Below are 133,054 nucleotides of genomic sequence, written 5' to 3'. Positions count from 1 at the left end.
ACTAATGTCTATAGCCCACTAAATGATGGTAACCCAACCTATATGACTGGAGATCCCAAGATTTAGGTTCAATGGGTAAAAACAAGTCATGAAGTGGTAGAACATGCTATGAGAAAAAGAATTTAGAAAGCATGATCCTGCAGCGAAAGAAGGATGAGGTAATAGTAACTCTTAATGAGATCTATACTCTATGTTGAGTGGGGTACACAGCTACAGGAGTACCCTTGATAGACTCACCTATACGAATGTGGAACTTAGGCCGGTCCTATGGAATTTCGAGGCAGAATTCCTAGAGCATTCGTTAAAACCGGGATACACGTGCAGGGCCTTAAAACGCACGGGCTTTTAGAATACACCTATGAAAAGGTTTGTGTGTGGATTCTATGTCTGAGATAGAGTTCAATGCTGTAAGCAACTCTTGTTAAATCAGAATACCTTCCACTATGCAAAGGTTCAAGTTGTAAACAACACCTTTGTATATTAGCAAATCTTATGGAAACGTTTTACGTTATTTCTCGAAACCATTTTGAAGTCAAGTGGGGGATTGTTGGAACACTAGTTAAAGTCTAGTGAAAAAATTGGAAAGAAAGAAAACACTATGAGAAACTAGTGTGTGGGTATGTGACTTAAAAATGTCCCACATTGGAGAGTCACCCCAACTAGTAAGTGTTTATATAAGGGTGGGGTGACCTCCAAGGGTGTGCCCTTGGGGTACCCATTTTTGTGAACGGGTGAACGCTTACAAAATACATATATCACACGCGCGACGACGACGCCGCCGTCCGTCCGACCGGCCGGGCCGGGCTTGGTCGTGGGTCGCCGCCGTCCGTCCGACCGGCCGGGCCGGGCTTGGTCGTGGGTCGTGGGTTGGAAAATTGATATATATATTTTTTGTCACTTGAAAATGTTAAATTAATTAATTAATTTTTCATTATACGAAAGCGTTCGCGTAACAAATTAATGTGTTACATTTCGACCCGATCCAAACCAGTATCCAGAAATTTCCGGATATTTCCAATTAAAGAAAACGCGTTTGCTTTGCTTAAGGATTAAGCAAACTTAATCCCCAAGTCACGCGTAAAACGCGTTTGCTTAAGGATTAAGCAAACTTAATCCCCAAGTAATTCTCGCGAACTCTGCCTATAAAAGGAGAGCTCCCCCCACTCATTCTTCACACCAAAAATCTCACAGTTGATGCTTCCTGTGCGATTTTCTCTCTTCTCCCTTCGATTTTAAATCGTTCTTCTTCTTCTACTCCTTTCTGTCCCATCGGTTTCGAATAGAGCGGTTACGTACCGTATCGAGTGGCTTCGATCAAACGATTGAACCATAGTTTTGAGGTGTAATTCTCGAGCGACTATATACTGTGCAGTATATACTCGTAACAGTGATCTGGGCTGTTTTATCCTGGAGACGGCGTGGTTGTTAGTCTACCTTGCACAAACTAGGGTAGTGCCGCGAAACGTCTTAAAGAAAGCGACCTGGTCGTGACTCACCCAGTAATTTCGTTCGGTATAATTTTTAAATCGAATATCAACAATGAACCAATCTGTTCCAGTATGGGCCGGCGCCAACCACAGATATGTTCCATGCTTCTCACGTTATGGGTCAATGGGGCCATGGCATGAACGCGCACGAGACCGAAGGTGAACAACCAAACCGGATAGATTTGATCTTGAAGGTGTAGCTCGGTAATATAGGTGAGAACATCGAAAAAGTATTAATAAGGAAGTTAGAGTTCGATCTCCGCTGCTAGTAAATTTCTAACCAATATTTAACCACTTACATTTGTCTAAACTAAAAACATATAAATTTGAGTGGAACTCAGTAAGTTTAACAAGCTGAAAAATATTCCAAACATAGTATATCACAATACCAATGTGGTACCAACATCTAAAGTAGAAAAAAATAGCCTAAGAACATTATTGGTTATGTTACAACATCAATTTATTTATGGTGGTAGTAACTAGCCTGCTACAATCTAAAGTGTGCATAAGAAGATTAAGTTATATTCCATTACAAAAACAAAATGCCTTAAAATTAAGCCATATAATTTATTAGTTACAAACAGATAAAAAGAATTATTATATCATTGACTTAACAAACACTATCATTGACTAGGCATATATCCCTTTGGCACTGACATTGTCACTATATCTATTATGTAATTTGTTTGTTATAGACACTTGACACGACACTGACACCAACATATTGAGCGTAATTGAATGTGTTAGGCACTGACATCTAAAGTAGAAAAAATCCAACAGTAATAAATAGCCTAAGAACACACCAAATATGCTAAATGATTTAACAAACTCTAATATTCTGAAGAAGCCTTATGAGCTTCAGTTGTAAGACCAAATCCAAATGGAAACAAAGGATCATAATGAGAATCACCAACATTCATTGGCAACTGATCAACAGTCTTAAACCATGTCCTTGGAAGTTTACCGGTAAATCCATAATTGCCAAACAAAACATCAGTAACACCGGAACCTTCACTACCAGGAAGCCAAGCAGCAACGAGTCCGTCAATTTTCTCAAGATATGGCTGTATAACAACAGGTCTTCCTGTGACTAACACAACGACACATTTCACTCCGCTGCATACATTGTTTATTGTTTCTGTTCCGTTACCGGAAATTGTTAAGTTCAAGCTGTCACCATTTGTTTCAGCATATGGTGTCTCTCCAACTACTACAATTGCATACGAAAAATCATTGGATTTTAAATAATCTAATGAAGGATTCTCCTTGTAGACTACCTTGGTTTCTTTGTTGACTGTGTTTTTTATAGCACTCAGAATTGTGGTACCTGCATCAGTTAAACAATGTTAGGAAAATTGCATTCGCCTCCTTAATGTGAAGCACAAATACCAGATTTGACAGTGACACATTTTGGACACGAGACACGCCTTCAATCTGAAGACGATTGAAGACACACCTCTCTAATAAAGGGGAGGTGTGTATGTAATTAATGTATTTTACTAAATAGAGGGATTTGTATTTAAACCAAACAGGATACTAGCGAGAACTTTCGTTTATGATTCAACTGCATTAAGTTGTTCAAACCGGGACAAAACCGTGATCAAACCACCAACATGACTAAACCGTGTAGTAATAATCGGTTCAAGGTTCAACCAGTTGAAGTGTTTGGACGGTTTGATTTCGAAAACTAAGATTTCAACATACTTTAAGAAGATGAGTTCAGTATTTTTGGTGCAAGAGTGTCAAACAATTAGGGAAAAGATGTTGAGAAGGAATTTATAGTATACCACTAGTAATGTTATTGCCACTAACTCCTTGCCATTGAATGGTCCATCCACCACATTGATATCCTAGATTATCAGCATGACTTCCAGCAACAAGTATTTTTGAAGCCTTTTTAGGAAGAGGAAGTATTGGTCTATCAACATTTCCACCATTCTTTAAGAGCACCAATGATTTCCTCACTGCTTCCCTAGCCAATTCTCTATGCTCCTGTCAAATTACGCACCAAACATTTTAAACGATCTTACAATTACAACTGATTGACAGTGTAAAAAGTCTTGTATACAAATAAAACCTAAATTATAATGTGAATATAGTTTATCATTATCGTATAAATTTTGCATGGATTAAAATCATATTTAACTCTGAGATGATCGACTAACCTGGCTCCCGAGCTGATCGGCATGGCTGTAATCAGCCAATGGATTTTCAAATAGGCCCATAACAAACTTGACTCTCAAAATTCTTTTCACTGCATCATCAATTCTACTCATAGGTATGACATTCTTTTTCACTAGTAAGGTTAAGCCATCAATGAATTCTGTGTAGTTATGGGGAATCATTATCTGCATCATTACGAGGGTATGTATTAAAGATCGTATTTTTTATGAATAAAATCAAATAAGACTAATCAACACCACCAGGATTTAGTGCAAGTGCTTGGTTCGCAGAGCGTGCAAGTATTGTAAACCCTAAAATACCGAGTTCAATTCCTAATAATAATAATAAAAAATACATGGTTATTCAGAAGACTAGTAAAAATCGCAGTTTACCATGTCAATACCGGCATTCACACCGGCTTCAATTGAAAATGTGTAGTTAGCATGAGGAGGGGAAGTTATCCTGTCAATTCCCTCCCAATCTGATATGACAAAACCCTGCATGAAAACATAGAATTTTAAGCATATACTCATACGATGATCGATAAACAAGCAATTTTACGCTTAAATTAATGTACAATTATTTGTGCAATAATATATAGTCACCTATTTTACAGTCATCCTATAATTTATTGTCACGTCTTTTACACAAATAATGTATACAAATTAAATTCTTGATATAATCGTCGTAACCATGAAATCAAAGGCATATGAGGTAAAGTATTACCCTGAAACGGAGCGTGTTCTTGAGAAAGCCGGTGACTAAATCGCGATTAGCATGCATCTTTTCTCCATTCCAGCTTGAGTATGAGACCATGACGGTTAAGACACCCTTAATGATTGAGTTATAGTAAGCTGGCATGTGAATGCTAAACAATTCATGTTTGGTTGCAACTGTGTTATCCTCATTGATTCCTTTTGTTGTTCCACCATCACCAACAAAGTGCTTAGCACAAGCTGCAACTTTCTTGCTGTGCAAGGAAATGACAACAAAATCAAACACCAACACTTAGACAAATTTTATCATTATTCATGTCATAGGAAAGGTAAAACATCAGTTTTAAGTTCAAGATATGAATAAAATGATTTTGTAAGAAAGATCCAAAGTTGAATTTATAATCAAAATAAGTTCTGACAGTCAATAAAAGCAATTGATGTAGGCAAGAAAAACATAATAGTGCAACATAGAAAAGAATTGTGTACAAAATATCCGAAATTAACAATTAACAGCAGTACTTTTCTTGTTTCGGTTCAGAAAGGAAACCAAACTGGTAATGGTTCATCCCGAATCGAATTGGTAAAAAAGTTTGGGCGACCAACAATGTGGTTTCAAACCGAACGAGAGCTACCTTTACAAAAAATCGAACTATACTTTTTTGAACCGAACTGTATCAAATTGTTATTATTAACTGATAATTAATACTATTGATTAAAAACCAATTATTATGACTGTTTAAAAAACTGCAACAACATCATGAATTCTTACTTTCCAGCAACATATGGAACACCATTTGACCAATTTGCAGGGAGATCACCTTGAAGTCCTGGAATGATCTCAGTCATAGCTTGAACTACTTTATGATCTTCACTATAACTTTCATAACATCTACCCCATCTTGGATCTCTACACACCTATACAAACACTTATTGTCAAATATTTGCCGAAGCGGTGCAACATTGCTAATGCGTAGCAAAATTTGAACAAATTGCTATTGTTGTGCAACACACTATTTAATACAAAGTGTTGTCACATAGTAGCGTAGCGCTATAGCATTGTAGCGTAGCGAAATTTGAACAAATTGTTATTTATTGCGATTCACAAATAGGTGAGGTATAATCTTGATTATCTAAATTACCGCGATGCAAGGCGCAAAGACATATGGAATTCCAGTTGCTCTGGATTCAAGGGCAGTTGCTTCACCAATCCTCTTCACTAGTTGAGGGTCCCTGCAAGTTGGGATGTAAAAAATGCATCATCAATACAAAGAGTTATAGTGAAAAAAAAACATTTTCTTTGTGTAATTAAATTTCATTTATTCAACCTATTAATCAGTTCAATCCTCAAATGTATCTTTACTTATTTGGTTAATTCTTGAATGTGTCTTTTGTTAGTCGATTTGATCCATAAAATTATTAACAAAAGACACACTTAATTTCAATATATTCAAAAACTATAATGACAACGCCTCACACTTTCATACCAAAACTATTGCTTTCTCGTTTACAATAAAGTATAACGAAAAAGAACATAGAGAGTAAAAGACAACCAAATTTTTTGTCTTAATTGTATGTTTGGTCCTTGATGACACTTTGTCTTTCCTCTTTTATTAGTCATTTTTTATGTATTTTTTTATGTGAAATTCATTAAAATCATGTGAGCAGAAAGCTAAAAAAGGACAGAATTCAGGAATTACAGGAAGTAACAATCGGGCGCTGAATTCAAGCAAATCATTGCACCGATTTTGAGCCACAAAGAGCCATTTTGGTTCGACCAAAATCGGGCACCGATTTCAGCAGGAGCGGGCATATGGATTTTTAATTTTGACAATTCCGGGCACAAAATTTTATGGTCTTAATTATTTATTACTTCGATAAATTTGGTACACTTCCCAAATATCTATCAGCCCTTAAGTTTATTTTGGGTTTCAAGTTGTTTCCTTATGTTTTAAAAGTTTTAAGTTGGTCTTTTATGTTTTAAAAGTTTTAAGTTGGTCCAAAACGTCACATGATATTGAGTTTAATAAAACAAAAAAAAATTATAAAAATGTTTTAAAACTCATTTTGTAAATAAGTTAAACTCCAACACCAATATTCTCAACCCAAATCTCTAAACGATCAAGTGCCGGATGAGACTAACTTATTTCAATGTGAGTAACATCTGTGACAAACTTAAAACTTTTAAAACATAAAAGACCAACTTAAAACTTTTAAAACAAAATGGACAAACTGAAAACCAAAAATTAACTTAAGGGATCAAACATGCAATCAAGCAAATTTTTTTTATTTTTTTTACAAACATTAGTCCAAACACAAAATTTCATGTCAATTTGCCTAAAACAATTAAAATATGAATACTTTAATAAATTAAATATATTTGATTTGATAACATCACAATCTTCCCTCAAAAAAACATCACTCAAAATCTCAAAGGTAAGATATTGCATTATATTATAGGTCTCAACCACTTGTAATTTTTATTTATTTTTAATTTTTTTATTTTGGTTGCGTATCTTCCCTAAAACCATGAAAGCACGTTTGACAAAGTTTTGGCTGCACATATTCTGTTTTTTATTTATTTTTATAACTAGTAGACAATAATAAAATCATACTATTTTTTGCATCCTTAAAAAAAAAAAACTATTTCTTTCATAATATTTAACACACGAGAGAAGACCTTTGGATTTGAATACAATAAATCATCGATGATCAAGAACCGAAAAACTAATTCTTTTTCACACAAAAATATAAGCATACCTTGTAGCTCCTAGACCAACATTGTGAGGAAAAATAGTAGCTTTATAGACATTATTATTTCCATGAACAGCATCAATTCCATAGATCATTGGAATTCCAAGCCTAGTTGATAAAGCACCCTTTTGAAATTCATTGATCATATCAACCCATTCCTTTGCAGTAGCCTCTGGTTTAGGAACACTTCCTCCACCACTTAGAACACTCCCTATAAAAAATTTAAAAATTAAAAATTAAAAACAACCCTAATACAAACTATTTGGCATCTTAAATCAAGTAGTTACTTAGCCATCTGACCTAAATCGATTGTCAGAATCGTTTAATATTGATCTAATGAATCTGCAATCTCAACTGTTCAATCTCAAATTATCCGTTTCTGAGATTTTGGTGGCCTAGGGCGAACCTACAATTTGGGTCCTAACCTAATGGGTTTTGCTAGAAGCCACCCAAGAAGGTGTCTTTTAGCAATCCACACCTCAATGTGTGATTTCCACTTTTTAGTTATAACTTTGCTAAAAGATACCTTCATAAAAGGTGTCTTCTAGCAAAACCTTATATATATATATATATATATATATATATATATATATATAAACATCAAGAGAATTGCTCTTCTCCCATTTATCAAAAAGCCAAATGTGAGTTAACCCACGTAGGTGTATTTTCAACGTGAGTTAGGCATTTTCCAGCGTGAGTTAACTCAAGTAGCACGGGTATGAGCAAAAACAAATGAGAGAAGAGCAATTATCAAACATCAAACTTGATACAAAAAACTACGAAACTTTTTTTAGGGCCTAATAGACCACTAAAAAAAATCCGGGGGCCGAAATTTCGTACTTATTTATTTTGGGCCTAGAGCGGTCGCCCTCTTCGCCCTACCTCGGATACGGCCCTGCAAATTAATGGCCGAGATGGATTACAACATGACACTGCGTGATATTATTACTGCAACGAATCCATGTGCAACCTCAATTGAAATTACATTGTAGGGAGAGAGAAAGAAAAAACTTAGGTGAATTTTTTTATGTGCATTTGGCAGGTCATATATGCACTAACAAATATTTTTGAAAATCTAGTTTAAAAGACAAAAAAATTTAGGAATTAAATCTTACCAATGAAGTACTTGTTCATTACTTCGGCAGAAGCAACATTGCGTTCAATCTGAACCATCTGACCAATTTTCTCTTCCAAAGTCATCCTGTCAATAAGATCCTTGATTCGAGTATTCAATGGCTGCTTTGAATCTTTGTATCTCAAATGCTCAGCTTCTCCCATTGCTACCCAACAATGGAAGAGCACTAGCCCCATCAAAGAGATTGCACCTTTGACCATTTCTACCAAAGACATAAACATGCATGTTCAATAACAAAACCATTCATAAAATAGTGCTAGACCCATTTCAATTTTAGTAATGAAGTTTATTTGCAACCAATAAACAAAAACTTCAACCCTCAACGGTCGGCTTTATTGTATATCCGATTTTCCTATAAAGTCGGATGGATGCAGGCTGTTAGATGAAAAGTTTATTAATCTAACGGCCTGTAATACCATGAAGCCGACCACTGCTGATTCATTTCAACAATCACCAACTCAAATAAATATTAAATTGATAATTTACAAGTATAAAATGTAACAAAAAAACTTGCAAGCATACCAATTTACAAGTTTATGTCAAACAAACTTTTATGTGGCACTTCAATGTTACAGAATAAAGGAGAGACAAAATATGTACTTTTCAAAGAATAATAAAAAGGCAAAGTTTGGAAGTGGAAGAATAAGAATGTGAATATTTGTAAAGTAGTTGTAAGAGCGTGACATATAAATAGACAAAAAAAAAAAAATAGTCAACGATGCAGGCTGTTATGGTTTGAAGACACGTATGTTCCATCCTTATCTCAATTAAACAATTAACAATAACAACGTTACTTTTAATTTTGGTTTTGTTTATGATTGTTCAAATTTGATCAAATCTAGTATGGATAGTTTTAAAATACATATTCAGTTGTAGTAATGATTACGTTTCTTTTAAGAGATAAGTTTCAATTCAACTAGATAATATTGGAATTTGTCCAAGTGATTGGGCACAATGGTGAATGAACTCTACAAAAGTAAGAATCGTTTGGGAGAACCGAGTTTAATTTGTGGAATAAATTTTGACCACACATTACATACTTCTCGTCCAATCTTCGAATTATTATGGCTTTTTTCCTCTATGAAATGGAGGATTAGAAAAAAAAGTTAATAATGGAATTGGATCATTTGCTATTGATCGAGGACTACACTCTACTTATTTTGTGAGTAAGCAAAGAGAAACTTAAAAGGGTTAATAGGTTTTACCCCCTGTAATATAGGTCATTTCTGGTTTTATATGTAATTTTTTTTTATTTACCCCCTTTATAGGTCATAAAAAAACCAATTTTATTTTTTTTTTTTGCAGAAATTTTCGTTTTTTTATGACCTATAAAGGGGGGTAAATCAATTTTTTTATAAGGGTAAATCAATTTTTTTTTACAGGGTGTAAAACCAGAAATGATCTATATTACAGGGGTAAAACCTTAACCCAACTTAAAATTAATAATGAAGAGATGATGAGAGAGGAAAATGATGAGAGAGATAGACATAAAGAGCAGCATATGATTTGTGAAAGGATAAACTATTACTCCATGAATGAAAGAATAAAGCTTGCAACGTGTATAGCTATGAAGAAAAAGAAGCATTTGATAAATTAAAGTTTATTATTCACCAATCTAAGATCACAATGAGTAACTACAACTATTTATAGAACTCTATTAACCGTCTTATCTTGATCATAGTCACTAATTTAAATGTAGTTAATGTATACAACTAGCTAACTAACTGTGATAGTTAAGTTTGTTACAAACAAGTTGGTTACTTGCTATTCAAGTAACTGCCTACACCTGTCAACTAGCTATACTTTAACATCCCTTCTCAAGATGGAATAGATGTTAATTGTTCCAAGCTTATTCTGCAATATATTGAATGGACCTAGATGCAAAGGCTTTGTCAAATTATCAGCATAGCAACCTTTTCTTTTGAGAACAATGGTAGCAAGTGAATTACTCCTGCCTGCACTTTGTCCCTTACTACATGGCAGTCAATTTCAACGTGTTTGGTTCTTTCATGGAACACAGGATTTGCTGCTATATATAGTTCAATTTTGTTATCACATTTAGCTTGTACCAAAGCTATATACTCGGCTTACGGTGAAGATTTGATATTATTGATTGCTTTTTTACTTTTCCAGCTTATGAGAGATGTGCCAAGAAAAAAAGCAAAAACTGTTTTACCAGGATTATTCTTGAGAAATTTGAGAACATGTAAGCCAGCTAGCATATGGTTTGGACGAGTTAAGTATAGAAGTCTACCAATGAGTCTTTTGTATGCAGTTGGTTCAGATAGAAGTTCTCCAGAAGTTTTGTGTAATTGAAGTTGTGATTGCATATGAGTAGAACAAGGTTAGTGCTTAGAAGCGCGCTAGCCCATTGTCTTGAAGTAAATCTAGAATATATTTTCTTTGACACAGTAATACCAGTATGTGATCTTGCAACTTCAAAACTGAAAAAATATTTGAGAACTCCTAGGTCTTTGATGTTGAATTTCTTATCTAGCATGGTCTTAAATCTTAATATGTTGAATTTCATCAGCATTTGTCCCTCCTAAGACCAAATCATCTGCATATACCAAGATCTAAGTGAATCCAATGGGAGTTTTTTTAGTGAAGAGAGAGTAATCAAATTTTGATTGTGTATGCCATGAAGAAATTAATATCTCAGTGAGTGTGGTGTTCCACTATTTACTTTCCTCCTAAGATTTATTTCTTAAAACAAAAACTGTAATATCTTTTGGCATTATATTTTTAAAAATAAATATTGACTTTCAAAGTCTATTTCTGAAATTCACAAAATGTAAGTTCGAGAAGGTTAACACCGGATAAGAAGGTTAGAGTTCGATATTTGCTGCTAAGAAATTTCTCTTCTCCCCAAAAATTTAACCACTAACATTTTTTTGTTACATTAACCACTAATATTTGTCTAAACAAAAAACATATAAATTTGATTGGAACTCAATAAGTTTAACAATTGAAGCTGAAAAGATATTCAAACACATAGAAAAAGTACATATCACAATATCAATGTGGTACTAACATCTAAAGTAGAAAATACAATAGTAATAAATAGCCTAAGAACACACCAAAAATGGTAAATTATCTAAATTTAACAAATTCTAATATTCTGGAGTATCCTTATGTGATTCAGTTGTAAGACCAAATCCAAATGGAAACAAAGGATCATAATGAGAATCACCAACATTCATTGGTAACTGATCAACAGTCTTAAACCATGTCCTTGGAAGTTTACCAGTAAATCCATAATCGCCAAACAAAACATCAGTAACACCGGAACCTTCACTACCAGGAAGCCAAGCAGCAACGAGTCCGTCAATTTTCTCAAGATATGGTTGTATAACAACAGGTCTACCAGTGACTAACACAACAACACATTTCACTCCGCCGCAAGCATTGTTTATTGTTTCTGTTCCGTTACCAGAAATTGTTAAGTTCAAGCTGTCGCCATTTGTTTCAGCATATGGTGTCTCTCCAACTACCACAACTGCATATGAAAAATCATTGGATTTTACATAGTCTAATGAAGGATTCTCCTCGTAGACTACCTTGGTTTCTTTGTCGACTGCGTGTTTTATAGCACTTAGAATTGTGGTACCTGTATCAGTTCATCGATGTTAAAAATATATGTTAGGAATATATTGCATTTACTGAAGCACATACATGTACACCAAACACGACATTGAATTTAGAAAATGGAAATGATTGAATGTAACTATATGTGTCGGTCAGTGTTAGACAGTGACACATTTTGGACACCAGACACGCCTTCAATCTAAAATGGATATGAGTACAATTGTTGCATGAATATTTGGTGCAAGATAGTATCAAACAATAGTGGGAGAAAAGTGAAGGATATTATAGTATACCACTAGTAATGTTGTTGCCACTAAGTCCTTGCCATTGAATGGTCCATCCGCCACATTGATAGCCTAGATTATCTGCATGACTTCCAGCAACAAGTATTTTTAGAGCCTTTTTAGGAAGAGGAAGAATTGGCTTATCAGCATTTTCACCATTCTTTAATAGTACCAATGATTTCCTCACAGCTTCCCTAGCCAATTCTCTATGCTCCTGTCAAATTATGTTGCCAATTTAGTTTCTCATTATGGATTTATGGTATAAGTTTTTAGGACTAAAATCATATTTAAATCCAAGCTCATCGACAAACCTGGCTCCCGAGTTGATCGGCAAGGCTGTAATCGGCCAATGGATTTTCAAATAGGCCCATAACAAACTTGACTCTCAAAATTCTTTTCACTGCATCATCAATTCTACTCATAGGTATGGCATTCTTTTTTACTAGTGAGGTTAGGCCATCGATGAATTCTGTGTAGTTATAGGGAATCATTATCTGCAGCATCACAAGAACATGTATTAAAGATCATACGTTCTATTTATAAAATCAAATAAATCTAATCAACACTGCTGGAGTCTAGTGCAAGTGGTTTGTGCGCAGTATGTGTGAATGTTGTAAATTTCAGGGTACCGGATTGGATTCCTAATCATAAAAAAAAACAAGATAATCAACAGACTTGCAAGAATCATAGTTTACCATGTCAATACCGGCATTCACTCCGGCTTCAATTGAATACGTGTAATTGGCATGAGGAGGGGAAGTTATTCGGTCAATTCCCTCCCAATCTGATATGACAAAACCCTGCAAGAAAACATATAATTTTAAGCTTATACTAATACGATGATTGATAAACAAACAATTTTCAGCCTATGTTAATAAACAAATTTAATTTCTATGCAATATTGTGTAAGATTATTTTGCACAATCATCGACTAATATATTGTCACCTCTTTTACAAAGTCAGTAAACACAAATTAAATTCTTGATATACAATCATTTGTAGTTATGAAATCAAAGGCTTGTGAGGTAAAGTGTTACCCTGAAACGGAGTGTGTTCTTGAGAAAACTGGTGATTAAATCACGATTAGCGTGCATTTTTTCTCCATTCCAGCTTGAGTAAGAAACCATGATCGTTGACACACCTTTAATAATTGAGTTATAGTAAGCTGGCATGTGAATGCTAAGCAATTCATGTCTGGTTGCAACTGTGTTATTCTCATTGATTCCTTTAGTCGTTCCACCATCACCGACAAAATGCTTAGCACAAGCTGCAACTTTCTTGCTGTGCAAGGAAATGACAACAAAATCAAACACCAACATTAAGACAGTGCATCAAACCTATGAAAACATGCATATATGAAACTGCAACAGAATCAATGAATTCTTACCTTCCACCAACATATGGAACACCCTTTGACCAATTTGCAGGTAGGTCACCTTGCAATCCTGGAATTAACTCAGTCATAGATTGGACTATTTTATGATCTTCACTATAACTTTCATAACATCTACCCCATCTTGGATCTCTACACACCTATATATACAAACATATTATATGTTACAAAGTAGAACGGTGTTGTTAAACGCTATAAAGAAATCGCCATTGTTCTCTAATACGCTATTTAATACAAAGTGTTTTTAAATAGCGACCCTATAGCATTGTAGCATTGCGGAATTTGAGCAAACTTTTGTTTTTCGCGATTTACAAATAGGTTAGGTATAATTTTGTTCATCTTAATTACCGCGATGCAAGGTGCGAAGACATATGGAATTCCAGTTGCTCTAGCTTCAAGAGCAGTTGCATCACCAATCTTCTTCACTAGTTGAGGGTCCCTGCAAGTTTACAATAAAGTCTCAAACATCATAGGAAAAAGACAACCTAAGATAATTTACCTAAAACAATTAAAATACAAAATGTCATGTTCATTTTACTATAGGTTTAAACATTCTAAACACAAAATGTCATGTTCATTTACCTAAATCAACTAAAATATCAATACTTCAATAAATTAAATATATTTGATAACATCACTCAAAATCTTAATGGTAAGATCTTGCATTACACTATAGGTCTCCACCATTTGTAATTGTTTATTTATTTTATAATTTTTAATTTGGACTGTCTACCTTCTCTATAAAACATGAAATCACGTTTTGACAAAGTTTTGGACCTTTGATTGCACTATGCAACTTGCACATATTCTTTTTTTATTTTTTTCACACCATTTTCTCATAATATTTCAACACACAAGACAAGACCTTGAGTACAAGAAATCATCAATAATCAAGAATTTAAAAACTAAAATTTTAACACAAAAATATAACATTTACCTTGTAGCTCCTAGACCAACATTGTGAGGAAAAATAGTAGCTTTATAGACATTATTATTTCCATGAACAGCATCAATTCCATATATCATTGGAATTCCAAGCCTAGTTGATAAAGCACCCTTTTGAAAATCATTGATCATATCAACCCAATCCTTTGCAGTAGCCTCTGGTTTTGGAACACTTCCTCCACCACTTAGAATACTACCTATAAAAACAAACAAACCAAACAAAGTATAAATATATTTCTAATTCACACCCTTTTAACTAAAATTGTTGGCTAGCGCGGCTAGCGCAGGCGCTAGCCAACAATTTTAAAAACTTGTCTATGTTAAAAGGCAGAATTTCAAAAGAAAAGCTTACCAATATAATACTTTTTCATCACATCAGCAGAAGCAACGCTGCGTTCAATCTGAACCATCTGACCGATTTTCTCTTCCAAAGTCATCCTGTCAACAAGATCCTTGATTCGAGTATTCAATGGCTGCTTTGGATCTTTGTATCTCAAATGATCAGCTTCTGCCATAGCTAACACCAAGCAGTGCAAGAGCACAAGACCCACCAAAAAGACTGTACTTTTTGCCATTTCTACCTCTCAAAACAACTTCAAAATAAGATCACAACAAAATTCAGATTTAGTTTCAAATTTTTGACACTTAAGTCTCAAATTATGGTATAAATACAATCAATCATAAACATGTTCTAAAGAAGACAAAACAATGTTCTAGAGAAGACAAGGGAAAGAGACATAAACATGCATGTCCATTAACAATGTTCTAGAGAAGACAATGGAAAGAGACATAAACAACTAAACCAATGTTTGGTAATTTAAAAACATCATAGAATACAAAACCATTCATAAAATAGTTCTAGACCCATTTCAATTTTGGTCATGAAATTTATCAATAAACAAAAACATTGATCATCAGTCGTCGGCTTTATTGTATATCCGACTTTAACTATCAAGCTGGCTGGAAGCAAGCCGTTAGATTAAAAGTTTATTAGTCTAACGGCCTGTAATACCATAAAGCCGGCAACTGATGATTAATTTCAACAACACAAATCAATATAAAATCGAAAATTAAAAAGAATAAAATGTAACAAAAAAAATGGTGCATACCAATTTACTAGTTTGAGTTTGTACAAAACAAACTTTTTTTGTGGCTCTACAATGTTGAGAAATAGACAAGGTATGGAAGTGGAAGAATGTGAATATTAGCATGAGTGTGACATAGAGTCTACGATGCAAGCTGTTATGGTTTGAAAACGCGGGGTTTATGGTCCAGTCTTATCTCAATTAAATAAGACCAACGTTACGAATCCCCTCAAAAAATAAAAAATAAAATATAAAAACGTTACTTTTAATTTTGGATTTGTATATCCCTCAAAAAAAAAAAAATTGGATTTGTATATGATTTTCAAAATTATTGAAATTTGAATAAGTGTGGATGGTTTTAAAATATTTTTTCAATTATTGTGATGATTACGTTAATTTGTTCTTTTGAATAGAAGTTTTTTTGTTGTGAATCGAATTCAAGTTCTTTCAAACAATTTGTCGTAGGGAAACTCATTAATCACTTGAGCTAAATCATTTGGTAGAGGAAATGAGTTTCTATTCAAATGGATAATCCTTTTATTTTGTGAGTAAAGAAAGAGAAAATGAAAATTAACAATGACGAGATGAGGATGAGAGAGAAGAAAATGACGAGATAGACACATAAAGTCAAGTCGATTATTCAAATTCGATAATATTGTAGGAAATAGCGGATAAACTTCCTTGTTTGGAAAAGGAGGTTCTACCCTCTCAATCAAATAGTTATTTAGGACATGTTTAAATTGAAGGTGAGAAAAACACAAGAAGATGGTTTGAATTGTGTTGGTTTTTTTTGGTTTCTCTGAGTAATGCAGCGGATAATAACAGAACACAGAGATGAGAGAGAGGGAGAGAGAGGTAATTTATACTGGTTCCTCACACAACACATGAGTAGTCCAGTCCCCTTGCACTTCCAAGGGATTTCACTATAATCTCACCAGATTACAATTTCTCAAGGACTCTTCCAAGAGACTTTCAAATGCTCGAGCACGCTTAGAAGAGACTTCTAATGCTCAAGGTAACTACCAAGAGACTTCCAATGCTCAAAAACAACTCCAAGAGACATCTAATGCTGATGGACAACTCCAAGAGACTTCCAATGCTCAAGGACAACTCCAAGAGACTTCTATTGCTAAATGATAACTGAAAGAGATTTCTATTTGTTTACAAATACACAAATATTTTCTTACGCTAGATATACACTTAGTAGTGTTAACTGAACAATGTTAAACAGACTCTTGAGACTTTAGGATTTCTAAGATACAAACTTTGATAAGGAAATCCTAAGTGTTTTTACGCTAATGATTTTGAAAGAGTAATGAAACAGTAAAATAGCAGAGTCTACTCTTGTTAATCTTCTTAAGATCTTCAGCTCCTTTTATAGGCAGGGGTTTGAGAGACGTTGAAGAAGAGTGTCAGCGCATTAAGAGTCGTTGAGAAGGTTCAAATCAAGGACGTTGGATCATTGCCTGATGTGGATAATTTCGTTGAATAGTAATTTGAAATTCCTTTGCTAAAACTGGAAGTATTTGTTCATTCTCTTTGTCCTTAAAGTTCTTTGTCTGTTTCTACACGTGGTCAAAAGAAGACAAAGCTGTACTTAGATCCTTGATAGAGACAACTGTAGAAGATGACAAATCTGACGTGGAGTTTGGGTCCCTCAGGATCTGCAGAGTCTAGGGGTCTTCCAAGTCTGATGGGGTCTTATGAGTCTGATGAGGTCTTCTGAGTGTGATGATCTTCACTGAGTCTGATGAAGTTAATCTTCAGCTTCTGAGAGACATCCTTTTCTTCTGATCCAAGATATTGACTTCTAGTTGACCCTTCTTCAGATCTTCTACCACAGTCTTTTAAATTTCTCTAGTGCTTCTGATGCTCTAATACATGTTCAATACTTTGATGGATATATTCTATGATCCTGCACATTTGAACAAATATTAGCATATCTTATTGATCTTCAATACTTTTTTATCATCGAAACCTTAAAAGAATTGTACAAACCAATTTTGTTCCAACATAAATTCCAATCAAGCTATATCCATCTAATAGATCTTTTTTTTAATGTCAAATATATATTTTATAAATAAAAAGGAGAAATCTCATGTAAGAGTACTACCACATAGAAATTAAAGTACAAGAAGTACTCATGTCAAGCAATAATAAAAACACATAGAACCCCTCCCACAAAAAAACAAGAGCGAAAACTAAAACACCAACTGAAAACCAACCACACTCCCATCAAGATCACTCAACCACAACCGAACAAGAGTAATTTTAAGAACAAAACCCCTCAATCAACCAACCCAATACAATTCCACCATAAAAGTCCCTAACGGTGCCAACACATAATGAATTCATGATCCCATTCGTAGAAGAAACAAGTGTGACCAAAATGTTTTCCTAAAAATCACTTTCAAGAGATGAATTTAACAATATCCACCAACAGAAGCACATACGTCTCCTTCCCCAAAAATATGTGATCGTTTCAGGATCTCTACAAGGACCACACAATAGGTTGCCATATTAATAAGAAACCAAACCTCTCCTTTTTTCCGTCATCTGATTCGAACATAAAACTAAGGAGACTCGCTAAATTTGAAGGTAAAATAAACTTCCACCCCAACCACCTTAACACATGATACCACATCTGGCCTAAAAAGGACATCTAACAAAAAGGTGACTAACCGACTCAACATGCTCATCACAAAAAAACATAAGAAAATACCACCGGAATCAACTATATTTCTCCTACAATAGAGATTTTGTCGAGTCAGAATCCTATTCTGAAGCAGCTGCCAAGAGAAAACAATCACCTTGAGAGGAGACGGAGATTCCCACACCCTTGAAAGAAGTTGCACAATTTCTTCTAACCTCTCATCCACCACACTAGCTCTCATATGAAGGAAATTATAAGTTGATCTCACTGAATAAATGCCCAATGAATCATTGCTCTAAACCCAAAAGTTTACACCTTTATAGAAGGTCGTTCTCTATAAAGCTTGAAGAAAATTTCCTAAAATCACAAGTTCCCATTCAAAAAGATCCCTCCTCCACTTAAGATCCCAGACCCATTGAGATACCTCTCTCACGGTCATATCAATCACTTTAGCTTCTTTCTGAATAGAAACTTGAAACAACATGGGAAACAAATTATCAAAGTAATAGCTCCCAACCAGGGATCTTTCTAAAAATTTGTAAATCGACCATCTTTAACCCTCTTGAAGATACTATCAGAAAACCAATCATTAGACTTAAACTGACTTGGTCCCAATAAGGATATCTCCTTCCACTAGTTTGAGACACCTCTTAAACCCACCATCCTCCTTCCATAATGATCCCACTAAGACCTTTTCAAATATCTAGCTCTAATAATATCTTTACACCTAGCCACCTTTCTTGTGATCAACCTTTAACGCCGCTTCCCCAAAAAAGGCAAAGATTCTTAGATCTTTGATAGTCAACCCTCCTTCATTCTTAGGCTTACCAACATCTAACCATCAGACCCATAGGATCTTTCTCGCCCTTTTAGACTCTCCCAACAAAAAACGACTTTGAATCCTCATAATCCGTCTCCAGACACCATTTGACATTTTCATAAAGGAAAAGAAACATATTGGAATAGAGTTAAGTACCGAGTTTAAAAACATCACCCTCCCACCCAGACTAACAAACCTATTACTCCACGAGTTCAGACGAGTTACCAGAGTATCCAACAAAGATTGTCAAGTAGACAATCTCCTATAATTAGCAGCAATTGGAAGACCCAAATACCTAAAGGAACTAACACTACAATGGAGAAAATTCGCAGCCAGATCTAGGAAAGACGCATCAACATTAATTCGAATGATACAACTCTTAGCAAAGTTAACTTGAAGACTTGAGAGAAGCTCGAAACACCTTAAGATAATTATTGATAATATTAGTAATTTTTTATTTTAAAATAATGAATAGATTGCATAACTGCCCGTATTGGAACCATGAGAATGAATTTTAGCTGTTCAACGTGTTCATTCTTGTGAACAAAAAAAAATGAACTATGCTCATTGTATTCTTTCTAAAAGAATATTAGGTAGATTATTTGGAAGAAAAAAAAGTATTAGGTAGAACATATATATTTCTTTTTTAATAGGTAGAATATATTTTGTATATAATAGGCAGATTATTGGTTTACATGAATGGATTATGTAACACTCAAGATCATTTGAGTGAGATAATAAAAAATACTTTTATATAACCATAACTATAGGTTTAACTTCAATAATAAAAATGCAATAATGTTAAATCTCACAGTAGATGAAAAATAAATAGACCCTCTCTTCCCTAAAAAAAATAAAAATAAATAGACCCTCTCAAAAATAAAAAGAAATAGATTGTCAAATTGAAGAATTTTTAATAAAACAAATTAGCGTTTCCTAAAAATAATAATTAAATTAGCTGTGAATTGAATTTGATATTAAATATTTTCTAATTTCACCGACGAGTTGCTTCAAGCTTTGGGATTTGCCATCCACTTTTGTCAACAAAAAATAGATATGCTGACCACTAACACAAAATATAGTTAGTTGAACACAAAAACAAGTATGAGGATATTTGCCAACATTTTTCTTAGTAAAGCAAACTGGAATTATAATTTGGATATGATGCAATAGTAACAAAATTACAAGTAAGTCAATTTAAGGTAGAGAAGACACACCGAGTGATGATTTAAGAGTTATTATTTTCTGTGTGAATTTGATATCTTCTACGTACAATTGTATATATTAATTTTTTAAATTGGATATTATAACACTGAGTTTACATTTTTGCATTCACAATATTAGATTCGGATCCAAAACTCTTAGTTAAGCTGGAAGAGACCCTCGCCATCTCATTCAAGTGTTATCCGAAACTACAATAGATAAAGTACAAACTCAAACGTAAAAATGAGTGGGTGCGGGTAATACTTTAGTACCCACTCTGCCCGACATTGAAATAATACATAATAAATAAATTTGTATCTATTAAATCAATTTTACCTTATTTTGTATCTATTAAATCAATTTAACACATTGAAATATACATAATAAATAAATATCTATTAAACCAATTTTACCTTATTTTTAATATATTAATTAATTTACATACACTATAACAATATAAAATCTTTTTTTATCTTTTTGTCACATCTTCAAATAAAAATGAAATGGTTTTGGGAAAATCAGTATAACTTGATAATATTGTGAGCATGAAACAATGTAAGGAGGCAGACGAGGCTTTGACAAAGAATACACACAGTTTGCAAAGATTTAGATAATACATTGAACCTCATGAGTAGAGAGGCAGTAAGAATATTTTTACAAATTTTTATATATAAAAAAATATTTTTACTATTTAATGATACTGAAAGTCATTTCATTGTTGCAAAGGTTAATCTTTCTATGGAAGAGACTAGTATCAACCAATATGTTTGATCTTCCTTTCCATATCTTATTTTTTTGGTTACATTATCTTTTTATTTATATTATATATGCATTATTTGTAGATTTATTTTATTTATGTTTGAAATGAATTTAAAATGAAATACAGTTATTTTATGATAACTTTTTATATATTTTTTTTTATATTTTTATTGAACAAAAACAATAGAATAAAAATACAAAATAATCGTACAAATATCATTTCTTTTTTTTTAAAAAGGTTGTATGAGATCAAACACAATTTAAAACCTTCGTAGGAGATTATTATGAATATATTTATTATGAATATATTAACAGCCATAAGCTGGACAAAACTCTTAAAAATAAAATAAAAATAAGCTGGACAAAACAGAATACATGCATCTTAGGAAGTCGTCTTTGGAGGCTCCCAATCCCATGCTCCACATCAATTAAAAAAAAAGTTATTTTAACGATTTAATTTTTTTTTTCCTTAAAAATAATACAAATACATTAAAAGGATTAAGATCCATTGTAGGCTAAATCAGAAACAAGAGTAGAGCCCACGAAAGGGCTCTTAACAATTTAATTTCTAATATATATATTTTTTTTGTAAATAATGTTCTAAATAAGATATCTTTCATCCATTTAAGTAGATCCATAAGACTCCTACTAATTCCATTCCATTATCTGAATATAAAAAATATAAAGAAACATTTAGATGACAAGATGGTTTAAATAAATGACAAATTTGCGCAGAATCTATTGAAGTTGAATGAGGACTTGGTGCCTAGTAAAAGATAGAGACTTCAATATTGGAGTTTACAGCTATTAAAGTTATTATAGTTTTTTTTTTCTTTAAAAAAAAAGTTATTATAGTTTTTGAAATTTATCAAAATTATAAAAAAAGAAAAAATCAATGTTTCTTTTATAGGCAGTTTGAACTTTGATGATGAAATATGATTTTTTTTTACAAACACTTAATTTTTGTTAATAATTTTAATATGTCTAAAAACTATATTTAAACTCCTAAAAAAACTATATTTACAATACTCACATGTTTAACCTCTCAAAGGCCCCTCAGGTATAATCTCTTCCCTTGAATCTATTTTTAATGCATTTTTTTGGGGGGGTTGTGAGGATATTAGGAAAATAACTTGGGTAAAATGGGAGACTGTTTGTTTGCAAAAGGAGGAGGGAGGTTTGGGGGTGCGGAGGTTGAGGGAGTTTAATCTTGCTCTCTTGGGTAAGTGGTGGTGGAGGATTTTGCAGGAACGTGAGAGTCTTTGGTATCAGGTGTTGTGTGCCCGTTATGGAGATGAGGGGGGGCGGCTTAGCTGCATTTGGAGGGGAGGTGGTTCGGTGTGGTGGCAGAATATTTTGAATATTAGGGATGGTGTGGGGGAGGTTGATACAGGGTGTGGTTAACTGATAATATTAGGCGTCATGTGGGGGATGGTGAGAGCACTTTGTTTTGGTTTGACCCATGGCTTGAAGGGAAACCATTGTGTGAGTTGTATGCGAGATTGTTTGAGTTAGCGGAGAATAAATTAGATACGGTGGCTGTTATGTGTGCGAGAGGGTGGGGGGTCAATGGTGAGGCTTGGAAGTGGCGTCGGAGGTTGTTTGCATGGGAGGAGGAGTTGTTGGGGGAGTGCATTATTCGCCTATCTAACTTCTCTTTGCAGGTTGACCGCGTCGATAAATGGATTTGGAAGTTACATGCTACTAATTGTTATACTGTTAGTTCTGCTTATTGTTTTTTAACAGAATTGGAACATGATAGGCACCAACAGCTTAATAATAATAATAATAATAATTTCTTGTGGCTGAAAGCGGTGCCTCTAAAAGTGTTGATTTTCGCTTGGCGTCTCTTCCTTGATCGGATTCCGACAAGAGATAAACTCTTCCAACGGAGGGTCATACTAATATCTGATCAAGGTTGTGTTGGTAACTGCGGTTCTAATGAGGTCAGGGAGCACCTGTTTATTACGTGCAGCTTTTTTGGTGATTTGTGGAAGCTTGTCGCCGGTTGGCTTGGTATATCAACAGTTTTTCATTGTCAGTTTTTCAACCATCTGCATCAGTTTGGTGGCCTTCGGGGTTTTTCAAAGAAGACAACGGAGTCCATGCACATCATCTGGGTATCAGTTGTCTGGACAATTTGGAAAGAAAGAAACAATAGAATTTTTCAAAGCAAAGAGGACAATTTGCTTGCGTTAGGTGAAAGGGTAAAGCTTCAGTCATTTTGGTGGTTGAAATCAAAATACACTAATTTTGATTTTGATTATCAAGTGTGGCGGCGGAGTCCTTTAACCTGCTTGAACTCTGTTTTTTTAGCCTTTTGATTTTTGTTCTCCTTTTTTCTGTTTTGTTTCTTTGCGCCTTAATGGCGTTGTACAGGATCTGAATTTTGTTTGTGGCTAGGCGTTTTGGCACACCTTGTGCGAAAGCGTTTAGCGGTGTTTCATATATTTATATACCATCTTGGCTTTTTCAAAAAAAAAAAAAACCTCTCAAAAAAAAAAAATTCACATGTTTAAGCATCAAAATAAATGTTTACGTGATGTTTATGCAAGGCCATTTAAAATTTTAAGCAAAGCTTCCTAACCCTAGCTATAAAATAATGTAAATGAGGCTCCTTGTTTGGTACGTAATGAGCTATGGATGTAGTGATGAGGCATTTTATTTAGTCAATTGTCACAAAATTTCAATATTTTCTGCCCGATTTAACTGTTAGTTTTCTGTCTGAATGATTTGGCACAATTGACAATATCTATATCCTTTGACGGAATACCTTTATACAGGTTTGAATCCAGACTTCATAGTTGTATATGTAAATTTAAGTGGTGCATGAGAAAAAACCATGTGACACTTTTTTTTTTTTGAAGAATCCATGTGACACTTGATATGTGGACTTGTGTTAGACATGTGCACCAGAGTTAATAATGATAACTAAAATTGGTAATAAAAAAAATGTGAGTAAGGAATGAAAAATAAATAAAACAATCTTTTGCTGGACTAAATTTGACATTTGAGGAAACAAAATACGAACGTTGATATTTTTATAGAGACCAAAATATATTTAACCAGTATTGATAATTAACATGTAAAAGTAACTTCGGTAAAAAATATTAAAAAAACATAAATATGGATAGTTGTATTAATTAATAATAATAAATTATCAACGTAACTAATAATAATAATGAATAGAAAATTGATATCTAAACTTTCAAATTTAATAAAAATCATAATTATGCAGTGTAAAAATATAATTTAGGGCCTAGCACAATTTTCTTGGCCTATATGGTAGCCTACAATATAATATGGACACAAATTGTCACAAAATCTTGGTCACTCTAGAGAAAGACATGGAACATAAGGTATACATGAAGTGCATACCCCATTTACATTTTTGCATGATGCATGAACTTCCTCTCCTATAGAAGATGTTATGTTAATCCCTTCAAGTATAATGTTTGTGCAAGTTATGGCTTCATCACAATGTAATTGGATTGGATGTTTAGCAATAGATGTTCCTCTTATGTTGCGAAAAGTTACATCACTTACTTTCACTGCATACACACTATCATATGGGTTATATTCTTGATCAATAATCACAGGATTATCAGCTTCAATGAGTATAATATCCTCAAATGTGACTTTCCTTGCATAACCATTTCCTCCCTGATTTAAATAACACATAAAACATCAAAGTGTCTTTTAGTCACAATTTGAGTGATAGGAATAGCAAATTTCACATGCTAATAAGGTATCTTAAATTTGTTTTTTTTTCCTTCAATTAAATTATACAAAGTTTTGGGGGTCTTTCTCAATAAGCCCCTCAAATTACTCAATCGATTGGATTGTAACTTCAAATTGACATTTTTTGTGAGTAAACTCTGATCGGATTGTAACCCATCATGATCGGACTGTAAACCATGATTGGTCTTGAACGATAATTAACAACTGGTGGATGTGTGTTAGGTGCCTGTGATGTGAGCAATTGCTAAGTGTCTAAAGAGAAGTCTCCAAAGAAGACCTATGTAGTAGCCAGCAATATAATATGGGCCAAAATATGAGTAAACCCTAATCGGAACATAACTCCCGGTGAGTATTTTTCTGAAAATGTGAGCAATTTGAGGGGTTTATAGACATGCTTTTATTGACTCTACATTTCAATTTTTCTCCAATAGTGACATTTTCTAAAAGTTACCCACCTTATTACCTCTTTATCTCTTAAAACATTCATCTCATGATTTCCTAAAACTCGATTTAATCAATTTTTTAAAATTTCATTTTAGACCTAAATGAAGATTATGTTGGCTGCACTAATTGGAAGCATAGATAAATGTATGTTCAATGGACTACAAATATAACTTCCATTAGAACTAATATTGTGTTATTTTCATGTACTAGTAAATGCCAAACCAAGTAGAGTAGAAGTATATCTTACTATCCATGTCTTGATTCTTGCTCCATTTGTTGTTCCATTGAAAGTGCAGTTTCGCACATATATATTTTCCACTGATTCATGAACTCCATTTCTTCCTAGGCTCCCCACGCTATAATCACCAACGTATCACATAGAATTTCATTATTGATCAAAACAGTAAATTCATTAATTAAAGTTAAAAGCAAAAAATTATCTTTAACTAACCTTATGCCATGGCCAGGTCCACAAAAAATGCCATTCATGTAAATGGAAGTGGAACCGTGATTGATGGCAATGCAATCATCACCTTAGATAAATAACAATTAAACAAAGGATGTTAGCTTAATTTATCATGATCCAGTACAAAAAAAAAAAAAAAGCTTAATTTATCATGGTCCAGTTTGTTTCGAATGCTAGAATTAAAAAATGGGAGCTGGGGATAATGCACAATTTGTGCAGGGGCCGGGGTTCGAACCCCGGACACCCCACTTATTCATCTTTAAGGTGAATTTCTCTAGCCACTAGGCTACTTGACCAAAAAAAAAAAAATGGGAGCAACTTTCTCTATCGTATATATTTCTAAAAATTATACATATTTTCAAAAGTGTATATATATTTTTTTGAAAATGTATAAAATGTGCATTATTTTTTTTTTTTTTTTGGATATAAGGTGATCTTAGGGCTGGAAAAAGTTTGGTTCCAACCATTAAGCATGTCACATCGCGTTCTGCGATATTGTTTTGCTTTGAGTGAAAATCCTTCACTGTTTTGTCCTTTATAAAAAGGTATATCGCTGAGTTGAAGAGTGTGAGTGTTTATATATAAACTGCTATTGACATAAGCAATGTTGGACTGTAAAGTGTATCGGAATAGTTGTCCCCTAGTCAAAACTAAAGGAGAGTGAGTTCATGGGTCTGTTCTCCGGTGGAGTCGCCAGTGAACAAATTTGAGTGTAACAATTTGATTTCTATTTTCATAAGAGACTCTTTGTGAGAGTTACCAGTTTCTATCTTGGAATTTTCAACGATGATATTTGATGATTCTGCAATATCAATCCCATCCGTGTTTGGACTTTCATTTGGTGCAATAATATGTAGTTCAGATATGCGTGAGCCATGACATGCATTCAAACTTATATGATTTCTAGGACTGTTGATATGAGTCAATTCCCTTAGAATCAGATTTTCACAAGCATGAAAATGCAGAGCCTGCACAAATGATCACCAATCATATACATATAAATGTTCTAATATAAGATTTCAATAGAAATCTAGAAATGGATATACTAAAGCCTCTTTACTTTTTGTGTTTTACGTTTCCATTTCTATTGATAAAATAAATATTGAAGAAGACGTTATGAAAGTTTTTTAAAATGAATTTAAAAAAATAGATTGAATATTTTTCAAAAATTTCAAAATATTAATGAAAGTTTTTGAGAATGAATTTAAAAAATTGATTGAATATTTTTTTTAAATTTCAAAATATATTAATTGTAGTATTTTTTAAAATACATTCTTAATTTCTAGTCAATTTTCATATTCTTTCCTATGACACTTAAAAACTAATTTGACGTATATACATTGTTAGTGTAAATGTGTTTTATTTAACTAATTTAATTTATGGGTCATGTTAATTTGTGCACTAAGGACACATGTTCAGGAACCTAAATAAACAACTTTGCATTGGAAAACATGATAATATAACTTTTAAGAAGATGACTGCACGACTTCTAGATACGTATATTTTTATAATGAGTTCCTGAGCATGTGCCTTTAAGGGCACAAGTTAACATTTTGCTTAGTTTATATACATTGTTAGTGTGAATGTGTTTTATATAGGTAATCAATCATAGTTGTGAGATCGTTCAATATATAAGTTTGACGTTAATCATAGATATTTTTAAAATCATTCATTTGATTGATTGTGATTTGTTGCTAGTTTCAAACCATAACCAAATATTAATCTAGAAACCTACATACAGTAAAAATTTGAAAAATGTTGATCAGAAGTAATTAATTTACTGTTTAAAAACTTACAGTTGGATTTTCTTTTTCACACTTGATATTGGAATGGCAGTCCCACCATTGAGCACCTTTGCCATCAATTATTCCTCCTCCATAAACATCAAGACCACTTATCTCTATAAAACGGATCCATGAGCCTTTATAATTGTCATTTGGCCATTTCCATGCTTCAATATTTGTTGGTGCTATGATAGTTCCTTCAAGCTACCAAGTTCAACAATGCATATAAATTATTATAAATTGGAACAAAAAAATAATAATGTATTCTCTCTGATTAAAAAGGTTAGGCTAGGTTTAAAATGAGGCCTTTGAGAGACTAATAATAGGCCAGGCTTAGGCTTTAGTTTTTTCCACTAGACCTGGTCGATTTAAGCAAAGTCCGACTCGGACCGACCTATTCTCACCCCTAAAGTTGTAGTTGTAGAGACCGCGAAATCTAACGCTCCCTATTATAGTTTGCCAATGTGATCAATCCCATGACTTCAACTACGCAATGAGTTAACAATACATATTATCAAATAGATAGATAGAGTGTAATTTACCTTCACATAAATGTTTGAAGAGTTGCAAGGACCCTGAAACCACACAGGTTGTAACATGAATGTTTTTCCTTTGGGTATGAGAAGTGTTGAGCTTTCATGCATTGCACTACATGTGTCTTTCCATGCATCCACAAAGGCCTTTATAAGTTTCCATTGGTTAGTAAATTTATCAACAGCAACAAGAGAAACTTTACACATTAAGTAGTGTTAGTAAGTTTCTAAGTGTACGTAGTTTGAGTTGTGTTATTTGATATAAAATTTTTACATCAATTCAAATGATTAACATGACTTAAATATATGGTAATTCTTGGAACAAGAGTTAAAATAGTTGAAAAATATTTTAGGTAAACTCGTACCAGTTCTCGAGTCAAGTTTACAAGTCGAGTTTACTTAGGTAAAACGAGTTGAGGTAAACTCTCAAGTTGTAAAACCTTATTTGAAATGAGTTCTGAAGGTCGCTCTTTTTTAATGCGTTTTAAAACACTGTTCAAAATTGTGCAAATAGACTATAAACCACAACGTCCCTTGGAAAAATAGTCCAACTACAACTATATTAGAGTTTTATTGCACCGTAGAACCCGTCTTAGAGGTACACCTTCAAATATCGTGCTAGACCACTCTAATATGCTATTAAGACCATTCAAATGTGGTACTATGATGACTCTACTATTGCACTATGATGACTCTAGTATGATATTACGACCACTTTAACATGATACTTGGATAACTCTTAAATTGAAGGGACAATGACACTATGACCACTCTAAGTATCGAAGAAACAATGGTATTATGACTACTCTAGATTTTTTTTTTGGTTACATTATGACTACTCTAGATACGAAGGAACAAAATTTCCCCAAACGAACAATATTTCTCCATAAAAAGAATCTGAAGGGACAAAATTACCGAAAGGGCAGGAAGAATGATGAAAAAATGGTTAAAAAATACGTCGAGCAGAAGTAGGGGGAAGAGAAAAAACTTGATAAATTGCTTAGTTTTGGCATGCTTTAAGACAAGAACACTCTACTATTCAACCTGGGACTCTAGAGGTTTTTTCCTTTCAATTCATACCCTCTATGTTTCACGGTAATTACATTCACTGGATAATTAAAAAATATAAAGTGTCCCCGTGAGCATAGCTCAGTTAACAGGGACATGCATTATTATATGGAGGGGTTGGGGTTAAAACCCCGGACACCCCACTTATTTACCTTGAAAAAGGTGAATTCTAGTCACTAAGCTACATGAGAAAAAAATAAAAATAAAAAAGTATCACGACTCATTAAACATTAATTGAACATAATAAATCAAAATTTATAATATCAATAAAACATTTATTAATTTTTTCCTCCATTACCCTTATTTATTAATTCATCTACCCTTATTTTTTGTATTTTGAAATTGGTCTCCAAAATTTTTGAAATTCATAAATATATCCCATCAAAGTTTTAGAATGACGAATTTTATTATTCCATCGAAACAAAATTAAAATTAGAAATTAAAAAAACTCAATGGAAGCAACTGAATTGTCTAAAATTTCGAATTAAATCCTTCAAATACACTCTTAAAGACTTAAGGATATAATAAAATTTTTTTTAAGGAAGGGATATAATATGTTGAGTTCTATATCTTTCTTATAACAAATAGTATAAGAACTAAATTTCTATGTTTAAAAAATGGTAGACATCAATGAAGTAAAAAACATTTTAATCTTATCATATTAATTTGTATTGAAAATTGGTATAAGTAAATCATTTTCTTAAAGAAAAATATACACATTTCAAAGAGACACGTAATATAAGATCATAGAGTAACCAAAAAGCATACCCGTGTTTCATCATTTTTCCCATTCCCAACAGCACCATAGTCAAGAACATTGAAGCTGGGTCTTATATGCTTTAGTCTAACACATTGACAAGGTGAAGTAATAACAACAAACATTACAAGAACAAAAAATTGAAATTTCATCTTTATTAGGATTAAACAACATAAAAGATAGACAAATGTAATAGAGGATATAATGTGTTATGTGTGAGTGGAGAAAGGGTAACCATATAAACGATAGCCTAATTTGTCACTCATGGGGCAAAATTGTTAGCGGTTCAATTGGACAGAATCTTCGGTTTAAATTATCTTAGCAAGGAATATATATGAAGTGCAAAAAACAATCAAATCAATAAAAATCATAGAGATAGAAAGCTACTAATAAAATTTAAAAATATTAACCGGTGATAAAATTCATATAAAGATAGAAAGGTACTGATAAAATTTAAAAATATTAACCAATGTGGTACAAATAAAAGTTTGAAGCTGAAATAAATATTCATTTTTCCTGTTCAACTTCAAATAAGATTATTTATAACATAAGAAACCTAGAAAAGTGAAATTAGATAAAAATTCCAAATTATAAATGTGAAATTAAGATGGGATTCGCTAGAACACACCCACTAGTTTTTATGTGGGAGTGTTTTAGCAAGCTACACCTTACGATGTATTTAACTACTTTTTAGTTATAACTTGCTAAAACACACCTTCTAAAAAATAAGTGGGTGTATCCTAGCAAATGCCTATAGGAGTTGCTAACATACACCCACTTATTTTTTAGAAGTTGTGTTTTTTTTTTTTTTTTGAAGGAAGAAGGTGTGTTTTAGCAACATTCACCTTAAGGTGTATTTAACAACTTTTAAGTTATATCTTTGCTAAAACACACCTTAATAAAAACTAGTAGGTGTATCCTAGCAAACCCCAATTAAGATATGGGAACCGATACATATTTTCTTTAGATTTGAAAAATAATCAAATGTGGTTAAATTCAGGTTCCACGTGACTTTGAGTTTTGGTGATATTGTTGACTTTGTATCTATCTATCTCATAACTAATCATTCTCTCTAATTAAAATAATTTATTTTAATCATTTATCTATCATTCTCTCATCAAAATATCCTAAAGTCATCATAACTCAAAATGACACAAGTATTTTCGGTTAAATTTTATATTAAAATGTCTATGTAGCAGTAGTAAAATAGAAAAACCACTGTCACAGAGTTGCCTTTTATAATAACTGGAGAGGTATATTATAAAACATCTCATATTCGATTATTCATTTTATAAAAAAGTTGCTTCTAGAAGTTGCAAAAGGAACTCATAAAATATTACCAAGTTAGTAAGTGTGTGTGTGTGTGTATATATATATATATATATATTCATCAGGAGCAATTTTCTATAACAAAAGAAACCCGCAAAAACCTGGAATAGGTAATATTGAACATTTTTTACTTTCAAGCAAATACATTTTATGGATTACTACAGGTAATGATGTTTTTTCATATGCTTGAAAAGTTACTTAAAAGAAATGAAATCTTTATTAGAGAGTATGTTTTAATTTGTTTTAAAGAGAGAAAATATAGGAGGAGGTTGAAGCAAAAGACATAAAAGAATATAATTTTGATGATGACTCAAACAATTAAGAAGAGGTAAGATTGTATTTTTGGTACACTTTCATAATCAGAGAATAGAGGGAGATTGAAACAAAAGACACAAAAACATTTTATTGCCCCCTTTTATATAAACAGAAACTCAAACCATAAATCATTTCAGTCATACAGTCAAAGTCTCTGTCTATCAAATGATACTCACTTCTCAGAGTTCTCTCTATTCTCCATCACCATAGCCATGATCTATTGTTGTCATTTCTTTGCAGGAAAATGCATTGCAACATTGCGCCTGAGGCAGAAAAATACTTTTATTTTATTAAAAAAATTATCAATTGCGGGGATGAGGCTGGGATACCCGAACCTGTCGGAGACGGGGATGAGATTTGATTTCTTATCCCCGTTGGGTATGGGTTGGATAGCGGGTAAGTATATGGTAGTAGGGTATGGGGATGGGGAAGATAAAATCTATCCCCACCCGCCTCATTGTCATGCCTAATTGTATATTCTAAATAATAGTGGGAGTAATTATAATATACTAATTATAATTTGATATAAGAATCTTGCACGATATACATATTCATTGTTTATAAATTCATATAAAAATAAAAAAATGCTAAAAAAATTACAAATATTTTTCAATGATATATAAAAATCACTGGGTTTATTAACGTCCCCGTTATCATTATTGTGATTTTATTATTTATAACAGTTTCACATATTTTTAGTCTACCACTTTATATTATTTAATAACAACTATTTCAATGTTTTTATTATTATCTTCATCTTTATCAATAATTTTTTTCTTATTTCTCAATGTAAATAATATTGTAAAAGCGTTTTGACGCATAAATCGCGATTTAAGGATCAGCCCGTGCTTAGCACAGGTCTGTTGCTAGTTTATCAATTAAAAATCATCGTAAAAAGGAATTATAGCACCAAAAAGCAAACCGACACCGGAGAGAAGAGATCAGAGACCATCGACGGCGAGGATGAAGTCTTGGTAGTGTGCTTTGCAGAGTTCTTCGATCTCGGATTCTTTGGGGCGAGTGAAGTACTGCTTGAGGTGGTGTTGGAGAGTTTCCGGTTTGCCGGAATCGAAAGCTTCGCGGATGAAGGGACTTAAGTCTTCGTTGTTGGATATGGCGGTGGAGAGAAGAAGCTGGTCGAGTTTGTTACCGGAGTCAGTGTCGTTTGCCTGAGAGATTTTCCGGCACGGAGGTTTCAACGGGAAAGAAAGAGGCTCTTTCTTATAATTACAGCCTGAAAGAAATACGGCTTTTATTGGTAGATGAAATTAGGTTTGAATTCTGCTCTTCCCCCAGCACATTTTGCTCGCGACCTGCAGCCATGTCAAAAATGCCCTTGTGTTAGTTAACTAACGTAAGTGTTAAACACTGCGATACTTAACTAACGTTGCGTGAGTTAACTAGCGCATCGTTAGTTAACTCACGCTATGTGTTGTCTTAAACAAGGCAGAACACCTCATTTCCTCATTTATCATATAAAATCTCAAAAATCTCAAAAACCTCTCTCAAATCACCCAAAACCAAAATTCCTTCAAGTTCAAATCAAACAACACTCCAATAACAAGTAAGTTTTCATAATCAAACATCGTTAAACTTTTATGTTTATATGTTATATTTTTTCTCTTAAATTAGAAATTTTTTAGATTTAGGGTTTGTCTAAATTTTTGTTTTTTTGGCAAGAAATCATACAATGTTTACATGAAAATGACTTATGTTGCATAAATGTTTAGATGTTTGCATGTTTATGTTGTAGTTTTGAGATTTTTTTCGAGATTTTTTTTTTTTTTTAGATTTAGAGTTTGTTTAAATTTGATTTTGCTTGCAAGAAATGATACAATGTTACATGTAAATGACTTATGTTGCTTAATTGTGGTTAGATGTTTGCATGTTAATGTTGTAGTTATGAGTTTTAGGGTTTATGTCAAATTTACACTTCAAGTGTTTGATGAAATGTTTGAATGAGTTTTTCAGTGTTTGTTTTCAATTTCTTATTGTGTAGATTTGAAACAATGGTCGGGTGGATCGACGTTCATGCACATTTCAACGGCGGAGAACCTCATAGGTTGAAGGTTTGGTGCCTTGGTGTAACGTTAAGAGGTCTCAAGGATGACAACGTTTTTCCCCAATTCTAAAAACTTCAAAACCTATTTTTTTTATTGAATCCGAAATCCAAAAATCCCCAAAATTTCTTCAAGCTTTGGTGTTCAGGTTGAATCCTCTATGTTTAATGGTGATGTGAGACTACTTGAATGTTGATGACCCATAATTTGAGCTTAGGTTAATTAAGTATTAAGTATTTGATAGTCATAATTTGTTTGTTTGAGTTGTTTAACATGCCACTGTATTGTACTAGGTGTGTGTAATGTTATAATAAAAAGAGGTTGAAGATGAATGAATCCAACCTTTCTGTCAAAATATTTTCGTCAAATTAGTCCTTAAATTATTTGTCTATGTATCAAATCGATCCCTGCATTATATAAAAATATCATCAAATAAGTTTGTAACGCCCATACTAAACGTATCTAGAAAGTTTAGCATGTGCATTAACTTGATACTGGATACATTAAAATTTACAACTTTAAATACATTCGAAGGAATATCTTACACAACAATACGCGTTCATACAACAAGAGTATAACATAACTTGTCTAAAACATAGTAAATGCATCCTTGAAATCCATATCATTCTGCCGCATGTACGAACAAGCACATTCTAAAATATACATTCGGCTACTAGCTTGCCATATCAACATGTTTATCTGAAACAAATAAGGATTGGGATGAGACATAATGTCTCAGTGAGTTCCACTTAATCCTAGGCTATAGGTAACCTCGGGGGAAGCCTACGGTCACCACGTGTCTACAATAGAACCTGACGGTTGATTATACATGTGTGGTCATGCTTGCCTAGACGGTCGTGCAAACTAGATCCGTCATAGGTTCATCTTAACTTGGCATAGGTCTTACTTACATCATACGTGTCATGGCGGTTAAAGGGAACCTAAGACCGCTAACTCAAGATACGCTAAACGCATCAAGACTTTACATGCTTATTCATGACACAATCCTAAACCGGACGATTAGGGGAACCTAAGATCATCATCGGTAAAACATTCATAACTTGCTCTATCTTATAAACTTGTACGTGTCTAACATCATATCATAATCATACATATTTATAATCATTCATACATAGATGTTAGCATTGAACAAACATATTATCTAAGTTCATTTTACGGAGAGCCCCGGGTGGAGTAACCCCAAGTACAATCCCATACATGACCGATGAAGACATAGCTAAGGCACATCAGACTCCCTAAGTGACGTGCGGGCCCCCCTTGCGGAGCTTATCCTGTTCTCTCGACACCTACGTCTTACATACTCATTTACCACGGATCCTTAAACGATCATATTTGTGGTAAACTACACATATATTATGGTCTTGGTCATACATACATAAAAGGTTAAACCTATACATACTTGTTCGTTTACCACGGGTCCGTGATTTACCCGTTTAGCGGTAAACTTCCTACATAGACATACTCGTTCATAGTGAAGGGATTAGCTTATCTATTCATGGATTAACATGCTTTCATGGTCATTCTTATTCATGTGCAAAGAGAGTACCCTAATCACTTTGAGTCTTAAAATACACGGGACTCATGCTTGGCATTCTAGTTCTCGACCAACTATGTCGAGGCTCTACATTCATTCCCTTCCTTAAAGATTAGTTTGCTACCCGACTTATATCATATCATTCTCTCGTATGCCATGCTTTACAAAATATGTTAAATACTTGCTTCATTCTCAAGAAAACCTTTTAAAAGATTATCAAATAAGACATTGGTTTGAGGAGTTTACTTCCATAAAAAGACAGCACAGAGAAAACCGATCTGAAAAACACCAAAACTGCCTGAAACGAGCCAGCAACATGTTTTGGCACTGTTAGCTCGCCTAGCCGAGTTGGAGGCGAGTGTGAGGCGAGTAAACCATGGCTTCTGTGGTTTTTACTCGCCATGGCGAGTACTAGCTCGCCCCGACGAGTTATGACTGCCCAGAACTTGCAAAAATGGTATTTTTCACTCAAAAACCTCAAAACTAAGTAACCCAAAGTATATTATGACTCTATTGATCATAAGATACCTGAAAAACATTCATACAACAAGTATATACATGTTTAGCAAGCATGGCATAAAAAGGGCAACTAATCACAACACTAAAACCCTAGTTTTTCATATTTAGGGTAGGAAAACAATCTATAGAACTCACCTAACATGATTCTTGTGATTGCTCCAAGTTCCAAGCTCAAGCAATCCAAACCCTAGCTCTTGATTCACCCATGATCCTTAGCTTTTCCTATCAAACCAAGCTTCCTAGCATCATCTTCACTTCACATCTTTCCCACCCTAACCTCATGAAGGAGAGAAGAATTGAAGCTTAAACATAAATCCAAAGTCAATAGTTGCTTCTTGCTCAAAAGATCATCAAACTTCATGCTTGATTACCACTTGAAAAGATTGTGGAAGTTTGAGGGAAGAAGATTGAGGAGAAGGGGTGATGGAGTAGAGAGAAGGAAGATAGAATTCTTTTCTCAAAACCTAGAGAGAGAAAGAATATGAATTATGAAGATATTTTGGCCTAAAATCTCTTAAATACCCCTTTTGTGTGAAAGTACCATTATGCCCTTCACCATAATCGTGTTTAACTGACACTGATACCTAACTCGTATTTGTCTGTTGTCGTTGATAAACATTCTCTGTCATACTTACTTTCCATGAACATTAGTCTTCTGACACGTTTGATTAGTAATATTCCGATACTGACAAGCGGGATATTACAAAGTCCTTCATTTTTTTAAACATATGTCATTGTGATCCTTGATGCAAGAACATAGTAAAAAATATAAAGAGACACAATTTGATTCTTGAAAATACCATCAAATAAACCATAATTAAGTCATTGCACTACAAGTGCGGGAATATTACATATGCAAAAAGCAATCCAACTACGGGCATAATTGAAACAAGTCCAAAAGCATAATTTAAGCAGACATCATTGCATCACTTCTTTGGAAATCCCGGGGTTGGGATAAACTCCATGAGTTGGGGTTGAGTAGAACCGAATTGGCCATAATTTGGATATGGTACTCTAATAACTCCATGAACAGTTGGATTTTGTGGAGCAGGACCCCTCATTGGTGTTTGCTTAGGCCTCTCTGTTGAAATAACTGGTACTTTCATGCCATACCTCCTTGTACACACTTCCCTGCAATAAAATCAATCAAACTAGTCTCTAAATTTCTAAAATTTTCAATCGAATCAGTCCCTAAAATATTACAATTACTATCAAATCGACCCTGAAATTTTTTGTGTTCCCATCAAATTGGTCCTTATACATGTGGCTGACTGGATGACACATGTACAACACAGCACAACATGCAGGATGACACCTCAACATCACTAACGGTGATATTAGATAGGGATGAATTTGATGGGTGTCTCTTAAATTCAGGGGCGAATTAGATATTTCAACAAACTGGAGGACGAATTTGGTTGATCATCGTAAATTCAAGGACGAACTTAGGTATTTACTCTTTTGTTTCATTGACAAGTCTTTCAAAATCAAATTGTACTTTAACTTATTGAGGTTACAAGATTCCAATGTATATGTAAACGCAAAAGTACAAATATAATTTGATATAATTTGAGATGTTCAGAAATTTCATTATGAATTAGGATATATATATGTTCAAAGTCATCAAGATACAGTATGTATACGTGTGTCAATATCAAACTTTATTTATGATATACACACATACATTCACGTATACATCCACTTACACATACATTCACTTAGAATAATAAAAAAAAATTGTACCAAAAAAAATGAATAATTTTTTTTTTATTGTTACATTATTATTATTATTAAAAGAAAACACAATAAAGCATATAAGAACTCTTCGTGTTGAGAAAAAAATAGCTCCATACTAAAAATATCTTTATTGAAGAGGTATTGAAGATCACACTATGTGAAACTTGTGGGGTCCTCCTTTCCTAATACAAGAGCAAAAGATGAGACAAGAGAATGATTGGCTAAAAGAAAAGGTTAGTGAACTTCTTTCATTGATTATTATATTTTAATTTAAATAAAATGTTGATTATAAATTCTTTCAATTTTTGGTTAAAATTAATATTTTAAAAACCGAACCGAACCAGCTTGTTCAATTGGTGAACCAAAAATTTGAAAAGTTTGTTCATTGTGTTAAACCACAATTAATTCAATCAATTCATACTTTTAGCAATTTTTGTATTATGCATTTATTTATTTTTCATTTTATTCAATTATGCTTGAACCAATTGAGCTATGACTTGAAGGTCTATCCGGTTTAACTTGTTTTCCGAATTTTAAAACATTGGATAAAAAGGTTAAATTAATGCAAGATCAATATTTTTCAAAATAAATATTATTTATGAATCAATTTTCAAATTTTCAGATTGAGAAGGTGTCCACCCTTGTAGCAAGGTACGAAGAGAAGGAGATATCACAACATGAGTTTAAACAAACTTAATATGGTATAAATTCATTTTCAAAATTCCACTAAACAGAGCAATTGGTGGAAATTCTATTGTGAAAGTTTAGGATGCACTTAAGAAATAAAACAATACTGAGTAGTTTTCTTGTAATAGTTTTGTAAATTCACAAATAAATAATATTTAATTAAAAAAATTTGATTCATAAATTGATCGTACCTTCTACAATGGTGGACATCTTCTCAATATGAAAATGTGAAGTTTGATTCATAAATAAATAATATTTAATTAAAAAATTGATCTTGACACTAGTCCTTTTATACAATGTTTTAAAAACCAATCAACATGTTAAACCAAAGAGACCTTTAAATCATAGTTTAATCGAATCAAACACAATTTAATTAGATAGAAAATAAATATATGAACTAATTGAATCAATTGTGATCTAAATCAACCATAATACAATATACATATGGTCAAACCAACCAACAAACGAATCCATTTTTGATTCACTAAGTGAACTGAAATAATGAGTCCGGTTTTTAAATTAAGATCGACAACATTAAATAGAATTGAATTGTTTAACCATCATTCTGAATTCATTAAATGATTTGAAGATTAATATATTTTGCAATATAACTTATAATGATCGACATTAGAAATTCTAAAGTAAAAGTACATTGAACCTATATGAAGTGTTATGATATGGATAAATATTACATTTCTGGTATTCATGCAAATGTTAAGAGTACATTTCACGTGTTATTAAGTAATGACAAATAAAAAAAAACTTGCATTCTTCATTGGTGAAATTTTTTCCTACCATTTATGCATAATTTTGTTCTTTGTCTCTTATTTTTTTCCCATCAAAACTCCTTTTGTTTTTTTTTTTCATTTATTTTTTTGCAGTTCAGTCAACTAGTACTAATTGTTATCTGAAACAACAGCTGAGAAACATGGCACAAAGTGCAAGAGAGGCTGCCGAAGCGTGCAAGAGAGGCTGCCGAAGCATATTACAACACAAGACCTCATTTTAGATCAAAAATCTCGAAGGGATATACTGCGGTGATGATTTTATTTTGTTGTTTTTGTTTAAATTAAATATTAAGTTATTGATCTCTCGTCCATTTACTAGTATCTCCATTTTGTAAGACCTCATAAATAACTTAATATTTAATTATATTTAAACAAAAACAACAAAATAAAACCATCACTGCAGTATCTTCCTTAGAGAATTTTGATCCAAAATGAGGTCTTGTTGTGTAATATGCTTCGGCAGCCTGTCTTAGACTTTGTGTCATGTTTCTCAGCTGTTGTTTCAGATAACAATTAGTACTAGTTGGCTGAATTGCAAAAAAATAAATGAAAAAAAAAAAACAAAAGGACTTTTGATGGGAAAAAAAGTAAGAGACAAAGAACAAAATTATGCATAAATGGTAGGAAAAAAATTTCACAAATGAAGAATGCAAGCTTTTTTTTTTATTTGTCATTGCTTAATAACAAATGAAATGTACTCTAAACATTTGCATGAATACAAGAAATGTAATATTTACCCATATCATAAAATTTCATATGGGTTCAATGTACTTTTACTTTAGAAATTCTAATGTCGATTATTATAAGTTATATTGCAAAATATATTAATCTTCAAATCATTTAATGAATTCAGAATGCCGGTTAAACAATTCAATTCTATTTGATGGTGTGGATCTTTGCAAATAGTTCAACGTCTATGCAAATCGATATTGTGTTTCCTAGGTCTATGAACAAAGATGGGCATTGATCTAAAATATTAGTGAGGCTAAATATTTTAAACATATAACTAAATAATACTAAACTTCATAAAAAGTTATACCAAATATATTTGTAGTAACCAAAATTACATAGAAAAAATTTACTCAAAATGATACAAAATTACATCAGCAAGAATGGTCCAAATCACACTTCATCAAATTTTTAAAAATCGTTTTAAAAAACTTTTTTATTTTAAATTGAATTGAAAGTTAATTTACTAAACCACACTTCACTGCCGCATTTAGATTGATTCATAACATGTCAAGGGTTTAAAGTGAATTACTTTCTGTTGGAAAAATTAGACATAGAAATATTAAAATCAAACAAATATGACTCTTCATCAAATTAAATATAGAATAGAAAACTTATCGATTATTGACTGAAGCGTGTAATGCACTGAGCTAAAGAGTATTTCGTCATCTCAGATAAGTTACTTGATGTGATAGGTCTCATAGCTAGTACTCTCCAGAATACAACAGTCACTTCTTAATAACACCGCACATGAATTAACAAGATCTCATGAACCACTTATGGATACTTAAGGGAACTTAATTTTGTTATTGTTATTAGAGATGAAAAAAAAATGAAAAGTAGATATGAAAGCAACCTATGTGCATCTTCTCTTCTTCAAAACGGCGAATAAATTCCTATTTATTTGGAAAACACATAACAATTAATTCCTATTTATTTGGAAAAATTGAAACCGACGAATGGGAAGTAAAAATATAGAGGGTTAATCTGAAACGGTTTAAAGCCATAAATATAGTAGTCAATGAAAAACGTTTTAGGCAGCATAAGTAGCCGTAGATTATACCAAGTCAAAAACTTATTAATTAGATAAATAAATAATAATAATTAGAGAAATGATATTTGACAATCATTTTTTGACAACTTTTGTGACAACTTTCTCTCTCATAATCACATTATGTTTTTACTTTCGCTCTTCATTGCTTCAAGAGCAAATTAACTACTGTCATGGTATCAAAATAATTAAACATGATAGTAACAATAAAACTATTCGGTTAAAACTATTAATGAAAAATTAAACAATAGTTCTTCAAAAATCAAAACAGATTTTTCATCCACAACAAATATTTCTTAAAATAAATCACAAACAAATTTTGTGGCATTAGACAAAAGATATTTCCATAAAACTTCAACTCACGCTCTTTGTTTCAATCACACACAAAACAAAGCTCCACATGGCATGTGAGGGTTAAAGATTAGAATGTGTACCTTGTCCCTTGCGGATGATTTCAAGGGATAAAAGTTTAAAACTTACAATGAAGTCGATCACACCATGCTCTTTTAGTTTCTTTAGCAGCCAAACTAAGTTAATATATCAATGCATTCAAATTCTCTAATTTCTATCTCCTCTGAACCATCCTTTTTTGGGTAGATTAAATGTGTCCCATACGGGAAGAATGCATTCTCTAGGCTTCAACTAAAAGGACTAATTAAACTGATCCTTTCATACCATAATTGAAAAACAAATATCAGAATATTCTACCTTCACATTTGATTGCAAATTAATAAAGAATTAAGCAAGATAAATTTTGTTCAGATTATGAGTCATGGTATATGTATTCGTAGATAATGTATATTTGAATTTTTGCAATGATGGCATGAGAGAATCAAACAAAATTTCTACAACGTACCTACGTCCTGTAATATAAAGAATTTCTCATCAACAAGGTTTATTCTAATTCTATTATATAATAATAATTCCAGACCAAATTTCACAGAAAGTTATAACGCAATAATAGAAACATGTATATAACAGTTCTAAAAGCTACCCCAATTTCTACTTTATTACAACAATACTCTTAAGACCATTGAAAAAATTATACATAGAATTATTATAAAATAATAAACAACAAGAAATATTAGAATCAAACAAATATGACTCTTCATCAAATTAAATAGAAAATAGAAAACTTATCGATTATTTACTGAGGCGTGCAATGCACTAAGCTTGAGAGTATTTCGCCACCTCGGATAAGCTACCCGATGCAATAGGTCTCATAGCTAGTACTCTCCAAGATACAACAGTCACTTCTTGATAACACCGCACTTGAACTAGCAAGGTCTCAAGAACCACTTATGGATACTCAAGGAAACTTAATTTTGTTGTTGTTATTAGAGATGAAGAAAAAAATGAAAAGTAGATATCAAAGCAACCTATGTGCATATTCTCTTCTTCACACATATCCCCACCCACGTATATATATTCTCCAAATACACATGACAATTAATTCCTATTTATTTGGAAAAATTGAAACCGAATAATGGGAAGTAAAAATATAGAGGGTTAAGCTTAAACGGTTTAAAGCCATAAAAATAGGAGGTAACCCTTTGAAGGAGGACTCCAGCTAACGTTGCAGCTCTGCTCACTATGATTGTCTGTTGGAGCTTTCAGTGAGGGATGTTGATTCAGAGCTCTGAGCTCTTCAACGATGTTAGACGCTCTGGAGATGGTTTCAATCACATGTATGCGTTTATTTTGAAAGATTAGGAGATTTCTGGCTTGCCAAATCTGGTAGATAATAACCATTATGTGGCATAAATTCTCTTTCTCCATAGATAGCAGGATCTGAGTTAGCCAATCCTCGAAACTTAAGTTGAGATTGTCCATGTTTAGAGTGAACTTGGACGCGAACCAGACTTGTTTCGCCCAGGTACAATGCATAAATGTGTGGGAGATGTCCTCTATGGATTCTGCACATCTAGGGCAAAAGGGGTCACTGAGAATGCCCCTGTTAAAGAGGTTGTATTTAACAGGAATACCGTTGTGGAGAATGCACCATATAAGGTTTGTGTACTTGGGGAGGGATCTTTAGTTTCCATAACCAGTCCCAAGGTTTGCTATCCTGAATCAGAGAACTAATAGGATCATTAGTATGACATTGATTCCAAGATAGAGTAGTGTAGTATCCAGACCGCACCAAGTAATTACCATCATTTGTTCCCATCCAAACTAATTCATCTTCCTGTCCATGTTTAGAGAGAGGTATTTGGAGAATTTGATCAGCTTCAAATGGGAGAATAGCTCCTTGATAAGATCATGCTTCCAATTTAAAGTATTCTGGTCAATCAGGTCTTGAACAAGATTATAAGGAGTTGCTTGAGGATTAGGTGTCCAAATTTTGAATCCATTCTAGGTAGGTAACCATTGATCATTCCAGATGTTTATTTTGTTGCCACTTCCTACCAACCAGACACTTCCTTTAGTAATCAGGTGTCTAGCCTTTAGAATACTTCTCCATGTGAAACTAGTGTTAGGTTGTTGCTTAGATCTAGAAAGGAACACTTTGGATGGTACTTTGCTTTATACATTCTGGCCAACAAGGAATTTTCATTGGTTATAAGTCTCCAACTTTGCTTAGTCAGCAGGGCCTCATTGAAATGGCTAAGATCTCTGAATCCTAATCCACCTTGTTTTTTATTTTTACAGAGTTTGTTCCATTTGATCCAGTGGATTTTACTTTTGTCCATAGAGCTACCCCACCAAAAATTACAAGTCATTTTTTCAATGTAATTGCAGAAAGTCTTAAGGAGGTGAAAGCAACTCATTATGTATGTTGGGATGGCCTGAGCTACAGCTTGAATAAGGGTGCTCCTACCAACAAAGGATATGTGCTTTTCCTTCCAACCCTTCAACTTTTTCCATATTCTTTCTTGTATATAATCAAAAATTTGTCTTTTTGATCTGCCAATGTTGGTTGGCATACCCAAATACTTAGAAAAGACTGTTACAACTTGCATAGGAAGGCAGCTAATCACCTCAGTTTTTGCTTGATTATCCACTTTTTGCTGAAAAGAAGTTCAGACTTATCCAAATTGACAAGCTGGCCTAATGTCTCCAGGTATGTGGATATGGTCTGTTTTAATATTGTGGCTTCTGTTTTATTTGCTCTGTAAAAAATTAAACTATCATCAACAAAAAATAAATGACTTATTTCAGGAGCTCTTGGGGCAATTTTGATTCCATGAATCTTGTTGTCCAATTGAGCTCTTGAAATAAGGTTAGAGAAAACATTGGCACAAATAATAAAGAGGTAAGGTGATAGGGGATCTCCCAGTCTAATTCCTCTGTGAGGTCTGAAGCTAGTTGTAGGCTTCCCATTGATAAGAATACTATAGGAGACAGTAGTGACACATCTCATGATAAGAGAAACAAGATGAGTAGGGAACCCCATGCTGGTCAACGTAGATTTAATGAAAGTCCACTCCAGTCTGTCATAGGCTTTGGCCATATCAGTTTTCCATTCTTCCTGTTTGTATGCTTGAGGTAGTGAAAAATGTCAAAGGCAATGAGGGTGTTATCTGTAATAAGTCTTCCTAGTATGAAGGCACTTTGGTTATCAGTAATGATGTTAGGAAGAAGGGGTTTAATTCTGTTGGCTATAGTTTTAGTGATGAGCTTAAGAATGACATTACAGAGGGATATAGGCCTATAATCTTTAGGAGAGGTAGGGGTTTTGTTTTTAGGAGTAAGGGATATGTTAGTGTGGTTGTACTGGCTGAGATCATCCCCATTATTAAGGATGTTAAGACAAATGGTAGTGATGTCAGTTCCAATAATGGCCTAATAATGTTGGTAGAATTTGACAGGGAGACCATGAGAGCCAGGAGCTGCTAGACTTTTCATGTTGTGGACAGTATTTAGGATATCCTCAGAAGTGAAAGGAGCATTAAGAGATATTTTCATATCCTCGGTGAGTTGGTTTTGGACAATTTGGGTAGCAGCCTCTACATTCACCAGGTTCTGGCTAGCAAACAGATGCTTAAAATAATCCACAAAAACCTCTTCTATCATATGAGGGTCATAATGAGTGTGCCCTTCATTGTCTTGAATTCTAGTAATATTATTCCTTTTTCTGCGCTGATTGGCTTTCATATGGAAAAACTTTGTGTTTCTGTCTCCATTTTGAAGCCAAAGTGCTCTAGACCTTTGTTGCCACCAAGCTTCCTCTTGGGTTAATAGCTCATCAAGCTCTTTTTCTTTTTCTTTGTTTTGAATCATGACGCCTTGTTGCTCACTTCTGCTATTGAGCTCATGAAGGGCCTCCTGAGTGGTACCAATTTTCTTGTGGATGTTGCCAAAAGTCTCTTTGCCCCATTTAGATAGGTTATCTAAAGTAAGAGAGAGACGTTGGGCTATAGGAATCTGAACATTAGCCCAGGACTGTTTAACAATGCTATTATGTTCTTCATTCCTAAGCCAAACTTATTCAAATCTCTGCATCTTGTGAAATTTTGTCCTGCAATGGTTAACATTAGAGAATTCAAGTAACAAGGGATTATGGTCAGAGCCAAATTTGACAAGATGAGTGTTAGAGTAATTAGGGAATAGGGATAGCCACTCTTGAGAAGCCATAAATTTGTCAAGCCTACACTTAATATGAGAATCCTCATGATTATTAGCCCAAGTAAAGATGTCACCATTAAACCCCAAATCAGTCAAGTTGCACACTTTAATAGTGTCTCTGAAAAGTTGAGTAATATTCCTATCAGGAGGTTACCACCTAATTTTTCCTTGTTATTAAGAACCATATTAAAATCTCCAAATATGAGCCAATTGGGATTCAAATTATTAGAGGAGAAGTTAGATATAGTGTCACAAGTAAGAAACTTGTTATGTTGCTGAGGATAGCCATATATGCCAGTGCATCTCCTACAGGTATTATCAATAGAAGAAGTAATAACAATGTCAATATAGAAAAAATTATGCATTTTTATTTCCACATTAAACATAGGGTTCCAAAGAAAAATAAGACCACCAGATTTGCCTCCACCAGTGGTGGAGCAATCAACAATAAAGGACTCATACTGATCACCTAAGTAATTCAAAAAGGAACATTTATTTTTTAATTTCTTAGTTTCCATAAGGAAGATAAAATCAGGATGGTAGGTGGCAATAAGCTTTCTGAAAGCTCTAACTGTCAAGGGGTTACCAATCCCTTGACAATTCCAATAGAGGAGCCTCATAATTGCTTGCTGGCTTGCTTAGCAGGTCATGCCATTTCAGTGTGAGTTGGAGATGTATCCTCAGTCCTTTGCCTTTTTGATGATGTGCTGCTGGAGCCTTGGTCATATGAATTTACTATGGCCATCTTCATTGGGACTCCCTGGATAGCCTTTGACATAGGCTGAATTCTGCTACTTTTTTGAAAACTTGTTTGTTGGTGACTCTTAGCAGATTCCGTAGGAGTAGGCTGGTGTATTTTCATATCTTCCAATTGTTGGAGTAGTGATTCAGGTGCAGGTGGGCTGTTATATCCAAAATCATTAGCATGAGATGGATTGCTATAATATTTTTTGTCCTTAGCCTCTAGGACCCTTCTTCCATATTGTGAAGATCTGATCCATGGTCTAAGTGGTATAACATTTCCTGTTTCCAGAGGTGGATTTTGACACAAATTCTCAGCATGACCAATGAGCCCACAATTATAGCATATCTGAGGTAGCTTTTCATATCTGTAGTCTATCTATGTTGTCCCATCAATAGGATTTCCCACATGAATACCAGTCTGGATTGGGTTGTGTACATTGATGGCCACTCTGATTTTCAAGATCATGTTCTTTCCACGGTATTCATAAAATTCCACTGCTTCCACATTGCCCAGAAGAGCACCAAGGCTTTCTCCCATTTTCTTGGTTTTACAATGGTTTGGCAAACCCCACATCTGAACCCATATATGAACATAATCAAAATCAAGACTCCTGATATCTGTTTCCCTATCCCATGGTTTTATGACTAGCCAAGAATTCCTAAAGATCCAGGGGTTGCTAAGAAGAATCCTGTCTTGATCAAACTTGTTGTCCATGAAAAATTGAAAGATTTTTCCTTCAATTTCTTGAATCTGTAAACCAGTAGGGTTTCCCCAGAGATTGCTCAGGCCAGTTTGGATTGAGTTGATATGGATGGGTTTACCTGTAATGAATTTCCCTAATATGCTTCTAGAGCAAGCTTGTATCCCTTCATGAATTAGGGATTTTGGGTGTACAAAGAAACCTGTTTTGGGGTGGGGTGTATTTTTGTGTGTTGAAGATTTTGGTGTTGAAAAATCCTGATCATGTGATTCTTGTATTTGTGCAGGAAGAGTTAAGCGAACAGGAGAAAATCCAAGATTTAGAGATGGTGGGTGTTGCTGATGGTTATGGTTGCATGGTGATGGATCAATCACAAAGATGTGATTTGCTGAAGTATTAGGGTTTGCCATATGAAAAATTGGAAAGGAAGACGGTCAGGGTCAGGAAAGGGATAAAGAGGGAGTTTTGAGCACAGGAGATAGAAAGACTGGGGAAGAAGGGATGAACAATGGAGGTATGCAGATAGGTTTCAACGAATTAAGGAAAGGGAAGATTTGCAATTACAGAGAGAACACAATCTAGGGTTTCTATACATCCACGAAGGGAGATAACAACAAAGAACAAAGGGCAATCCTATAGAGGATGAAAGAGAGAGAAGCAAGGTGGATCTTGAATCGTACTCAATTCAGCATCTTGGATCAATCTTGGAATCGTCGACTTTACAAATATAAACAATATTACACATGTTTTTTTTAAGGAATATTACACATGTTAAAAGAACCAAAAATAGTAATCTTTTATTGAAAACATAATTTTTTTTGAAGTACAACAATTATTTATTAAAAAGTTTTATATTTAATATAAGATACAAAAGACTTCAAAAATAATTATAAAATTCAAAGTTTTCAATACAAACTTATTATTTTGAACTTTTAACACATGTAAATTTTGCACCTAATAAAAAAAAATTCATTTAATAACAGGTAGTAGAATGTTTACAAGGAGGATGGATGCCATGTCATTCATTAAGAGTTCCAAGAGAGGAATGTAGGAAGCTAGATATATAGGCTTTACGAAAATTAAGATTGTTCTGGAAACAACAAAATTGATGTGCGAAACTCTGCTCTCAATTTTGGGGTTATTTTAATACTGTGTTTGAATATTGAGTTAGAAAATAATAATAATAATAATAATAATAATAATAATAATAATAATAATAATAATAATAATAATAATAATAATAGTAATAATAATAATAATATACGGTGTGACAATTTATATAAGTAAATCTTTTTTTTTTTTTTGTGATGAAACTAAATCTCTTTCTCTATAGGGTTTTGATTTTTGTGTTTAAATAAAAGAAGATTTGAGATGAACATAACATTAATTCATGATATTTGGGGATATATTTGTGTAGAAATTTTTTTGATTCAATGAAGATTCAAAGGAAGAAGATGAAGATGATGAACATCTTCATCATATTTTTGGATTTTTTTCATTTTAAAAAAAAATATATTAAAAAAAATAAAATTACGTATTTTTTTAATTAAAAAATGAGAAAAAAGATATATATGTGCTTTTATGAGTGATAAAACACCTAAACGGAAAAAAATAAAGATAAAGGACCAAAGTGGTAGAAATAAATAAGATAAAGGACCTATAATGTAATCTTGTCTATAATTAAATAAAAATTAAAAGTATTAAAAGTTACCTTATGATTAAAATTGATTTTTTTTTTTGGAAAAAATTGAATCATTTATTTGACATTTAATGTTGCTAATGTATATTACATTTTGATTGGTTGATATCATTGATGAAAGTCGTTCTTAGCATCAAACAAGATAAGTATTTTTGTATCGTCTCCACAGGGAATAGTGCGTTATCAATGACAGTTTAACATCGATTATCATTCCAAGTATTAAGAGTACTTGTTTGTTTGAAATGTAATTATCTAAACTAATTTGCAAAAAGTAAAAGATGAGATAAATAAGGATTGAAACTTGTTAGGAGTAGCGTTCCTTAACCAAGCGTCACACGTAACCTAATGATCCATACGAATTCTAGCTTTATAAACAACATTATCACAATCAATTCTAAACTACCCTTCGTGTCCAAAGTGATATAATTATTTCTAAGTTATCGTTTAAACATTCGTGTCCAAATCCCTTAAACGATAACAAAGTCGATCGGATAACTTAATCGACCGTGTCCAGCTTGATTAAGCATCCGAAAGCATTAAACTCTTGATTATGGTGATTATCACAAGATTAACAAAGTTGTCAAAGAAGTTAACCTAAGATATATTGCTACTCTAGCTCTAGATTCAAGAGTTTGTGTCCAAATCATCTTGAATCTTATTGAAAGCATTAACACAAGAATAACAACAATATTGAATATAAATTGCTAGAATCATATATTGCAAGATCAAAAGGATTACATGTTTAGCAAGATCAAATACCTCTCATCCTAACAAAGAGTATTTAGCTACACATCATCATGGAAGCCTTGCAAGGATGGATTGAAAAGGAAGGATTCATTACACTTGTGATGTCTCAACAAAGAAATAAAGATCCAACTTCCAAAATCACTCTCACTCTATATGATCTACCTTATTTCTCCCTAAGAAATATCTACCTATGAAAACTATGAGAAAAACTAAGATAAGAACTAACTTAATATCTAAAAATGAGAGAAAATGAGCTTTTATACAAATCTGCAAAAGTCACATTTCGCCTGGCAGAATTAAGCTCGCCATGGCGAGCTCAGTCTTCTTCACCAATGGAATTCTGCCACGTCACCAAAAATTGATCAAACCGCCTAACTTTCGCCTTTCAGCTCGCCATTGGTTTGCCTGGCGAAATTTCTCGCCGTGGCCATCTCAGTGGCGAAGTGGCCTGGTGCTCTCTGGAAGTCCTCGCCATTTAGCTCGCCTTTGGCTCGCCATGGCGAGCTGGCCTTTGCCCAAATTTGTTGTTTTTTTGCACTTGCTTGATGTTTGGACACTCAATTCCTGCACAAATGGGTAGAGTAAGATGACTAAAGCGTAATAGGTCAAAATTCACTTTTCTCTCGGCTCTTCCCTGGATAACTTGTGAAACAAGTAACAAACGTGCCATAAATGAACATTAAAAGTACTACTTCCTGACACTTATCAATCATGAGAGGTAAATACCCCCTAAACAAGAGAGGGTAATCTAGAAAAAACCTTTTATTCAGCCACTCTTATCGTACTTACTACTTAGTTGGTTTCTGATTTAATTTTTTAGGGGTTTATTTTGGTTTATACATGTAACATCCTGCTTTTTAGCTAATGGAATTTTTACCAGTCAAACGTGTCAGAGGACTAATGTTCATGAAAGCGAGTATGATGAAGAATGTTAAGTACGACGGAAGATATTATTATGTAATATCAGTCAAGTATGGACTTATGTATCGGTGTCAAGATAAACACGATTAAGGCAAAGGGCGAAGTGGTAAAAAGCCGCAAGTGGCTATTTAAGGTCACAAGGGCCAAGTTTCCTTCATTTTTCATTCACTTTCTCTCTCTAGGTTTTGAGAGAAAGAGTTCTCTCCTCCTTCTCTCTAGGATGGCACCACCCTCCTCTCTCCAATCCATCCAAAACATTCCAAAATCATGCAATTGCTAATCAAGCAAGGATCCTAGAAGTTTTATGGACAAAAAACAACAAAGAGAATGGATTGAGCTTGGATTCTTGGATTAGGGTTTGATCTTGAGGAAGCTTGGAACTTGAAGCAAATACAAGAAACATGCTAGGTGAGTTCTTAGATAGAACCCACCATTGGGATTATGTGTTTAATTTGCAAGCAAAGCATGATTTATGTTAAGATTAGGAAAAATATTATTTTGTGCCCTTGCCTTGATCTTGCTTTGTTCATGTTAGAATTGTCATGAAAGATGTTTTATAATGATATATAAGTTGCTGGATGTTCATAGTGCATTGCAGGATCGATTTTAACGAGTTTTGGGTCAAAATTGCAAATTTTGTATCACAGACCCGAAGAAAGTCGCTATTAGCGAAATATTTCGCTAATAGCAAATTTCTTCAGACAGAGCACGCCCCAGGGTCACTAATAGCGACTTCCTCTGGACCAGCCAACATGCTTTTGGCTTGTTGGCTCTTTGTGGGGTCGGTGGTGCATTCCGAAGCTTTTCTTTAATCGTTTTACAACTTTATAACCCCAAAACAACATCTAGGCAATGCACATAAATTCAAATGATTCTTGAAATGAAAATCATGGCAATCTTAGCATGAATGGCAAGAATGGTTCAAGAGAGTTTAAGCCGATTTACTTGGGTAGCAATGAATTAAGAAAGGGAATGAATGTAGAGCATCGACATAGTTGTTGAGAACTAGAAAAATAGCAGGAATCCCTAAGTATGGCAAGCATAGGAATATGAATGCATATGTAAGTAACACGCGAAGTGTATTCTCTTCGCATATGATCAAGAATGATATAGCAAGCATGTTAAGCTGTGTATTAATTGGTTAATCTCTCCACTATGTACAAGTATGAACAGGAATGAGTTTACAGCTAATCAGATCGAGCAAGGTTCTGAGGTAAACAAGCAAGCATGAATAGGTTTGACCTTCATGAACGACAAGACCATGACTTTTATAATGTAGGTGGCATGTCTCTTGCTATCCACGCCAGGGGGATACAAGGAGTTCTCATGATGGGAACGGTTCAAGACGCAAGGGACCCGCATGTCACTGAGTAATCAAGATGTAGGTGTTCGTGTCTCTTGTTATCCACGTCAGGGGGATACGAGAGGTTCTCCAAGGGGAACGATTCAATCCATAAGGGACCCGCACGACACCGTGGGAGTCCGATGTGCCTTAGCTAGGTTTTCATCGGTCATGTTTGGATTGTACTCAGAGTTACTCCACCTGGGACTCTCCGTAAAATGAATCAAGATAATGAATGTTTGTTCAACGCTAACATAATGAATGAACTTATATACGATAGGGTATGATATGACTATGATCATGATTATGTATGAACGAATTCATGTACGAATATGTTTATGAACAAAAGCACGAGATGCTATTAGACCAAGGTATGGAATAGAACAAGTAAAGAACGTTATGCCGATGACGAACTTAGGTTTCCCCTAATCGTCCGGCATAGAATCGTGTCATGATTATGTTATGTTTAGGCCTCGATGCGTAGAGCATATCTTGGCATAGCGGTTTTAGATTCCCCTTGACCGCCATGACACGTATAAGAAGTGAAGCCTATAACAAGTTAAGATGAGCCTACGACCGATCTCGTATGCACGACCGTCTAGGAAAGCATGACCACACACGTATAATCAACCGTCGGGTTGTATTGTAGACACGTGGTGACCGTAGGTTTTCCCCGAGGTTACCTATAGCCTAGGATTAGGTGGAACTCACTGAGACATTATGTCTCATCCCAATCCTTATTTTTTTTCAGATAAGCAAGATGATTATGCATGTTCGTAGCTGGATGGATGTTACATCATGGGTTCGTTCGTACCGCTGCAGGATGTTATGGTCATCAAGGATGTATTTTTATGTATGGACGAGATGTATTGTATTATTACTTATACAAACGTGACTTGTTGTATATATTATTCATTCAGAAATTCTATTGTTGTAAACTTTAATGTATCCAGTACTAAAGATAACGCTCATGCTAAACTTTCTAGATACGTCTAGTATGGGTGTTACAATACAGCTACGAGCTATATGTGCTCATGTGCGCTGGCCCGTATTTTCAACGCATTTTTTTTCGACCAAACTAAAAAGCCTTAAAAAATTCAGGTTGAAATGTTAAGGCCGGGACCCTATGTTTTATCAGATTTTGCGGAATGGTTCATATGCATATTTTGACGGTTCTACTAAGAACATTCTCTTTTCAAAACATTACCATCCATAACGCTAACTCTCTTTTATTGAATGGAATCAACGTGTGTCTTACAGTTTAGAATCCCGCGTAAAATGGTGGATCCGAATGAATTTTACTTAGTAAAACAGTAAATATTAGAGAGTGTTGAAAAAGAGTGTTCATGTTCTCTTATTTATGATGATTATTATCTTGATTTCGCTTTTCTGCAGAAAAAAAAAAAACTGAACTTTGTTTTGTTAATAATGAGTTCAAGAGGCCAGTAGATACACGTTTCTTGTGAAGCTACTATATTAGTCTATTACCAGCTTCTTATTTTCATGGTTAATGGGACACTAAACACGAGACCAAACATTTTATTCATCAGTGGTTTTATTTTTTTTGAGGAAAGAATTATAAGTGGTTTTATTTATTTTTAGGTTTCGTGGGAAATTATTATTTTACCAAAATAAAGAAATCAATATTTTTTCTACATGTATCCTACATGTAAATAAAGATTAAAACAAAAAAGTGTTACAATTATTTATTTATTTTGAAGGAGTGTTATTATTATTGACTACTGGAGTTAATGTGTCCTTAATTAATGATTAAGGCTTTATAAGACGTTCGGATTTCATGTATTGATAAAAAGCGGCGATGCATTGAATACCATGCTCAGAGCATATATAAGCCCTTTGCATGATTCAATGGTCGTTCGACAGTCACAAAATGGTTGTATAAATATTATATTTTATGTAATATTACTCGTTATTTTCCATCATGGCACTAGTGAGAAGGTTGAAGTCGTAGTGTGTTTGGGGATGGTAAAATAAATAGTGAGGGTGTGAGGGAGGGCTACGTGTTGCTCCTTTATCTTGAATGTGGCTTGCTATTTAGACAACTAGTGTGTTAACCCGTGCAATGCACAGGTGATAGACTATTATTTTTCAATCTTAAATTGTTTTATTTTTTTTATTTATTGATGAAAAGCATCTACGCACCTTGAATTTTTAAATATGTCAGTATTTTTTTGTTAAAAATAATATGTTAGTATTTTTTTGCTGCAATGATGACAAATATGTGTCACATGTTTTTATGTTTATCAGTGGTAAATATATGTCCCGTGTTTTTATGTATATATGAAAAATATATTTATGGTTTCAGATCGTCGTCGATGAAGCGCCGCAGCGGCTGTCCTTCCATAGTCTTGGTGTGTGTTGATTCTATTGTGGTCGCTGGTTTCGTTCAACGTCGTCGTTGTCTTATAGAGCTATGGTGTTGACGCGATTATGAGTTAGTCTTGGTCTGGTTTTTTTTTTTTTTTTCATTTTTGTTTATTGGTGTTTGTTTTCGTTTTGTTTCGTGGAAATGAAGATAGATGGTGACTTTGTTTCGGCTCTGTGATTTTGTCTGAAAATCTTAAATATGGTTTTACGAATTGAAGGTATGGGTTCTTTAGTTCTGGTGTTGTTCTGTTGGATGCATATCTCGATTCAACATGACTGGTTTTATCGTGATGTTGCTCGAAAGGGATAGGTGCGTAGATGCTCCGTGTTGACGGTAGTAGTCATTCATCATACCTAAAATATTGTATCCGCCGTGGTTGCTTCTTGCATCGTTGGTGGACAGTGGCAGATTTATGTCGTTTGTTCATTCCTTGATCTAGACTGCGACTGAAGTTTCAAGACCACTACCACTTTGTGGATTTGGTTTGTAATTGGTTGTTTTGACTCGAAAGGGCGTTTATGGTCTTCTGATACTTTGAAGATAGTTGTTGGAACTTGGGTCGTTTCTGTGTTGGCAGATGATCGTTGGATTGTCGCGCCCCTACGTGGGTTCGCTGGATTGTACGTGGTAATTGTTGTTTAGGACTGCTCTCTTTTATTACCATTTTTATACTGAATTGTTGGGTTTTGCTTTTGTGGTTTACTGGGTCAGGTCATTGGACCCCAACCCAAGTCTTGTATTTCCTTCTCTTGATAAAAACTTGTCCCGTATTTTTTTTCCAATTATCAATGACAACCATATAGTTTTATTGAAAAATAATAGTTTCTTGTTTATTTCAAAGATATCTATTATTATTGAAAAATGCTTTCCCTCAATTTTTTTTTTAATATTTATCGGTGATGATATTTATCTCGTATTTTTTAGTTTTTTATTTTGACAAAAAAACTTCATATGCAAGAAGAAATGTAGTCATTTGAGATTGTAATTTTTCAATCAATGCAAAATATATCTTATAAATAAAAAAAATCAATTTTTACAGATTTAATAAACTATAATTCTAGTTTTTCAATTTTGAAATTATGTCATTTTATATAATTATTTATTCAGATTATTTTTCAAAATTTTGTTGTTGAAGGTTTTTATTTGATTGTTGGTTATACTTTGCTACTTTAGTATGTCATAAATGATGTCATTAAAAAAAAGTTTGTCTTAAATGGTGTAATTGGACTATGACTTTTATGATTCAACCTTACATTGCCACATGTAACTTTTCTTTTAAATTTAATTTTGATATGTCATGTGTATTGTTCATTTTAAACATTCTCAAATGTATGTATAGAGGATGTCATAAATGGTGTCATTAAAAAAAAAGTTTGTCTTAAATGGTGTAATTGGGCTATGACTTTTATGATTCAACCTTACATTGCCACATGTACCTTTTCTTTTAAATTTAATTTTGATATGCCATGTGTATTGTTCATTTTAAACATTGTTCATTTTTGACATTCAATAGTTCTTAGAAACACAAGTAAAATACTAAAATACCCCCAACGGTAGTTAACTACAACTGGTTTATAACTAGAATACCGGCAGCAGTTAACTGCAACTGGGTTTTTTTTTGGTCATTTACTTATGTTTCTAAGACACATTGAATGTTAGAACAACAGTTGTCTGCTATTATTTAATACCTTATATATTGATGCCCAAAAAGAAAGTCCTATAAATTCTTGGGAAATGTTAACTTGTGCCCTTAGGGCATAAGTTAAGAAGGCAAATGTAGAAAGTTTTTCTTGCAACTTGTGTGTTCAATGTCTTAAAAGTTGCAAAAGTTATACTTTCAATATAAAATTTATTTTTATTTTCCCTTTTAAGCTTCTTAACTTGTGCCCTAAGGGCACAAGTTAACGTGACCCTAAATTCTTTTATCAGCCTATCAGGTCAGAAACACAACACAAGCACTAAAGACCCACTTATATCTTTCATCCAATTACCTATGTTTCTTCTTACTAGCAAATCTCTAAAGAATGCCGTACCTTATTTTGTCTCATTAGCACATGACCATCAATGATAATAATATAATAAAATAGTAATAACAACGTTTTTGACTCAATAAATTAATAACGACAATTTATTTAAAATGATTCCAAATTAAATACTAAAATAATAATAATAATAGACTAAAAACTTAATTAAAAAGACTCTAAAAATAGTGCATGACTAACTGTCATCAGCTCTTTTATCGGCCAAAATAAGTTAAAATTGAAATGATAAGGGAAATGGAAAATAATGACTTATTCACAAGATTGAAGCTGAAAAATGAATAAATTAGAAGAGTAGAGTTGCTGGTTGGTATTTGCCTCTATTTGACCAAGATAACCTATTATTGTTTGAAGTGGAAGCACTTTTTCTTCATCAAAAAATTGACTCAATTTCTATTCATATCTTTGAAATTTGTTTCGGATGGAACCGTTATAGATTTCTTTTGCTAGCAAAAAGCTACTACAAACAACCATGGAGTTTTCAGACATGGGAGGGATCTTACGGTTACAAGTACAATGGTTTTTAATTTAAAGATTTAAGTAAGTTTCCAAAAATATACAAACCATGTGATACTACTCACTAATTCTTCATTCTCGGTATAAATGGCACCAGTTCTAAAAACATGTTTTTTCTAAAATTAAAAAGCAAACAAGGTCTAAGTACTCACTAACTCTTCATTCTCTATATAACTTGGGTGAGTGATTCTAAATGAAATTCCCAGCTCCAAAGCAATGACTCCGTACATAAACATAGCAAATTTGAAAAAAAAAAGTAATGATATTTGAATAATCATTTGAAACAACCTTTATAAAAACTTTTTTTTTCTATTTTTATTGGTTAAAAAATAATAGAGTGAAAAAGGAAGAGAGAGCATAAAACTACCTATTTTTATTGTCATGCCGCTGCTCTGGTTCTATGATTTCACTTAGTTTTGATCTCTTCCTCAATTTTTGGACTCTAAAATGGTAACTATGTGACATATCATATGATGATCTAGGATCATCAGGATGAATTAAATATTTACATGTTATTGATTAAATTACAAAATGAACAAATCACAATTTATGCTATGTCATTTATAACACACCAAATCACCACTTAATTTGAGTCAAAATAAGAGTAAAAAAATTTGAACATGTGAAAATAGGGGAACTGATTTTGTGAACATGTGAAAATAAAGTACCAGAATTGTAATTGAGCCAAAAAATTTGAAATAGTTGCAATGAACCTGAATCAAAAACTAATGAAGCAAAACTCTAGTAATAGTTACAAGAACGTTAGTATGCAAAGGACCGAGTTCGCACTCCAAATTCCTCCCCTTCTTCACACTAAATATGTGAGTCTATAAAAAAAAATAAAAGAATTCATCACTCTCTTGACCATCTTTTCTCTTTATTTTGTAGTGAGTGTGTTTGGGGATGGTAAAATCAATACTTCAAGGTTAAAGTCAGCTTGTATTTAACACGATGATCCAGCATGATATTATTGATTTGGTGAAGTGAAAGTTAAAGTTAAATACTTCAATAATCAAGTCATGTACAATGGTTAAGTAGTGATTAACTATGGCATCCAAAACCTGTCGAATGACGATCGAAATGAATTTGCAAATACAACGCAAAGCAAAATAGTATTAAAAATTCAGTGGCTGCAGCAACAGAGGAACAATTTACACAGAATAATCCAAATCTCCCAAACAGGGTAATTCACTTGAGAGGAATGAATGACCTATCATCTTAGGTTTGATTTCAACCTGGTTAAAGGTCTTCCCATTATACGCTCCAATAATGCTCCTAATCAAGTGAGCTGAGGTACAATGATCGATCATGTTACGAAAATGGGTCCTAACAGGTTCAGCAACCTTCCCACCATTAAGTATTGTTATCACATGAAACAAAGCTGATGCAACAGTTTTGCAAAAATACTCCAAGCATGAAGCTAATAAAGTTATTTGAAGTGCAAAGTTAGGTTCATGTTATGATTCCAACTACAAGTTCAATAGATGGATGCCTCACAGAATGATCCAAATATTACAAACAAACATTAAAGTGAGTATGGACATGAGCCAGGGTTTAATAAGGATACAACCACCGGCAAATTCCCAAACCCAGCAAAATCTTCAATGTTAACTCGTTAAGAGAAGAATACAAAACATAATAAACTCGAACAATCCAAAGCATGATGATGCGAACACTACCTAATTAAGTCATTTGCAGATATTATCATAAAAGTGCAGCTCATGGATCTCTATCAGATAAAAACAAAAATGACCCATTTCTGAAAACAATGAATGGTTACAAATCAAGTTGAGAGAAATATAAGCAATAATCAAAAACAAAAAATAAATGTTATTTTGCCTCTGTAAGTTATCTTAAAATCCTATTTTCCTTTTTTTTTTTTATCAGTGTGAGGATCAAGTCTTAACATGACATTTGCACCAAATGTTAAACTTAAGAATCAGATAGATAATCTTGACATAAGAGATAGGATCAAGTGTTAAATGCAGAACACAATAAAAAAATGAGTAACTACTAACTAATCAGAGATCAATAATTAAGCAACAAATTCACAATAAAAAATAAAGTTATGAATAAGCAACAAACAATAGCAAAGTTAACAAGCCAAACAAACTGGGTAAGTAGGATCATTTCTCAGGAATGAATCAATTCACACCATTTGAAAATTTCTCTCCAGAATCCTTTGAGACCGAATAAGCAGGAACATCGGCAGAAGTCATTGTATATCTAACAGACCCATCAGTAAAAGTATCTCCAGATTTAAGATGAGCATCAAACACAAAAACAATTTCTCCAGCATGAGCTTCATCAAGATCCTCAATCAGATCGTCATGTCTCTTACCCAAACGAGGAATCAGAATCTTCTCACCAGTGTTAACATTTGTAATAAAATCACCCTTCTTAATAACACCCTGATAGATTCTTAGATAAGTTAATTTTAAATACGTCCAATGCCAATTTGCGAAAGCCTTTGCAACAAATGGTGCATCAATACTTCCAGACAATTCAACTTTCTCGCCCTTCCTATTTTGATCAAGAGCATAATTACTAACATCGATTGGACTTGGCAAATACCTAATTACACTCTCCTTAAATACCTCTAACCCTTCATATCTCTCATCACTGATGATAATTGGCACAAATTTCATTGATATAGTTGCCCTACGAATTGCATCATCGAGATAAGACTCTGGAATTTGGCTGCCACCACGAAGAGCTTCTGAAAGTTTATCATCAACCTCTGATACAATTTCAATGAGTTCACGTCTTTTTTTCAACACAAAGGCTTGCATATCTTTGGCTACTTCTTCTACTTCTACATCGTCGTAATCAGGTGTTTGAGAGCGAAAAAAGTAGCCTTTTAACTTGTTGGCAACACGATAAAAAAATCCAGATCTGGAAGACTTTTTAGAGGGAAAATAGGAGGCCTTTAACTTGACGAGATCAACAAATCCAATATAACAATCGTCAATGCTTCGTATTGGAACTTGAATTGCAGCACAACGATGATTAAGCTTAGATTTTACTTCATCTACAACGTTCCATGGATCTGCTCCTTCCTGATCAAGATCGTCGATAAATATAAGCCTCGGAAGTTGAAATCTTGTCATTTGTTGATCTATCATAATGGATTCGGTTTTAACACCATCTTGACAAGAGAGAACAAGAATTGCACTGTCAAAAATACGCGAAGCTAATTGAACATCAACATGATCAGAAGATATTTTCTCAAAAAAAGTATCACCACAAGATATGTCAAATAGGGTTATGTTTTTATAGGAAGTGACATATGTTTGGGTATGGCTGTTTATATCTCGTCCTAATTGTAACCTAAACGTGTGTCGTTTACGTCCGGACATCATTAACTTCTCAATACTATTTCCGTCTGTCTGCATCGTCTCGTAGTTGTATCCATAAATCCAGACGTGGCGCAGATGCTCCACTGACTTGTTGGAGAAGTGACGGAGGTGGAGAGGGAGAACGAAGGAAGGTGGAGAAGGAGAGGAGGCAGAGGAGCATACGGTGGAGTAGAGAAGGCGGGGTATGGAGGACCCATCAGTAGGAACATCTGCAGAAGTCATTGTATATCTAACAGACCCATCAGTAAAAGTATCTCCAGATTTAAGAAGAGCATCGAACAACATAACAATTTCTCCAGCATGAGCTTCATCAACATACTCAATCTCATCATCATGTCTCTTACACAAGGAAAGAATCTGAATCTTATCACCAGTGTTAACATTTGTAATAAAATCACCCTCCTTAATAACACCCTGATAGATTCTTAGATAAGTTAATAAGTTACTATTGTTATGCTTATTTGTGAAAGCCTTTGCAACAAATGGGGCATCAATATTTCCAGACAATTCAATTTTCTCACCATTCTTATTTAGATCAAGAGCATAATTACTAACATCGATTGGACTTGGCAAATACCTAATTACACCCTCCCTAAGTAGTTCTAACCCCTCGTATCTCTCGTCACTGAAAGTACCCATGAAAATTGGTACAAATTTCCGTGCTATGGTTGCCCTACGAATTGCATCATCGAGAACAGACTCTGAAATTTGGCTGCCACCATGAAAATCTTCAGAAAGTTTATCATCAACCTCTGATACTGTGACACCCTATTTTTTTATGCATTATTTAGTGTGTTTTTGCGGTATTTTATTCTGAATTAACTGATAATTAAATTCTTTTCTAGAAAGTGAATTTAGGAAAACTAATGTTATATATTAGAACTATAATATTATAACAGGCTATGTTAAAAATTTCGGCTTAAAATTCTACCGGATTTCGGACAGCGATTTGCTCGACTGTATAAATTTTATTACCGAAATAAATAAATAAATATATTTTTGAAACCAGAAAAATATATATGATAGGATTATATGATTAATTATATTATTTATGAATTTTTTTAAAAACAGAATTGGATAAGAATATACAGTTTACTGATAAGAATTGCTAGCATTAGCTTATCCATTGGCGTGGCAGATACATGAAGGTTACTTGAGTATATCTCTTACAGTGATTAAACTAAGGACGTGTTGCTTTGTTCACCATAATAGACTACACTTATTTACTTATAAATAGGCAATTGGTACTCCTTATTAAATCACAAAACCTGCACATACCATATAGCAGAACAAAAAAACTAAGGTAAACTCTTAGTTCTCTCTACTCTTTTTAACTACTTTGTTTAATATTCCAAAAACAAACTAGTTCTTTTATTCCTTTGTTTTGTTTATATTATTTTAGTCCAAAATGTTTCTTCCTGTAACTTAGCTAACCACTAAAATAATTTGGCCTTTCAATAAACTTTTGTTGAAATTAATGTTATGCCTTAGAGAACCAAAACTATAAATCTCACTAGATCTTCACAAATTAACAAAAATAATGAGTTATGTTTAACTTAGCCATATTTTTAGTGATGGAGCTAATTAAAATGGAATAGTCATTTTCTTTAAAGATTAGTAACATGAATTTATTTATTAAATTCTTACTACACATTTAGGAGTTTAAACACTTGACTATATTAATTATGTAAATTTAATTAAGTTGTATCTATTGATATATATAAATAAAATGGTAGGTATTAGAATTTATTTTTAAAGTTTTATTAACTCATAATTATTTATGGAAGTTTTGGTTAAAATTAGTAGAAATTCATTATGTTTAAATTTCTAAAGTTATTCTTTTAGAATAAGAAAGAAAGAATAAACTGATATCACCACTTGTATTAACTAGTTCATTGTAGCTATTGGAAAAATTGTCTTTAGAATTTTTTTCAATGTTCATGCTGTTACGTTCCAAATATATAGTTAACTCTACAATTCTTAAATATTTAGCATTTAATAATTAGTGTTTATTACAATGATAGCTAGTTAAGAGATAGTTATTATGATGAGTAATTAGGTGATTGAAGAAGGTGATTACTCAAGATTTGAAAAGCTCAAAGGTAAGGGGATATACTTTAGAGAACGCCCAAGATATATATGTATATTATCACATGAGATTAAGAAAATTTGTGTATTTAATTGTAGTATTAATCTGTTTTAAATATATATTATTAATGAGCAAATTTGATTATTTATATTATTTATTGAAACGGACAGTAAGTAGAAAGAAGAAATTCTAGAAAACATTCTAAATATTATGCATACATATATATATGATAAGTAATCAGTTAAACGTGGTATTGTAAGTATATATAATATATTTTTCTTAATTTATTTATCTTATAACTAACTCACAGTTATTATTATTAATTTTATTTGAAGAAATTTCTCTTAAGGTACATTTATGATTTTTGACAATTAAATTGTTAAGTTGATTGTTGATGAAAACAGTTGTGTTGAAGATTTACAAAAATAATAATTTTTGTAAAGAGTAATACAGGTTGTTTCTTATAATACGATAACGTATATAAGACTGAGGATAGGTTCAGTTGGGTCGACTACAGACCTTCTGGGGATCACAGGCGTTTTGAACTCCTACCAATAGTTAGTGATAGCTTCTCTAACTGGAGGAAATCATAATACCAGACGCAGTGATACCTGACTGTGCAGGACTATCTATAATAAGGTGCAGCGATCGGGCCAGAATGGTTGGAGTAGAGATTATATATCTACTCATTGCAAACAATCATGTTATGGCAGTTGAGACGGCCTTACACTCATAATAGAGGTCTCCATGGAGTAGGTTTAACCAAGATGCTGCTAACAAGTCAAAACTATAAACTTTGTATTGATTATGATAAAGTGTTAAGTGATCTTTGTTTTTGACTAACTTTGATGTGCGTGATTGCCATAAATTTTTGTGTTCTCAATTGATTTATATTTTCTTGTGATTATTTAATTTCTATGTGGTTATTTAAATTTTTGTAGGATTTAAAAGTGAAAGAAATTACATGTATAATTTTGTTATATATTTCTTTATTTGAAAAACATTATATGTAACTATAAAATATTATATATCATCATGTAATATTATTAAGCATTTAGTTAACCTTGTGTGCGAGTATTTCACCCTTACAATTTGCAGATAATGTCGGGGAAGTCATTGAGTCACTCGGGGAACCGAAGGATTGAGTGTCTGGAGGAAATAGGAGATGCAGTTTGGGAATTGGATATGGTGTCCCAAACACTGATATGCACAGGAATAAGTAGGACAACCATAGGAATCGAAAAACTAGTTATCTCTCATTATGTTTAATTAGTTTGACTTAAATATGACGTACTTTAACTTGCAGGTGTTTGTAAAATATCTAACTAACCCTGACAAGCCTGAGTATGTAAGCCTAAGGGCAAGATAATTAACGTCGTGTAGAATATATTGATGCATATTTTATATCCTTGTGTTTTATTTATTTTTATGTTTTACGATCAAGAGCTAAGACTTTTATTTAAAAAAAAAAATGCAAGAAAGATATTTATTTAAATTAAATTTTTAGTAACCAAATTAATTTACTAGTAAAAGTAAGTTTTATGAACTTAATTCGCGTTAGACACTTAAGTATTAAGACGTAACACCATTTTCTAACGTTATGGAAAATGGGGCGTTACAGATACAATTTCAATGAGTTCACGTCTTTTTTTCAACACAAAGGCTTGCATATCTTTGGCTACTTCTTCTACTTCTACATCGTCGTAATCAGGTGTTTGAGAGCGAAAAAAGTAGCCCTTTAACTTGTTGGCAACACGATCAAAAAATCCAGATCTGGAAGACTTTTTAGAGGGAAAATAGGAGGCCTTTAACTTGACGAGATCAACAAATCCAATATAACAATCATCAACGCTTCGTATTGGAACTTGAATTGCAGCACAGCGATGATTAAGCTTAGATTTTACTTGATCAAAAAAGTTCCATGGATCTGCTCCTTCCAGCTCAATATCGTCGATAAATATAAACATTGGAAATTGAAATCTTGTCATTTGTTGAAAAATGGCAATGGATTCAATTTTAACACCATAAAGACAAGAAAGAACAAGAATTGCACTGTCGAAAATATGCAAAGTTATTTCAGCATCAACAATGGAATCAACATCAAATATGGTTATATTTTTATAGGAAGTGACTTCGGTATGTTCAAATACGGTTATGTTTTTATAGGAAGTGACTTCGGGATCTCTGTTGTTACTCACGTATACAACACGTGGGTCGATGTAGTATGGATCGTAGTCATGGTAGCGTAGTCTTACTGTTTCCCAGTCTCCAACCATTGTAATGTAAGGGTCTCTGAGTCCAGAAAGCCAGACGTTGCGCAGATGCTCCTGTGATTTGTTGGAGAAGTAACGGAGGGGGGGAGGGGTGGAGAGAACGGAGGAAGATGGATAAAGAGAGGAACGTACGGTGGAGTAGAGAAGACGTGGCAAGCAGGACCGATTCATGGCGGAGGCAAGGACAAGGAGGGGTTTGATGGAAGCTGCGGTGTGGTAAGTTCCGTTTTTGAAGAGACCTAACCTAACGGGAAAAACAAACCTAACCTAACAAACATTATAAGAGGTTTTATTTATGTTTAGGTTTCGTGGGGAATAATTTTGTTTTTTTGCCAAAATAAATTAATTAATTTTTTTTATGCATGTAACCTACAAGGAATACTTAGTTGGGCACAACCTCAAATCAAAGAGAAATTCTAATATGGTCACAGGATCAAAGAAAAAGTGTTTGGTCACACACACATAAAGAAATATTTTTTTAATAATAAGGAGGAAATTGATAAAAAATATGATTGAATATTTTGAGGAGAATCTTTTTATGTGTGTCCAAACATTATTGATTTGGTCTTGTGACCATGAAAGAATATCTAAAAATCAAAAGTATTTAGGTACACACATGAATCATAAAATTTAAAAAGAAATAATTTAGTCACATCATTTCATATCATTTCTCTTTTAAATTTTATCAATCATGTATATGTGTCCAAATAAATTTTTATTTGGGGTTGTGTCTATGCAAGACTTACTATCTAACCTAACCTACATGTAAATAAAGATAAAAAAAAAATTATTACATTTATATATTTATTTATTTTGAAAGAATGTTACAATTATTATTGATGACTGGAGTTGATATGTCCTTGATTAATTGACTACTGGAGTGTATCATATGCAGTTGCAGACTTCATGCATTGATGAAAAGTTGTGATGCATCGAATACCATGCTCACATCATATATAAGCCCTTTGTATGATCCAATGATCGTTCGACCATTAAATCATAGAATGATTGTATAAATATTATTTTTTATGCAATATTACTCTTTATTTTCCACCATGGCACTAGTGAGAAGGTTGAAGTGGTAGTGTATTTGGGGATGGTAAAACCAATGGTGAGAGAGATACATATTTTTTTTTAGAATCTTATTTTTGGTGTGGACCGTGGAGGGATTATTTGTGGGTTAAGATTTTTGCTTGCCCATCTTTTATTTTAGAATCTTATTATCTTGTCTTGCTGTTGCAGTTTGAAATCCTTGTTACTGAAATTCTTAATATTTAGCGACTGAGATTAATTATGCGAAAGTTTTGATTTCTCATTTAAAAATTGTGAATTGCATAAGCTATGCTTTTAGAATTCTTTGGTATAACTAGGTCGTGGTCAACGATGATCACAACAAATATATTGAAAAAGTCATTGTCAATTTACATAAAAAGAACAAAATATGACAACCAAAAAGAGATCCCAATTGAAATGTCATTACGATAGATAATTAGCAGCACCAACAATAATCAACGGACATTTTGAAACACTTCTTTGTACACTACATTAGAAGTTAGGTAACCCTGGACATGGCAACGTATAATTGCCCATGCGAAATGAAACATCAAGGGGAAATTGTTGTCGTTGAAAACTAAAAGGAATTCTTTTATTAGAGGGGGTTAATGATAACCTTAGGATGAAGACCTTATCCCCAATATTGCTCCCATCCCTGTAATTATCAACTGTGTTCCATTACAAAGTCCTAAAGTCTGGTCCACATTTTTCAATAGCATGACTAGAACCCCTATCTTCAATTTTAATATATGATTTGGAAGCCAAGATGAAGTGATTGTGTTAAAAAATTCAGGAGTATGCAATCACCTGGACCACCAATATTTGAATTCGCATGGGTCAATAATGAGCACAATATATTAATAATTTAGGAGTATTACTTTATATGAAAGATAGTAAATTAAAACAACGCCAAATATAATTTAATTAAAATATCATTACAACATCACACATGTAATAATAATATTAATTAAAACTTCAATATCTTTAACCCTTAGCAGGGTAAACATGGGTAAAAGTGCATAATTAGGCTTGCTGAAAAATCCAGTGATGGGTGAGTGCAACATCTTTTTTATTTTTTAACATCAAAATATTATTAAATAACCATCCCACAAAGAAGTGGGAGAAGTTAAAAGTACAGAGGGGCCAAAAAATGGCAACAGCACCAACTAACAACCAAAAACGCCTACAAAGAACCGCAAAAACAGTTCCAAAATCATGACAGAAAAAAGCAGGAACAACAGCAAATAAACACCCACAGATGACAGAAACAGAGTTGCCAAAAAACTTGCACAGCCCGGCTTCTAATACGTAGGCTGCTTGCTTCATTTAAAAGCCTAATCATGTAGAAGAAGATAATGCTCATCATGTAGAAGTTCACATTCCTATGAATTTGATTACATAGGGTAATACCTATTATGAGCATGCTTATACCGAGTTGTTCAAGTAACATGGCATTAGAGGTTAGGGTAGGTTTGTGTTATAAACAAATGGCATCTTTGAACTCATCACATTAATTAATAGAGCATTTGAGTCCCTATGAATTCGATCCTTTTCTTGAGCCCACTAAGCATATGATGGAGACGCTGTCATATGGTTAGTTACTTCTTCAACAAATAGATTTTTTCAAGAAAGCATTGAGCATATCTTTAATAAATCATCAGTGTCTTCAAAACTTTGCTATAAAGCACGTCTAGTGATTAGGTTGGATCTACAATAATCATGATCGACTACATATAATGTCAAACTTTACATACTTAGAAGTTTCTTGAGTACTTTTTTCAAACTCTGCATAGGTAATATCTATATCAACTTGTTGTAACCAATGCTAGTCTGATTATCCAACAAAATCTTCTGCCTAGACACCTATGATATCAAAAACTGACTTGACGTTCGTAAAATCAATGAAAAGTAATTATTACAATTTATTTGATAAACATATTAGTTAGTAAAGTAGTTGTTATAAGCATATAAAAAGGCACGCCATTATCATGGTGAATTGAAGATGAGAGCATGCATGGTTGTAGATAACTATAAATCATGGTTATAGATATTTATAAACCTATCCTGGCCTATAGTTGTACATGAGAGGAGATGAATATGCATTGCGAGCCATAGGTGGTTAGGAACACTTTTTATCAGTTTAAATATATGTGAGTGAAGGAGAAGTTTAAACAAATTAGAACTTTCAATTAAATATATGTGAGTGAAGGAGAAGTTTAAACAAATTAGAACTTTCAATTAACATGATAGTAACCCTAGAGATAGGTTGATCAAAATATGGCTTTCATTAATACAAAAAGAAATACACTGAAAATAAGAGAAAGGTACCATTAACCTTCAATTGATGCAGCCGTCGCAAGCAACCTGCCGCTGTGAGCACAACAAAAGTTTATCAGCAAGAGACTTTTCATTGAACACATGTCTTTCCTTGGTTGCATTGTAACCTCAGGCTCCCCAGGCTCTCTTCGACTGATACGTGACATTAGAAAACTTAGCTGCAATTTAGATTTTATATTTTGCATGTCAAACAACCAATGATAGAACTAAACAAAATGTACAACCTCAAATGTACCAAGTAAAAATGTTTCAGAGCAAACTCCACACATGATATTATCAAATAAAAGGACTGGATTACTTTGGAGTTCAAAGAAGTGGTACAATGATTGATGCAATTAAAAAAAAAAGAAGCATAAGGTTGACTTTTTAAATACAATACTCCATAAAATTGTAATCTCAAACCTGTGATGCCTCAAGCTAAAATCGGCCTAGACCAGAAATACTCCTTATTAGATCTATCTCTTTAAAAGACATCTTCATTGAAAAAAAAAGTTGCCATTAACGATAAACACATCAAGTTAGCATAGATACAATAGATTGTAGAGGAAATCTGTTAGCTGAACTTGTTGGTTAATCTTGAGGAACCAAAAATTTGAATGACAAATACACCTAACATAAACCAAATGTTGATCAAGGCTATAACTATAAGTAACTTACAATGGAAAGCAAACCTATGAATATGATTATATTGAGAAACTACAACTTTGAATCTAAATAAAGATACCGTGTATAACTAAGATAATATTATGATTACATTTGGTTAATTCACTCTTTAGGTAGTTTACTTTTTCCAGGGAAACTTGCATAACCAAGGCAAATTTGACAGTTAATTTTGAGATTATTTAGGAGATCTGGCTCATATTTTGCAATATAACAACTAACTTATATTTTACATATAGCCTTGACAGTAAATTATGAGATTTTTAAGCATCAATTGTTGCTTTTTTGAGGTATAGTTGCATAAGTAACTGGAGTTGGCAAGAAAAGCTCATGATTACTTAGGAGAAGTTGTTACAGATCTATGCACTATAATTATTGTCTTATGTGTTACCATGTTTTATTGAGCAGTTCAATTCATTCAAATTGGCCATCCTTGCACTCTACAAAGAGATAACCTTGAGTCATTCAAATTGAGCCATTGATTATAAGGGACAATTTTTACTGGTTTAATATAGTTGTCATACCATTGTTAGCAGAAATTTTGAACAATTTGAAAGGCTCAAGACGCATGTTATCAATGAAAATACAATCTTGCTATTATTAATATTCAAACACACATATACATACTATTGTTTTACATTCAAGGTATCTTTAACAAATAGTATCACAGATTGAAAAAACAAACAGATATTAGTATACTTTTCAAATTAAATATGGCTTAAAGAACCTTAAGATCACAAATTCTTCATATGAACTATATATACATTATTGTTAGATCTAAAATGTGTTCTGTTTACTTGCAGTATAAAACTTTAATTAATGGATAAATTAGTATACTTTTCATAAATCCAAGTATGATATGTAGTTGACAACTCAAAAAATTATGCTCGCCGTTTGTGGAAAATTTCATTATCCACAGATCTGTTATTAGTCCTTTTTTTCTTATTTTCAACCAAACTAATATAGTAAATCATGTTCACAGATCAACAAACTATATATAATGAATTTGATTGACTGGACTTAGAGAAACACTGTGTGCATAACAGGACTTTTTAGAGCATGACTTAATGTGCAAAGGGCAAAAATTATATAGCAATGATCCCAAGCAATTATAAGGATTACTTAATCTTCAAATAACTGGAATGCAATGCAGAAGCTTAAACCAATGACAAACTTTGGTCTTCAATTATCAAAAGTTAAAGCAATGTAAAAGCTTTCATTAGATGATGCTTTTCAATAAACACAGGAAGCGACTTTTGTTTTACAATGGATAGTACATCTCATAATTTTTTGATAACTTAATCTTCAAGTAACTGAAATGCTAAAAAGTACACAAAAGTCTGCCATGGCAGAAGCTTAAACTAAAGTCAAGCAACACAAAAAACACACTTTCAAAACAATGGGTTCAGGGAGAATACCCACCCAAGATTTCGAACAATGGTTTCTACCTACTCTAAAAAATGCATTTGCTGCGGAATTTATACAACTTTTAGTAAAAACCACTCTAGTGTTGGGTCTCAAAGAGAACAAATTAGTACCATTCTCTTTTTGTTTTCAAAAGAGTCATCACATAGAAGATAGGAAAAAATTAAAATTATGTCAGCCTCAGTTATTTAATCACTGAATTAAGAAAGCAATAAACCTGTACATGAAAAATTGAAAATTGTTCTCAAAAGAAGGCAAATTCAGATAAATTATTTAATCACTGAATTAAGAAATAGAAGAAAAAAAAAAGGGTTAACATGAAATCTTTACATGAAAAATCCTTTGAGGAACCAATAAACCCTACATCAGTATCCTTTTAGTCACCTTCTGCTACAGTCTTTGATTCATCCAATTCGCGTTTCAATAAATTTGATCAACATTCACTTGACCTTCTTCACTTTCATCATCGCCCCGAAAAATTCGTAGTTAACTGTTAACAAATTCATTTAAGAACAAATCAGTACTGATAAATCAAAGCTTCCAGAATGAATCAATCCAGTGAAATAATGAAAAGGATGAAGAAAAAAAGATCAAATGATTGAAGTATGCATAAGGAAATATGGAAATCGAAAAACCTGTAAAGATTGATTACCATGTGTTAATGAGGCTGAGACTTTGTTGGATTGGCAAGCGAGACCCTATCTCCATCGGTTAACTCCACCATGATATCCTCTCGCCACCACAAACACCATCAATCTTTTCCTGAACTCATGAACGAAGGGTGGATCCTATCACTCATTGGATTTCTTTCACATTAGACTGAAAGTGAAACAGATCACGAATTGATTCAGAATTGCGGTGATCTGAATAGTAAGAACCTGAAAATTGGAAATGGAATGAGAATTAAGGAATAATTAGAAAGAAAGATTCTTAGGGAAAAAAGTGATTACTGATTACCGACAGGAGGAGAATGGGGATTGGATGAAGAAGAGGAGGAGGGAGAAGAATGCGGCGGCAAACACCAGATATTCAATCTTCTTCGGTCTGGAACCAGATGTTGCAACTCTATTTTCTCCATGTGATTATGATCATTACAATGACAAAAGCAGAAGACAGATTTTGACTGAAGAGTAAAGTTGTCATTTTGAAAAGCAGCATTTTGGCTCCAAAGAAGGGCATTTCAGTAAAAAATGTTAGAGTTTGCTTAGGGTTTTCTAGGGTTTTAGGGCTGATTTTCTTTTCATTTGTATTATTAAGATGGTTAGTTTGCTTGACAGGCTAATGAAAATTGATGCCAATATAAAACGTGCTCTTTAATTGTCATTTTCTATTCTACTACAAAACCATCAAATATGAAGTTCATGGCAAGTTACTGTCATGATAATGTTTCTTTTGTTTTGTCCATAGTACTAGTAAAATAGTACATTGCGTGTGAAGCAACATGCCTAAGAATAAGCCAAAATAAATCATTCAATAGGAGATTTAAAAGATTGAGAATTGGGATCCTATCCTATGACATTTCTTGTTTAAAACTTAGTATTTGAAATGTAAACGTTGACGGCCAGTTTTAGAAAATACATTTGAAACGAAATTACTTTGATTTTTGAAAAGATTGAAAACTCTCGGAAAACAATTAGCTAGGCTATATTTCCTACTTCAAAAAAAGAAACATTTTAACATGTAGCTTGAACATGAAGGAAGCAAAGGCCCTGGAACATTTTTCGTCATTAATAGATATACATTTTGCGTCATCAATTTGGTTGCAGATATGTTTGAAGAGGAGGGTTGAGTTAAAATAAATTTCAACAAAATAGACAGTAAATAAAATAAAAAGGTCCAACTTCTCATAATAGCTTTCCAAAAAACCATGTCTTGAGATGCATACTATGAACTACCAGTCCATTGTGAAAGAGATTGACATAATTGTGTTGGTTTCTCAGTATGTTCAGCTATAGGAAACCTATAACATCAAAGCATGGCAATCAAAATTCAACCTATTAAGTTTATATTTTGTGCAGGAATATGATACTTCGACTTGAATTGCGAGAAGAAGCAACAAACCTCACCTTGGTAGGAAAGCATGAACTGTACTTTTTATTTCCTCCACTTCCATAATAAAAAATATCTCCAACCTTGTCTTGAAACTCGGTTAACTTGCTTCCGTTTATTTAATTATTTTGACAAAGAGAAGTAGAATTCTTCATAAAAATGGTTACATAATCTATCAATGTGAGACTATTGTCGAACTGCATGAGGAAAAGTTGACGAAAGTCGTCTTATAAACTTGAAGCAGACACGCATATCTTTAACCAGTGAAGAACTTATGATGCAAATGAAACAATGAAAGTTTGAAAGAAACAATCATCTTGAATCACAATGTTAAAAACTATAAACAACACCAGTAAACAAATAAAAAAAACATTCAAATATTGTAGTATTGTTCAATGTACTTATTTCTTTGTAAATTGTATCACTCCAGTCCACTTGCAACAACGTTTATTCATGTCTATTTTCTCTTCACCTTGAGGCTGCGCATAATCCAAAATTGCAGTAGATTTTAGCAGGTGATGCAGAGTTGGAACAGAAAGGGAAATCTTAACCATTCTGTTAAGAGAACCGAAAAGAAAGAAAAAAACTCAGTCAAGAATTACTATTTGTAAGAAAAGAACAGGAAATGAAAAACATTCCCAAGAATAATATCACATGAAACAAGACTGATGCAATAGTTTTCCAAAAATACCCGAAGCTAGTAAATTATTTGAAGTATGAAGTTAGGTTCATGTTATGATTCCAATTACAGAGGCCTCGCCTCGCAGAATGATCCAAATATTACAAACATTAAAGTGTGTATGGGCATGAGCTAATAAAATCCAGCCACTGACAAATTCCCAAACCCCGCAAGCAAATGTGTTTCTCTCAATACTCCAAATATGTTAAAACTTCAATTTTGATATCCTTTACATTAATCTTCAATGTTAAGCTGTTAAAAGAACAATACAAAACATAATAAACTCGAACAATCCATAGCATGATGCGGACATTGCCTAGTTAAGTCAGTCATTGCATATATTATGATTAAAGTGCAGTTCATGGATCTATTTCAGATAAAAACAAAAAATGACCCAATTCTAAAAACAATGAGTGATTACAAATCAAATTGAGAGAAATATAAGCAATAATCAGAATTATTAACAACAAATAACAAAAAAGATAAATAAGCAACAAACCAAAGCAAAGCTAACAAGCCAAACCAACTGGCGAAGTAGGATCAATTCTCTTGAATGAATCCATTCACACCATTTGAAAATTTCTCTCCAGAAACTTTTGAGACCGATTAAGCAGGAACATCGGCAGAAGTCATTATATATCTAACAGACCCATCAGTAAAAGTATCTCCAGATCTAAGAATAGCACCAAACACAAAAACAATTTCTCCAGCATGAGCTTCATCAACTTCCACAATCTTATCATAATGTCTCTTACCCAAACATGGAATCTTAATCTTCTCACCAGTGTTAACATTTGTAATAAAATCACCCTTCTTAATAACACCCTGATAGATTCTTAGATAAGTTAATAAGTACCTAATCCTATACATATTTGTGAAAACCTTTGCTACAAATGGCGCATCAACACTTCCTGACAATTCAACTTTCTCACCATTCTTATTTTGATCAAGAGCATAATTACTAACATCGATTGGACTCGGCAAATACCTAATTACACCCTCCATAAATAGTTCTAACCCCTCATTATTTCTCTCATCACTAAAGATAATTGGTACAAATTTCATTGATATAGTTGCCCTACGAATTGCATCATCGAGAACAGACTCTGAAATTTGGCTTCCACCATGAAAAGCTTCAGAAAGTTTATCATCAACCTCTGATACAATTTCAATGAGTTCACGTCTTTTCTTCAACACAAAGGCTTGCATATCTTCGGGTACTTCTCCTACTTGTACACCTTTATAATCAGGTGTTTCAGAGGGAAAAAAGTAAGCCTTTAACTTGTTGACAAGATCAAAAAGTCTAACAAACATTTTAGGGAGAAAATAGTAGGCATCTAACTTAACAAGATCAACAAATCCAATATAACAATCGTCAATGTGTATTGGAACTTGAATTGCAGCACAACGATGATTAAGCTTAGATTTTACTTGATCTACAATGTTCCATAGATCTGCTCCTTCCTCATAAAGATCGTCAATAAATATAAGCCTTGGTAGTTGAAATCTTGTTATTTGTTGATCAATGGTAATGGATTCGGTTCTAACACCATTAACACAAGAAAGAACAAGAATTGCACTGTCAAAAATACGCGAAGCAAACTGAACATCAACATTGAAATCAACATGATCAGAAGATATGTTCTCCAAAAAAGTATCACCACAGGATATGTCAAATAGGGTTATGTTTTTAGAGGAAGTGACATATGTTTGGGTATGTCTGTTTCTGTATTTAAAACGTGGGTCTTTGTAGCTCGGATAGCATTGACAGCATTGACGATCTCGATATAATTCCCTGTCTGTCCGCTTCATCTGGTATGGGTATCCAGAAATCCATACGTGGCGCACTGACTTGTTGGAGAAGTGACGGAGGTGGAGAGGGGTGGCGAGAACGGAGGAGGAGCGTACGGTAGAATAGAGAAGGCGTGGTATGGAGAAGAAAGGATTCATGGCCGCAAGTAGGGTTTTGATGGAAGCTATGGTGTAGTAAGAAAAGCAAACCTAACAAACATTATAGGGGTAGTCTTGGAAGAATGTAGCGAGTGAGGTTGCTTGTGGCACAAGTGTGGCACATGCTTTGACTTCTTCTTTATTTGAAGGGAAGGGAGTGGCGCACGTGTGGAACATGTGAAAACAAATGATTATGAGAATTATGGTGAACATAAAATGTGTGTTGGATATATTCCTCAAAAAAATAAATGTGTGTTAGATATACAATCATAGGTTTCTCGCATATGTACAAAACCAAAAATATTAATTTTTTTTTATCGATTAGGGGTTATAGACATTACGGTTGATTATATTATTTTTCACTTTTTTGATAGTAGATGAATAAATAAAGGTCAAATAGTATGATATCTTGTTGTAGAACTTTTTCTAATGAAATAAATTGCTCAAGTTAAATGTTTATATATGTATTCTATTTTTCATTTTAGACTCTCTTTAAATAAATTAAAATATATGTAATGGTGTCGGTGTCCTATATTTTTTACATTACCAATATCAACGCTCCCGTATCAGTGTCGTGTCAGATGTCCGTGTCGGAACCCATACTTCATGGAAGGTAACTTATTCAATCTCAATTAGGGTCCTAAATTACAATCATGATTCATGAGCCTAGAATCTTGGCGCATATATATATATATATTCATTCCATTGTTTGGAAACTGGACTGAACGGAATGAGTTATAAATTATTTATTCCATTTTTATCCTTCTATGAAAAATATCATACAAAGTTAAAATATATTATCTTATTCACCAAAAAAAAAACATATTATGTTTGAACCAAAATGACAATAATTTTATAATTTGTATTAACGGTGTTAAATTAAATTGGTTAAATATGTTTTTGGTCCCTATAAAATTGGAATCTTTTAAGTTTAGTCCTTACTTAATTTTAATAGTTCTTTTAGTCCCTCATTTTTTTTTTCTGCACTCAGTATTAGTCCCTACTCAATTCAAACTTGTTTAATTTATGCTTAAACTCTTGCGTTTTTGAACAATTTTTTGCAGGCGTGTTAAGAACATTACTAAAAGTTCCTCTGTAAAAAATTGTCGCAAAATTTGATTTCAACGTCCAGATTTTGTTATTTTTATCTTTAACTTTTACTGTTTTAAAAAATTCATATTTAATTCGTTTCATGTTAAACAATTTTAAATTTTGGTAAATGAACATTTTATAGTGTTCTAAACTTGTCTCAAAAAAATCGTTAATTTTTTTTAGAGTTTAAGGATAATTAAACGAACTTTGTCGTAGTAGGGACTAAAATTAGAAGTAATTTTTTTGGTAGGGACTAAAAAACCTATTAAAATTAAGTAAGGACTAAACTTAGAAATTTCCAATTTTATAGGGATCAAAAACATATTTAACCCAAATTAAATTAATAAGAAAATAAATGTATTACATGTTCTTAATTAGAATATAATAGTATGAACACGTAAAAAAAATATAACAGGATATGAGAGGGAGAAAAGCTAATGAAATAAAAAGTGAAGAAAATCTTTCTCTTTGAAATAAAAAGTGACGCATGCTTTTGGATAATTCAGAACTAATGGTGTTTTTTTGGTAGATAAAGGAATTTTTTGGTAGAAGATTCAGAAACAATTTTGTGTCACTGTGTTGTTATTTAACGTTGGCAATTTTCATAGTCATGAAGCAAGAGTGAACGTGCAGATTGAGTGATAATGGCAATGTCGATGGAAGAAGTTCCAGGAAAAATGTAAAGAAAACGAGGTTGTCTTTGTAATTTAACAAATGAAAAACTAACTTATTGAAAGATTCCATCTCATTCCATCCAAATTGGGGGTAAACAAAATGAGAGTATGTGATGAAATGTGTTTCATTGTGTTCCATTCCATTCCATCCTTTTAATGAATATCCAAACAATGAAATCTTAATTTATTCCATTTCATTCCATCTCATTCCACCACATTCCATCAATCCAAACATAGCATTAGAGTAACATATCGTGTACTCGAATTCATACCACATACAAACATTAGATTATCCTTTTAGAATTTTAAGTGACAGTTTTTGTAGAAAAAAAAAAAAAAAAGAATTTTAAGTGACAGTTCAAATTGAAGGCGTCATTGATACATATTTGATTGGACACCGATATATTTTATTACATTCAATTACTTTCATTTTTTAAATAATTAAGCGTTGACATGTATGTGTAAATTCTAATCTTTCAATAAATTTTAAAAATTGAACATGGAATAATTTGATTATTAAAATTTTGAGTTACAATATAAATAACAGATTTTGTTTTAGAAATCAAGTTAACAGAAGCACCAATAAACAAGTATACAAGACTATTTCTAAATAAGCCAAATATATGAATATTTATAAAAAAATTCGCAAGCCATTGTTTGACAGGCATCACTTTGTCATTAGCATCTCTCCATTTCCTAGATAAAATTGAAATGTCAATTCCATTACAATGTAAAACAGCCCATGCAAAACTCTTAAATATAAGCATAAAAAAAGAATCAAGAGTAAATCAACTGGAAAAGAAAACTGTGCAGAAAAGATTATCTTATTCCTCGCCTCCCAAATTTTCCAAAGAAGACCTTCTGGTGTTTGTTTGGAGATGTGGAAGAGAAGTAATCAAGGAGCGATACAATATTTCCGGCCAAAGTAACTCCTGTCCCAACCCATTGGAAAATTTATACCAGACAAATATAGCTAAATCACACCTACAACACATACATGCTCCTCAACCTCCACACTCCCCGGACACCACACACAAGTCGAATCACTTCCAACATTCACAGTTACTCTCTTGGCAAGATTTCCCCAGGTTGAAAGCCTACTAAGAAGAAGTTGCCGACCAAAGCGTTGGACCTTAGGAGGAGCAAAAGGAGCAAGAAGGATGAAATCTCGAACAATATGGCACATAAAGAGATTTTACTGAAAAATTACCGGATGGTTCAATATTTCAGTTCTATTTATCCCCATTCTCCCAACCATAATTCGGCCTATAGTTTCCCAAAGATCTTGGTGAATTTGATTTTCCCACTCAAAGAAATTCATCCGCCATTTAAGATTCCAATGCCACCAGCCATTCTCCCACAGCATTTCTAGAAATTTTTGATGATAATCTCTCACAGCATTTGCAGCTGGACCCCCCTGCAAGAACAGTCTCCTCTAGTTCCCTCGCAGTTTGGGTGAGCTTTTCAACCTCTGCCACCTTCAGTCTATGCCTTTTGTACAAAAAATTTGTTTTCTACCTAGGAGAGGTGATGGTGATACCAAGTACAAAAAAATTTACATCATTATGATGACAACTTACTATATATTTTGAAAGACAATAGCAAACAATATTTCAAAAACCTGGCAAATCCCAATCTGTTTCATTAGCTCTTGATTATTATTATTTTGGAGATCATCCACCATGGAGGCCTTGGCCAAGGCAACCTGAACAGTTCCAAAGCTCTGTTATCATCTTGAAGTTTAGCAATTTGCAAGAAACAAACCAGATAAAATAATGACATGAATCACCTATGCTATGACAAGCCAGGCTAAGCCCCCCTTTAACCGGTATTTTAACACAGGAACTACCATTCAAAGTAAAAAAAAAAAAAGGCAATATATATTAAGGTGTAAACAGGGCCGTCTTAACAAATTCATAGGCCCAGTTTTAGTTTTATAAAGGATGCCAAAAAAAATTAAATTATGGGCCCCAAAACAAATAAATAAGTCATTTTAAAAAAAATATTAAAAAATAAAACACACTTTGGCACTTTGGTGGGACTTAAAGTAGAGACCTCACACTCAATTTGGTGGGACTTGAAGTAGAGACCTCACACTCAACAAAAACATACTGCGCCACTTCAGCACGCTGAAGGAATTGAATATTTTTGCTTTTAATAGATATATAACCATTATTTCTGTGTTTTACATATTAAAAAAATATATATTTTGGGCCCCAAAAAATTGGAGGCCCGGTGACATAGCCCAGCCTCGACGGGCTATGGGCCGGCCCTGCGTGTAAAATATATTTTACACTGTTATCATTGTGTGTCTTTTTCCCAAGCTGACTATCTTGGACCTAAAGAAGAGAAGCTTCTTGTCTTTGATTACATGAGTAGAGCAAGCCTAGCATAATTCTTTCACAGTAAGCAAGTAGTTCTTAGAATTCATTTGAGTTTGAGTTTTTTTTTAATTATATGTTCCAGAGGATCATGATTAGAAGGCTCATGTTTCAACTTTGTATTATAATTTTTGGCCATCCGATCTTGATTCAATGGTCCAGATCATATGATTGTTATACTAATGAACAAGATTAGCAGACCGATATTCCATCTTTGGATTATCATTATGGACTCCATTTATTAAAGTTGGAACATGGACTATCCGATCTTGATTCAAAGGTCAAGACTCCAGATCACGATTGCGTGATTTCCTAACCGCAAGTAAACCGAAACTTACTTAGAAAACATTGCTTTTATCTCTTAATTTATATGATAATACAGATATGATATTTGAATTTCTAAACATGTATTTGCAGCTCACAAACCAGATATTGTCGTCGAATGGCCAACAAGGATGAAAATAGCAATCGGAATCACTAATGGACTATGCTGCCTCCACAACCAAGAGAATATAGTACATGTTATATCAATTGCCATTTAAACAAAGATGCTTCTTCAATTGATTAATGATGTGCAAATATAGTTGTTTTTTCCTTTCCCCCCCTCCCCTTTCACGAAATGAGTATACAAAATGTTTGCATTAATATTCTATTTTTTAGAGGAAGGAATACATATTCTTAAATGTATCCTTTACTTTGGTTTGGGTTCACTGATTTATTCCTTCATATTTTTATACACAAAATGTGTGCATTAAAAAATGACACAATGGGAGAAAACATATTCTTTTTTTTGAGAGGAAGGAAGACATATTCTTATATGTATCCTTTTACTTTGGTTTGGGTTCAGTGATTTATTCCTTCATATTTTTATACACAAAATGTGTGCATTAAAAAATGACACAATGGGAGAAAACATATTCTTTTTTTTGAGAGGAAGGAAAACATATTCTTATATGTATCCTTTTACTTTGGTTTGGGTTCATTGGTTCATTTTCTACTTCTATGTAATGAAATGTCATTGCAATGAAAAGAAACATTACAGTCAATTTCTAATTCTCTCATATCTGTTCCTTTTCCTTCCTGTGTCTCCAACATTTCCTTCCCCCATCAGGAGTTTCTACCTGTTTTTGGTAACATATTTTTATATTATATGTATCCTTTACTTCTTTGCAATTGCATTAACTCTTGGTGATCAAGGGTGTGTCAGAAAAAAATTGATGGTATTATTATCAATTGATTAGATGTTTTACTTGACCATGGACTTTTCTATCCTTTATTACCATCTGTTGATTATATGTTTTAAGCTATTTATAACAAACCAGCGAGTCATCAATATTCTAAAACTAATGAATCATTACTTAATGTCAATATAGTCATTCCACTTTTAATGATGATCATTTTGGGCTGGATCATTGTTCTTTTGGGCTTCCTAGTTGCCACTTCATTATTGCGCCGTGGTCAAGGAACACGTGATCGGGCGGGTCTTATTCCTGAGGTTGAGGTACTAATAAACTTCTATGAGTTTTAACATCTTAGAATTGCCTCTGATTCTGCTTCTATATGAATTTGTATTTCCTCAGGGAAGTAAGGCATCGCCAGATGGAATTGTTGCTGGAACCTCTAACTTGGAAATGCAGCCATTAGGGGTCTCTGATGTAAATCATGTATGTGAAATTTGTGCTTCTACTAATCCGTTTATATATTTATATATATAAACTCAGGGAAGGCACCTTTAACATTAGCCTTTACTTTACCTTATATTCTAATACTACAAGAAGCTGATATGTGAATTTGTATTACAACTTTATGTTTTAAATTATTTTTGCTTTTCAAACTCAGTCTTTGTTTACATTGAGGAAAAGGATTGTTTTGTAACTTATATCATTTTCAAGAAGCTGATATGCTTTGGTTTCTTCCCTTCCTAATTTCGTAGCATGGCATTTATCAAATCAAATGGCTCATGTACCTTATATATAATCTTTGATATGCTTATGTGTTTCCCAATTATTTAAAGGAAACATGACATAAGTATATGACATTTAGCATCCTTCAATGATAGACTACTTTGCTTTATCATGATTCTTCTAGTTTCTATAGCCACAATTGAGAGATCTTTTTCAGTAATGAAAATTATCAAGACTAGGTTGAGAAACAAGATGGGAAGTGAGTTTCTAAATGATTGCATGACGATTTATATCAAAAGGAAAATTAGTGCAAGTATTAGTTTTGAGTTAGTTATTGATGATTTCAAGTTAGTTGGATCGCGTAAAGAATTATTTTAATTTTTTAAGATATGTAGTTTTTTTTTTTGTGGTGGCCGGAGTTTGAACCCCGGACCTTGCATATTTTATGCATTGTCCATACCAACTAAGTTAAGCTCACGAGGACAAATATGTAGTTTAATTTTTTGATGAAATTTTGTGCTTAGTGTTTATTACAAAAAAAAAATGTTTAAATATTAGAGTTTATTTTACTGGCCCATCCAAGATATTTTTTCGGGCTCCGCCACTGTTTTCACATATATTTAGTTTTTTCTTTGTGAGGTCTCGCCTGAATATTTATGAAGAATCTAATACCTATGTTTTGTTAATAAGTTGAAGGGTGTAGCAGAAAGGGAAATGCCAAACAATACTCCTCAATCAAAGTATGATGTTTTTGTAAGCTTTCGGGGCGAGGACATCCGCAAGGTCTTTCTTAGCCATTTGGCTGCGGCTTTTTCTCGAAAGCAAATAAATGCCTTTGTTGATGACAAACTTAAGAGAGGAGATGACATATCACATTCACTTGTTGAAGCAATTGAAGGATCTCCCATTTCATTGGTCATATTCTCAGAAAACTATGCTTCTTCACATTGGTGTTTAGATGAGCTTGTGAAAATAATTGAGTGCAAAGAGAAACTTGGACAGATTGTAATACCTGTTTTCTACGGAGTAGATCCTACTGATGTACGACATCAAAAAAAGAGTTATGAAAATGCATTCTCTGAACATGAAAAAAGGTATAGTTCGTCTAAGGTGCAGATATGGAAACATGCTTTGGAAAATTCTGCTAATTTGTCAGGAATTACATCAAGTTTTCGGTAAGCTCTTTCAACCCGTACAGTTTGTGTGTTTTACAGTTATTCACCTTTTTTGAGAGGATATATATATATATATATATATATATATATATATATATATATATATATATATATATATATTTTTTTAAATAGACATTGGTGCTTATTAAAAAGGACAACATATATAGTATATATGTTTTACTGCTTAATTTTTAGGCTTAAATGCATTTTTAGTTCTCATATTTTGCTATAACCGCAGTTTTGGTTCTCCATTTTTTAATTGCCTAGTTTCAGCCCTCTATTTCAAAAAATTTGAACAAACTATGATTTTGACCATCCAATTTGATTACATGGCAATGCATTTGTTCATTCTCATCCAATTAGACCATTCATGTTCATGTCAAATCATCAAATTGGATGGTAAAAACTTGGGTTGATCAAAAGAATTATAAATTGGGAGGGCCAAAATTGTGCAATTAGAAATAGAGAAACCAAAGTTGTGGTTTTGTCAAAATAGACACACCAAAAATGCATGTAAACCTTATTATATTAATTAAGTTTACTTCCATTTATCCCTAAAAAAGACAAGGATACTTTCTTATATATTATTGACTGTTGCACCCCTTTCGGACAAGGATTAGATCAAACAAGACATTCACTGCACTAAAAAAAGTTTACTTCCTTATATATCATTGGTTGTTGCACCTTTTCGCCCTTTTTGTCTTAAAGTTATTTACACATAAAAACCAATAAATTTTGTTACGCAAAATTATAAAATTCGTCACTTATCTGAATTCTATTATGCAAAAAAATCATCAAAAACTCATCAAATTCATAAACAAATCCAAATCTTCATCATACAAATTTAAAAACTCATATTTCATTAAAAAAATCTCATAAAAATGCTAAGATATTGACATTTTATAACATAAAAGACTAAATTGGGACAAAAAAAAAAAATAAAATGACGAAAGTGTTACCTAAAATTAAGTTAAGAGACAAATTATATAGTCTTGCCATTTTATTACTTTTGATAAAAGTGTTTTTTCTTTTCCTTATAACATCCTTAACTATTTATTATCTCGTTCTATCTATTTTTGTTTCTGCAATAAAAACTTAAAGATATTATTGACTTGCATTGAACTATGGAAGTATATTCTAATTTCCAAATGATATATAAATTTAATGACACTATTTTGAGACTTCTCGTTACATCCTTCAATCAATAGGAATGATGCCGTGCTGGTTGAAGAAATCACCAAAGTTATATTGATGAGGTTGAGTAAGCTAAAGAATTCACCAGTTAACTCAAAAAAACTTGTTGGAATTGACAAACCAATTGCACATTTGAAATCATTGTTAAAGAAAGAGTCAGAAAAGGTCCGTGTTATTGGAATTTGGGGTATGGGCGGTATTGGCAAGACAACTATTGCAAAAGAATTATATGACCAAATTTGTTCTGAATATGATGGTTGTTGTTTCTTGGAAAAGGTAAGTGAAGAGTTAACAAGACATGGAATGGAATCTTTAAAAAATAAACTTTTTTCTAAACTATTGGCAGAAGATGTGAAAATTGATACACCAAATTGGTTGCCTAGTGATATTGAGAGGCGGATTGGCCGCATGAAGGTTCTTATCGTTCTTGATGACGTCAAGGGTACAAATCAACTGGAAAAGTTATTTGGAACTCTTGATTGGTTTCAATCAGGTAGTAGAATAATTGTAACAAGTAGAGATAAGCAAGTGCTTATTGCTAATGAAGTTTATGATGATGATGATCTATATGAGGTTGGGGTATTGGGTCCTACTGAAGAACTTGCGCTTTTCAACATGAATGCCTTTAAACAGAGTGATCTTGAAGGTGATCAGTTTTGTGATGTATCAAAGAGGGTGATCAATTATGCCAAAGGAAATCCATTAGTTCTTAAAGTTTTGGCTAGTATGCTTCGTGGAAAAAGTAAAGAAGTATGGGAAAGTCAGCTAGACAAACTTAAAAGACTGCCAATTCAAGAAGTTTATGATGTAATGATACAAAGTTATAATGATCTTGATTTTTTGGAGAAAAGTTATTTTTTAGATATTGCTTGTTTCTTCAATGGGTTGAGTTTGCAAGTGGATACCATGAAACTTTTATTGAAAGATTATGAAAGTGATAATTCCGTGGTTGTTGGGTTAGAAAGGTTGAAAGAGAAAGCTCTCATAACAATTTCTGAAGATAATGTTATATCTATGCATGACATTCTACAAGAAATGGGTCGGGAGGTTGTTCGCCAAGAATCTAGACAAGACCCTGAAAAACGCAGTCGATTATGGGATCCTGATGAAATTTATCATGTATTGAATAATGACAAGGTAAAAAATATGTAAATTTTAGATAACATTTGTCATGTTGGTTAAAAATGTGTCTTTCAAAGATTTTAATGTTTAATTTTACTTTCATGACTGCAGGGTACCAATGCTATTAGAAGCATAAGTCTGCCAACAATGAGGAAGCTAAAGTTAAGCCCTCATGTATTTGATAAGATGACCAAACTTCGATATTTGTATTTTCATGATATAGATCATGATTTCGCTGATGAGATGACCAAACTTCGATATTTGTATTTTCGTGATATAGATGGTTTCGATCGTCTTCCTCAATGGCTTCAATCTTTTTCAACTGATCTAAGATATCTTCATTGGATGCATTGCCCTCTAAAATCATTCCCAGAAAAGTTTTCTGCAGAGAATCTTGTTATATTGAACTTGTCATATAGCCTACTGGAAAAGCTTTGGTGTGGAGTGCAGGTAACTGGATATGTGTCTTCCAAATTAAATTTATCTTAATTCAAGGAATTTTAAATTAATTACGTAAGCCTATTTTTGATCTCACCATCTTTTTTTTTTTTGGTAACAGGATCTAGTTAATTTAAAAGAAGTTACACTCTCTCGTTCACGATACTTGAAGGAGTTACCAGACTTTTCAAAAGCCACAAATCTTAAGGTATTGAACCTACGTGAATGCTTTTCCCTTAAAACATTAAGCAGCATACCTTCAAGCATCAAGAATCTTACAAGTCTGAGAAAATTAGACATACGATTTTGCGCAAAGCTCCTGGTTCTACCCGAGCTTCCTTCATCAGTTGAAACTCTACTTGTTGACACATGTAGATCACTGAAGACTGTATTGTTCCCTTCAACAATTGCTGAACAATTCAAGGAAAACAAGAAAAGGGCTGAGTTCTGGAATTGCTTGAACTTGGATGAACGTTCTCTCATAAATATTGGGTTGAATGTTCAAATCAATTTGGTGAAGTTTGCATATCACAATCTGTTGACATCGGAACATGATTATGTTGAAAATTACAAACTTGTGTTGACACCACCACATTTTGGTGGTTCTGATCAAGCAGCAGTGCATGTGTATCCAGGAAGTTATGTTGATTGCAAAGATAACTTTGATTCTGATCAAGCATTGTATGCGTATCCAGGAAGTAGTGTTCCAGAGTGGTTGGAGTACAAGACAACAAAGGATGACATGATTATTGTTGATATCTCTCAACCTCATCTCTCCCCTTTGTTGGGCTTTGTTTTTTGCTTTGTCCTTGCTAAGGGTATTCCATTTTTGCTCAAAATTAAATTGAAAATCACTACAATTGAGGGTGACGATGAAAAGGATGGTGTCGATATCAACTTTTATCGGCATAATATTTTAGATCATGTGTGCATGATATACGACCAACAATGTTCTCAGTACCTAACTAGAATAGCAAAAAATCAGACAAGCTTTAAAGTCAAGGTTACAGCAAAGACAGAAAACATTATACATGGAGAAAGAGAAGTGATGGCGTTAAAAGGGTTTGGCATGAGCCCCATAAACCAGTCAACATATCCCAATCTCATTCAACAAATGGAATACAATTATGCTGAAGGTGAGAGGAAGAAGAATATTTCTTTATGAATGAACAAAGGAAATAAAAGAAAAAGAAAAAGAAGGTGAGACAAAACAAGTGTGTTGAGGAAGCAAACAAAGTGTGACAAAAGCCTTCCAATGTTGGGAAAAGTTATTTGTTTTCTAGTGTGTCACTTATTGACTTTTATGCAAAGTTTACTGTGTTGAAATAATTAAATATTATGCAAAGTTTACTGCTTATGAATGGCTCCTTCAAAAAAAAAAAAAAAAGAGTGTATGAATGGTCCCGTTGCCTATTTGAAGCTAAAAATAATAATACTAATTTTTAATTTGTATATATGTTTAACCGAAGATGATTTTGGTGATGACGTGTGTGTATATACCTAAAAGATGATTTTAGGCATTTAACTGAGAACTTCTAAAATTGATTTTTCTTTGTAACACATAAAAGTGTAAATTCACTTAAATAACAAAACTAAGATTTGTTGAATCGTAGATTCGTTGAAGGAGAACCAATGTGTGGTGGCTTTTAGGTAAACAATTCAGACACTTTAGGGATTCAATCTCCTGCTCTTGCGCATAGAGAAAAATTAGTTCGTCGGAGGAAGCTAGCCTTATTGCCCAACATATTTCTTGACGAAAGATTAACAAAAATATAAATATATTAATATTCATTTCATATACACTTATGTTTGACAAAATGTATTTTGATTGGATGATACATATTGAAAGTACTTTTGGCCGTATAATGCTGACATAGTGACACAAGTTTGAAGCCAAATTTGACAAAAAGTTCCTTTAACTATAGAAAAATATTTTTAAAATTGATTTGTTTGAGTTTATTTATCAATATAAACCCTTGTGAGACAATTCATGATATGTCTATAAGCTAGACATATCAAGTTTTTGTGTGTTAACCCTCCGGCTCCTAAGAGCACCTCCAACGGCTTCTTTTTCAGGTTCGTCCGCCAGGTGTAACTTCAAAGATGAGTATTTTGTCAAAAATCATCCTTTAGAGTTCGCCAGCTGTAATTATCGCCAGCTGTAATTAACGTTACTTTGAATAAAAAACTAATAACAGCTGGAAGGCTTTTCGTTAGCTTTCGAGGCAAAGACATCCGCGAGGATTTTCTTAGTCATTTTATTGAGACTTCTCGTCGAAAGAAATTAAAACCCTTTGTAGACGATGAAATTAAAAGGGGAGATGAAATACCACAATCACTTGTCAGAGGAATCGAAGGATTATTAACTTCCTTGATCATAATCTCACAAGACTGTGCTTCTTCATGTTGGTGTTTGGAAGAACTTGTCACAATACTTCAATGCAGAGAGAAATATGGACAGATTGTTATACCTATTTTTTATTACCAAATGAATGTTTTCACTTGAAATTCCAGCTTTTAAGTTTCAATTCAACATAGGTTTGTCAATTATGCAACCTTGTAATAATGATGCTATAGGATTTAGTTTGGACACTCTTTTGTTAACTTATTATTGAACAATGAAGAAAAGATTGATAGCAAAGTTGATAACTTGCAGCACAAGAAATAAGCTTTGAGGACATTTTAGTATTTTAATTTGTTCTCTTTTGGTTCAGTTATAGTTAGTTACTAGGCTTATGTAACCACATGTATAAATACCTATGTACTCATTCAATAATCAATAAGATTTTTCCCTCTTTCATTCACTTCATAATATGGATCACTCCTTTTTTTAGTTTAAAAGATCTTACTTGCAAAATTCACGCACACTAAATGTTAGAACTTGTCTTGGGGAACTGTTGCAAAACTTGAACAAGAAGATAAAAATGAATATGATGAAAAGTGCACATAAATTCCAAAGCATGTGTGGGCACACTAAACTTAAGGTTCGATTCGCCCCCACCTGTTTGTGCCAACCGAATGCAAATGGGTATACTTGCACATTCACACCAAACGTATCAATCAATGTAGTTTACAGAATAAAGTTTCATCAATTACTCTTTCTCACTGATTAAAGAAGAAATGATTTCGTATTATTTCGTATTACAACCATGTCTTGAGATGCATACTATGAACTACCAGTCCATTGTGAAAGAGATTGACATAATTGTGTTGGTTTCTCAGTATGTTCAGCTATAGGAAACCTATAACATCAAAGCATGGCAATCAAAATTCAACCTATTAAGTTTATATTTTGTGCAGGAATATGATACTTCGACTTGAATTGCGAGAAGAAGCAACAAACCTCACCTTGGTAGGAAAGCATGAACTGTACTTTTTATTTCCTCCACTTCCATAATAAAAAATATCTCCAACCTTGTCTTGAAACTCGGTTAACTTGCTTCCGTTTATTTAATTATTTTGACAAAGAGAAGTAGAATTCTTCATAAAAATGGTTACATAATCTATCAATGTGAGACTATTGTCGAACTGCATGAGGAAAAGTTGACGAAAGTCGTCTTATAAACTTGAAGCAGACACGCATATCTTTAACCAGTGAAGAACTTATGATGCAAATGAAACAATGAAAGTTTGAAAGAAACAATCATCTTGAATCACAATGTTAAAAACTATAAACAACACCAGTAAACAAATAAAAAAAACATTCAAATATTGTAGTATTGTTCAATGTACTTATTTCTTTGTAAATTGTATCACTCCAGTCCACTTGCAACAACGTTTATTCATGTCTATTTTCTCTTCACCTTGAGGCTGCGCATAATCCAAAATTGCAGTAGATTTTAGCAGGTGATGCAGAGTTGGAACAGAAAGGGAAATCTTAACCATTCTGTTAAGAGAACCGAAAAGAAAGAAAAAAACTCAGTCAAGAATTACTATTTGTAAGAAAAGAACAGGAAATGAAAAACATTCCCAAGAATAATATCACATGAAACAAGACTGATGCAATAGTTTTCCAAAAATACCCTAAGCTAGTAAATTATTTGAAGTATGAAGTTAGGTTCATGTTATGATTCCAATTACAGAGGCCTTGCCTCGCAGAATGATCCAAATATTACAAACATTAAAGTGTGTATGGGCATGAGCTAATAAAATCCAGCCACTGACAAATTCCCAAACCCCGCAAGCAAATGTGTTTCTCTCAATACTCCAAATATGTTAAAACTTCAATTTTGATATCCTTTACATTAATCTTCAATGTTAAGCTGTTAAAAGAACAATACAAAACATAATAAACTCGAACAATCCATAGCATGATGCGGACATTGCCTAGTTAAGTCAGTCATTGCATATATTATGATTAAAGTGCAGTTCATGGATCTATTTCAGATAAAAACAAAAAATGACCCAATTCTAAAAACAATGAGTGATTACAAATCAAATTGAGAGAAATATAAGCAATAATCAGAATTATTAACAACAAATAACAAAAAAGATAAATAAGCAACAAACCAAAGCAAAGCTAACAAGCCAAACCAACTGGCGAAGTAGGATCAATTCTCTTGAATGAATCCATTCACACCATTTGAAAATTTCTCTCCAGAAACTTTTGAGACCGATTAAGCAGGAACATCGGCAGAAGTCATTATATATCTAACAGACCCATCAGTAAAAGTATCTCCAGATCTAAGAATAGCACCAAACACAAAAACAATTTCTCCAGCATGAGCTTCATCAACTTCCACAATCTTATCATAATGTCTCTTACCCAAACATGGAATCTTAATCTTCTCACCAGTGTTAACATTTGTAATAAAATCACCCTTCTTAATAACACCCTGATAGATTCTTAGATAAGTTAATAAGTACCTAATCCTATACATATTTGTGAAAACCTTTGCTACAAATGGCGCATCAACACTTCCTGACAATTCAACTTTCTCACCATTCTTATTTTGATCAAGAGCATAATTACTAACATCGATTGGACTCGGCAAATACCTAATTACACCCTCCATAAATAGTTCTAACCCCTCATTATTTCTCTCATCACCAAAGATAATTGGTACAAATTTCATTGATATAGTTGCCCTACGAATTGCATCATCGAGAACAGACTCTGGAATTTGGCTTCCACCATGAAAAGCTTTAGAAAGTTTATCATCAACCTCTGATACAATTTCAATGAGTTCGCATCTTTTCTTCAACACAAAGGCTTGCATATCTTCGGGTACTTCTCCTACTTGTACACCTTTATAATCAGGTGTTTCAGAGGGAAAAAAGTAAGCCTTTAACTTGTTGACAAGATCAAAAAGTCTAACAAACATTTTAGGGAGAAAATAGTAGGCCTCTAACTTGACGAGATCAACAAATCCAATATAACAATCGTCAATGTGTATTGGAACTTGAATTGCAGCACAACGATGATTAAGCTTAGATTTTACTTGATCTACAATGTTCCATAGATCTGCTCCTTCCTCATAAAGATCGTCAATAAATATAAGCCTTGGTAGTTGAAATCTTGTTATTTGTTGATCAATGGTAATGGATTCGGTTCTAACACCATTAACACAAGAAAGAACAAGAATTGCACTGTCAAAAATACGCGAAGCAAACTGAACATCAACATTGAAATCAACATGATCAGAAGATATGTGCTCCAAAAAAGTATCACCACAGGATATGTCAAATAGGGTTATGTTTTTAGAGGAAGTGACATATGTTTGGGTATGTCTGTTTCTGTATTTAAAACGTGGGTCTTTGTAGCTCGGATAGCATTGACAGCATTGACGATCTCGATCTAATTCCCTGTCTGTCCGCTTCATCTGGTATGGGTATCCAGAAATCCATACGTGGCGCACTGACTTGTTGGAGAAGTGACGGAGGTGGAGAGGGGTGGCGAGAACGGAGGAGGAGCGTACGGTAGAATAGAGAAGGCGTGGTATGGAGAAGAAAGGATTCATGGCCGCAAGTAGGGTTTTGATGGAAGCTATGGTGTAGTAAGAAAAGCAAACCTAACAAACATTATAGGGGTAGTCTTGGAAGAATGTAGCGAGTGAGGTTGCTTGTGGCACAAGTGTGGCACATGCTTTGACTTCTTCTTTATTTGAAGGGAAGGGAGTGGCGCACGTGTGGAACATGTGAAAACAAATGATTATGAGAATTATGGTGAACATAAAATGTGTGTTGGATATATTCCTCAAAAAAATAAATGTGTGTTGGATATACAATCATAGGTTTCTCGCATATGTACAAAACCAAAAATATTAATTTTTTTTTATCGATTAGGGGTTATAGACATTACAGTTGATTATATTATTTTTCACTTTTTTGATAGTAGATGAATAAATAAAGGTCAAATAGTATGATATCTTGTTGTAGAACTTTTTCTAATGAAATAAATTGCTCAAGTTAAATGTTTATATATGTATTCTATTTTTCATTTTAGACTCTCTTTAAATAAATTAAAATATATGTAATGGTGTCGGTGTCCTATATTTTTTACATTACCAATATCAACGCTCCCGTATCAGTGTCGTGTCAGATGTCCGTGTCGGAACCCATACTTCATGGAAGGTAACTTATTCAATCTCAATTACGGTCCTAAATTACAATCATGATTCATGAGCCTAGAATCTTGGCGCATATATATATATATATATATATATATATATATATATATATATATATATATATATATATATTCATTCCATTGTTTGGAAACTGGACTGTACGGAATGAGTTATAAATTATTTATTCCATTTTTATCCTTCTATGAAAAATATCATACAAAGTTAAAATATATTATCTTATTCACCAAAAAAAAACATATTATGTTTGAACGAAAATGACAATAATTTTATAATTTGTATTAACGGTGTTAAATTAAATTGGTTAAATATGTTTTTGGTCCCTATAAAATTGGAATCTTTTAAGTTTAGTCCTTACTTAATTTTAATAGTTCTTTTAGTCCCTCATTTTTTTCTGCACTCAGTATTAGTCCCTACTCAATTCAAACTTGTTTAATTTATGCTTAAACTCTTGCGTTTATGAACAATTTTTTGCAGGCGTGTTAAGAACATTACTAAAAGTTCCTCTGTAAAAAATTGTCGCAAAATTTGATTTCAACGTCCAGATTTTGTTATTTTTATCTTTAACTTTTACCGTTTTAAAAAATTCATATTTAATTCGTTTCATGTTAAACAATTTTAAATTTTGGTAAATGAACCTTTTATAGTGTTCTAAACTTGTCTCAAAAAAATCGTTAAATTTTTTTAGAGTTTAAGGATAATTAAACGAACTTTGTCGTAGTAGGGACTAAAAAACCTATTAAAATTAAGTAAGGACTAAACTTAGAAATTCCCAATTTTATAGGGATCAAAAACATATTTAACCCAAATTAAATTAATAAGAAGATAAATGTATTACATGTTCTTAATTAGAATATAATAGTATGAACACGTAAAAAAAATATAACAGGATATGAGAGGGAGAAAAGCTAATGAAATAAAAAGTGAAGAAAATCTTTCTCTTTGAAATAAAAAGTGACGCATGCTTTTGGATAATTCAGAACTAATGGTGTTTTTTTGGTAGATAAAGGAATTTTTTGGTAGAAGATTCAGAAACAATTTTGTGTCACTGTGTTGTTATTTAACGTTGGCAATTTTCATAGTCATGAAGCAAGAGTGAACGTGCAGATTGAGTGATAATGGCAATGTCGATGGAAGAAGTTCCAGGAAAAATGTAAAGAAAACGAGGTTGTCTTTGTAATTTAACAAATGAAAAACTAACTTATTGAAAGATTCCATCTCATTCCATCCAAATTGGGGGTAAACAAAATGAGAGTATGTGATGAAATGTGTTTCATTGTGTTCCATTCCATTCCATCCTTTTAATGAATATCCAAACAATGAAATCTTAATTTATTCCATTTCATTCCATCTCATTCCACCACATTCCATCAATCCAAACATAGCATTAGAGTAACATATCGTGTACTCGAATTCATACCACATACAAACATTAGATTATCCTTTTAGAATTTTAAGTGACAGTTTTTGTAGAAAAAAAAAAAAAAAAGAATTTTAAGTGACAGTTCAAATTGAAGGCGTCATTGATACATATTTGATTGGACACCGATATATTTTATTACATTCAATTACTTTCATTTTTTAAATAATTAAGCGTTGACATGTATGTGTAAATTCTAATCTTTCAATAAATTTTAAAAATTGAACATGGAATAATTTGATTATTAAAATTTTGAGTTACAATATAAATAACAGATTTTGTTTTAGAAATCAAGTTAACAGAAGCACCAATAAACAAGTATACAAGACTATTTCTAAATAAGCCAAATATATGAATATTTATAAAAAAATTCGCAAGCCATTGTTTGACAGGCATCACTTTGTCATTAGCATCTCTCCATTTCCTAGATAAAATTGAAATGTCAATTCCATTACAATGTAAAACAGCCCATGCAAAACTCTTAAATATAAGCATAAAAAAAGAATCAAGAGTAAATCAACTGGAAAAGAAAACTGTGCAGAAAAGATTATCTTATTCCTCGCCTCCCAAATTTTCCAAAGAAGACCTTCTGGTGTTTGTTTGGAGATGTGGAAGAGAAGTAATCAAGGAGCGATACAATATTTCCGGCCAAAGTAACTCCTGTCCCAACCCATTGGAAAATTTATACCAGACAAATATAGCTAAATCACACCTACAACACATACATGCTCCTCAACCTCCACACTCCCCGGACACCACACACAAGTCGAATCACTTCCAACATTCACAGTTACTCTCTTGGCAAGATTTCCCCAGGTTGAAAGCCTACTAAGAAGAAGTTGCCGACCAAAGCGTTGGACCTTAGGAGGAGCAAAAGGAGCAAGAAGGATGAAATCTCGAACAATATGGCACATAAAGAGATTTTACTGAAAAATTACCGGATGGTTCAATATTTCAGTTCTATTTATCCCCATTCTCCCAACCATAATTCGGCCTATAGTTTCCCAAAGATCTTGGTGAATTTGATTTTCCCACTCAAAGAAATTCATCCGCCATTTAAGATTCCAATGCCACCAGCCATTCTCCCACAGCATTTCTAGAAATTTTTGATGATAATCTCTCACAGCATTTGCAGCTGGACCCCCCTGCAAGAACAGTCTCCTCTAGTTCCCTCGCAGTTTGGGTGAGCTTTTCAACCTCTGCCACCTTCAGTCTATGCCTTTTGTACAAAAAATTTGTTTTCTACCTAGGAGAGGTGATGGTGATACCAAGTACAAAAAAATTTACATCATTATGATGACAACTTACTATATATTTTGAAAGACAATAGCAAACAATATTTCAAAAACCTGGCAAATCCCAATCTGTTTCATTAGCTCTTGATTATTATTATTTTGGAGATCATCCACCATGGAGGCCTTGGCCAAGGCAACCTGAACAGTTCCAAAGCTCTGTTATCATCTTGAAGTTTAGCAATTTGCAAGAAACAAACCAGATAAAATAATGACATGAATCACCTATGCTATGACAAGCCAGGCTAAGCCCCCCTTTAACCGGTATTTTAACACAGGAACTACCATTCAAAGTAAAAAAAAAAAAAGGCAATATATATTAAGGTGTAAACAGGGCCGTCTTAACAAATTCATAGGCCCAGTTTTAGTTTTATAAAGGATGCCAAAAAAAATTAAATTATGGGCCCCAAAACAAATAAATAAGTCATTTTAAAAAAAAAATATTAAAAATAAAACACACTTTGGCACTTTGGTGGGACTTGAAGTAGAGACCTCACACTCAATTTGGTGGGACTTGAAGTAGAGACCTCGCACTCAACAAAAACATACTGCGCCACTTCAGCACGCTGAAGGAATTGAATATTTTTGCTTTTAATAGATATATAACCATTATTTCTGTGTTTTACATATAAAAAAAAATATATTTTGGGCCCCAAAAAATTGGAGGCCCGGTAGCCTCGACGGGCTATGGGCCGGCCCTACGTGTAAAATATATTTTACACTGTTATCATTGTGTGTCTTTTTCCCAAGCTGACTATCTTGGACCTAAAGAAGAGAAGCTTCTTGTCTTTGATTACATGAGTAGAGCAAGCCTAGCATCATTCTTTCACAGTAAGCAAGTAGTTCTTAGAATTCATTTGAGTTTGAGTTTTTTTTTAATTATATGTTCCAGAGGATCATGATTAGAAGGCTCATGTTTCAACTTTGTATTATAATTTTTGGCCATCCGATCTTGATTCAATGGTCCAGATCATATGATTGTTATACTAATGAACAAGATTAGCAGACCGATATTCCATCTTTGGATTATCATTATGGACTCCATTTATTAAAGTTGGAACATGGACTATCCGATCTTGATTCAAAGGTCAAGACTCCAGATCACATGATTGCGTGATTTCCTAACCGCAAGTAAACCGAAACTTACTTAGAAAACATTGCTTTTATCTCTTAATTTATATGATAATACAGATATGATATTTGAATTTCTAAACATGTATTTGCAGCTCACAAACCAGATATTGTCGTCGAATGGCCAACAAGGATGAAAATAGCAATCGGAATCACTAATGGACTATGCTGCCTCCACAACCAAGAGAATATAGTACATGTTATATCAATTGCCATTTAAACAAAGATGCTTCTTCAATTGATTAATGATGTGCAAATATAGTTGTTTTTTCCTTTCCCCCCCTCCCCTTTCACGAAATGAGTATACAAAATGTTTGCATTAATATTCTATTTTTTAGAGGAAGGAATACATATTCTTAAATGTATCCTTTACTTTGGTTTGGGTTCAGTGATTTATTCCTTCATATTTTTATACACAAAATGTGTGCATTAAAAAATGACACAATGGGAGAAAACATATTCTTTTTTTTGAGAGGAAGGAAAACATATTCTTATATGTATCCTTTTACTTTGGTTTGGGTTCATTGGTTCATTTTCTACTTCTATGTATTGAAATGTCATTGCAATGAAAAGAAACATTACAGTCAATTTCTAATTCTCTCATATCTGTTCCTTTTCCTTCCTTTGTCTCCAACATTTCCTTCCCCCATCAGGAGTTTCTACCTGTTTTTGGTAACATATTTTTATATTATATGTATCCTTTACTTCTTTGCAATTGCATTAACTCTTGGTGATCAAGGGTGTGTCAGAAAAAAATTGATGGTATTATTATCAATTGATTAGATGTTTTACTTGACCATGGATTTTTCTATCCTTTATTACCATCTGTTGATTATATGTTTTAAGCTATTTATAACAAACCAGCAAGTCATCAATATTCTAAAACTAATGAATCATTACTTAATGTCAATATAGTCATTCCACTTTTAATGATGATCATTTTGGGCTGGATCATTGTTCTTTTGGGCTTCCTAGTTGCCACTTCATTATTGCGCCGTGGTCAAGGAACACGTGATCGGGCGGGTCTTATTCCTGAGGTTGAGGTACTAATAAACTTCTATGAGTTTTAACATCTTAGAATTGCCTCTGATTCTGCTTCTATATGAATTTGTATTTCCTCAGGGAAGTAAGGCATCGCCAGATGGAATTGTTGCTGGAACCTCTAACTTGGAAATGCAGCCATTAGGGGTCTCTGATGTAAATCATGTATGTGAAATATGTGCTTCTACTAATCCGTTTATATATTTATATATATAAACTCAGGGAAGGCACCTTTAACATTAGCCTTTACTTTACCTTATATTCTAATACTACAAGAAGCTGATATGTGAATTTGTATTACAACTTTATGTTTTAAATTATTTTTGCTTTTCAAACTCAGTCTTTGTTTACATTGAGGAAAAGGATTGTTTTGTAACTTATATCATTTTCAAGAAGCTGATATGCTTTGGTTTCTTCCCTTCCTAATTTCGTAGCATGGCATTTATCAAATCAAATGGCTCATGTACCTTATATATAATCTTTGATATGCTTATGTGTTTCCCAATTATTTAAAGGAAACATGACATAAGTATATGACATTTAGCATCCTTCAATGATAGACTACTTTGCTTTATCATGATTCTTCTAGTTTCTATAGCCACAATTGAGATATCTTTTTCAGTAATGAAAATTATCAAGACTAGGTTGAGAAACAAGATGGGAAGTGAGTTTCTAAATGATTGCATGACGATTTATATCAAAAGGAAAATTAGTGCAAGTATTAGTTTTGAGTTAGTTATTGATGATTTCAAGTTAGTTGGATCGCGTAAAGAATTATCTTAATTTTTTAAGATATGTAGTTTTTTTTTTTTGTGGTGGTCGGAGTTTGAACCCCGGACCTTGCATATTTTATGCATTGTCCATACCAACTAAGTTAAGCTCACGAGGACAAATATGTAGTTTAATTTTTTGATGAAATTTTGTGCTTAGTGTTTATTACAAAAAAAAAAAATGTTTAAATATTAGAGTTTATTTTATTGGCCCATCCAAGATATTTTTTTTGGCTCCGCCATTGTTTTCACATATATTTAGTTTTTTCTTTGTGAGGTCTCGCCTGAATATTTATGAAGAATCTAATACCTATGTTTTGTTAATAAGTTGAAGGGTGTAGCAGAAAGGGAAATGCCAAACAATACTCCTCAATCAAAGTATGATGTTTTTGTAAGCTTTCGGGGCGAGGACATCCGCAAGGTCTTTCTTAGCCATTTGGCTGCGGCTTTTTCTCGAAAGCAAATAAATGCCTTTGTTGATGACAAACTTAAGAGGGGAGATGACATATCACATTCACTTGTTGAAGCAATTGAAGGATCTCCCATTTCATTGGTCATATTCTCAGAAAACTATGCTTCTTCACATTGGTGTTTAGATGAGCTTGTGAAAATAATTGAGTGCAAAGAGAAACTTGGACAGATTGTAATACCTGTTTTCTACGGAGTAGATCCTACTGATGTACGACATCAAAAAAAGAGTTATGAAAATGCATTCTCTGAACATGAAAAAAGGTATAGTTCGTCTAAGGTGCAGATATGGAAACATGCTTTGGAAAATTCTGCTAATTTGTCAGGAATTACATCAAGTTTTCGGTAAGCTCTTTCAACCCGTACAGTTTGTGTGTTTTACAGTTATTCACCTTTTTTGAGAGGATATATATATATATATATATATATATATATATATATATATATATATATTATTTTTTTAAATAGACATTGGTGCTTATTAAAAAGGACAACATATATAGTATATATGTTTTACTGCTTAATTTTTAGGCTTAAATGCATTTTTAGTTCTCATATTTTGCTATAACCGCAGTTTTGGTTCTCCATTTTTTAATTGCCTAGTTTCAGCCCTCTATTTCAAAAAATTTGAACAAACTATGATTTTGACCATCCAATTTGATTACATGGCAATGCATTTGTTCATTCTCATCCAATTAGACCATTCATGTTCATGTCAAATCATCAAATTGGATGGTAAAAACTTGGGTTGATCAAAAGAATTATAAATTGGGAGGGCCAAAATTGTGCAATTAGAAATAGAGAAACCAAAGTTGTGGTTTTGTCAAAATAGACACACCAAAAATGCATGTAAACCTTATTATATTAATTAAGTTTACTTCCATTTATCCCTAAAAAAGACAAGGATACTTTCTTATATATTATTGACTGTTGCACCCCTTTCGGACAAGGATTAGATCAAACAAGACATTCACTGCACTAAAAAAAGTTTACTTCCTTATATATATCATTGGTTGTTGCACCTTTTCGCTCTTTTTGTTTTAAAGTTATTTACACATAAAAACCAATAAATTTTGTTACGCAAAATTATAAAATTCGTCACTTATCTGAATTCTATTATGCAAAAAAATCATCAAAAACTCATCAAATTCATAAACAAATCCAAATCTTCATCATACAAATTTAAAAACTCATATTTCATTAAAAAAATCTCATAAAAATGCTAAGATATTGACATTTTATAACATAAAAGACTAAATTGGGACAAAAAAAAATATAAAATGACGAAAGTGTTACCTAAAATTAAGTTAAGAGACAAATTATATAGTCTTGCCATTTTATTACTTTTGATCAAAGTGTTTTTTCTTTTCCTTATAACATCCTTAACTATTTATTATCTCGTTCTATCTATTTTTGTTTCTGCAATAAAAAATTAAAGATATTATTGACTTGCATTGAACTATGGAAGTATATTCTAATTTCCAAATGATATATAAATTTAATGACACTATTTTGAGACTTCTCGTTACATCCTTCAATCAATAGGAATGATGCCGTGCTGGTTGAAGAAATCACCAAAGTTATATTGATGAGGTTGAGTAAGCTAAAGAATTCACCAGTTAACTCAAAAAAACTTGTTGGAATTGACAAACCAATTGCACATTTGAAATCATTGTTAAAGAAAGAGTCAGAAAAGGTCCGTGTTATTGGAATTTGGGGTATGGGCGGTATTGGCAAGACAACTATTGCAAAAGAATTATATGACCAAATTTGTTCTGAATATGATGGTTGTTGTTTCTTGGAAAAGGTAAGTGAAGAGTTAACAAGACATGGAATGGAATCTTTAAAAAATAAACTTTTTTCTAAACTATTGGCAGAAGATGTGAAAATTGATACACCAAATTGGTTGCCTAGTGATATTGAGAGGCGGATTGGCCGCATGAAGGTTCTTATCGTTCTTGATGACGTCAAGGGTACAAATCAACTGGAAAAGTTATTTGGAACTCTTGATTGGTTTCAATCAGGTAGTAGAATAATTGTAACAAGTAGAGATAAGCAAGTGCTTATTGCTAATGAAGTTTATGATCTATATGAGGTTGGGGTATTGGGTCCTACTGAAGAACTTGCGCTTTTCAACATGAATGCCTTTAAACAGAGTGATCTTGAAGTTGATCAGTTTTGTGATGTATCAAAGAGGGTGATCAATTATGCCAAAGGAAATCCATTAGTTCTTAAAGTTTTGGCTAGTATGCTTCGTGGAAAAAGTAAAGAAGTATGGGAAAGTCAGCTAGACAAACTTAAAAGACTGCCAATTCAAGAAGTTTATGATGTAATGATACAAAGTTATAATGATCTTGATTTTTTGGAGAAAAGTTATTTTTTAGATATTGCTTGTTTCTTCAATGGGTTGAGTTTGCAAGTGGATACCATGAAACTTTTATTGAAAGATTATGAAAGTGATAATTCCGTGGTTGTTGGGTTAGAAAGGTTGAAAGAGAAAGCTCTCATAACAATTTCTGAAGATAATGTTATATCTATGCATGACATTCTACAAGAAATGGGTCGGGAGGTTGTTCGCCAAGAATCTAGACAAGACCCTGAAAAACGCAGTCGATTATGGGATCCTGATGAAATTTATCATGTATTGAATAATGACAAGGTAAAAAATATGTAAATTTTAGATAACATTTGTCATGTTGGTTAAAAATGTGTCTTTCAAAGATTTTAATGTTTAATTTTACTTTCATGACTGCAGGGTACCAATGCTATTAGAAGCATAAGTCTGCCAACAATGAGGAAGCTAAAGTTAAGCCCTCATGTATTTGATAAGATGACCAAACTTCGATATTTGTATTTTCATGATATAGATCATGATTTCGCTGATGAGATGACCAAACTTCGATATTTGTATTTTCGTGATATAGATGGTTTCGATCGTCTTCCTCAATGGCTTCAATCTTTTTCAACTGATCTAAGATATCTTCATTGGATGCATTGCCCTCTAAAATCATTCCCAGAAAAGTTTTCTGCAGAGAATCTTGTTATATTGAACTTGTCATATAGCCTACTGGAAAAGCTTTGGTGTGGAGTGCAGGTAACTGGATATGTGTCTTCCAAATTAATTCAAGGAATTTTAAATTAATTACGTAAGCCTATTTTTGATCTCACCATCTTTTTTTTTTTTTTTGGTAACAGGATCTAGTTAATTTAAAAGAAGTTACACTCTCTCGTTCACGATACTTGAAGGAGTTACCAGACTTTTCAAAAGCCACAAATCTTAAGGTATTGAACCTACGTGAATGCTTTTCCCTTAAAACATTAAGCAGCATACCTTCAAGCATCAAGAATCTTACAAGTCTGAGAAAATTAGACATACGATTTTGCGCAAAGCTCCTGGTTCTACCCGAGCTTCCTTCATCAATCGAAACTCTACTTGTTGACACATGTAGATCACTGAAGACTGTATTGTTCCCTTCAACAATTGCTGAACAATTCAAGGAAAACAAGAAAAGGGCTGAGTTCTGGAATTGCTTGAACTTGGATGAACGTTCTCTCATAAATATTGGGTTGAATGTTCAAATCAATTTGGTGAAGTTTGCATATCACAATCTGTTGACATCGGAACATGATTATGTTGAAAATTACAAAGTTGTGTTGACACCACCACATTTTGGTGACAACTTTAACTTTGGTTTTGATCAAGCAGCAGTGCATGTGTATCCAGGAAGTTATGTTGATTACAAAGATAACTTTGATTCTTATCAAGCATTGTATGCGTATCCAGGAAGTAGTGTTCCAGAGTGGTTGGAGTACAAGACAACAAAGGATGACATGATTATTGTTGATATCTCTCAACCTCATCTCTCCCCTTTGTTGGGCTTTGTTTTTTGCTTTGTCCTTGCTAAGGATATTCCATTTTTGCTCAAAATTAAATTGAAAATCACTACAATTGAGGGTGACGATGAAAAGGATGGTGTCGATATCAACTTTTATCGGCATAATATTTTAGATCATGTGTGCATGATATACGACCAACAATGTTCTCAGTACCTAACTAGAATAGCAAAAAATCAGACAAGCTTTAAAGTCAAGGTTACAGCAAAGACAGAAAACATTATACATGGAGAAAGAGAAGTGATGGCGTTAAAAGGGTTTGGCATGAGCCCCATAAACCAGTCAACATATCCCAATCTCATTCAACAAATGGAATACAATTATGCTGAAGGAGAGAGGAAGAAGAATACTTCTTTATGAATGAACAAAGGAAATAAAAGAAAAAGAAAAAGAAGGTGAGACAAAACAAGTGTGTTGAGGAAGCAAACAAAGTGTGACAAAAGCCTTCCAATGTTGGGAAAAGTTATTTGTTTTCTAGTGTGTCACTTATTGACTTTTATGCAAAGTTTACTGTGTTGAAATAATTAAATATTATGCAAAGTTTACTGCTTATGAATGGCTCCTTCAAAAAAAAAAAAAAAAAGAGTGTATGAATGGTCCCGTTGCCTATTTGAAGCTAAAAATAATAATACTAATTTTTAATTTGTATATATGTTTAACCGAAGATGATTTTGGTGATGACGTGTGTGTATATACCTAAAAGATGATTTTAGGCATTTAACTGAGAACTTCTAAAATTGATTTTTCTTTGTAACACATAAAAGTGTAAATTCACTTAAATAACAAAACTAAGATTTGTTGAATCGTAGATTCGTTGAAGGAGAACCAATGTGTGGTGGCTTTTAGGTAAACAATTCAGACACTTTAGGGATTCAATCTCCTGCTCTTGCGCATAGAGAAAAATTAGTTCGTCGGAGGAAGCTAGCCTTATTGCCCAACATATTTCTTGACGAAAGATTAACAAAAATATAAATATATTAATATTCATTTCATATACACTTATGTTTGACAAAATGTATTTTGATTGGATGATACATATTGAAAGTACTTTTGGCCGTATAATGCTGACATAGTGACACAAGTTTGAAGCCAAATTTGACAAAAAGTTCCTTTAACTATAGAAAAATATTTTTAAAATTGATTTGTTTGAGTTTATTTATCAATATAAACCCTTGTGAGACAATTCATGATATGTCTATAAGCTAGACATATCAAGTTTTTGTGTGTTAACCCTCCGGCTCCTAAGAGCACCTCCAACGGCTTCTTTTTCAGGTTCGTCCGCCAAGTGTAACTTCAAAGATGAGTATTTTGTCAAAAATCATCCTTTAGAGTTCGCCAGCTGTAATTATCGCCAGCTGTAATTAACGTTACTTTGAATAAAAAACTAATAACAGCTGGAAGGCTTTTCGTTAGCTTTCGAGGCAAAGACATCCGCGAGGATTTTCTTAGTCATTTTATTGAGACTTCTCGTCGAAAGAAATTAAAACCCTTTGTAGACGATGAAATTAAAAGGGGAGATGAAATACCACAATCACTTGTCAGAGGAATCGAAGGATTATTAACTTCCTTGATCATAATCTCACAAGACTGTGCTTCTTCATGTTGGTGTTTGGAAGAACTTGTCACAATACTTCAATGCAGAGAGAAATATGGACAGATTGTTATACCTATTTTTTATTACCAAATGAATGTTTTCACTTGAAATTCCAGCTTTTAAGTTTCAATTCAACATAGGTTTGTCAATTATGCAACCTTGTAATAATGATGCTATAGGATTTAGTTTGGACACTCTTTTGTTAACTTATTATTGAACAATGAAGAAAAGATTGATAGCAAAGTTGATAACTTGCAGCACAAGAAATAAGCTTAGAGGACATTTTAGTATTTTAATTTGTTCTCTTTTGGTTCAGTTATAGTTAGTTACTAGGCTTATGTAACCACATGTATAAATACCTATGTACTCATTCAATAATCAATAAGATTTTTCCCTCTTTCATTCACTTCATAATATGGATCACTCCTTTTTTTAGTTTAAAAGATCTTACTTGCAAAATTCACGCACACTAAATGTTAGAACTTGTCTTGGGGAACTGTTGCAAAACTTGAACAAGAAGATAAAAATGAATATGATGAAAAGTGCACATAAATTCCAAAGCATGTGTGGGCACACTAAACTTAAGGTTCGATTCGCCCCCACCAGTTTGTGCCAACCGAATGCAAATGGGTATACTTGCACATTCACACCAAACGTATCAATCAATGTAGTTTACAGAATAAAGTTTCATCAATTACTCTTTCTCACTGATTAAAGAAGAAATGATTTCGTATTATTTTTTATAGAATTTGGACTCACAAATGTGATTTTTTGTGTGAAAAAATCCATGTGAACTTTGTTTCAATGGTCCGGATCATGTGATTGTTGTTGTACCAGTGGATCAAGATTAGAAGACTGATGTTCCAACTTTCTATTATTATTGACTCGATTTATTAAAGTTGGAGCTTGGAATATCTGATCTCAATTCAAAGAATTAGACTCTAGATCATGTGATTGTCTTTAATAATTGATATCTTGACTGCATTGCATTTATCTCTTAATTTATATGACAATGCTTCTTATTAGAATATAGTGTGAAGATAACTTGGAGAGAAAGTTATCTAGATAGCTTGGAGAGCAAGAAAGTTGATAGGCCAAACCGCAAGTGCACGGTCTATCGAAGTAATAGTAGTAAGAGAGTATCGTTCCGCTAGGGAGTTGTTCAATATAATTAACTTTTAGAAAATGATTAGAGGAGAAGAAAGTTATAAAAAGGAGGTTTAGTTGGCTGAAGGTAAATGACAATAATATAAAAGGGCCTTAGGATCATTGGTTCGTCATAAAAACGAATCCTTCACAAGCAAGCCTTAAACTTATAATTCTACGTTAGTCTTAATTTCTAAAGACAAGTTTCTCTTTAGCATATCAAAGATTCTCTCGAAGTCAGTGAGTGTATCCCTCCAACAACCACACCTATTCTCATGGGTGATTGCCTTTGGGTCCCTTGAAGATCGAAACTTTATATGTCTCAAGGTTTGCTAGACTATTCATCGTAGACATGGGGGAAGAAGAGAGAAAACAATAAAATAAATTGCGAGAAAGAAAGTAAAGAAATAAAAGAACTTTAATGAAATAATTGTCACTAAAATATTCTAAGAAAAAGGTGAATGTTTATGATGGAGAGCCACTCTATTTATAGCTTTACAATAGACTTAAAATCTAAGCAACTATAAGGGCTAATCAGTAAAACTACAACAGAGTAACTTGGGCTTGAAGAAAAGCAGCAAAAGAGCTCCTGGAGGGTGGCACGGCCGTGCCAATGTTGGCACTGCCTGTGCAAAGCTTCTGACTTGTGGGAGACATATTTTTGTCTCCGTATCTTCGTATATTTGCACCGTATTTGCTCCAGTCCACCTTCCACCATATATTCATTCCTGAAATAAAATAAAATGCAATTTTAAGTAAAAGATTCAAAAAGGAAATAAATTTGCAATAAAATAAAATCAAATCTAAATAAAACTAAACTAAATAATGCATTAAAACAGACTAAATTATGACTCATTACAAGTTAGTTAGGGAGTTAGTTACTCCAACTCACTTCTATAAATAGCTCTCACCATTGTACTCATATTCATATCTTTTATCAAATCTATTGATTCTCCTATGAGTCTGTATGGTTATCTCTCACATGAATACTACTATGCACTCTCTCTAGCTGATCACTATGACCTTTATCCCTGGGATTCCATGATTCCTAACATGGTATCAGAGCGATACCCTAGGGATGAAGATGATGATGCTTCCGCTTCCGGTTCTGACATTGATGAAGATGAAGATTCCGTTGATGCAGATTCTGCTCCTGCAATTCAGGAACCTTCATTTTCTCATGATTACATCCGATTTGGCAGTTTCGATTTTCCTATCATTCCGGTTTCTACTCCTTCAATCAAACCAAAATTTGATGGATTTTCCGTCAAGATTGGTGAGATTTCATGCGTTCTTGTTACTTCTTGCAACGACATCGTCGATGATGATGATTATGTGTTAGTTGTGCACGAAGATGATGAGAAATTCCAAGTTCTTGAACCTGAATTTGAAGAATCGCTACTCTGATTTTGTTGTTTCTGAAGCGTCGGAAGAATTCGTCATTCACGCAACTCTGGCGAGATTGAGGAGCTATGTTTACGGCGTCGTCGCCGCGAGACCTTCCGCCTTGTGGTTGTTCGTCGGAAAATAGACTGAACCAATTGCTTCTGATGATGACAACAAGATTCGTTCCTTTCAGTTACATGACGAATCAATCGTTGATTTTGATCCCGGCGGACGAATTAGTTCGTGTTTGATGTTCTCTGTTTTCACAATGCTTCGTCAAATTCGCTTCCGGTTGTGGTGGATACCATGGGACAGAGGGAAGCAATCATTCTCTGATGAAACTCTCAATCGCATTCTTTGCCAACGTTTATCAGAAGTTCGTTCCTAGAGAAGCCTGTTTGGGAAAGCAATTTTTCTGCAACTCTCTTATTCTCATAATCACGTTTCCAGATTTTTTTTTTGCAGCATCGAGCTTTGTTTCTGATTCTTCCTTGCAGAATTGCAAAAGCGCGCTTTGGAGAAGATCCTTTGATTCACGATTTTGAAGAAGCTGTTTCTGGCAAAATCGTGTTTTGTATAATCACTCTTTTGCAGAAGCTGATTGCAAGCTTTAGGAAGAAAGAAGAAGAAAGCGCGTTTGGCATCAGTTGTCTTTCATTCAGAAGCAAGTTGTTCATCAGTGGTTCTGGAGTTTTCATTCAGAAGTCGTTTTTTGTTCAGAAGCCGTTTTGTTCATAAGCTGGTTTCTCTGTTCAGAAGCCATTTTGTTCAGAAGCTGGTTACTCTGTTTAGAAGCCGTTTTTTGTTTCTGCTGCAACTCAGATCCCCAGCAACGACAACTTCCGATTGTGCACATGGGCTTCATCACTTTGTTGGACTACATTCTGGGCTTGCTTATCATTTCCTACTAGTTTTATTTTACTTAGCTTACCCCCTAGTTTGCTTAGTTAATCTAGTATGAATAAATTGTAATTTTCATGGTATTTCAAACTCAAATTGGTAAACTTTCCCACTTTGAGTTTGATGGGGACTATTAGAATATAGTGTGAAGATAACTTGGAGAGCAAGTTATCTAGATAGCTTGGAGAGCAAACAAGTTAGTTAGGGAGTTAGTTACTCCAACTCACTTCTATAAATAGCTCTCACCATTGTACTCATATTCATATCTTTTATCAAATCTATTGATTCTCCTATGAGTCTCTATAGTTATCTCTCACATGAATACTACTATGCATTCTCTCTAGCTGATCATTATGACCTTTATCCCTGGGATTCCATGATTCTTAACACTTCTTATTCTGATATTTCTAAACATATACTTGCAGCTAACGGACCTGAAATTATCGCCGAATGTAAAACAAGGATGAAAAGATGCTCACCTGAAGCGACATACTATTAGATGAGTAAACAAATCCTCACATCGCAGATTTGGTCTTTTAATGACAACTTCAGCCAACAAAAACATCATTGCTATAAAAGGAAGTCTTGCCTACAATGCACCGGAGATTTTAACCACAAAGAAACCTACCACAATGACCGATATTTACAGCTTTTGTTATCCTTTTGGAGATTTAAACTGGTAAACCTCTCTGAGAACCGACCAATGGCATGGAGTTGCCTCAATATGTTGCATCTATAGTTAAAGATGAATGGATTAATGAAGTGTTTGATTTTGAACTCATGAGGGATGCACCATCCATAGGAGATGAATTGCTTAATACAATGAAATTGGCTTTACATTGTGTTGATCCTTTACCTTCTGCTAGACCTGAAATTAAATACGTTTTGCAGTAATTAGAAGAGAATAAGTTGAAGTTGGAGCTAAGGTTTAAACAAATGAATAAAGTGAAGTAAATTTTGAGTTACTTGAATTAGTGGAGAAAGGATGATACAAATTAAAAAAATTATTTTATTTGTTTCATTGATTTCATTATATATGTATATAGGATGTGAGAATTTTGTTGTAGAAGACTGAAATAAAAAAGAGAAAAATCATCAACAGTAGTTAGCCACTTGAGCTGAAATCAGGTGATAGTTAATTCTGTTCAGATCCTAAAGCAACATCATGAAGCCAGTGCTAGACTCCTTTGCATTTGGTGATATGTTCTTATATACCAATGAAGCCCCGATACCGATACGATATCAATACGGGATGTTTTTCAAAATTTCCGATACGATACGGTCTTGATACGTTATTAAAAAATTAAATATAAAATTAATAATATAAGTACACAATGTATGAACATAACTAAAAATGATAATAAACAAACATTCACAATAATGAAAATGATCAAAACAGGTGACAATTACAAAAAATTTCCTCACAAATTATAATATAGCTACATATCATTAGTACCATCCAAATTAAATAACATCATCAGTACTATCAAAAAAGAACACCATGGTCTAATGCTGGCTACTTAATAGTTAACATCAATTGTGTCAAGAGACAACTATGGTAATCAAGGAATAATGTAGCTTCCTACTTTGGTTCATCAAGAGACAACTCTTCTAATTTAATTCCAACACCATCAAGGAGACAACTATACTAAGCTTTGAACATAAGAAATGTATTCTCAGCCCAACTTGAGTCTTTAGCTAGAAAACCTTCCATTTTAATTCCCACCATGAGGTTTCTGTTGGAAAAAAACTATTAATGATAGAGCGAAGCTATTTGTAGCGAACAAATGCATCACAAAGGTACTGCGAATTAACGGCAACCGTTGAATCTTTTGGATAAATTGGAATACATGGGTAGATGAAAATAGAAAAATGTTATATGCTACACTGTTACGTTTGTCGTGATGTTCCCGTGAATTATATTTTCGGGACAAGTAGCATTTTCCTTAATGATATTTTCATTTTGACTTCCAATTTGATGCCCGTTTAAATGCCGGTTTTGGTTCAGGCAAGTCACATAACTCGAAAGAGATTCATTATTCAGAATCAGAAATCAAAGGAATAAAAACATGTGTTATCACATAACATAAGAGAACACTTACAACTGCACAAGGTAATGCATAAATGCTGAATTCTGATATAGCTTCAATCAATGATCTGTTAATTTACCACTTAGTGCAACCTTTTTGGGGAAAATACTTCATCAACCCTTGGGGCTAAATTTAAATCTGATTTTTTTTATACCTCAAGAAGATTCTTTTTACCCACGGTAAAAAGTTTCTGGAGTAAAAAAAAAGCAGATTTAAAGTTATCCCAAGGGTTGAACGCTTCCCCAAGTTGGCTACTCACTATTTTACCCCGAAGAAGTCTGATCACTTTTGCCTAAAGAGACTATTGAAAAAAAAAAAAAAAAAAAAAAGAGAAATAGAGGGAGAGAGTGAGGAGGGGAAAGTGATATGGTGTGAGGAAATAGGGAAGTATGGAGGGGTATTTATAGGTGGGAATGGTAGTATATGTTGTAAATACCATTAATGTGGTAAAAAAATGTGTCAAATGGACAAAAAAAATGTGTAGATTGAATGTTGAAAAACTGACCAAAGACCAAAAAACGTTTGTTCTTCAGCTCTGACCACCGACCAACGTGCGTGAGTTAACTCACGCACATGTCAGTGGTGCGTGACTTAAGTCACGCAGGGGTATAACAGTAAATCATGCTTTCAGAAAGAGATTCATTATTCAGAATCAGAAATCAAAGGAATAAAAACATATGTTATCACATAACATAAGAGAACACTTACAACTGCACAAGGTAAAGCATAAATGCTGAATTCTGATATAACTTCAATCAATGATCTTTTAATTTACCACTTAGTGCAGATTCGCTAAATCCAACCAAAGATTTTAATGAAAAGTGGAAAATTATTAGAAAACTGAACAATAATGGTGACATAAACATTTTTTTTAGTCAAGGTAATGCATAAATGTTGAATTTAAAAGAGAGGGAATCTGACTCATTCACCCACCATTATAAAAACGAAGTAATTAATATTTTAATATAGTTAAATTAATGGAAAGTGCAAGTCACATGGTTTATACAAATATTTCCAGCAGGTAAACCGTTTGGCAAGTCAACCTTTCCCCTGACATAGAAAGAAAAGTGCCTGAAAAATGGTTTAATAAAATAATGGTAAAATTTCCTTCAAAAAAATAAAAATAAAATAACGGTAAAATTAATATTTGTCTTTGTCTATCTAATATACAAATTCAATGCGCCGTGGGAGTGTGAATGTGTATGTCTAAACTGTAAACTGTAAACTGTAAGGTCAATAACATTACCTCTTCCATATTTGAGATAAAGTTGAATCAGATCTATAGCAGCTAAAGCATTTCAGGTCAGTAATTTCCTGCTAATATGATTAATTGTATCATCCTCCTCCTTCTCCTTAACGTTATAACCATTAATCTTTTAATTTCTTTTCCCTTTCTTTCCTTTATTGTTGTGATATTCAAGGTTCCAATTCCATGCTATATTTGTCTCAAATATACATGATGTAATAACCCTGCTTATTGATTCCAATATATACCCAAAAACTTTAATATTTATCAATATACATGTTTTTAACTTACAGTTTATGAATTTAATTAAGATATATTTTTCTTAAAATAACACAAATTCTGTAAAAAAAAAAAAAAGTTATATATTGGTAGATGTTGTAATCCCTTTCGATATCTTATATAAGCAAAAAATCATTTTTTAGATTCATTGAATAATTAATGTATCAGATTTATAATATAGACTATATATATTAGTGATTCAATGAACTTGGAAAAAGAATCTTTGCTTATATATCATACTGGAGTGAGTAAATTTGTATGAGTTTTAAAAGTAAGACCAACCTTTTTTGTGACCATCCTTATATTCTATGTCTTACACACTTTTATGCAGAAAATTATAGTATAATAATAATACTAAAGATTTACAGTTAAAACTCTATAAATTAATAATGTCAGGACCGGAGAAATTTATTAATTTAGAGAGTTATTAATTTATCGATAAATTAATAATTATTAATTTAAAGAGTTTTTAAGTAATTATACTGTACATACCAAACAAAAAGGCAAATTAGTGTATGCCTCTTAGAATTACGTTGCAGCGAACCTTTGGACTCAACGTAAATTAGTAATTACTGTGTTCATATGCATTGGAAATCAATAATGACTTTTGAAGTACAGTAAATGTAATCAAGAGGAACAAATATGTTCAATGTATTCTTAATATATTTTTTTTCAGTTTCTATGAATTATTAATTTATGATTTTCTTGGGACCGAAAATTATAAAGGGATCTCCCGAAAAATTATTATCTTATTATTTTATCGAGTTTTTCAATTTTTTACATTGGCCCAAGTCGGGACCGGACAAATTTATTATTTTAGAGAGTTTATTAATTTACCGAGTATTAAATTAAAGAGTTTCTACTGTACTTTGTAGTAATCAATGTAAAGATTAAAGATTCATGAACCAAAAAAAAAATTAAAGATTCATTTTGGTATTTAAATGTGTGAGATGTTGTCAAAATAGTCTATAAATGCAACAAAATTAGAAAGGCGTACCTAATTGTGCACGTCTTTCATCAGCTGGTCTTTCGTTAGTTAGTTTGATCCTCGAATGTATCTTTTGTTAATCAACTTGGTCTATAGAGTTACTAACAAGGAGACTTGTGGATATATATATATATATATATATATATATATATATATATATATATATAATTTCAACACATTCAAGACCATTGTAACAACACATTATACCTTTATGGACCAAAATAATCGTTTACTCGCATAAATCCTACTTAGATATTGTTGTGTTATATGTTGGCTTGGAGTTTAAAGTCAATAATTGGATCAAGAAACAATCCTCATACATGTAGCTCTGACGGAATATGGCACAAATTACAAACAAAGAAGCTATGGTGGTCCATTATCAGTTGATTTAAGGCCAAATACCTCCCTGAGTCCTTTAAGTTTCACGTTTGTAACAGATAGGTCCTTTAAGTTTCAAAGGTTACAGATAGGTCCTTTAAGTTTCTAATGTTTCAGATAGGTCTTTAACGGAGGTTGATAGAAAGGACCTATCTGAAACAAACTCGAAACTTAAAGGACCTATCTGAAACCTTAGAAACTTAAAGGACCTATCTGTAACCTTTGAAACTTAAAGGACCTATCTGTTACAAACGTGAAACTTAAAGGACCTAGGGAGGTATTTGGCCCGTTGATTTAATTATATGTTTTACATGACCATGAATTTTTCTTTCCTTTATTATTATTTTTATTATTATCATCATCATCATCATCAGTTGATTAGAAGTTTAAAGCTATTCATAACAAACTAGTGAGTCACTAATCTTCTAGAACTAATGAATCACTACTTAATGACAATATATAGTCATTTCACTTTTAATGATGATATGGATCATTGCTCTCTTGGGCCTCCTCATAGTTGCCTCTTCATTTGAAACGAAGAAGTGATTTCACAGGAAGTAATGAAAGGAACTCTGTGAGGAGATCGTCCGGGAAGAACATCCGCGGCATGGCTGATTGTATGACCAGCTCCGATTCCAACACGAATGCGACAGAGTTGTAGTTCAAGGGGTCTCAATTATATTCAAATTTAATCGAATAAATAATGTATTTGGTCTCGATTGCAAACCTTATACATAATTTTTTAAGAGAAATGTTGGCGAGTATGAGATATTTTAAAAACGATAAATGGTGAGTTTTAATTTTTTTTTTTGGCCAAAAGGTAAGTATTAATGAATATGTGTGAATTCAATAAATTGAAAATAAAAATATTTGATTTTTTTTTTAAATTAATGACTTATTTTGAAATATTTTAAAAGTGATCGAGACACTCGTTAACAACACATTTTATTCAATGAACCAAATGATGTAAGATTTTTCCACATCGTATTTCTATTTCCACGTAAGTATATTAGTATCGTCTCCACATGGACTAGCGTATACCATAAGCCATTCAACGACATTTATCATCTTAAGTGTTTGGTTTAAAAGTTTGTTTGTGTAAAACTATCCTAACTAATTTTCATAAAAGTAAATAAAGACGAGATAGGATCATTTCTCTTAGGGTTAGTAGAGTTAATCAACCAAGCATAACAACTGCAATCTCATGATCAAATAACGGATTCTAGCTTTTTAAACGATATTATCACAATCACTCAACAACATTATTCATGTCAATGTCATGATTTCAATCGTTATTTATGTCTAAATAACTTCATGAGTTCAATCGTATCGTTTAATCGACGATTTCTCAATCTACTAAACGATCCAATAGCATTAAGTCCTTGATTAAAAAATGATTATCAAAACTTAAACCCTAGGTCTAGAATAAAAACTTAAACCCTAAGGTTTAACATCAACGTTACAGCAACGACTACAATATCCAACGTTGATGAAGTGGAGGAACAAAGACGAGAGGTGAAGTTAAAAGGGTTTGGCATCAGCCCCATATACCACTCAACATATCAAAATCTCATTCAACAAATGGGAGAGGAACAAAGGAAATAAAAGATAAATAAAGGTGCGACGAGTGTGACAAAAGTTGGCAAAGGAAGGAAGGAGGACGATAAAAGCCTTAAATGTAGAGAGCAGTTTTTTGTTTCTAGTGTGTCATTGTTTATTGTGTTGAAATAATTAAATATTTTGGTTGAGATAGACCACCTTTTGTTGAAATAATAACCTTATTTTGGTTTTACAAAAATTATTTCGATTTCAGCCAAATTAGTCATGAGGGGTTGAGCCTCCTTATGGCTGGATTCACCATCATCAGCATCAACAGGTGTATCTTATTTTTCATTTCAAGCTTTGGTACATTCTATGTAGAAAGTGACTTGCTCATGAAACACCATATTTACAATTACACCAAATTGATACTCCCTCCGTCACTTAATGTAGCCCCCCTTTGCTTTTTTCACATTTTTTAAGAAAAGTTGTCAGTGTAATTAATGTGTCTGTTTTGTGTATTAATATTACCAAATTGTCCTTTGTTTGTATGTGTAATAAATTTGACTATTCATATTTCAAGACAAATTAGTAATATTAATTAGGGGTATGTTTAGGAAAAAAGTAATAAATGCATCTAGTAATTTGAAAAGGAGTTTATATTTAGGGACAAAAATAAAATCAAATGGGTGTTTAGATATAAGGACGGAGGGAGTAGTTAAGGAAGTGCAATTACGTGACAAGATTTTTTTTTTTTCAAACATGAAGTCATAAATACAACACAAAACTCACCCATAACTCCGAGGTCTCAGGTTGGAACATAAGTAAAGATTTCCAACCTAACAATATCGGTATGGTCAGTTAAGCTAAACTTTACAAACTTCTGGCAAGAATAAATAGTGCTAATTGAGTTTTGTGTTAATTTTGATGAAATTTTTCTCTTAAATGATTTTATTTCAAAAATAATTTGTGGTAATTAGCCTCATTCGCCACCATATCCAACCATGGATTTGCATCCTTTCAGTGTGTGTAGTTTCATAGTGACAAAAATGATTTTGAATGAATTTATTATGTAAAATTGGTTTTACTTATAAGTGAGTTGTATGAAGTGATTAATGTTTAGTTAGATTCACCTAACATGATTTGAACAATAAATTTTAGTACAAAAATGATGTTTTAAGTCAAAAGTTATAAATCTTAGCTTCAAGTTATAATCAATTTAAAGGTAAAATCAATTCCTTCCCACATCACCTAAACATGTCAAAATAAATAGAAAATTGATCTGCTCTATCTCTCTAAATGAAGGGAGGAAAAATGATTACAAAATCTAAAATTAATAGAGAGATAGAGAGAAATTGATGGAGTGTAATTGAGAGGATTCAAATTCATTCAACCACCATTATTAAATTTTATTAATAAACTTAAAAGGAATGTGCATGTCACATGATAGATATCTGGCAAGTGTACCAAAACTATCGAAGTAGTAATAAATATCGATCCACAAGGACTGTGTTAATTTTAATTCTAGCAAGTGCATTATTTGTTAGGATGTGTAAAGATTATATTAGTTGCCCTAGGCAGAAGATTTTAGGTTCAATACTTGGTAAATAAAGTGCGAGAGAAAATTACTTTGAGATGAATGATTAAGCCAGTGAATCCGCTATTGCTTTATATGACTAGTTTACCTCTCTTTACTCTCAATTGCTATTCATTCTTTACGACAAATTAACTAAGTGGTTTTGATCAATCTCTTGACTCAAAACCCTTTCCTAAGTTATAACCCTATTAATCTCTTAACTAGATTGAATAACCGTGGAAGCAAAGTCAGAACGTTAATTTATATGTCATAACTCTCAATTTCCTCTCTCTAGGTTCCTAGTGTTGAGTTAAACAGAAATATTATTTCAGGATTAAAAGCTAGGGCTAGTAGTCATTCAATTCTTGAGATCAATTTATTTGATTGCAAGAAGCTAGGGTTAATAGTCATACAAACAATCGTATGAAAAGCAATGAACACAAACAATTTTGAATAAAGACTGAATAACATTGATAATAAAGAGAGTTCAACTACAAATTCATATATTACAATAGGTTCATCATGGCTCAATCAAACTACGAATTTAGCTACTCATAACTAAACAATCATAAGCATAAACAAGAGAAAACATACATAAATCCGACCAACGGAGAGTTGGTATGAGATTCAGGACTTGTTCTTCGGTCTCCTGGTGTCTTCTATGCTCAAAATCGCAGTAAAAATCGGTACCCTAATCCGTGCCTGCAGTGGCTTTATATAGAAAGAATTTTAGGGTTTCAGGAAAGCCCACCATCGTGCTACGTTACGAGAGCATCGTGGCACGATCACTTCATTAATCCTACGTGGCAGCAGACAAAACCTAGCATCGTGGCACGTTGCATATTGCTTAGTGCCACGAAAATTTCAGTGCTGAACCTTTGTCCCACGTTCATCAATCGTGCCACGAAATGTCATCAACGTGGCACGCTGCTTCATACTTAGGCAATTTTCCTATCTTTTCACAGTTTCTTCTCTTGAGCTCTTGTTCTTGTTTTGGTCTAATTTCACCATGAATTACATGTAGTTGACTCTCTCAATGCCATAATAAAGACATAAACATGACTAAAAACTAGTGTTGATGCATAGTCATCATCACATGTTCATACAAATTTTGTTGTTGTTGATGATACACGATTCATACAGAACTGTTTGGCAAGTCAACTTTTGCCACTGCTATTTTATACTTAAATAATGATGAAATTAATATTTGTCTAATATACAAATCCAATGCTTTGCTGGAGGATGAAATTAAAATGCAAGGTCAATGACACTGCTTCTTCAGATCTCTAGCAGCCAAAGCATTGAAGGTCAGAGATTGCTTTCTTATTGCTATGACATTAATTTAATTTCTTGTGATATTTTCTTTTCATTATTTTTCTGTTTCGTTCCGTTAATAACCTCGTGTTTCCCTTATTGTGACGTTCAAGGTTCTAGAGACGAAGAAAGATTGTTCAAAGTGCACTTGTTCCAGTTCAATGGCAAATTTGTGTTCAGGAGCCTCTCAAACAATATATGCTGTAAATACTATGCTTATCAATTTCAAATTTATAGTTATAAATTGATGCTGAAACTTTTAGATTTATCAACAAGACAGTATGTAATTATGGTTTTTAGTTCTATATTTGTAGATATTGTTAGAGCTGTAAAGTAAGACCAAAACTTTGTTGTGACCTTCCATATATTCAATGTCCTGCACAGTTTTACGCAGAAATCATTGTACTTAATTAATGATGTGGTCCCTTAAGTTATTTGTTGGTTACATTTTAGTCCCATAAGTTATTAACGTTACAATTTGGTCCCTTTAAGTCATCTTCCGTCAACCAAATAAATCCCCACCGTCAAAACCGTTAAGTCAATGTCTAAGGTGGATACATATTGCAAGTTGTCACGTCACCGTTCACATGTGGCTATTTAACGTTTTGACAAAAGACTGGCGGTGAGGATTTATTTGGCTAACATATACTAACTTAAGGGACCAAATTGTAACGTTAATAACTTATGGGACCAAAATGTAACCAACAAATAACTTAAGGGACCAAATCATTAATTAAGCCTAATACTAAAGATTTACTTTGCAGAAATTAGAGTAAACTGTCATTTTGGTCCTTAAAGTCAAGAATCGGGACTTGAAAACTTTTGAGTTTTGACAACTTAGAATTGCCTCTGATTCTGCTTCTGTTGATTTTCATTTCCTCAGAAGCAATACAAGCATTATGGAAGTAAGGCATTTCCAGACGGAGTTTTTGCTAGAACATCTAACTCGGATATGCGGCCATTATGGGACTTTGGTATTAATCATGTATGTGAAATATGTGCTGATACTCAATCATTTATAGTATATAAACTCGACTCTTTATAACATTAGTCTTTACCTTCAATCCTTCGCTTAATAAAACATTACTAGTTAAAGTCATAATCCAATCGTTGAATTTGATTAATTGGAGTTTCATTTTGGACCAAGAAACTGATATGTGAATTTGTATTACAACTTTATGTATTGAATTTTGTTATATACCCTAATACTACAAAATTTGTTCATGAACATGTCAGAATATGATTATTAAATAACTACCAAATCTGAATTCAGCTCTAAATTATTTTTGCTTTTCAAATTCAGTCTTGGTTTACATTGAGGAAAAAGGATTTTTTTTTAACTTCTAACAGTTTCTTTATATTTTTCTATCTATTTTTAACCATTATGTTTGTTTTATAAATTTGAAATCATGCATTGCGATAATACAGATAGAATAGTCTGTTTCTTATCAATACTTTATAGTATAATATTTTAATCTTAGTAAATATTCATGTCTGTAAAATAAGAAGTGGCAGCATGAGGTCAAAGGAACATATATTTGTTAGATTAATCCTGCTAATTCTATTGGTTTTCTTTTTAACCTTGTTTTTGCATTTCCTGTTTCTTCAGAGAGTTTCAAAGCATCGGTTAAACTTTAAGTCTATTGCAGGAGTTAAGAAGAGAGAAATGGCCAATAAAACGGTCACAGAGGTGATTGTTAAAGCTTATATTATATCTTCTGAATCACTATGTTACCAGAATATAATTCTATGTTAATCATAACATGTTACCAAAATAAACATTTTTAACTACCTGGCCTTAATGTAACACTTGTTAAAATGTTGGTCATAGGAATCACATCACTCTTTGATAATTAAGTAGTAGCAGTTTTTTACTTATTAAAAAAAAAGTAGTATCAATTTTTAAATGTCGCTATATTTTGTTTATGTTAATAAGGTGAAGGGTGTAGCAGAAAAGGCAATGTCAAACAATGCTCCTGAATCAAAGTATGATGTTTTTGTAAGCTTTAGGGGAGAGGACATCCGCCACGGCTTTCTTGGTCATTTGGCTAAGGCTTTTCCTCAAAAGCAAATAAATGCCTTTGTTGATGAAAAACTTAAGAGGGGAGATGACATATCACATTCACTTTTTGAAGCAATTGAAGGATCATTCATTTCATTGATCATATTCTCAGAAAACTATGCTTCTTCACGTTGGTGTTTGGAAGAACTTGTGAAAATAATTGAGTGCAAAGAGAAATATGGACAGATTGTAATACCTATTTTCTACGGGGGTAGATCTTACAGATGTACGACATCAAAAGAAGAGTTATGAAAATGCACTTGTAGGGCATGAAAAAAAGTATATTTTGTCAAGGGTTCAAAAATGGAGACAAGCTTTGGAAAAATCTGCTAATTTGTCAGGAATTAAGTCATTAGATTTTCGGTTCGTTTTTTCCTCTCCGTAAATTTTCAATATTTTCTAGTAGCTATATATTTACTTGTTTCATATATAGATAATAGGTCTGCATGCAGCCATAAGCTCATTTGCTTGAATAGAAAAAAGACATAACCTTTATTTTCTCTATTTAACTAGAGTGCATTCATATTAATTATATGTTTACATCCTTAAGTTGTTAGTTGTTAATTTGCTAGAACCTTTTTGTGCTGGGATTAATATGAATGTAAGTATATTGAGGGGTTAATCGTTGATTCCCGATTGGAGATACTTTACATCCGCAAAAACAAAAATGGCTTGATTGTGATTATTATGGTTTTAATTTGGACCAACATGGTCTGTAATAATTTTTTGTTAAAAGGTGATTACTCTTTAAGCACTATTAGAGATTGCTCACAGGCACCTACCCAACGACAGTTAATTACCGCTCAAATCACTTTTTAAATTGGTATATAGTAGTGATCTAAAAAGTTATTTGAACGTTAATCAATTACCATTTGTTACTTTTGAGGTGCCTAAAGAGAAAGGGAAGGGAAGGGAAGGAATGTTCCATCATGGGTGTTGAACCTCTCATTACAAACTTCCAAACAAATAAGTTTATAGTAGTGACTTTAACTATGGAGCACCAACAGTTAAATTCAATGTGTCTAGTGTTTGAGACGGGTCAGTCTCCGAAACCTACACAACACATACGGTTACATTTAATCACTTCTATTTTCTTAAATTATTACCAGTGTCAATGTCATGTTCGATATCTATATCAGTGTCAGTGTCATTTAATATTCACATGTCTTTTTCTTTTGTTGTATAGGAATGATGCTGAGCTACTAGAAGAAATCATCAATCTTGTGTTGAAGAGGTTGAGTAAGTACCCTATTAACACAAAAGGATATATTGGAATTGCCAAACCAATTGCACATTTAGAATCATTGTTACGTCAAAAGTCAAAAAAGGTTTGTGTCATTGGCATTTGGGGTATGGGAGGTATTGGCAAGACAACTATTGCTGAAGAAGTTTTTAACCGAAGTTGCTCTGAATATGAAGGTTGTTGTTTTTTGGCAAAGGTGAGTGACGAATTAGGAAGGCATGGAATAGCATTTTTTAAAAAAGAGCTTTTTTCTACACTATTAGCAGAAGATGTGAAAATCGATTCACCAAATGGGTTGTCTAATAATATTCAGAGAATGATTGGCCGTATGAAGGTTCTTATTGTTCTTGATGATGTTAAGGAAGTAGATCAACTAGAGATTTTATTTGGAACTCTTGATTGGTTTCGATCTGATAGTAGAATAATTGTAACAACTAGAGACAAGCCAAGTACTTATTACTAATGAAGTTGATGATATATATGAAGTTGGGTTACTGAATTATAGCGAAGCACTTGAGCTTTTTAATTTGAACGCCTTTAAACAAAGTCATCTTGAAATGGAGTACTATGAGCTTTCAAAGAAGGTAATCGATTATGCTAAAGGAATTCCATTAGTTCTTAAAGTTTTAGCTCATCTGCTTCGTGGAAAAGATAAGGAAGTATGGAAAAGTCAGCTGGACAAACTTAAAAGACTGCCAAGTAAAAAAGTTCATGATGTAATGAGACTCAGTTATGATGATCTTGATCGTTTAGAGCAAAAGTATTTTTTAGATATTGCATGTTTCTTCAACGGGTTGAGGTTGAAAGTGGATTACATGAAACTTTTATTGAAAGATTATGAAAGTGATAATTATGTGGCTGTTGGGTTAGAAAGGTTGAAAGATAAGGCTCTTATAAATATTTCTGAAGATAATGTTATATCTATGCATGACATTCTACAAGAAATGGGTCGGGAAGTTGTTCGCCAAGAAATGGGTCAAAAATCTTACAAGACAAAGAAAATTAGACATACGATTTTGCTCAAAGCTTGTGGCTCTACCCGAGCTTCCTTCATCAGTTGAAACTCTACTTGTTGAATGTGAATCATTGAAGGAAAACAAGAAAAGGATCGAGTTCTGGAATTGCTTGAACTTGGATGAACGTTCTCTCATAAATATTGGGTTGAATGTGCAGATAAATTTGATGAATTTTGCATATCGACATTCAGTGGCACTGTTACATCATGCTAAAAGCAATGAAAGCAATGTTAATTACAATGATAAATTTGATTTTTACAAAGCAGTGTATTTGTATCCTGGAAGTAGTGTTCCAGAGTGGTTGGGGTACAAGACAACAAAGGATGATATGATTATTGATCTCTCTCCTTTTTTCCTCTCCCCTTTGTTGGGCTTTGTTTTTTGCTTCATCCTTGCAAAGGACTCCCAATTTTGTAACCAAATTGAATTGAACATCACAGTTGATGCTGAGGATGATGATGAAAAGGATGGTGTCAGTATCTACATGGATAGGCCATTTTTTTTCTAGTTTTACAGATCATGTGTGCATGATATACGACCCACCATGTTCTCGCTACCTAACGTAACTACCATGGCAGAAAAGCAGATAAGGTTTAAAATCAAGGTTAAAGCAAGGACAACACCCGGCTTTGATAGGGAAAGACCAGAGGTGGAGTTAAAAGGGTTTGGAATCAGACCCATAATCCCCTCAAGAGATAAAAACATCGTTCAAAAAATGGAATTGTTTGATCATATTAACAAATGGAGTAGGGTTTGGAGTATGTACTATCTGATCTTTATTCAATGGTCCAAATAACGTAATTGTGTTTAATGTGTATATAGGATGTGAGGATTATTGTTTAACTAGGTGAATAATGAATGTGTTACAAATTGCTAATATAAACTAATTAGATGGTTTTCTTTTCTTTGCATTAAGAAATATATACACAAAATTTGTGCATTAAGAAATGAAACAAATTAAAGACGGTCTAAGAAAATGAGGTCAAGAATAAACACACACACACACAAAGAAGAATACAGATCAAACAGTAGAAGCACATAAATTCCTGAAATACAGAAGAAATAAGCATGCTTCTTTGATCAACATAGTACCTTCTCTGACAATGACCTCTCTCATATACTCAACTAAGTATAAGTATATTTTTGGAATAATTATTTATAAGGAAGAATGTTAAAATATTTGTATAATCACTATATAAGTTTTCAAAATAAGAAAATTGCCAGCAACAAATCAGTTCTTGGTGTAGATGTCCTTCTTCTACTCTACCTTTGGAGAACACTGTCAAGATTTATGCTGGTTGAAGCTAGTTTACAATCACGGAAGATTAGATTTTGGGTAAGATAATTGTACAAATTCCTCAAATTATCTTTTGCAAAAAGAAAATAATATATGTTTTTCAATTTATTTTTATCTAATTAATAATGATGATTGTTTTGCAAAGTCAAACTTCTTGGATCTTTGATTATCTTTGTAACATCTCGAAATTCATAAAGTAGTAGTATTAATAAATTAAAAATTCCTCAAATGAATATTGGATTAAAAGGCTAAATGCAAGATAAATATTTTTTAAAATAAATATTATTTATGAATCAATTTTCAAAGTGAGAAGGTGTCCACCATGGTAGCAAAGTACGAAGGGAAGGAGATATATCACAACATGAGTTTAAACAAACTTAATATGGTATAAATGCATTTTCAAGACTCTCAGGAATTTAAATTCCACAAAACCAAGCAAGTTCAATTGGCGAAAGTCTAGGATGCACTAAGGAAATGAAACAATTCAGAGTAGTTGCTCATTTTGTTTTAGGATTTCTTGATTAAGGATAATGTTTCATTGTATAATTTTTCTTTTCTATGAATTTGAGAGTTGAATTTAACAATTGCATCCTTGAACAAGAAATCACAAAACCCTATTGTAATAGTTTTGTAAATTCAACTCTCAAAACCATACAAAAGAAAACGATACAATAAAGCATTATCCTTCACCAACATATCCCAAAACAATAAGAGCAACGACTCTGTTTTTATTAATTTCCTATGTGCATCCTAAACTTTCACAATTAAATTTACACCAGTTGATTTGTTTAGTGGAATTTGAACTTTTGAGAGACTTGAAAATAGTTTAAACTCAAATTGTGATATCTCAATATGAAATTGTGAAATCTGATTCATAAACAAATAATATTTAATTAAAAAAATTGATCTTGACACTAGGCCTTTTATACAAATTTTATACAAAGTTATAAAAACCAACCAACATGTTAAACCAAAGAGACCTTTAAATCATAGTTTAATCGGATCAATCACAATTTAATCAGATGAAAAATAAATATACACAAAAGTATTAAAAAGCATAACAAAAAACTGCAAAAAAAATAATATGAAATAATTGAATCAATTGTGGTTTAATGCTGAGTCGATCTTAATCAACCACAAACAATACAAATATGATCAAACCAACCAACAAACGAATCAATTTTTGGTTCACCAATTGAACTGATATATTCGGTTCGGTTTTTAAAATAATGTTTTTATTCCAAAAAATTGAAAATATTTATCATCGATGAAAGAAGCTCACTAACCTTTTTTTTCATCCTAGCATTCTCCTTTCTCATCTTTTGCATGTAAAGTTCATGTTCTTTAGTACCTCTCCTGTAAGTGCATGTATGTGTATCATCGTAAATAAAGTTTGATCTTTGACACACGTATACATATGCAATATCTATGATGACTTTGAACATATTTTAATTCATAAAGAAAGTTCTAAATAGTTCAAATTATGTACTTTTAGGTTTACTTACATTGGAATATTTATTGTATACATTGTAAATGATATATTTTAGATTGAGAAGATGAAGTCTCAATTCAAGGTAGAGAAAAATCCCCAGACTTAATGAGAATTTATAGACTTATAATTTCTTATTGTTTATCCCTAAAAATAAAAAAAAATAAACCTTATTGTTTAGAAAAGTTTTTATTTGACGTATTTTTTAGGAAATTATATTCTTTAATTTGACTTGACTTTTTTCAGTGAGAATGGAAAACCTGTAAATTTTGGGTAATTTTTTTTAAGAAGAAAATTACTTTTTATATGAATAAAGGACCGATATGCATGAATGATATGTAAATCGAATGTAAATTTTGATTTTGAAAGAAAAAATACTAAAAAATAGAGTTTTCAAAGTCAAGTAACAAGTATAGAATTTGTTTTTTCATGTAAAACAATTAATGAATATTAATCAATGTTATTGATTCTCTTTTTGACCAAAATCAATGTTATTGATTTTTTTGACCAAAATCAATGTGTTTTTGGCGGAATAAATTTAGTTAATTTCATTCACGATAATAGAATGAATGTGCATTGCATAATGAACACGTTAATAATTTAACATTAAAAATCACTAGCGTCCAGACGGGCACTCCCGTGCCCGTCTGTCCGCTTTTTATACTGCGCTAATGTATTTATATACCTGACTGTGTTTCTTTGTATCTATTAATACTCCCGTGTCCGTTTGTCCGCTTTTTCAACTGCGCTAATGTATTTATATACCTGACTGTGTTTCTTTGTATCTATTAATATATAATATAATTTATTTCACTGTTATTTTTTTGTTTCACTAATTTAACTATATATTGTCTAAAAATATAGATATTACACAAATTAAAGAAATTAAAATAACTATAAAGTGAGATATAGACAAATATACACCCATAAAATAAGTAATAGCTACAAAAATGAAAATATACATAGTGTATAAAAATTTTAAGTTTACTTTGACACTATTCTAGATTGTGTTTCATAACACTTGAACTTACTCCATGATTTTCACACCGCTATGTGCTTCGGTTTCATGTTTTGTGCACACTCCCTTGGTAATTTAAACTATTGTGTCTCTTTTATCAAGTTTGGTTATAGTCTTATTTCCCCCATTTATTCAACAAACTACAATTCCTCAATACATAAATCAAAACTGTTTGACACATCCAAGCAAGCCAACGAACAATGATATGATAGTCTCCCAACTCAAATAATTGATGCAAGTTAAAAACTACTCCCTCCATCCCTATATCTAACCACCCATTTGACTTTATTTTTGTCCCTAAATCTAAACCCCTTTTCAAATTACTAGATGCATTTATTATTTTTTCCTAAACATACCCCTAATTAATACTACTAACTTATTTTGAAATTTAAAAAGTCAAATTTAATACATATACAAACAAAGGACAATATGGTAATATTAGCACACAAAACATACATAATAATTACACTGACAGCTTTTCTTAAGAAATGTGAAAAAAAGCAAAGGGATGTTACATTAAGGGACGGAGGGAGTATAATTGATGAACTTCATTACTTAAAAATGACATAACAAATGTACTTCATTACAAAAAAAGTACAATAGTGGTACGCAATTAATGCATTCTAATTGCCATGGTTACATTCTTTAAAAACAATATTAGATATATTCAACATAAGAATGGAGTGTGCATCAATTATGATACAACAAAGGAAAGGGGAAAATAAATTTAATTTTAAAAACAAAATAAGAATAGAGTCCAAATACAATTTTCAAACCTCTCTCTTCGATGAAAATCTACAATTAGGTCGCAGTCGTAGCGTGGCCTCCATGGATCCCATTTTCCTTCTCATATCCTTACTTCATTATTCTCTCAAGTTTCGTGTCGATGAAAACTTCTCTTCCTTTTCACATTGAACAAATTATGATAGTAAATAAATAAGACGTCTATAACATGTAAATTAAGCATCATTAAAAAATAGAGATGCAAAACTTGCACATATAATAGTATTTTCTTAATGTTGATTAATATATATCCTTAGCACCATAGCTATCACTAATATCTTAACTTCTATAACTAAAATATTATTGTTAGGTCATATTTTCCATATTTGTCCCAGTTATGCTTCAATGCATCTTTGAACATAGTCACCATATTTGATATGTGTCTACAAATTCTATGAACAAAATAATTAAAGGAATTGTAAATGCAAAAAATAAACATTAAGAATAAAAAACTTCGAATTAAGAAAAAAGGCAAGAAAAGAAAAGAATTACATCCAGCAACACACTTTGTAAGGATTTTTTTTTTATTTTTTTAAGACACTTTGTAAGTACTTGACACACGCCCTCTCAAAAACATTATAGAATTTGAGTAAAAAGTTTTTAAGTACGGGCATTACATGTCCCAATTTGTGAGAAATTTAGATAACGACTTGCTAATTGCTCTTTTATGAGGAACTTTAATATTTAAGCAAATTTTTTCATTAATTTTCTGGATTTTCTTTCAACAATTTTCATGACAAAAATTTCATAAGTTAAATAAGTTCAATTTGTTAGAAAGAAACTGGGGTGTAAATGGAAAAAAATATGGAAACCATGCAAGATATATAAAAACAAAAATAAGACACAAATTAAAACAAAAAACATTTAGAAGAAGAATATAATGGATTTGTAAAATAGAAAAGTTGAATAAATTAATTGAAGAATACCTTAATGTCTTTATTCGACTCCTTCACAACATGCTGCTATTTAAAAGAAAAATCTAGATACAGTGGATTTGTAAATAAAAAAATTTGAATAAGATAATTATAGAATACCTTAATTTCAGGATGTGGCTGTTTCGCACCATATAATTTTTTTTGGAAGAAGTGAACACAACAAAAAAAGGAAGAAGAAATGTGTAGCTGTTGTTGTGCTGGTGCCACCCACTCCGTTGTATTTTGAATGTATAGTACTATTTTGAGGGTTACCTTCTTCCACCAAAATAATTCAAGAGAGATAGTGCATCTTCAAGCACATTCTGGAAAAGTATAAACAACACTCCCGTGAATTTCATTTGGTAATTCAAGAGAAAAAATGTTAATAAAAATTGGTAGAATTAACGATTGTTTGTAGCAATTGTGTGTTTATGAAATCAGATTGTGGGAAGCTGTTAATGATAATTCGGTGTGGTGAGAAGGCAATGGAAATTAAGTAAGTAACCGTAATTAAACTTGTGATGAGAAGTTAATACTTAATAGTGTGTAAAACAAAACTGCAAAGGGCATTTTCGTACTAAAAAAAGGCTACACTAAAAGAAATGTATTGCCTTTATTAATAGGTATAGATTATGTAAACTAGCGGTTAAACGGGGATGTGATTCTCAGCAGTCACAAAAATAGTGCAGTCACACAGTCAAGCAACACACAACCATCTGATTAAATGAGTGGTGCAGATTTACTTTCTCTATTTTTTCCACTCGAAACTTCGCACAGGATAGTAAGAAGAGAAAACCACAACGTTCCAAACCTAATTCTCAAACTTCCCTCTTTCTCCTCTCCAACATGCGTTTCTCAATCTTTCTACCACCACTAGCGACCGTTCAACGGTAAAGGGCTGGTTCAGATAATCCGTTGTTACGGCGATGGGTATTGAAGGTTAATTGTTCTGTGAATTGGGTGTAGATCGAATGTGACGATGGGTTGTGTCGCAGTTGAGGCAATCTGTGATGGTGCTCAGACAAGATGTGTCGGTGTCGACACCGTAGGAACACACTAACACATGACGGTGTATACTGTGAATCCCGACCGGTCAAGTCTGATTCACAAAAAGAACTCCCTCCCGTTCAAAATAAGAAGAAAGAAAACCCCTAGTTTTAAAATTAATGAATTGCAATGAGATGAATTGGAATTCTTGATTGAATTGGAACTCAATTGATGAGATGTCATGGCTAATGCAGATGGATTTTCAATTTTTCATAACTTGAACTGTGTTTTGATTGCGTCATTTGTGTGGGTTTTCTCTTTTTACTATTACATGTTGCAGGTTTCGAGTGGAATTCTCTTTTTACTATTACATGTTGCAGGTTTTGAGTGGAAAAAATAGATCTGCACCGCTTATTTAATCGGAAGGTTGTGTGTTGTTCGACTGCATGACTGCGTTATTTTTGTGACTGCTGAGAATCACATCCCGGTTAAACGAGCACTACGTGCATGTTTGTTCGCTTTTTTACTGCTTTTATGAGTATAAATTATGAACGGTAGTTTTTGTAGGTATAGATAATAATATTTTGTACTTTCGTATTGAAACGAACTATACTTATCTTTTTCAATGATACCAATAATATAACAAATATAATATCTTTCAAAAAAAATATAATAAATACTATAATATAAATTCATATTCTTTTTGAAAGGCACCGATAAAATAACATTTTGTTGGTCAAATTTGTTTAAGGGTATAATTGAAAGAAGAAAAAGTCGATCCAAAACGGTCTACTTTCTTTATCTATACTTCTATACTATACTATATAGAAAGAAATAAATAGGGTAAAATACATGATTCTGAGCTAACTTTTTCATTACCTATTTTACCCTTTATTTAAACTATTTTAATTATTGTTGTTATTGATAAAGATACACATGTTTTTTTTGGGTTTGTTAGAATTTGAAAGTCACAAATATTTGTACTTATAATTTTAATCAAAATCAAAATTTCATATAAAATACCGTTTATAATTTACACACGTTAGCGCAATAAAAGAGCAAAAAATATGAGTGTCCGTCTTTTCACGAGTACATAGTATAGATATAGGAATGAAAATTGGCAATCTTGCCTATCTATAGTCATGTATCTTTTAGATTTAAAAAATATATTTTTACTTTGTATTTCTAAACTACTATTAAAAATAAATATTATGTTAGTTGATATCGACAAATAGGCGATTGCATTTTAGAAAAAGAAACCTCTCAACTGAGGGAAATGTTAGGTGATTGCTATAGTAGCCGAGCAAGGGGAGTTAATTTTTTCTCAAGACCGCTGACAAAGTACGTAGGTCATAAAGGCCTCAAGCGAAGTCATAGCACAGTGGAACTAGTCAATGTTGCAAAAATTAAAACTCACATTCAATGTTTGTAGCGCCACTAACCATCAAGAGAGTTGACATAAAATCAAAATTATCATGGAGCTGCACACCAATCACAAGATCAGAATAGACTCGCACATTATCCACCAAATAGTCGAGAAAATGCTCAAAACTGCATGCCACGTTGTTTGGATAATATGCATAGTTTTTTTTTTCCCTATAAATACATAGTTCATATGTTGTAATTAAAACATAAATAAATCAACCACACAAGCTTATTTCACAATTTTTTTTATCACTTTACCTTAATGCATTTATCTTTCCGTTGTGGATTCTTTAGTGTAGTTTAAAAAACAAAACAAAAAAACAACGTACATAAGTCATAACACTCTATTGGAAAAGTTAAGGAACCCACAACCAAGGAACAAAGTTCCTTCCTCAGCGTCAATCGTTTGATACAATGGATTCATAGTTGAGGTCATCTAGCCTAACCTCAATTAAATTCTTGCTCCATCAACAAATTTGGCACGCCCGGTGGGGCAATACCACCTTTACGATTCGAAAATTAAGTTCCCCAGAGCAGGAATTAGTATGGAAAGAGTCTAAGCATAATGGATCAACCATCATCTTAAGCAACTAGAAGGTTTCATGTTAACCTTGACCGAACAAGCCTTCACAAATATTAGGAATGACAACACCTATGGTTCTTCTTAGCGTTTCTAAGGTATAACTAGTTGAAATACCTAAAATTCAATTACAAATGACAATGTCTTTCATTAGACAGAAGATTGACATGAAAATACATGATATCATGTATCAGGTCTCCAAACAACTTACTAACATTGTTAAAGTCATGGTTCATAATGAGGTTCAACAAGAGAAGGAGTTAAAGGGTGCATGAGCCAGTTTTGGTTACAATTTAGTCACCAATAATCCACAAGGGATACAAGGGTACCAAAATATTGCTATGCTATATGCCCTACATATCGAGATATAGCGATAGGACAAAATGGATATTCACTTCTTATCTTGCATCACAAGATTTTGGCTCGAATCACGAACCAATTTTTCAGAAAGACGCGGAAATGATTGCTTATAAATACTAGACCCCTTAGTCAGTAGAAAACAATTTTTGACGAGAGGACGAAGGCAAAAACGCGATTTTGGAAAGATTATAACAACCATAACCATTTAGGAGCCAATGAATAATCAATCAATGATCATTTTCTCATGCTTTTTTATTCATATCTAATTTTAGATGCTTTGAGTGGATAATACTCTCTAGGTTATGTCATGAAATAGGAACTTCCATGTAATTGTTTGATTATGTAACTTCAAATGATTATATGAATTTCAATCGATTACTTTGTTATTTTATTCAGTTAATATTGTTCTTAATGCTTTTATTGCATTGACAAATGTTCATAAATTGATTAACTATTTTGATGAGATGTAGTAAAATCAAGTAATCAATAACACTAAATTCTTAGTTTGTAGTTACCCAAACAGTTCTGAGAAGGAAATATGACATGACCTAAAAGCTTTATTTAAGTACTCATTAATCCAATTAGTTGATTGTATGTTGTGTTATGAAAAAGTATATTTTTGTTTATGCGCAACAAGAAGGGTGTTGAACCACTTCTTCATGATCCTGAATTTGAGAGGACTACAAGTGCAAACTTGAAAAGCGCCAAGATAACTCAAATTCAAAGACCAAGAGAAGATGACAGATCATCGACCACCACCTCCACCACCAAGGCGTATACTTGGAGATTTTGGCAGAAGGACCAACAAGAGGCAGGTTATCTCATGGTTTTCAACCAACTTATCCAGTGTGTTTCAAAGTCAATAATTCAGTGCTGACCGGTCTAAAAGACAACTTGTATGATGTGGAACATGTGCAAGGCCCCAACAAACATCTCAACAAAAGTGGGAAGCCTCCGATAAACGGTGTCCTTCTTACAACGTAGACGGAGAATCCACCTAACTAATATTCTCACTCAAACTAATCAATCATATGTACAATCATGAAAGTTTAAAATATCACATCAAATTCACCTTTAAATAAACCATCATACTTTCATTACACATTCATAATTTAAGACCTCTTAAGAAAGCATAGAACATGAAAGTATACATAACTAAAAAAAAATGATGCCATGAATCCTATCGTAAACAATCATTTTGATTTGGTTAAGGAGCTCTTGAACCAATCGATGAATTTTCTTACATCTTCTTACATTCCTTTTCTAGGTTCAAATGAACTTGTATAAATACATACCCTTGTACAATCAATTTGTAATGAGCGAATTCAGTTTTACAACTCACTATTATTTTCTTCCATTTCTAGCAGGGGCGGATCCAGACTTTAGGTACATGTGGAGCTAAAATTTCAAAGAAACAATAATGCAAACTACATTTAAAAATAAGAAATAATATTGTTTGATACAATTCATTACAATGAAAATCGTCTTATATCCATTTGTCGAAAATGAGCTAAAATGACATTATCGTCTTCTATCCATCTGTTGAAAATGAGCTAAAATGACATCATTGCTAATTGTTAAAAGAACATCTATTTCTATATATAAGTTACAAGACGATCATTTAGCCATTGATCACCCATTTTGTTACATAGGTTACTCTTCGCAACTTTCATATCTAAAAAAAACACGTTCAACACTTGCAGTTGCTACCGGCAAGAGCAAAGCCAACTTTAAAAGTTTATAAACCATAGCAAATGTGTTGCACTTATTTGTTTCCACAAGATTTGCACAAATATCTAAAAGCCCTTTCAACTTAGAAAATTTTGGGTCAGATCGAACATTGTAACATAATTCTTAAGTTGTGTGCGTAACATCAATTTCGGCACATCTATAAAATTATTTGGATAAAACTCAGTCATCCTCAATAACTTGTTCACATCAAAAGCTGCAAATGACTTTGCGGGACTCAAGCATGAAACACACTGTAAAAGTTCAGTATTCTGGTGCTGCGTTTTATCTATTATAATAAAATAAAAAAAATAAAAAGGAGAAAGCATGTGGAGCTATAGCTCCACATTGCCCCAACATGGATCCGCCCCTGATTTCTAGGTTCAACGAAAGCAAAAAAAAAAAAAACAAAAACCACTAGAGATACCTGGCTACAATGAAAGCTAATCGTGGTGATCAAATCCCCTGCATTTCATTTTCTTCCATTTGTTATGTGTGTTAATTTCAATCGATTATTCATCTTTCTTTGAATAGGAACAAGAAAATCTATGAGAAAAAATAAGAAGTGGTTTTTGTTCCGGACCGGCCACAAGGTCAATCCTACGACGACACGTGGACCAAACGTCCATCAGATCAAGGTGCATCATTTGAAGGAATATGCCAGCAACAGTGCACCCGCCTTACTGGAGCACGCCACGTGCATCTCACACTATACATGTGGCCTCTAACAGCTTCCTGATGAGGTGCCGTAATTCCCAGTTGCCGCCTCCGTTCTCTATATAAGGGTGACTCCGCGTCACCCTCAAGGTACAATTCATTTTCCCATACTTTTTACGCATTCAACCTTGTTTCTTACACTGACTTGAGCATTGGAGTGCTAACGTGCATGTAGACACCCTCCGTTCCACCGCAAAGACTTCATTGCCACCGCACCAAAACACTGTGCCATTACCGTTGCCACCATCTGTTTTCACCGGACATATCATTTTAAAACAACGTTCTTAGAACTTTTGATGATTTTTTTTTTGGAAAGTATAATTGAAAAGTACGTACGTAACCTCATCAAATTGATATATTCTAGTTTTCTTCCACTTTTCTTGTGGAATTTCAATAATTTTTGTTCAAAGATTATTCATTCATTGAACTTTCTTTAAATGGAATCAAGGTAATTTTATTTTTATTTTTTTTAGGAAGGTGATTTAAAATTGAGAAGTTGGATTAACAAAGAATATAAATATATAATATATACATATAATAACTTTTTTTTTACATGAAAGCATATCATGATCTAAACTAAAATCTATTACTTAAATGAGAGTATTTATCTAAAAGAATAAAAAAAATGAAAATATTATATTTATTATATATTCATTATTCACACATTCATCTTGTGCGAAGTACAGGTTAACACACTAGTCAGAATTAGAGCTAGATTTGGTTTCTTCTCCTTTCTCCTCCAAGTCTTCATAGTAGAGTTTCAAACCAATTTTGCCACTAACCCTTTGGTAAAATCTCTTTTTCTGCAAAGTATAAAAAATCAAAGTCTCTTCACCCTTTGGCACGAAATCTTTTAACTTGAATTTAAGTTCACCAAGTGTTGAAGGATGTTTTTGTACCATGCTTGGATTATTATTCTTTTGGTCGTGTAAAACATCAAGTGTCATCACTTTGTTGAAATTGTAATACCCATCAAAAAACAATTTTTCATTCCAAACTGGGTCCCGGTTGCAATCCACAACCACTATATTAAATCTTCGAAACTTCCTCATTTGTAATTTTCAGAATCTTCTTCTAATATGATAGAGAAAAAAAAAATAATGTGATGTGTTTCCTGTTTAGGGAAGCAAACTATATATATAATGAGGTAATATAATTTTACAATAATGAGGAAAAGGGTGTGTATATAAATTGAAATTATGCATGCTAAATTAATTAAAACATCATGCATTTATGAGTTTGAGATAGATTTTGTATATATTCTATTATTAAAATAAGCATGGTAAATAAATTGAAACCGTGCATGCACTTATCTCAAATCTCTTTGAGAGTTTGAGATGGATTTCAATTATAAATTGATTTTAAAAATTTAAAAGAATTTTTTTAATGGATATTTAAATAACTGTGTGGAATATGGGACTATGGCTTTTATTTGACAAGATCATGGTACTATGTTCACCGTAGAATTCATAGACATAATGTGATATCCTGGATTCGACATTGGATAACTATGGAAAATATTTAGCCTAACATCTCGACATTATTAGTTGAGTTATGTTTTACAAATAATAATATTTGTTGAATAATTATTAAAAACTAGTGGCAAAAGATTAAGGAAACAAAAATAAAATATAATGATCATGATCAATCTTTGTTCATGCAGTTCGATCAATGGTGTTTACCTCTACGTTTATAGAGAAATTATAGTTCCATTTATTTATATGATGAATTAGGACTTACAATGTTACAATAAAAATATATAGTACTACAATCCATATTACTACAATAATACCTCTGAACTGTGACGCAAGGGGACGTCTTTCCTCTTGCCTTTCTTTTGTGTCTATATATGAGCGATACTCAACAATCTCCACCTTGGTGAATATCAAACATATGAAGATTTTATGCATGACAATCACATCTTGTCAATTGGGGAGGCACTCCTCTTTCTTAATTAACACTAAGAAACATGTAACAAGCTCAAGTAGTGCTTGGACTTGTCATTGATGATTGACTTGGTCAACATATCAGCCGCATTCTCTGAAGTATGAAACTTTTCAAGTAATATTTGTCCAGATGAAAGAATTCTTCGATAGTGTGAAACCTCAAATCAATATGTTTAGTCTTAAAATGATACACTTGATTGTTTGCAAATAAACGACACCCTGACTATCACAATGCAACCGAACTCCAAACTGCTCAACACCCAATTCTCTCACTAATCCTATCAGTTGTAAGGCTTCTTTCGCAACTTTAGTTGCTACCGTGTACTCTACTTTGGTTGTTGACATGACCACTATGGATTGAAAAAAAAATGATTTCCAACTAAT

At 32.8% G+C, this 133,054-nt stretch overlaps 5 protein-coding genes, 4 long non-coding RNA genes and 4 pseudogenes across 18 annotated transcripts; 5 read left to right on the top strand and 8 right to left on the bottom strand.

The window, feature by feature from the left end:
* Positions 1–2,011: 2,011 nt before the first annotated feature.
* On the bottom strand, positions 2,012–8,914 carry LOC146913674 (uncharacterized). The gene is made up of 10 exons (XM_085716909.1): positions 8,775–8,914; positions 8,233–8,454; positions 7,124–7,328; positions 5,506–5,596; positions 5,136–5,281; positions 4,377–4,620; positions 4,043–4,147; positions 3,653–3,835; positions 3,275–3,479; positions 2,012–2,814 (listed from the first exon to the last, which is right to left on the bottom strand). Exons 2-10 carry the CDS (start codon positions 8,450–8,452, stop codon positions 2,318–2,320), a joined length of 1,896 nt encoding a protein of 631 aa, XP_085573035.1. The 5' UTR covers positions 8,453–8,454; positions 8,775–8,914; the 3' UTR covers positions 2,012–2,317.
* Positions 8,915–11,192: 2,278 nt separating this feature from the next.
* On the bottom strand, positions 11,193–15,661 carry LOC146913673 (uncharacterized). The gene is made up of 10 exons (XM_085716907.1): positions 15,572–15,661; positions 14,815–15,055; positions 14,455–14,659; positions 13,866–13,956; positions 13,512–13,657; positions 13,162–13,405; positions 12,820–12,924; positions 12,436–12,618; positions 12,134–12,338; positions 11,193–11,862 (listed from the first exon to the last, which is right to left on the bottom strand). The coding sequence occupies exons 2-10, from the start codon at positions 15,035–15,037 to the stop codon at positions 11,366–11,368; spliced, it is 1,899 nt and encodes a 632-aa protein (XP_085573033.1). The 5' UTR covers positions 15,038–15,055; positions 15,572–15,661; the 3' UTR covers positions 11,193–11,365.
* An 8,514-nt stretch (positions 15,662–24,175) lies between these two features.
* On the bottom strand, positions 24,176–30,307 carry LOC146913672 (putative polygalacturonase At3g15720). The gene is made up of 7 exons (XM_085716902.1): positions 29,787–30,307; positions 27,960–28,097; positions 27,430–27,621; positions 26,394–26,601; positions 25,619–25,700; positions 25,415–25,523; positions 24,176–24,645 (listed from the first exon to the last, which is right to left on the bottom strand). Exons 1-7 carry the CDS (start codon positions 29,925–29,927, stop codon positions 24,313–24,315), a joined length of 1,203 nt encoding a protein of 400 aa, XP_085573028.1. The 5' UTR covers positions 29,928–30,307; the 3' UTR covers positions 24,176–24,312.
* Positions 30,308–30,872: 565 nt separating this feature from the next.
* Positions 30,873–33,890, top strand: LOC146913671 (uncharacterized). Of its 2 annotated transcripts, none has more exons than XR_015016418.1 (3): positions 30,873–31,432; positions 31,660–32,983; positions 33,419–33,890. It is a non-coding gene; the product is annotated as an uncharacterized LOC146913671 (long non-coding RNA). The 2 variants fall into 2 exon arrangements; XR_015016419.1 differs by having other exon boundaries at positions 30,874–31,268.
* Positions 33,891–58,233: 24,343 nt separating this feature from the next.
* On the bottom strand, positions 58,234–63,916 carry LOC146913669 (uncharacterized; annotated as a pseudogene).
* Positions 60,885–63,066, top strand: LOC146913670 (uncharacterized). Its single transcript, XR_015013763.1, has 2 exons — positions 60,885–61,673; positions 62,759–63,066. It is a non-coding gene; the product is annotated as an uncharacterized LOC146913670 (long non-coding RNA).
* Positions 63,917–71,708: 7,792 nt separating the features above from the next.
* On the bottom strand, positions 71,709–74,106 carry LOC146913668 (elongation factor G-1, mitochondrial pseudogene; annotated as a pseudogene). The gene is made up of 2 exons (XR_015016414.1): positions 72,636–74,106; positions 71,709–72,012 (listed from the first exon to the last, which is right to left on the bottom strand). The product of XR_015016414.1 is annotated as an elongation factor G-1, mitochondrial pseudogene (transcript).
* A 2,354-nt stretch (positions 74,107–76,460) lies between these two features.
* Positions 76,461–77,568, bottom strand: LOC146913667 (uncharacterized). The gene is made up of 2 exons (XR_015013762.1): positions 77,474–77,568; positions 76,461–77,370 (listed from the first exon to the last, which is right to left on the bottom strand). It is a non-coding gene; the product is annotated as an uncharacterized LOC146913667 (long non-coding RNA).
* Positions 77,569–79,214: 1,646 nt separating this feature from the next.
* On the top strand, positions 79,215–85,423 carry LOC146913666 (toll/interleukin-1 receptor-like protein). Of its 5 annotated transcripts, none has more exons than XM_085716896.1 (7): positions 79,215–79,363; positions 79,607–79,728; positions 79,814–79,897; positions 80,828–81,312; positions 82,521–83,643; positions 83,740–84,078; positions 84,188–85,423. In XM_085716896.1, exons 2-7 carry the CDS (start codon positions 79,621–79,623, stop codon positions 85,229–85,231), a joined length of 3,183 nt encoding a protein of 1,060 aa, XP_085573022.1. In that variant the 5' UTR covers positions 79,215–79,363; positions 79,607–79,620; the 3' UTR covers positions 85,232–85,423. The 5 variants fall into 5 exon arrangements, with proteins under 5 accessions (XP_085573022.1, XP_085573023.1, XP_085573021.1 ...); XM_085716897.1 differs by having other exon boundaries at positions 79,607–79,734; positions 80,834–81,312; XM_085716895.1 differs by having other exon boundaries at positions 79,607–79,734.
* A 2,225-nt stretch (positions 85,424–87,648) lies between these two features.
* Positions 87,649–90,046, bottom strand: LOC146913665 (elongation factor G-1, mitochondrial pseudogene; annotated as a pseudogene). Its single transcript, XR_015013760.1, has 2 exons — positions 88,576–90,046; positions 87,649–87,952 (listed from the first exon to the last, which is right to left on the bottom strand). The product of XR_015013760.1 is annotated as an elongation factor G-1, mitochondrial pseudogene (transcript).
* A 2,375-nt stretch (positions 90,047–92,421) lies between these two features.
* LOC146913664 (uncharacterized) lies at positions 92,422–93,987 on the bottom strand. The gene is made up of 2 exons (XR_015013761.1): positions 93,423–93,987; positions 92,422–93,319 (listed from the first exon to the last, which is right to left on the bottom strand). It is a non-coding gene; the product is annotated as an uncharacterized LOC146913664 (long non-coding RNA).
* Positions 93,988–94,943: 956 nt separating this feature from the next.
* Positions 94,944–101,317, top strand: LOC146913663 (toll/interleukin-1 receptor-like protein). 2 transcript variants are annotated; one of them, XM_085716899.1, is made up of 7 exons: positions 94,954–95,168; positions 95,412–95,533; positions 95,619–95,702; positions 96,642–97,120; positions 98,321–99,434; positions 99,531–99,869; positions 99,971–101,317. In XM_085716899.1, exons 2-7 carry the CDS (start codon positions 95,426–95,428, stop codon positions 101,027–101,029), a joined length of 3,183 nt encoding a protein of 1,060 aa, XP_085573025.1. In that variant the 5' UTR covers positions 94,954–95,168; positions 95,412–95,425; the 3' UTR covers positions 101,030–101,317. The 2 variants fall into 2 exon arrangements, with proteins under 2 accessions (XP_085573026.1, XP_085573025.1); XM_085716900.1 differs by lacking the exons at positions 98,321–99,434; positions 99,531–99,869; positions 99,971–101,317 and having other exon boundaries at positions 94,944–95,539; positions 96,636–97,124.
* Positions 101,318–115,212: 13,895 nt separating this feature from the next.
* Positions 115,213–120,222, top strand: LOC146913662 (disease resistance protein Roq1-like; annotated as a pseudogene). The gene is made up of 6 exons (XR_015016565.1): positions 115,213–115,308; positions 115,989–116,126; positions 116,715–116,795; positions 117,042–117,393; positions 117,434–117,530; positions 118,354–120,222. The product of XR_015016565.1 is annotated as a disease resistance protein Roq1-like (transcript).
* Positions 120,223–133,054: the final 12,832 nt, after the last annotated feature.

The sequence above is a fragment of the Medicago sativa genome, chromosome 6, assembly GCF_051527215.1.
Source record: "Medicago sativa cultivar Bolivia chromosome 6, Bolivia_mono, whole genome shotgun sequence".
Classification (NCBI taxonomy): Eukaryota; Viridiplantae; Streptophyta; class Magnoliopsida; order Fabales; family Fabaceae; genus Medicago; species Medicago sativa.
This window is presented reverse-complemented; position numbering and strand designations above follow the sequence as displayed.

Bases quoted from the DNA above. Each gene is read 5' to 3' on its own strand.
- LOC146913674 (XM_085716909.1), bottom strand. From the start codon at position 8,452: ATGGTCAAAGGTGCAATCTCTTTGATGGGGCTAGTGCTCTTCCATTGT. The intron at 5,282-5,505 runs GTAATTTAGATA...GTGTTTGTATAG, and splicing joins TCTTTGCGCCTTGCATCGCG to GTGTGTAGAGATCCAAGATG. The intron at 2,815-3,274 runs GTATACTATAAA...TAACTGATGCAG, and splicing joins TGGCAATAACATTACTAGTG to GTACCACAATTCTGAGTGCT.
- LOC146913673 (XM_085716907.1), bottom strand. From the start codon at position 15,037: ATGGCAAAAAGTACAGTCTTTTTGGTGGGTCTTGTGCTCTTGCACTGC. The intron at 13,957-14,454 runs GTAAATGTTATA...GTAAACTTGCAG, and splicing joins GTTGGTCTAGGAGCTACAAG to GGACCCTCAACTAGTGAAGA. The intron at 12,925-13,161 runs GTAACACTTTAC...GTTTTCTTGCAG, and splicing joins AGAACACACTCCGTTTCAGG to GGTTTTGTCATATCAGATTG.
- LOC146913672 (XM_085716902.1), bottom strand. From the start codon at position 29,927: ATGAAATTTCAATTTTTTGTTCTTGTAATGTTTGTTGTTATTACTTCA. The intron at 27,622-27,959 runs GTAAATTACACT...TGAACTTGGTAG, and splicing joins CTTCAAACATTTATGTGAAG to CTTGAAGGAACTATCATAGC. The intron at 24,646-25,414 runs GTAAGATATACT...TATTTAAATCAG, and splicing joins CAAGAATCAAGACATGGATA to GGAGGAAATGGTTATGCAAG.
- LOC146913666 (XM_085716895.1), top strand. From the start codon at position 79,621: ATGATGATCATTTTGGGCTGGATCATTGTTCTTTTGGGCTTCCTAGTT. The intron at 83,644-83,739 runs GTAAAAAATATG...TCATGACTGCAG, and splicing joins ATGTATTGAATAATGACAAG to GGTACCAATGCTATTAGAAG. The intron at 84,079-84,187 runs GTAACTGGATAT...TTTTGGTAACAG, and splicing joins AGCTTTGGTGTGGAGTGCAG to GATCTAGTTAATTTAAAAGA.
- LOC146913663 (XM_085716899.1), top strand. From the start codon at position 95,426: ATGATGATCATTTTGGGCTGGATCATTGTTCTTTTGGGCTTCCTAGTT. The intron at 95,534-95,618 runs GTTGAGGTACTA...GTATTTCCTCAG, and splicing joins GGGCGGGTCTTATTCCTGAG to GGAAGTAAGGCATCGCCAGA. The intron at 99,435-99,530 runs GTAAAAAATATG...TCATGACTGCAG, and splicing joins ATGTATTGAATAATGACAAG to GGTACCAATGCTATTAGAAG.